General features: G+C 37.3%; 1 protein-coding gene and 2 long non-coding RNA genes across 3 annotated transcripts; 2 read left to right on the plus strand and 1 right to left on the minus strand.

The window, feature by feature from the left end:
- The first annotated feature begins 12,306 nt into the window (after window positions 1-12,306).
- On the plus strand, window positions 12,307-16,579 carry LOC139127313 (uncharacterized). The gene is made up of 5 exons (XM_070693230.1): window positions 12,307-13,573; window positions 14,152-14,232; window positions 14,766-15,152; window positions 15,791-16,028; window positions 16,164-16,579. Exons 1-4 carry the CDS (start codon window positions 12,889-12,891, stop codon window positions 15,850-15,852), a joined length of 1,215 nt encoding a protein of 404 aa, XP_070549331.1. The 5' UTR covers window positions 12,307-12,888; the 3' UTR covers window positions 15,853-16,028; window positions 16,164-16,579.
- A 25,430-nt stretch (window positions 16,580-42,009) lies between these two features.
- LOC139127315 (uncharacterized) lies at window positions 42,010-105,345 on the minus strand. The gene is made up of 2 exons (XR_011550975.1): window positions 105,236-105,345; window positions 42,010-44,117 (listed from the first exon to the last, which is right to left on the minus strand). It is a non-coding gene; the product is annotated as an uncharacterized lncRNA (long non-coding RNA).
- LOC139127314 (uncharacterized) lies at window positions 60,721-62,181 on the plus strand. The gene is made up of 3 exons (XR_011550974.1): window positions 60,721-60,791; window positions 61,199-61,585; window positions 62,131-62,181. It is a non-coding gene; the product is annotated as an uncharacterized lncRNA (long non-coding RNA).
- Window positions 105,346-135,000: the final 29,655 nt, after the last annotated feature.

The raw sequence follows: 135,000 nt of genomic DNA on the forward strand, positions 1-135,000 counted from the left end.
TGGTATCGTGGACTCCTACATTTTAAACAAAGGTTACTGCTGTGCAGTACAGTGGGAGCCTTTGATTGAACGTACTCATGTGACTACAACTGACCAATCAACAACAACCTCACAAAAACTCGTACAAATAATTACCACATTTGACCAATCACAAGTGTTTTTCTTTAAATACATTCACTCATGTGACCGCTTTTCTGCCATACAAAATTTTGATTCATCAATAGGATATCTGTCACAGTTAAACTGTAAATGTGTCAATGACTGTAATAACGTTGATTCAACTGTCACTTCTAAAATCGTCTGTACAAAGTGTCAGTTCTGAAACTTGTTGCTTCTAATCCTTGCTTTGTCTCTCTATAGTACAGTCCTAGCATCACACATGTTAACCTATCTTTTTAATCTCTTGTCATCACACTTGGTCAAAATCTCATATATTTAGTATTTAATGTATAATCAGGGCTTGAAATTAACTTGTTTTACATGGTTGTCCATTAGGACAACCATTTTCTAAAAATCAGTACTTCCTAAGAACACATCTTGCAGATTTTATCATAGCTGATTAAATTGTGCAACTTCTCTTTCTGAAATTCTGACAAACAAATAAATATCAATAATTATATTTAGCATCACCTCTGGTGCAGAATATAATTATTATGAATATAAAGGCAGCCATGCAACACAGTCATATTGGATCAAGGAAATTTCAACTTCAAGCCAAAATGTTGTACAAAATTCACAATGTAATCAATTTTCTTTTATGTAGACGGATGAAACAATGTTTCATATGGCTTATTTTTATCAGTGAAACTCCTGTATACGTAGCATTTTAATTTATCATGCATTATATGTATGCAGCTTAGTATATCCGTCTGTCTTTAAAGAACAGGGTCCTTGTGGTCATACACAACATGACAAAGTCAGGTCATCAACTTGTCTATGACCATTGTTGATTATGAAATGTTGGTAAAGGTACATCAACTGCCTTTTCAACACAGTATGTAAATTCAAGGTATAAACTCATTACATCTCACGCTAGATTTGACATATTCAGACACTGGTGTAAGTGCTTCTGCCACAAGTTTTATCAGAGAACTACAGCCATGACGAGTTGTATCAGAAAATCACAAATAGACAAATGCTGATACTTACATCAGTCTGAGCCATGAGTTGTATCAGAGAATCACCAATGAACACACACTGATACTTACATCAGTCTGAGCCATGAGTTGTATCAGAGAATCACCAATGAACACACACTGATACTTACATCAGTTTGAGCCATGCGTTGTATCAGAGAATCACCAATGAACACACACTAATACTTACATCAATCTAAGCCATGAGTTGTATCAGAGAATCACCGATGAACACACACTAATACTTACATCAGTCTAAGCCATGAGTTGTATCAGAGAATCACCAATGAAACACACATTAATACTTACATCAGTCTGAGCCATGAGTTGTATCAGAGAATCACCAATGAACCACACATTAATACTTACATCAGTCTGAGCCATGAGTTGTATCAGAGAATCACCAATGAACACACACTGATACTTACATCAGTCTGAGCCATGAGTTGTATCAGAGAATCACCAAGGAACATACACTAATTTTACTTACATCAGTCTGAGCCATGAGTTGTATCAGAGAATCACCAATGAACACACACTGATACTTACATCAGTCTGAGCCATGAGTTGTATCACTATCAGAGAATCACCAATGAACACACACTAATACTTACATCAGTCTGAGCCATGAGTTGTATCAGAGAATCACCAATGAACACACACTAATACTTACATCAGTCTGAGCCATGAGTTGTATCAGAGAATCACCAAAGAACACACAGTAATACTTACATCAGTCTGAGCCATGAGTTGTATCAGAGAATCACCAATGAACACACACTGATACTTACATCAGTCTGAGCCATGAGTTGTATCAGAGAATCACCAATGAACACACACTGATACTTACATCAGTCTGAGCCATGAGTTGTATCAGAGAATCACCAATGAACACACACTAATACTTACATCAGTCTGAGCCATGAGTTGTATCAGAGAATCACCAATGAACAATATATCTGGTTCCTTGTCTTTACTTTCATTAACATAACGCTTGTGCTGAAAAAAAATAACGATGCAATAATAAGGAATTTATTTCAAAATTCTCAAAGGGCCATTTAAAAATGTTTGGCTGTGCGTGAAACATGTAACACTATGCACTGACATGCAAATCAATCTAAGCATTCATGTCTGTGCATTGACTACGATCACAGACCCTTCCTTCGTATGTTTTTTTTTCTGATGACAAGATCTGTAAAAATGTAACCAGTTCAAAACCAACTGCCAATTCTTTTTGTAGTTTTGATAATTCAGTTACAGCAATCGATATCCTGAGTTTTGTCGACGCTAAGGTATATCAAATCAAGTATTGGGTTTCCTTTCAACAAAGTTTGAATAAGCACAATATGTAAACTGTAATGCCTTGAAAGAGAGAATATTAACAATAATTTTGTGTTTACAGACTCAATATACAGTTCATTGTTATTCAAGGTATTGCATTTATGAAAGTTTTTGCTTCACAAGTTATACGACATCACCAGATTTGCATTCTTGACAAGCCTATTGACAATATTGTAACCTATGTCTACACTGTGACCTATCTCTACACACTACCACCTCTCCTCAGCAATAGGGGCATGCGGAACGGGGCTGACAAAAAACCTAAAATTTCATCAAATTACTACACCTGTAACAGCTTCGTTGTGGCATAGATAGTGTGATCTGGTGAGAAGGTACAAGGGCAGCAGACAACAAAATTTCACATTGCTTCAATCACAAAGTGCTGAGTGGCATCATATATTGTGGTACAATGGTGCATCTTGGTTGGTCAAATTAATAAATACAAATATGTTTGGATCTGACTTATAAATCTCGGATCTAGCTATGCAAAGGAACACGTAATGATAATACATCTGAAGACATTTTAAAGAAATCTCTGCGATGGGATGGGTCAAATCTGTCTCGTTAAATCTAGCGATTTTAGACAAATTTCCATTTTCGAATGAAAATTCAACATGCGATCCACTTACAATGCTCATCCATCGGCCATCACCCTGGACATCTTCAACAGGGACTGGCGTCGCTGCCGGGTTCATGTTGGATATCTTGTCTCCTTCTGTAAAGGCCGTGGGTGGTGAGATCTTGTACGAAAAATATGACAAATCAATCGACTATGATGTCACTACCGACGAGTGAACAGACGTGAACCTTACTTCCTCGCAGACAGTCACAGCGCTGACCCGGAAGTGGACTACCTCACGATGGTCAAACATTAGGGGTGGAGTCGTAGGAGCCACACTACTATTTGAAATATATCAATCAAATATTTCACGTAAGTTGTATTGGTAATATGGATTGCAATATTCTAACATTATTTATATGAAATGTTCTTGAAACTTGAAGACAAGTAAGTTCTTTTGTAATTTTCACGTAGCTCAGTCCCATATTTGACATAGAAGAGCTCAACTCAAGCTCAAGTCGGTCTGCCACTGGTGGCGCTGTTTTAAACAAGCTGTGTTCGAGCAACTACACTACTAGTACTACCGGTACATAAGCTTTTCGCACTAACAGAACAGCGTTTAGAAACTTTAGGCCAAAAGAAGAGAAATGTTTCTGGTCAGCGCGCGCGTCACTTGAACAACAGCGCGTCACCCTTTTTTTTCTGTTTGTGGCCGGCGGCTGTGGCTGACACCAAACCAAAATGGTTGATGAAGAGAAAGACAAAATTCTTTGGGGGGAATGATCAGTGACTGCATGATATGTGACTCTATTGATAAAACTATAAAACTGACCCTCCTCCCTCCCTTGAGGCAAAAAATAAAAAATAAATAAATAAATAAAATGCGCGTCACCGCACCATTTTTTAAAGAAAGACCTGACCAGAAACATTTCTTTTTTTTTTTTTCTTTTTTTTTTTTTTTTTTTTTTTTTGGCCTTACCGAGATGAATATATTTAGAGGTTATTACCCAATATCGCCTGTTCCTGTGTCGTATCAGCATGAGTGTCATTTGTGCTGCGTCAGACACGAGACGAAGTCGAGTGTCTGACGCAGCACAAATGACACGAATGCTGTACGACACAAGGAACAGGCGATATTGGGTAATAACGATTTATCATATACGCATGCCCATAATTTTAGGGAATTTTACTAATAGAACGAAAAACCTTAAATTTTGAGGCTTTACTTTATTACGCCTTGCGCATAAATATCAGAATGTTTATGTGAACAGGCTTCATTCATAAAGTATACGACGAAGATGTCAACATCACGCGCGACATCGCTGCAAGTCGTCCATATCTCAATGAAACCCAAGAAGAAAGACACCGGGATACAAAAATCGTCATACAGAAGGAACATTTTATGGTGCAATATGCTATTACAACTGTAACCGATAAAAACTGCTTAGCTTTAAATCTATCCTGATTTCGATCGTCGTACGGCACGGAGCTCGCGCAGAGAGGATGCCATTTTGTTACTTTACCCTTAGAGTTGCCATGTCAACAGTCGTCGCGCGCGCGCGACATCGCTGTCACGCCACGCGCTCACTACCTGCTCGGTGGAGACCGTGCACAGTGCCGGCGCCGTGCGAACGGCAGAATGTTTGCTAGAACTTGACCAAAAAAAATACCATGGGAAAAAATTTCAAGACTCAACGTGATATTTCCGTATTTTGCAACCAGAAATACCCGTGTTCCTCGAAGCCCTTCAAGTTTTTACGTCGGCGACATCGCTTCGCAGGCGGGGAGCGGCAGCCATTTTGTTGTTTACGTTGTTTACCAACAAACTGCTAATGTAGTTCGGGAAAGCTCTAAAACTGATGACGTTCATCGTGCATATCTCGACGTTTACCGTGAAATATCACGGCTGATATTTTACGGTGAACGTCACTAGGAGTAGCAATATGGGCATGGGTATATGATAAAGGATGGATACCAACAGACATTTTGGCAGTTTACATGTAATGGAGTGAGAATAAACCTCTGGATAGTGAAACATTTAGTTTTGTAAAATATAATGCATGCTGAGGGGCAGTTTGTATATATAAATTCATGGTAACCGTCCGAGGTGAGGTTCGTACCAAGTTTCATAGCGTTCTTGTTCACGTATTAAACCATGCATATAACATTCTTGTTCAAATGGCAGTGTCAGTGACATACGAATTTGGCTGAATGAACAGAAAACATGTTCAGAAAACAAAGGCTTTGTTGCTCTACAAAAAATAAATATTTTCACAAGTGAATAAATTTTCAACGTTTTCATTACACCAATCTTATTTTCGTTTATGATTCAAAATCACGACAAGGCCACATATGCCTACACTAGGAAGTGTGAAAGAACAACAGCGATTAAACTGCATTTCATAAAAGTTTGGGAACATTTTCAACAGTGCAACAGAAAAGCTTGCAATGCGACTGTGCGGGCTTAACATTGGCAATGCTCATTTCTTCTTGACGTCAAAAGTCAACATTATAAAAATCCTAGCTAGATATTGTTCAACTAGCAATATGGGTATTTAGTTAACGACTGAATCTTTCATGGAACATGTCAAACGATGTTGACTGTGCCTCCCGGTTTATAATTGATTAAATACATCAATTAAAAATAATGGCCTGGGCTTTCTTTTTGAAAACACTACATTACTCGAGCCTGCACTATTGAAATAAAACAAAGTCTTCATGGGGGTACTATTACGAAAAGAAAAGTTCATTATCACTTTACTTTAAGAAAAAACATAACTGTACATGTTTAACGAAGAATGTATAAAATTAAAAATAAAACTCCAAATTTGAAATTACAAACGCAACTGAAATAGTTATGAGACGATCAAAAATACCAACAAAATTATATTAAGTAATCGTGGCCTGGCAAAGGAAATAGGCAGACATATTATTCCAAATTTAAACCCAAATTATTGAAAAACCTAAATGTAATGCAAACTGTATGGGATGAATTATACTTTTCGTTATTCTGTCAAAAATATGAAGTCCAAAATGACTCAATTTTTTTCAGATAATTAATCCTCGAAATAGCACAAGCAAAAGCCAACATATTTCTTACTACAGAAAAAGAACTCATTTAATGGAAAACTCGCGAAGTATATTTTGACACCATATAAACTGAGAAACATCTCGTTATATTGATTTTATTAAACATTGTTTTGTCTTGTCATACAAGGAGATTTAACCTTGTTTCGATATAAAATTTATGATAACGCTACACAACTGCGTTGTAAACCCTTATTAGCGAGTGTGAGCAATAAATGTTAATGTTGATATAGGTCTCCTCGGTAGGGTCTTGTTGCAATGACAGTTGTAGTGAGATACATGTAACGAGGAGTATTCATTCGGAGCGTTGACCGCTCTATCCCTTGCAATTGTGTCGTGATGAAGAACTGGGTCCTTATCTCCAACAAAACACAACCGACGACTTGGCAGAACTATGTATTGTAGCTAAACATATTAAAGCGCCCATACTTTAAAAAATCCCCCAAAACACTACAAATTATTTTTCATAATGTCTTAAGCGGGGTGAAAATGCAACATCAAAGACCCGGGGATCACTTCCATTACTTGCCAATATGTATACATGCCGCCCAATGGGGTGGGTATTTCAGCAACTTGGTCTAAAATGGGGGTATCAATTCACAGTAAACCAGGGTCTTAAATGGGGTCGATTTTTGAGTGCCACACAAGAACAAATTCCAACTGTCAGTTCCCGTCTTCCTAGCAGGGTTCTGAGCTGCACTCTAAGAATCGGTATCTTTTCTGTGGCAGGGGAACCATTAAAGAGACCCCCTGGCTTTAGCCAAAGTAACTATAGATTTTGTTTTAAAACATTGTCACTGATTCGTTAGAACTCTATATCTGGCAGATTTTTGCCCAATAGAAAATGCCCAAACAAAGTGGCTCTACTGCTCCCGGTATCGATCATGACAGAAAGGTCGACCATGACCACATGAAGTAGTATCGCTTTACAGACGAACAGCGAGGTTTGTTGTGAATTGGAATTTCAAAAAAAAAAATACCAGTCAGACTGTAACTGCAGATAACTGATAATTTGCAGAAGCTGGACCAAAATTCGGTGAGGGTGTAAGACATTTTCTTTCACCAATTTTTTTAGTATTTCCTGATGTTTTTCGGAATCATGGCTTGGCCAGCAACAACATAGCTCTAAACGCAGTACAGTAGTAGGCTTTGCCGGGACAAAAATTGCTTTTTCCGTTTTAAAAATTTTGACGCTATGACTTTTGACCTGGGTCAAAGGTCATAAAGGTCTAAAATGGGGTCCTAAAATAACGATATTTGAGGTCTAAAATGGGCCCTGGGTTTAATACCTGCGGCCGCACATTCCTACCACTTCTCTGAACAAGTACCCCCCCCCCCCGGATCAAAGATTTACGGTAATCTGCCGTCAAATTTCATTATGGTGGAAATATGTCACTTGTACAAGGACAAGAAATAAATATATGAAATTTGAAGTGGCGAATTACATATGTTGGTGTCCCTGGAAGATTTCGTCTGAATTATGACCAAAAAACTACTCAAAAGACGTTTTTAAAATTTGACTTAATGCATACGATCAACTTTGGTCGGCATACATGAAGTTCACTGGTCGTGAAAGCCGCCATCTCTGACAGCCTTTCCAAGAAAGTATTCCTATCTTTAACAGTTTAAAACCCTGGTTCTAAAGCCATGACCTCCGCCATGTTGACATAAAATCCTTACAAAGCGCTAATCATGTTTTCTGGTGGAATATCCTTAACCGAACCAGTTTGCTTGGAGAAATAGCGATAAGCAAAGTACTTTCAGAATCGGTTTATTAATGTATACCATATGCAGGACATGTGACCTGAAGGAATTGCTGGAAAAACAATGAATCGAAAACTTTGAGTAGGGACTATCCATGTGATACGAAGATCTCTCGTACTATATAATGTTTTTCAACAATTTGTTTTAATTACGCACAATACTCGGACAAAAAAGTCCAAGTCCGTAAAAGACATGTTTGAAATATGAAATCACCGACAGTTAAATGTAGGAGGGTTAGGGGACTGACTTTATATCGGGAGTCGCTTTGTATTGGTGATTTGCGCCTTTTACAGTCACCTAATCCTCTGTAGACCCTTGTCGTTGTTGTTGTTGTTGTTGTTGTTGTTGTTGTTGGTGTTTTTGTTTAGTTTTGTTTTTGATAAATGGCAAACAACTGACACACTGAGAAAACTGCTAAAGAAAATCGGTTAAATTGATAAACATGTTTCAGTTATATTATATTCAGTTTTTCTCAGAGACAGCTGATATTGTTATTTGAGAACAGCCGTACACCGGCACTGTAATTCGATAGAAGCATAGTACTGTACCCAGATAAACCTTCCAAACATTTTATCATTCATAAATTTTGTGTAAATATTAACTTTAGTTGGTTGTTGAGCACACACCTAGCTCTGTGCAAACCAGAACACTGCACATAATACGCCTTTGAGGTGCCGTTCAAATCTTTTGCAAAGCATTGGACTGAATTCATCAACACCATGTTGAGTACACTGCGTCGTGGTCGAAGAGCAAGCACTGACAGTCGGGACAGTGTCAATGGGGATATATATAGTGAGCATGATCGTCTGCTAATTACCGCTGCGACCGACGCCGCCATTGCTAGTGTTCAGGCGATGGGTCCGTCTGCATTTGCCACTGGTCACCAACCTCTTGACAAGGACACTGAAGCTAAGCAAGACAGTGGACACAGTGATCATTCTTCTGCAGCTTCTCCAAGTTCAAGTACCTCACGTAGAAAACTAAAGAAGGCCGGAAAGAAAAACAAACAAAGTAAGCACATTAATCTTAAGTATTTGAGGTGAATAAACTTAAACTCAGGTGATCGCTCTTATCTTACGTTGTACAATGACAACCAAAGCATGTTTGTACGTAGCTGCAATAATAACCCCTTTACAGTTCCGGGCACCAGTGTTCTTACCATGATGCTTTTCGAAACTAGCGGCTTCGGTTTGCGCGTATCGCCTATTCTTTAACACAGGTCTGCTATAACAAGAATCATTTTTGCTTGTTTTCCGACTTATTTTGTCGAAAGAAGTAAGCCAACTATTCATTTTGTATGTGTCAATCTATCTGTAAGCTGTTGATTATAACAGTTCGCCAATTATTTACACATACGAATGTTGATCACAATAATCGGCTGTTGCTTTTGACAAGAGATTTCATGGAAAAGTATACAATTACTGTCGTCAAATTGAATGTAGAGACTGCACTGATATGTAAATATTACGCACAAAAAGTAATGGTGATTTTAATATCTACAGACGAAATCTACTGAACAAGATTTTTGGCTAGGAGACAAATGAGAACTCCCCCTCATGTAAACAAACACGTAAAACTTGATACCTCACAGCGGCAATCATTGGACCGGAGAATAGAACACCACCAGTCCGACGTTAGTTGAAGGAGACATTTCCTGAAGGTGTCTCGTGTAAGGTTTTCGTTGCAACCTCACATCTAACTTTGCAAAACCAGGAATGCTTGCTACATGCACAGTGACTGTGGATGAAAACAAACGTGAATCCCACAAACATTTTCCAGATTTCCGTAAAATTGATGCGCAATTGGCAAAGTGTTGCAACAGACAGTTATAAATACATCGACAAATAAAATATTACTGCATAGCTCACGTTTTTCTCACAGAATGAGTCTAAAAACACGCGAAAAATGAATCTGGATATAGTAGGCCTGTGTTAAAGAATAGGCGATACACGCAAAGTGGTACCCTCGAAGCCGCTAATTTCGCAAATGGGTATAGAACGCTAGTCCGCGGAACTGTAAAGGGGCCTATTGTAGCCTTGGTGAGCCTCTGTCGTGCGGCTTACAATTGTGCAAGCCGCACGACCCAGCCACCAATGCTACAATTATTGCAGCTAGTTTGTACACATGTTGTATGTGGACAGCACTTATTTTGTCGTGACAGATCATACGTGACACACTCTTAGTCCCAGGTTGACCCCTTTTTTGCGTAGCTTGACTGGACTATCTCACAGTGTCAGATTGACCGTCTGGCCTATTGCTTCTGATTTTGACCATTTCGAATCTTTGTGTACAATAAATGAGCCTTGGTAACTTAAAAATATGCCGATTCCTTCAGCGATGTTAGAGACATTATCACACGCACGCACAACGACAATTTAGTCAATGTAATCAGAGACTTCAATATTGGCAGACACAAGACACTAACACAACAGCCAGAAAATCGGACTTCAACAGAGTTTGCTGGAATTCCATAAAAAGGCGGAGAAAATGTTAAAAAATGAAAAGAGAATCGTGACGTAAAGAGACCTAGTCCGTCCTGACGTTCTCGTCAACAGAAGTGACAGTTTTGTAACGGTGGTGTTGCAAACAAATTTGAAAAGAGTATATTTGTTGTGTTTATCTATATGAGTAGAACCCATTGACGTGCATGTCATTTTTGTCAGTTATTCTGAATTCAGATTGCGTAAAAGATAAGAATCAGATACAGCATTTCAATCACTTAACTGTAGTGGCTGGAATTCAACAGTCGTTTATAATGGTTACAATAAATTTTAGACAATATTAATTAGACGATAATTAGAGTGAAAGAGTCAGTCGTGCAATTTGTCTCCACCAACTCCAAATAAATCAACCATTGAAGGCTTATATGGTTTATGTTACCGTGGCGAACTCAAAGAAATATAGTATCCAGGTGCCGCCGGCGGGTAAATTTAATCAATTTCGCAAAATCATAACAAAGCATGTTTTTAAGGCCGATATATCAATTTTACTTATTTTTGACCTTGATCTAAAATTTGGAGGGGAGAGTAGAGGTGTTCGTGACTGCCCTCCAGTATCTATGGTCTGCCCGCTCCCCTCTCCACAAAAGTTCAAGCTCCCCTCTGCCCTCTGCCCTCTCCACCTTGCCAATTAGATGCCCACTAGGCAACCCAGTTGAACACAAAACCCATGCCAGCAGTTAGCAGTGTACCTTTGAACATTGCTCCCCTCTAGTTAGACGCTTAATCTTCCCTCACGTTCCATCATCAACCATGGCTTTTAGCTCCTACGTATTTTCCGGTACCCACTGTCAAAATTTTTCTCCCCGCCCACTGAAAATAATGAAATTTCTTCCCCGCCCACAATAAATATCGACTTTTTCTCCGCTGATTAGTTTTGAAATTTGCCCGCCCGCTGAAAAACTGCGCACGAACACCTTTTTGCACGAACAGCTTAGTTGGCGGCACCCGAGTACCGCTCACAATATGCAAACAGGCTTTTAGACAGGTGCCGCCAACTGCTAAATTTCACCTATTTCGCAAAATCATCGAAAAACCGTTTTAAAGGCTGTTATAACAATTTTACTTTTTTTTAACTTGACCTAAAAGTTGCAGGGGAAGTAGAGCTATTCGTAACTGCCCTCTCACTGGCATACACGGAAAATGTGCCCTCCCACTGAATTTTGATGCCCACTACCCATACCACCTGTCCTCCAGTATCTATGGTTTGCTCGCTCCCCACTCCCCACAACAGTTCAAGCTCTCCACTTCCCTCTCCCAAATATTAAAATTCCCTGTTTTCCACTAGATGCCCATAAGAAACCAGATCAATACAAAACTGTGTCAGCAGCTTGCAGTATAGCCCTACGAGTATTGCTAGTGTTCGGCTCCCATGATTCGTTTCAGCATATCGTTTTTGTATGTCTATTTGCAGAATTTCACTCATACCAGATGCATAAATTATTTTGAAATCATTGTATCAACAAGCACTGAATAGATGGGTTTTAAAGTCTTCAATTCGTACGAGTGTTGGCCTTCAAGCCACCAACACGGATTCTCCACCATTTATAAGTTTTCACATCACACAGAGAGAGAGTATATCATGACGTATATAATTATTCATCTACTCTCGAAAACATGTTGTTTGCCTGGGGTTTTCATTGACGTAACTCTCTAGAGAATGTCCAATGAATTCCCTTAAGATTAAATCTTTAACTCCTTGGTGTTTCCTTTGTACAGACAAATGCGCATATACACTTGATTCATGTTACACTTTGTTGTTGAAAATGCATGAATGCATATCTTATATTAGATCATGCTGGTCAGTAAAAGAAAAGAACGTACTACAAACTTGTGACTGGTAATTTATTGTTCATGTGTAGACATATTTTTTAACACCTCAACTAAAACCATAATCTTGTTTTCTTTTGCACCTACACAGAAAGCATATGGGGAATAAGGCCTTGATAGTTAGTAACAGCTGGGGAGGTCCAATCCAAGGAGGAGTAACTGATGACGTTCATATATTAATCCGTCTGCTTCGTGCATTGGGATTAGCTGTGTACTGCACCACTCTAACAGCGACTGAAGAAGAAATCGTGGAGGCGAGGAAATACGGCGTTGAGCTCATAACGCCATCACCGGTTCCAAAATTCAAGGCAAGGGATGGGATACCAGATCCTGATTGGTTGTATCATCATAAAGACTTCTTTCCGAATTTGAAAGAGTTGGCCAATGTCAGATTTGTTTTCGGATTCGGAATGATAACATCTGAAGCCGCCTTCGAGATAGAAAGAGATGTCTTCAAGAGAGCAGCATTCTACCTGATAAATATGTTTGACAGGGACGTTATTACCCCTGTCATTGCGAATTGCATGCACAAAGAACTTAATCTTCGTCGCGAGAAAGTGTTAAAGAAGGTCGAGATTCTACTGCTGTATTTTCTGTCGGCGGCAGTATCTTTCAAAAGTACAAAAAGATATATCGCAAAGATTCAAAGATAAAACACTACAGATTATCTCCGATGATAGATGAGAATGTTTTCAAGATTCCTTCGCCGGAACCTGTCGATGAAGATGGAGAATTTCAAATTCTGTCTTTATTCCAAGACCACGAATTAGCAGGTCTGAAAAAAGACAGTGTTATCGTAAAGGCCATGAATTCAATGTCGGAGTCATTCAACCAGACGATGAAATCATGCCTTAAATGGAAAATTCTTGGAGTATCCAAACGTTGCGAATCTGATGTCATAAACTGTATTGAACCTCATTCAAAGTTACATGTAGTAGTGGCTCGAATGCCATCGGCTGAACAGTTGAATGATGAACTCGGCCAATCTAATCTCGTCCTTGTTCCTCCGTCTTCTGAACATTATGCCAATTTAACACTTGCAGCAATGTCTGCTGCGGTTCCCATCATTATTCCCTGGGGATCCCAAAGTCATGAGCTGATTAAGCGACATTTACCTGAAGATGAAGATCGTCTCGTTGTGGATATGAGCGATGCGAATATATTGAAGCAGCGAATCATGGACTTCCTATGCAACTACAAGATTGCCCTCAAAAAGGCAAACGACATCAAGACTGCGATAAAGAACAAGGTGAAACAGCAACTGGAGAATATTAACAACGATTTCATGAAAGTGGTGAAGGACGACGCAGAGGTTAAATATGGAATCATATTACGAAGCTTTGCGGAGAAAACACAAGGTATCAAAGGAAACTATGTCAAGTCAGTTTATTTTTGAAATATATTTACGTATACTCTTGCCGTTTGTTACATGTGTATGTATGTACGTACGTGTGTACGTATGTACGTATGTACGTACGTACGTATGTATGTATGTATGTATGTATGTATGTATGTATGTATGTATGTATGTATGTATGTATGTATGTATGTATGTATGTATGTATGTATGTATATGTATGTATGTATAGTATGTATGTATGTATGTATGTATGTATGTATGTATGTATGTATGTATGTATGTATGTATTTATGTATGTATGTATGTATGTATGTATGTATGTATGTATGTATGTATGTATGTATGTATGTATGTATGTATGTATGTATGTATGTATGTGTGTGTGTGTGTATGTGTGTATGTATGTATGTATGTATGTATGTATGTATGTATGTATGTATGTATGTATGTATGTATGTATGTATGTATGTATGTACGTACCTACGTACCTACGTACGTACGTACCTACGTATGTATGTATGTATTTATGTATGCATGCATGCATTTATTTTTTCTTTATTGTTTGATTTCGGACAGTTCGGGGAGGAAATAAAGAGAACCAAAAGACGGAACTGACCAATATTTCTAGAAAGAGGAAATTGCCCGATCAAGATCCAGGTATGTGTAATTTCAATCATTTGTCACAAGAGTGCACAAAATGATGTTCATGATAATTAGTTGTTATTTGTTAATAACTTTGAAGTGCTTTTGTTCTGTCTTGTAAAATCTTGTAAAAACTTCTAAATCATTCAGACATGCCTGGAGTTCACCTTGTCAACATAGCCTCCATATATTTCTGTAATGTCCCATGTTCCTATTGATAAATGAACCTAGGCTCTGACTAGAATTGATTTGTCACCAAGAACATTCATATTGTACACTATACATTGCAGGCAAAACGTACACTGTGTATTTCAATAATGAAGTAGGAAGAGACGAAAATATACTCGTCTTCTTGTCAAATAACAATGTAACCAAGAGGTATAACTATTGTCCCTTTCCATAAAATATATTCATTACTTCCGGGTACAAATACAAAATAGAAATACAGGATATTAAGAGCGGTTTTAAGGGTCAAATTAGCAAAAATGTACAATAACCATTGTTTTTTGAGGTTCGTTTTACATGACTGTCCAATCTTTTTGTACCAGGTGATATAAAAGTGAAAGTAAGGGTAAGCGAAGTGGTTCCAGAAAATGGAAGAACAGTTGTTGGAGTTGAGAGAGATTTCTATGAAAGCGACGAGGTCAAGGAGACGACTGAAGAAGTTGGTCAGTTGCTTGCTGAACAACATGACGAGATAAAACGGAAGGACACGGGTAGTGGAAGTATTTCCTATACAATGTCTTGTCAGTCATTAGATGCACTGGAATGCCTAATGAGGAAATATGAGAATGGTAACCTACAAGATATGATGGACGATAAATTCCTGTCAGATGAACTCCTTGATAAAATTGGGGCATTTTATCTGGCGATTGACGTAACCATTGACTATGAGGAGTACTTCTTGTGTAGACAGGAGCTGATCCAAAAATATGGTAAATATGAACGTCTTGTTCTCTCATGTTCTATTTTGTCAAGGTAATATTTTACAAGTATCTTGTAAATTGTAGTAGCTTTTTTCTGTATTTTATCTTTCTTTGACTTTAATCACGTGCTGTTATTAATTCGCGGCTACCGAAGCACTCTACCGGTAGGTTGTCAGCGCTTGCATAATCTCTCTCATTCTAATAGATCTTTTCTGCACTGTTGCATCTGCATGGCACCTGAACATCCATTTTCAACTGAAAAAAGGCTAAACATGATACACATGAGTGTCTTTTCCTATATGTTTTCTGTACAACCTACCTCCGGTCTCATTACCTACTTGTTTGTGCATTCATGCCAATACGTATGCCTCCTGAGAGACACAGACCCCATTCTCTTAACCACGCATTAATTATTTTTGACATAGCTATTTCTATGGTATCATTCATTTGTTTTCCTTTGAGAATGTCACCACGTTAATTAAGGTGTATTCAGATAACGCTGATAGAGAACCTTAGGCTAATAAAAAAAGTAATTCATGTCTTTAATTTTCTTTAACATAGTGTAGTTCTTGAACCCGTTTGCAACACTTCCTATATACCAGGTAACTTTATTATAGCCTTGGGTATGGTTTTTTCTGTAAATTCAGGGCTACCGACGCCGGAAAGAAGTATTCCAAAAAATCGCCCAAATAGCGCCACAGAGGAGTGACATGACACCTGGAAGAGCAAACCGAGCCAGAGATCTCCTGAAGCTTTTGAAAGTGAGGGAGGGGGTGACTGCGAGCCAGCTTGACATGCTCGACCAGCTTTTGAAAGAAAAGGAAGAGAAAAGACTGTCAGAGCACCAACAATCATTACGAGAAGAAGAGCACCAGACTTGTGAAGGTAAGAAACAGACACAACATGTTGACAAAGGTCTAACGGAGTTATCTGATTATCAAATGTCTCATTTTAACCAAATTATAAACTTTAAATGCAATTTTAACGTATTACAGTTCGATAAAAATTGCTTTTGTACAGTTACTACGTTGCAGTCTATGCAAGAACAACACCAAGATGACCCTGAATCCACACAGATGACCGATGTACATCTACTGACAGATGAAGAGATAGAACAGAAGAATGAAGAACTTGAGTCCAAAGTCAACGAACTCAGGTTTAGTAGTAGACTAATACAAGCAAGAAATGCAGGCCGGGGAAGAGATAATTTAAAATCTGTGGAAGTTGAGGAGGACAAGGGAAACGAACGTGAATTATACCCACTTCTCGACGAGTTTTTGCAGGAGAAGAAGAAGACGCAAGACCTTTTACCAACCATCCTGAAGAGGTAATGAAAACCGAGAAGCTGCCAGCGTATGCAGACCACATCGTTCGTAAAGCAAAAATCTCTGACAGAATGAAGAAACTGTACCTGGAATTGAGACGGGTTGAGAGAGGTCAGTTGAAGTTTTATGGTTTACAGTTTCCTTTCAGAGTCCGTATATATCCGATGTAACAGTCATCAAATTTGGTGCTGCAATTTCGGAGGAATTACAAGTTTATATGGAAGACGGTCACGACATGTGACATGAAAGTTTTAAAACTGCGATCTGCGGTTTGGGTTCGGGGTTAGGGTAGGGGTAGGGGTTAGGTTTTCTCTCGTAAAAAGCCTTACTTTGCTCTCAACCCTGGAGGTTAGGCCAAGGGACAGAAAAAATTTAACGGCATAACTTAGGTTAGTTAGCGTTAGGGGTTAGGGTTAGGGTTAGGGTAGGGTTAGGGTTAGGGTTAGCTCGCAGATCACAGTTTAAAGACGCAGGTCATATGTCGCAGGTCGTGACACGGTCTCCATACATGTCGGAGTCCTAACGTGGCCGCTATTTCTCCCAGGGTGTATCCATTGTAGAAGTATGCAGAAATAAGCTCGTCTCTACCGCTGTAATCCATCGTTAGGAGGAGAACGAAATGACATGTATGCAAACGCAATATTAGTTTTGAAACTCGCACGTCGCAGTTTAAGAACTTGCATGTCGCAGTTTAAGAACTCCCAGGTCGCAGTTCAAAAAAACTCGCATTCGCATGTTGTGACCGGTCTTCCATAAGTTTATAATATATGCAAAGACCTATAAATGAACCTGAAACTGCTAATTGCTCCACAGAACACTCAGATATCCGTCAGATCAATATCTCTAGCAAGTTTTATCAATTTCGCGCAGTACTTTTGGAGTTAAGGTAGCTTTCCGCCTTTGTTTTGGTATTTTAAGTCAAAAACACGATTTTTTTACCCTGAAAAGTATTCCTGTAATATTGATCTTCCTGTGTGTAGAATATCTTGGTCTTGAACTTCCTGTTTTTGCTGAAATTTTTTAATAAAATGTGCGAGAGGCACAGGTGTACATTTTTGCATTTGAGACTACCGTTAAGTCTTGATTGACAAGGGATTACGCTAAGCAGCAGCGTCACAGTATTGTCGCATGCACTTGGACAACATCCGCTGTGTAAATCCCTATGACACCTACCGTTCACTGCGTGTGTCAAGACCATAGTGTGTACCTAGCAATTAGGCGTCGAAAGGTGGGTCTACCCACAGTTGCGAGTGGAGTGATACGTACCGGCCGCCGCGTACTATGCATAGTACGCGGCGGCCGGTACGTATCACTCCACTCACAACTGTGCTCGAAAGTCCACAACAGCCAAACCGATGTCGACCAACATAAAAGACGGCCCTGCGAATGTCAGACATGGGGTCATACTACAACCAAATGCTCGATGATTTGTCTGATGAGAGCATTTGTAGCGATACCGATGACACTAATTACAAAGTTCATGTAACATGCAAATGAGCAGTTTATGAACTTGACACTAGTGCTCAATGCTTCATGGTACAATAAGCAACATCTGTAGCACGTTTCATCACATTTAATGCTATAATTTCGGAGTTTAAGTTCGTTCAATATTGGTGAGAAAAGAAACCCCTAATTAAGACCATCGTCTGGGCTAATGTCGGTCAAAATGCTCAAAAAATCTAATTTTATTTTTTTCTTCATTGTCACCCTCGACATGTATACTTTCAAATAAGCTATATCATTCTTCAAAAAATATTAACTAAAATCGAGAAAAATCGCGTTTTTTTCCCACTGACCCCTGGTCAAATTTTATTTAGTCTAATTATATATTCAAAACAGGTAAATTGCTATTTTTGGTTGCCTAAAAACTTTGTTGAGTTATGGCATCATGTATGAAGTAGTGACCATTTGCTTGCTTATTGAAGCAGCTTTTTCAGAGGTAAAAATATGGCGTTGTGGAAATTGTGAGTTTGAGACTAATTGCAGTCTAAAAAAGCCAGATCAATGAGTAATCGGGAAGAAATTTGCAACAAATGATTCTGTTTTATATTTTGTGTGGATATTACTGTAAGGCATATGAAGATTTTCATTCAGGTATAGCAATTAAACCAGAAAACAAACCATATTAGACGTTATGGTGTCCATATACATAACAAGTAAAGAATCTCACATGAATTTCATTATCATGCTGATTATAAAATCAATATTTTTTTGATAATTAACAGTTCATTTTTCACTTAGAAAGCAATTACAACCAGGCTTTTGTAAATAGAATTCTAACTGACAATTTAAACTTGTCCAATACCCTATTTGAGGTCGTAAACTTTGCATGAAGTATGAGTATCACCTTTATGTTGTAAACATTTCAATCCAATACTCCTAACAATTGTGTTTTGTACTGCATTCGTTTCTTGTGGCAGTAATAACTCTTGAAAGAATGGTTGGAATGCAATGAAAATCAGCCAACATATGTGAAATTAAATACTTTACAAAATAAACCTCAAAAAAACAAGGTCATCCAATCATGTCATAGTAGAAACTTGACGGAAAGTTGTGAAATTTATTAATTTTTCAATCTTACCGAGATGACTATGATTTAATTTATATTGACATCTTATACAGTCATAGATTTAGGTTTATATTGTAATACATATACATCTGAATGCTACAGAAAAAAATCGGTTGTTGTATGACTTTTCGTTCAATAGATATCTTTGCCACAAATTTCCTCATATTTTTAACCCAGAAATTGTCGCCATGGCAATTGAATATCCGGTTTTCCCCTGCACTGCATTTTACCATCTACTGCAACAAAAAGATGACAAACTCTGAAAACAAGGTACTACACGGTTAGTGTTTTAAAATAGCCCAGACAATAGCCTTAAGTTGGCACTGATTCACACGACAAATAGACATTAGTCAGATCAATATCTGTACTAGATTCCATTGAATTCAAAACCATAATTTCAGAGTTATCACTAATTACAAGTTCATTAAATATGCAAATGAACCCTTAATTAACTTAATGCTACTAAATACTTCAAAGCACAGTCAGATATCTGTCAGATCAGTATCATCCCTGATTTCACTTTCTATTTTTGCCACTTTTTCTATGTCTCTGATGCTTTCTACAACTATGCTTGTTTCCATTGTTTTAGTGATTCAAAGCCAATTTTTGTGACAATATTCTCCTCCCCACCTTGCTACCATGTTACATCAAACATTGAGCATTCTAGTGCTGTATGCTTAAACGTCTCCTAGTTGTCTTTTTCCTATCACTGTACCATGCCCTGAAGATACTGGATATTTAAAGTCAAAACACAAATAACTAATTTATACCATCTATTCTACAAAACCATATTGTATATTCTTCATTAGCCAATATCTAAATGCTGATCCACAAGGCAAGAGAGAAACCAGATATGAACTGAAAATGCTCATGTGTTCCAGCATATACTAGTATTGCAATTGTGTGTAAATTTAAACTTTTGCCACATGTTTGCATCTTCATTGAAAGTGTTATGGTCAGCATCATGAACAATATTCACCACATGTCGTTGTTCCCAATTTGAAACACATGAGGCATGTCTAAGTTATGGTTCTAAATCAGGAAAAAAGATCAGACCTCTAGCAGTATTGGCCAGACAAGAAATACATATGCGCATTATAAATGAGGGTACAAGATGTGACATCTTAAGGTCTAATATCCAATCAAAATTGGAGGGTATAGAACTTGTGGTTACTGAGATATGCATATATATGTATAATCAAGGTCAAAGGTCATCGAGGTCACATGACATTTTGAAAAAAAATTATATTGCTAATTAATCCCTATATGCCAAAAAATCAGATCTCTAGCTCTGTTCGCTTGCCCAGAATTAGATGTGTACATAATTATGAGGTAAAGCATGTGTTGTCATAAGGTCTCCCATCCTACTAAATACAAAGGACATAGCACTTGTGGTTACTTATTTATTGACATAAACATATATTTTAGGTAAAAGGTCATCGAGGTCACATGACATTTGGTCAAAAAATTTCTCTCCTATAGTTATCCCTATATACCAAAAATCAGACATCCAGCTCTATTGGCTTGCTCAGAATGAGATATGTGCATAATTATTGAGGTACAGTATGTGGCGTCATAAGGTGTCCAATCATACCAAACATGAAGGGTGTAGCACTTGTGGTTACTGAGTTATGGACAAATATGTATATTTGAGGTCAAAGGTCACCGAGGTCACGTGACATTTTGTTAAAAAAAATTGTATTGCTAAGTTATCCCTATATACCAAAAATCAGACCTCTAGCTCTATTGGCTCGCTCAAAATTAGATATGCACATAATTAATGAGGTACAATATGTGGCGTCATAAGGTGTCCCATCATACCATACATGAAGGGTGTAGCACTTGTGGTTACTGAGTTATGGACAAATATGTATATTTGAGGTTAAAGGTCACCGAGGTCACGTGACATCTTGTCAAAAAAATTGTATTGCTAAGTTATCCCTATATACCAAAAATCAGACCTCTAGCTCTATTGGCTCGCTCAAAATTAGATATGCTGCATAATTAATGCGGTACAATATGTGGCGTCATAAGGTGTCCCATCATACCATACATGAAGGCTGTAGCACTTGTGGTTACTGAGTTATGGACAAATATGTATATTTGAGGTCAAAGGTCACCGAGGTCACGTGACATTTTGTCAAAAAAATTGTATTGCTAAGTTATCCCTATATACCAAAAATCAGACCTCTAGCTCTATTGGCTCGCTCAAAATTAGATATGCACATAATTAATGAGGTACAATATGTGGCGTCATAAGCTGTCCCATCATACCATATATGAAGGGTGTAGCACTTGTGGTTACTGAGTTATGGACAAATATATATATTTTAGGTCAAAGGTCACCGAGGTCACGTGACATTTTGTCAAAAAAATTGTATTGCTAAGTTATCCCTATATACCAAAAATCAGACCTCTAGCTCTATTGGCTCGCTAAAAATTAGATATGCACATAATTAATGAGGTACAATATGTGGCGTCATAAGGTGTCCCATCATACCATACATGAAGGGTGTAGCACTTGTGGTTACTGAGTTATGGACAAATATGTATATTTGAGGTCAAAGGTCACCGAGGTCACGTGACATTTTGTCAAAAAAATTGTTTTGCTAAGTTATCCCTATATACCAAAAATCAGACCTCTAGCTCTATTGGCTCGCTCAAAATTAGATATGTGCATAATTAATGAGGTACAATATGTGGCGTCATAAGCTGTCCCATCATACCATATATGAAGGGTGGTAGCACTTGTGGTACTGAGTTATGGACAAATATGTATATTTGAGATCAAAGGTCATCAAGGTCACATGACATTTTGTCAAAAATCCGAGATATCTGCGTGAACGAATGGACTCAGGGATGGACGAACAGACGGACATGACCCAATCTATAAGCCCACTGGACTTCATCTGTGGGGACTAAAAAATTGTGTCACTGCATCCTTTTTGCAATATGAATACGGGAGAAACTAAATGTTTATTTTTCGTGGCCTTATACATGGGAGCTATGGAGATCTGCCTTATACATGGGAGTCTATGGACGTGTAAACTAAAAATAGCGTCAATGACACTGTAGCTCCCATCCTGGACTATTTAGTGTTTGTTCTCTGGTCATATATTTGAACATGTGTGAAAGGGATAAAGTGCATGAAGTGAAAATACTTAAATGAAATGTACTGGAGACAGTGAAATATGTTTAATGTAATTATTCAGAATATAAAAAGGGAAAAAAATACAGAATTAGATATATCGAATACTGTGATACAACCATTAACTCAACAAGTCATTTACAATGACATAGTCCCCACTTGTAATAGGAGTATTACCGGATTTTTCTGAGAGTACGCCCAGGCCGTTAAACAGAAAATGGCTACATTGTCTGCTTCACACCTGTAGCTAAATAACGGCCCAGGGCCGTAATTCGGTAAAAATTTACCGCCAATTAACTAAAAAATAAAGGAGTTATTTTATCACTGTTGATCACAAAACCAAAAATAAATGACGGTAGAACGCTGCAAAACATCCACTCATTTTTTTCTCTCGAGTTTTGTTTTCTTTTTCGTCATTGTGCTGCTACAAATTCTAACAGATCCATCTTCAACAAAAAGGACACAATGTTGCAATTTTCTGATGCATCATACAATAACATAAACTGACACTCATTCACGCACGCATAAAACTAAACTGAACCCAAGATACGATCAAGATTTCTTTTATTTGTATATCAACACAAATTGCAATAATAATTATACACATCTCTTTGGAAAATAAAATCACACATGGAAAAATAAATTACGAGTCAGGTAAAAATAACGCATGGATAATCAACGCACAACCGTGACAACACAAGGTCCCATTTAGCTGTGGGTCCATAGCTGTGGTGTTTTCAGACGGGATTCATGCCTTTACGGGCTGGTTTTGACTTTTACGATTTTAACCCCGCCACCACAGCTATGGGATATTCCATAGACTAGCGTCAATGTTCCGCCGCAAGCACCCTTTGCGCAAGTTTGCTCGACGATATTTCGAAATATTTTCCATCCAAATGACAAATTGCCAACACTCATCGACAGCTTGGTTATTAGGGACTAACCAGACCAGAAGTCCGCTCAAAATTCACTGAAATATCGCCTTTTTTCTAAGTTTGCCCGACATGACTACACGGAGACCGCCATTTTGCTAGCGTAAAACTGTTGGTCGAGGATCCCTGCAGTACGTCACTACAGTGACGTAGCGGTGACCTCTCAACTTCTAAACACAAACTGAGAGATTCTTCGTGTGATATCGATGACCATCGTTCGTCTTATGGACATTCCCAGTCTCACAAACTGAAACCAAACTTTTACTTGGGGGGTGGGAGAAAGTTCAGTCCTAGGATCTATGATTATTCGTGGCGCGCGGATGCTGGCCGTAATCTCTTGGTTCGTGTTCAGAAGTTGAGAGGTCACCGCCTACGTCACTGTAGTGACGTACGTAGGGATCCTCGACCAACAGTTTTACGCTAGATTTTACTTGCCAATAACAAAAAAGGAAAAAACCTTTTTAAATTTTTATATAGACATTTTTTTTTATATATGCCTCCATGGTTTGTCGAACGCATTCAAATTTAAGCGAAGAAAATCATCGATCAGATTTTGACGTGTGCACGTGTTCTGAGGTTGACCTAGTTTTAGCCCTGCGTACGATGCTGTGTGTTCCGCTACAGCTAATATAACCCCGCTCACGTCACATGTGGTGAGCGGGGCTATTAGCTGTAGCGGAACACACAGCATCGTACGCAGGGCTAACCTAGTTTGTAAGTGTGACAAGTTAATCAAAGTAGTCGAACTTGTGAAAATAGATACAGTGTTTCACATTCGTTGCACGCACGCAAAGAGGTCAATAATCTAAACAATTGTGGATCATACCATTTCTACTAGGGATTACTACTACTGTTACGTTTGTTAATGCAACAAATTTACGCGAAGAAAATCATCAGATTTTTGTATCAAAGCGAAAAAAACCAGAAAAATAATGATGTACATTAAATAAAAAAATAATGAAACAGAATTATTTTTTATGATAGTCATTTTATTTATTTCATGATCCCCATGGTGCAGAATGGAAAATTCCTGGCTCTGCTTCATCTGTCAATCATTGTCGGCATTGTGTGGCAAACTCTAACGTTGACTTTGCGTTCTTCTGGATCATTCCACGTGCATTTTAGTAGCATAAATAGGGGGATACGGACATATATCGCCGAAGTAATTATCTTAGAAGTGTAACTTATTTTATTTTGTACGCTATATAAAACTTTTTGACCTTTGCGTAGGTAATTTTTTTCAAGGGAAGTCAAGTTGAAATGCTGTAGACAAAGGTTGAGATGAAATTTAAAATTCTTAATAACAGCCCACCCCCCAATAACCGCCCATGGGCGGTTTTTCGAGTGGGCGTACTCTCAGAAAAATCCGGTAGTCTTGATGGGGCAGGAAAATGTGGTCATTAAGAAGTATCACTGGAGTGTATATGTTGAGATCTATGGGCACATAGGTCTATGTCGTTGTTCCCAATTTGAAACACATGAGGCATGTCTAAGTTATGGTTCTAAATCGGGAAAAAAGATCAGACCTCTAGCAGTAATGGCCAGCCAAGAAATACATATGCGCATTATAAATGAGGTACAAGATGTGACATCTTAAGGTCTAATATCCTATCAAAATTGGAGGGTATAGAACTTGTGGTTACTGAAATATGCATATATATGTATAATCAAGGTCAAAGGTCATCGAGGTCACATGACATTTTGAAAAAAAATTATATTGCTAATTAATCCCTATATGCCAAAAAATCAGATCTCTAGCTCTATTCGCTTGCCCAGAATTAGATGTGTACATAATTAATGAGGTAAAGCGTGTGTTGTCATAAGGTCTCCCATCCTACTAAATACAAAGGACATAGCACTTGTGGTTACTTATTTATTGACATAAACATATATTTTAGGTAAAAGGTCATCGAGTCACATGATATTTGGTCAAAAAATTTCTCTCCTATAGTTATCCCTATATACCAAAATCAGACATCCAGCTCTATTGGCTCGCTCAGAATGAGATATGCGCATAATTATTGAGGTACAGTATGTGGCGTCATAAGGTGTCCAATCATACCATACATGAAGGGTGTAGCACTTGTGGTTACTGAGTTATGGAAAAATATGTATATTTGAGGTCAAAGGTCACCGAGGTCACGTGACATTTTGTCAAAAAATTGTTTTGCTAAGTTATCCCTTATATACCAAAAATCAGACCTCTAGCTCTATTGGCTCGCTCAAAATTAGATATGTGCATAATTAATGAGGTACAATATGTGGCGTCATAAGGTGTCCCATCTACCATACATGAAGGCTGTAGCACTTGTGGTTACTGAGTTATTGGACAAATATGTATATTTGAGGTCAAAGGTCACCGAGGTCACGTGACATTTTGTCAAAAAAATTGTTTTGCTAAGTTATCCCTATATACCAATATGGGGACTAAAAATTGTGTCACTGCATCCTTTTTGCAATATGAATACGATGAGAAACTAAATTTTTATTTTCGTGGCCTTATACATGGGAGTCTATGGAGATCTGCCTTATACATGGGAGTCTATGGACGTGTAAACTAAAAATATGCAAATTTCACCACGATTTGCCCAAATTTGGGAAAGGTCACTCCTATGCACTTCCATACCAAGTTTCAAATCAATCGGACTTGTGGTTTCAGAGCAGGAGATTTTTTGACCAAAAATGGGAGAAAATTACAAAAAAATTCATGAAAATGCAAGTCCAAGATACTGACCCAAGATGTGCACAATCATTTCATGTCAGCCCAAAGTACTTACATGCTAATTTTTCATGTAATCTGCTCAGTGGTTATTGAGTTTTTTCAATTTTGACTGTTTTTACATTTTTTCACTTAATTTGCATATTTTTGGCAATGACAACTTCATTTGAACAAAATCTCATCTACAGCCCATCATCCATGTACACACCAAATATCAAGATGAAATGTACAGCGGTTTTGGAGTTTTGATGTTGACGGACAGACATACAGACATACAGACATACAGACATACATACATACATACATACAGACATTTCCCTAGCCTATAAGAATAGCTTCCATTGCCATATATACATATGGCTATGGGAGCTAAAAATATGCAAATTTCACCACGATTTGCCCAAATTTGGGAAAGGTCACTCCCATGCACTTCCATACCAAGTTTCAAATCAATCGGACTTGTGGTTTCAGAGAAGAAGATTTTTTGACCAAAAATGGGAGAAAATTACAAAAAAATTCATGAAAAATAGCAAGTCCAAGATACTGACCCAAGATGTGCACAATCATTTCATGTCAGCCCAAAGTACTTACATGCTAATTTTTCATGTAATCTGCTCAGTGGTTATTGAGTTTTTTCAATTTTGACTGTTTTTACATTTTTTCACTTAATTTGCATATTTTTGGCAATGACAACTTCATTTGAACAAAATCTCATCTACAGCCCATCATCCATGTACACACCAAATATCAAGATGAAATGTACAGCGGGTTTGGAGTTTTTGATGTTGACGGACACACATACAGACATACAGACATACAGATATACAGACATGTATACATACATACAGACATTTCCCTAGCCTATAAGAATAGCTTCCATTGCCATATATACATATGGCTATGGGAGCTAAAAATGATGGGGCGACGCGGTTTTTCTTTTTTTTCCCTTTTTTTTAGTCCCCACGGACACCGTCCAGGGGGACTTATAGGTTTGGTCATGTCCGTGCGTGGCGTGCGTGCGTCCGTCTGTGCGTGCGTCCGTCCGTTCACGCAGATATCTCAGATACGCCTCAAGCGATTTCATTCAAACTTGGTACATAGATTACTTCATATGTCATACATATGCACGTCGATTTGTTTTTGATACGATCCAATATGGCCGCCAGGCGGCCATTTTATACGATTTTTTCATGTACAGAGCCATTACTCAGGCATATCTAAACCGATTTTATTCAAATTTGGTACAAGGACATTGACCTATGTCATACATATGCACGTCGATTTGTTTTGTGATATGATCCAATATGGCCGCCAGGCGGCCATTTTATTACGATTTTTCATGTACAGAGCCATAACTCAGGCATATCTCAACTGATTTTATTCAAAGTTGGTACAAGGACATCGACCTATGTCATACATATGCACGTTGATTTGTTTTGTGATACGATCCAATATGGCCGCCAGGCGGCCATTTTATTACGATTTTTTCATGTACAGAGCCATAACTCAGGCATATCTCAACTGATTTTATTCAAAGTTGGTACAAGGACATTGACCTATGTAATACATATGCACGGTAATCTGTTTTGTGATACGATCCAATATGGCCGCCAGGCGGCCATTTTGTTATGATTTTTTCATGTACAGAGCCATAACTCAGACATGTTTCAACCGATTTTATTCAAAGTTGGTACAAGGACATTGAACAATGTCATAGACATGGACGTCAATTTGGTTTGTGATACGATCCAATATGGCTGCCGTGTGGCCATTTTGTTATGATTTTTTCATGTACAGAGCCATAACTCGGGCATATCTCAACCGATTTTATTCAAAGTTGGTACAAGGACATTAACCTATGTCATACTATGTAAGTCAATTTGTTTCATGATATGATCCAATATGACTGCATGGCAGCCATTTTGTTACAATTTTTTCATGTCGTTAGCCCAAAACTAGGGCACGTCTCAAACCGATTTTATTTCACGATTTTTATTCAAACTTAGTAAAAGGACCATCAGACCACATTTCATGAAGAGGACTCTATCTCTCTGAGGATTTGTAATCAAAGTACCCATTAACAAGTGGGGACTGTGTCATCTACGATGACTTGTTTCTTAACAATGCTGGTTTGGCACTATTGATGCAACAGTTATTGTCTTTTATCACTGGCTGCATAATATACTTCCGTTTTCTGTTTAACAATTTTGGACATGCAAACAGGGATATCAAGGATAGCTGTACTGATTAGTATGTAACCCCAAAATATGCCATGACAGCATGATGCATGCATGCGGTGACCAGAAACAAACTTTTTTGGCCTAATGGGCAACAGTGATACTCAAAAGTTTGGTGATCTATTGACGACTTGTTTCATTCTCAGAGTTGTATGAAAATTTTGATAGATGTCATGACAACGACCACGACCTTCTCAGCATGTCGAGACTAGACATACAGACAGAATACATACATACAGACATTTCCCTAGCCTATAAGAATAGCTTCCATTGCCATATATACATATGGCTATGGGAGCTAAAAATATGCAAATTTCACCACGATTTGCCCAAATTTGGGAAAGGTCACTCCCATGCACTTCCATACCAAGTTTCAAATCAATCGGACTTGTGGTTTCAGAGAAGAATTTTTTTTGACCAAAAATGGGAGAAAATTACAAAAAAATTCATGAAAAGTAGCAAGTCCAAGATACTGACCCAAGATGTGCACAATCATTCATGTCAGCCCAAAGTACTTACATGCTAATTTTCATGTAATCTGCTCATGGTTATTGAGTTTTTTCAATTTTGACTGTTTTTACATTTTTTCACTTAATTTGCATATTTTTGGCAATGACAACTTCATTTGAACAAAATCTCATCTACAGCCCATCATCCATGTACACACCAAATATCAAGATGAAATGTACAGCGGTTTTGGAGTTTTTGATGTTGACGGACACACATACAGACATACAGACATACAGATATACAGACATGTATACATACATACAGACATTTCCCTAGCCTATAAGAATAGCTTCACATGCCATATATACATATGGCTATGGGAGCTAAAAATGATGGGGCGACGCGGTTTTTCTTTTTTTTCCCTTTTTTAGTCCCCACGGACACCGTCCGGGGGGACTTATAGGTTTGGTCATGTCCGTGCGTGCGTGCGTGCGTCCGTCTGTGCGTGCGTCCGTCCGTTCACGCAGATATCTCAGATACGCCTCAAGCGATTTCATTCAAACTTGGTACATAGATTACTTCATATGTCATACATATGCACGTCGATTTGTTTTTTGATACGATCCAATATGGCCGCCAGGCGGCCATTTTATTACGATTTTTTCATGTACAGAGCCATTACTCAGGCATATCTAAACCGATTTTATTCAAATTTGGTACAAGGACATTGACCTATGTCATACATATGCACGTCGATTTGTTTTGTGATATGATCCAATATGGCCGCCAGGCGGCCATTTTATTACGATTTTTTCATGTACAGAGCCATAACTCAGACATGTTTCAACCGATTTTATTCAAAGTTGGTACAAGGACATTGAACAATGTCATAGACATGGACGTCAATTTGGTTTGTGATACGATCCAATATGATTTTTTCATGTACAGAGCCATAACTCGGGCATATCTCAACCGATTTTATTCAAAGTTGGTACAAGGACATTAACCTATGTCATACATATGTAAGTCAATTTGTTTCATGATATGATCCAATATGACTGCATGGCAGCCATTTTGTTACAATTTTTTCATGTCGTTAGCCAAAACTAGGGCACGTCTCAACCGATTTTATTCACCGATTTTATTCAAACTTAGTAAAAGGACATCAGACCAAATTCATGAAGAGGACTCTATCCTCTCTGAGGATTTGTAATCAAAGTACCCATTAACAAGTGGGGACTGTGTCATCTACGATGACTTGTTCTACAATGCTGGTTTGGCACTATTGATGCAACAGTTATTGTCTTTTATCACTGGCTGCATAATATACTTCCGTTTTCTGTTTAACAATTTTGGACATGCAAACAGGGATATCAAGGATAGCTGTACTGATTAGTATGTAACCTCAAAATATGCCATGACGCGCAGATTCTGAAATGATGCACGCGGTGACCATAAACGGTCTTTTTTGGCATAATGGACAACCAAACTCAAAAGTTTGGTGATCTTTTGACAACTTGTTTCGCTCTCACAGTTGTATGAAAATTTTGATAGTTGTCATGACAACGTCCACGACCTTCTCAGCATGTCGAGACTAGACATACTGTACCAGTGCTAAAAATAGACCATGGGCTTTCTGTAGGGAGGGCGCTTATTGCCCGTGATTGATACATTATGGACATTGCACGCCAATTACTGACTGAATTTTATGTCCCGGTCTTTGGTAGTCCGTGTGGGCTACCATTTCATGGATTTGGTAGCGCCAGGGAAAAGTTGGTAGTCTGTGGACGCGGACTACCGCTAATTTCGAGCCCTGCTTCTTGAGAAGTATGGTAGATGACAAAATGTCTCGTTTGATTTTGAATGGAGGATAGTCCAGACCTAAGCTAAAGGAATGAAATATTCCGATTACTCCCAAGAAAAGTATGAAAATAAACATGAAAGCATAAAACAAGTGACTGCATGACATGCTAGTAATATTTTGAATTTAAACAGGATTGACATATCATCATAATCATAATCACACTATAATAAATTTCAAAATACAGCGAAAACGGAGTCAGCTTGGACTCTCTGTTGTGCGGCGCAACAAAATAAACGCAGCCACTGACATTTTTTCAAACAGAACACCCAAACTAAACGTCATCAAAGGCATACCGCCTATTCAATCAATCTCACAAATAAAACAAAAGATTGAATTTGCATTCTTATTGTTACAAAAAATTCCTCATGACGAGGTGAGAATAAAACAAAAATACAGTAAATCCTGTACAGAAAGAGCTTGAACGCCTCGGTATCACGTTTCCTGCATCTGCATCTTCACAAATATCCTTATTCAATCAAGATTGTAGCTTCAGCAAAACTGGGACAGCATAAACCAAACAAACACTGCAGCAAGCAGCTCAATATAAATTACTGCCATCGAAATGCCACTATACCTTATTCATATTATTCGATGCCACTGTCATCACCGTACATCTATTATAAATGTCCAGATGAAATTCTAATGACAGCAAGCACCGTCATCGAATGTGTGACCGACTCCTTGCCCCCCTCCCCCCCATACACCAGCGACTATCCGTAGTGTTTTTTCCATAGACACTATCCATCTTTCATAAGTGTCAGTTGTTTCTCCCAAGGACGGAAAATCCTTGGTTCAGTTTCTGTCCTGGTATTAAATGCAGGCACTCCTTTTCTAAAAAAAGGATTTCATGAGCTTTGCTACATTGTCTGTGTGTTTTGTTTGTAAAAAACGTGACTGCATTAATTTTGTTGCGGGGCACAACACAGTCCACGCTGACTCTGTTTTTGCTGTAAAACAACAACTAATGATTGGACTAGATGTCAGGGGAAGACCCCAAACTATGCAATGTTGCCACTTGTCTCGGGAGTTTCAGTTCTGATAGGCACTGACCACATGTAACATGGCTATTTGAGACTGTTCATCAAATCAATTTGAGATGATTCTGATACATATGAGTTGTTCTTTTTTCACACATTACATGTGATATTATTGCTCAGTAACAGCAGAACATTGAATCAGTTGATTTATTCAATGCATAACTACCGGTATATTGTCAGTCTCTTTGAACATACAACCTTTTACATGCACTTGTCTAAATTCCAACTTGTAACTTACCTCTTTCAGGTAACTAAACTTTCATATCATACTTAAAATATAAAAAAATAAAAATACAAAATATTGAAAAAACACAAAGGTTCAGAAAATTAAAAATTAAAACAAGTAATGCTAAATTTTCGTATACGGTAGTTCTCTTTTGGAGGATGTGATGGCCCTGAAAAGGGCCATTTGGTTTGTGTGTACAATATGTACACGATAAAGCATTTCAGGCTCAGTTGAACCCCAAAATATTTCCACAGTTGCACTAGTACTTGTGCTAGGTACGGTCCCTACGGTATATCATACAGGGACCGGTGGCTACTAGGTGAGTGACATCTTCGCTTCATTCTTTAGCTGCCTTTGTATTTTCATGACTTCTGACACATTCAATGTCTTCAACTGTGCACCATGGTAGACTTTATCCTGGACATCAATTGTGTCCATGACCCTGATCTTGCCTTCCCATTCTTTATTGACCTGGATAAAAACAAAAAAACCCAAATGTAAATAAATATCTGAGTCAATTTGAAGAGTAATGCACTACTACAAAACACACTCAGTAACAACCTCACCAAATTCTTTAAATGTTCAGTGTGTGTGAGTATCTATCAGTGACAGAGACCTACGGTACAGTGTTAGAAAGAGCAGCAGGGATTCCAGGGAAGACAAAGATTGTTGATGAAAGGCAGAGACAGATACATTAGGGGAACACCATTTGATTTCTGGGGGCGGGGGTATGGAGGATTTTGAGAAAAAAAAAATTGTCGCCAGGTGAGATAGAAGAAAAAAAAAATTGATCCTGTCATGGCCTGAGAAAAAAAAAATTGTCATAACAGACAGAAGTGAAAAAAAAAATTGTCACAATGCACCAGAAATTAGCAAAATTTGGAAACCTATTCTCATGTATTCTTTGCCAGCGCGCTGCCATAGGCGGCGCAAATGTTTTTGCCACAGCAATTCTTATGTTTTTTTCCCAGCACTTACGATATAAGCATTCACTACTTTACACCTCAGTGTACTCGATGTTTTCCTTCCCTTTTCTGACCAAAGAAATCATATTTCAGGATTTCTGTTGCAATATCTCAATGGCATAGGCATTATCTATTGGGGGACTTTTTGACTTCTGTAAATTGTGAAAGTTTTAAAACACAAGACAGGAGTCAATAAACTAGTGTTAAAATCAATATATTATTCTCTCAATATAAATATATTAGGAAGATGTACAAGTTGACAATGAAAAATTGAGGAACAACAAATATAATGAAATACAAGGGAGGGGGTCACTAAAAAATTGAAAACTTCAGGGGGCGTTACTCAAAATGTGGAGAGGAAGAAGGGGGCGGGGTTACTCAATTTTTTTTGGCGAAATAAATTGAAACACATCTCAGATTGCACCATTGCACACATCCATTTCTCAAAATTTTCAATGCGAGAGGGGGGCACCCCCTCTGTCGTTTGCTCCCCTTGGGTCTTCTAACAGTTTTACTGGTAAAAGACAAATTTAAAATACCTATCGGATTGCACAACACTGCACCGTGGCGCACATCAATTTCTCAAAATTTTCACAGGATCTAGGACAATACTGAACTGTTGTGAATTCATCCTTTATTATCACAGAAACATGTTTTCATTTACCTCAGTTCAATGACCATTTTGACAGTTAAACATACCATATTCAGGCTTTTCATTAGAAGCTGGCAGCTGGAGAAATGACACAAGAAGGTCACAGATTTTCCGTTTGGTACAAGGACATTGACCAATGTCATAGATATGCACATCAATTTGTTTTGTGATACGATCCAATATGGCCGCCAGGCGGCCATTTTATTACGATTTTTTCATGTACAGAGCCATTACTCAGGCATGTTTTGACCGATTTTATTCAAAGTTGGTACAAGGACATTGACCAATGTCATAGATATGCACGTCAATTTGTTTTGTGATACGATCCAATATGGCCGTCAGGCGGCCATTTTATTAAGATTTTTTCATGTACAGAGCTATTACTCAGGCACGTTTCAACCAATTTTATTCAAAGTTTGTACAAGCTTATTGACAAATGTCATAGCTGTGCACGGCAATTTGTTTTGTGATACGATCCAAAATGGCCGTTGTGCGGCCATTTTATTACGATTTTTCATGTACAGAGCCATAACTCAGGCATATCTCAACTGATTTTATTCAAAGTTGGTACAAGGACATTGACCTATGTCATACATATGCACGTCAATCTGTTTTGTGATACGATCCAATATGGCCGCCAGGCGGCCATTTTATTACGATTTTTTCATGTACAGAGCCATTTCTCAGGCATATCCGCATGTTTCGACCAATTTTATTCAACGTTGGTACAAGGACATTGACCAATGTCATAGCTATGCACATCAATTTGTTTTGTGATGCGATCCAATATGGCCACTGTGCGACCATTTTGTTACAATTTTTTCATGTCCTGAACCATAACTCAGACAGGTATCAAGCGAATTCATTCAAAAGTATTTTTTATCACAGACCTAATGAAGAGGACTCTATCCTCTCTGAGGACCTGTAATCAAAATACCCATTAACAAGTGGGGACTGTGTCATCAACGATGACTTGTTTAATCATAGCAACAGTCTTTGTAAAAAGATTTAAGGATTTTAGGCAATATCGTTGTAAAACCCACAGCTGATGAAATGAACGCAATGATATAATGAAGCAAAAATGGGTTGAACGTTTGGCACAGGTTATTTGTCACCTTGTCTGCCTTATGCTCTGATTACTCCCCATTGTTGGACCAGACGCAACTCTCTCCAGTAAAAAGAAGCTCTCTCCCAATAAAAGTAAAACAATGATAGTGTCCTTTTAGCGTTTCTTATGACCTCTACATTAGGTTTAAAACAACAACCAACACAACAGTTATGTTCGTTGAATTTTGATGGTCAACAACAAGACTAATAAACATAAACAACAATACAAACAACAACAATCAGATCTCTGGGTCCCTTAGGTGAAAGGCAAAACCAAGACACACCAAAACTTGCAACACTAACAACAACTTTGTTTCAAAAGTCAATACACTTAATGCAAGATAGTCGAATGAGGCTAAAAACAACAGAAAATCTCTCGTCACATCGCCACACGAATACGCAACTACAACACCACTGAACTTAGGCTACAGAGTACAAACGAAGAAACAAACAACACATTTGTGTTCACAAAACTTGTGATGACAAGATCTGAACGTGTTATATAGGAGACGCATGTAGGAGCCAGCCACCAATATATTTCGGGATGGAAACCAAATAGAAGGCCACTGCAGTATGTATCTGCATGGGAATGTTAATTTTCAGGGGAATTTTTTTTTTCACAGGACAGGGGAAAATCGACAGGTTTTTTCATCTCAGGGTAGGGTAGCTTCATGTCTGCAGGAAAAATGGTGAGCAAAATTTGAGGGGAATTTTTTGCAGGGCAGGGGAAATAGGCAAGCTTTTTCGCCCCAGGGCAGGGGAGCTTCAAATATTGACAGTGGGGAGGGGAAACAGGCAAAACTTAGTGGGGAGTGGGCAAAAATGAAGTTTGAGTGCGGGAGGGTAAGTCAAAAAATTTTCAGTGGGAGGGCAAATTATGAACAGCTAATTAATTACCCTCATGACTTAAAATTAGTCAGTTCACATTACTTGTTACGCACAATACATCTTGTCATAGTAAAGGCCCTTTAAAGGTACACTGTTCGTTGGCTGCACCTGTCTCATAAAACTCTCCGATCGTCTGCAAGCCAGCCCACCTAGAGATCGAGGTCACGCTGAATTCGTTATATAGTCAAGACCCCCTAGCTCGATTGTAGCTGATCTTAACAAGAACCACCTAGCTTGTCAAAACAGCGTTATGGCTATGTGCTATTGCTATCATGATGATCAAGGAGTTTTCCCACATATTTGTTTTCAAACTATATTTTTGCAATTTTCAGGGAAAAATGTCAGTCATTGGAGCAATTATAAAAAGAAGAGAACTCTATAGCAGTAATAAAAAACCCAGGTTACAATGTGCATCAAACTATTGTCTTCAACCACTTCTAGTTCTGGAGTCATAAGTGTAATGAAACATTCATCTTTATTTCTGTTAAACACATGTAATGCAGGATCCCCGTAAAAGAAAAATGTGCATGAAATTGATTTATCATGATGATGTCTTTTTTACAATTCAAAACTGTAAATATAACCAGTTTAAAATGACTTTGTCACAAACCATTATAGGAGACGTCCAGCAATCTTAATTTTACAATGAATGTATGTATTCATGATATCAATTTTTTGATGGAAAACAACAGCCCTACATGTTTACAATACCTTTCTGCCTTGGTGACTTGACTTTGCTTTGCGTTCTTCGCTCACATATGACCCCCATTGTAACTTAGTGTCCCCCTATTTTAACAATCATGGGACACTGTGTCCCACCTTTACAATTCCTGGGCAAAAACACTGTGTACATGTGATTGACATCAATACATATAAAACAATTTACAACCTGGTAAAACTCTGTAAAAACATGTACTAATCACTGAAATACAATGATTACCTTGTGGACTGAAAATCACATTTCCATCGATAAAATTCAAATACGTTGCCATCGAAACGTGTGAGTTACATCAACATGTAGGTGTGTCTGACATCAAAACACAACAAAACAATTTAAAACTTGGCAACTCTCTGTTAAACATGACCTAATCACTGTAATACCGTACAATGGCTTACTTTATGGACTGAAAATCACATTGCCATCAATAAAATGTAAATACGTTGCCATGGAAACATGTGAGTTACATCAACATGTGGGTGTGATTGACATCAAAACACAACACAATTTACAACCTGGCAGCTCTCTCTGTAAAAAATGCACGATCACTGCAATACCATGGCTTACCTTATACCTTAAATGTTCCATGTGTTTGTGTAAACAAAAGAAGTTTGCATTCAGTCAAAATTTGTGAGATCAGAAAATGTTTGACTTCATAGAAATTGTAGTTTGCATTTCGACCTTTGACCTTTGTTTGTTTTCGTTTTCCCTAGGCTATCCGGTCAAGGGGAGTGTCCTTGAAGTGTTTGGGTCTGGATCAATGCCGGGACAATTTGATGGGGTCTATGGAATATACATCAAGAAGAACGGTCAATGGGTTATATGTGATTATTACAATCATAGAGTTCAGGTTATTGATCCAATCCAACTCTGCTGTGATCTCATCTTACAATTCCATGCATTCCCAAAGTCATTTTATCCATGGAATGTCACAGTGGATGAAGACAATGACCAATACTTTATGACTGATACCGGGAATGGTCAAGTTGTGGTGAGTTCTGGACAAAGCAAGATTTTATACTGTTTGGACGCAAAGAAGGAATTGATCCAATCGGTATCTGCTTGAGTCCTGATGGTTTTATATTCATTGGTGACTACAAAGGATATGTGAGAAAATATAATAAATCTGGTGAACACATTGCAAGAACTGAAAAAGGACAAGTCAGTCAACCCTTTGATCTGATTGTGAATAAGAAATGTATTTTTGTATCAGATCATGGCATTGTCAGGAATTGTGTTCATGTTTTGAATCACCAGATGCAAAGTATAAGAGACATTGGCAAGGGACACTTAGAGTAAGTGGCCTTATGGTTTGTGTTTTGATCACCAACAAGATGGCATATATGTTTGTGATTACGGTGGGGATAGAGTGGTTCACTTCAATTGTGATGGTGAATTTCTCAGCTATAAAGGTCATGGTCAGTTAAAGAGACCCCGTTACATTGCACTGTGTAAGGATAATTCATACAGATTAGTTGTAACACAGTATTTCTGTGTTAAACTACTGTATATATAAGCAGATATGACACCACATCATGTCAACTCTGCAGGGATATCTCTACTGAAAATCTACAAATTTTCTGAAAAATTTTACTCAACTAATTGCAACTGGCAGGCTGTAAATGCGTAATTTTTGCTGTCATTTTAATAATTTTTCATATGTTCTGCTAATTTTAGATCAAACATGACATTTCCGTTTTGACTGTTTTATCAAACTGTTCCGTAAAATATAATATTTTCACCCTTGAAGGGAATAACGTCTATAAAGTTATTATTATTATTTATGATTTTGTACACTTTCTGACAGCAGCCTGTTGCAATTTATTGTGAAATATTTGTCAGAATAATTGTTTGACTTTCACAGATGTGTGCATGAGTGTACGGAAACGTCCATAGGAGCAGACATGACAATATAATATGTCAAGTCTGCAGGTATATTTCTGGTGAAAATCTACAACTTTCCAGACTAATTTTACACAACAAGATGCAAACGACAGGCTAAATACGTTGAATTTTAGCTGTAAATTGTAAATATTTGGGTATTTTGGGTCAATTTTGGATTAGACACAATGCTTTTCCCCTGACATGTACAAAATATTGGGTATTAATGAGAAAATTATTCACAGTTGTACTTTTTTCATGTTTTAGAAAATTATCCACTTCACGTCGTTTGCAGCAATGTACCCCCCGTTGCATTCGTGTTGGTAAAACCTTCTCAAAAAACTTGACGTTTTTCACTGAAATATGTGTGCGAAAACATACCTGAACATTCCGATGACTGTTTTGTATTTACAGGTGTCTTGATTGCTATAGTATACAGTCCGGGTTATGTCCATATAGAGGATAGTAGGGAAGAGCCAATGGCGTACCGTATATGTAATAAAATTAAGGCAAGAACCAATCACGTACTGTATATGTAACAAGGGTCAAAGGTTACGTTGGTTCACTTTGTTCAGATCGCGATATGACCTGACAGATCCACCGATCGAGTGAGACTGTTGGCTACCCGGAAGTATCTTAGCTCCAGTCGATTGGCGACGTTCTACCGTGTTAAAATTGTAAGATTTCTTCAGGAATAGTTTTCTGAGTTTCTTTACCCTTAACCATATTCGACAAAGAGTTATTGGACGTTTTTCGTTCTCTTTTCCAGCTTTTGGTTAACTTCTCGGCGATTGATCCGGCGCGCGTTTTTCTGAGCGAAGGGTCAATCGTACCGGGAAACGCATGGTGATCGAAAAAATCGTGCTCCATCGTGCTCCGATGACCGACTAAAACAGTTGACCCATCTTTGTAAAGCTTGAAAAATTCTGCATACTGCAGATGGCAAGGTTAAATTGAAATTTGACCAAAAATAGGCGATATTTGGCGACAAATAACTTACTGTAGATTTACAAGGGTCAAATGCTGATTTCTGGGAGCCGTACCCGGCCAGGAAATTCATCCAAATAAGTAATTTTCAATGTACTAACCACTTGTGTCGGTCACCATCTCGGCCGCACTGAACATTGTGCGTAACGTCTACAACTAAAAATACCCAGTGCTAAAAATAAAGGGCGAAATCAAGCCGAAAAGTTCCAAACTCGTTGCAATGTACGAGCCAAGGTTTGCATGGTTAAGTATTCATGACGTTGGCGGCGGCAGGTTCGCTGATTGGTCAATCGTACTATCCTCTCTATGGACATAACCGGACTGGTATAGTGATAGTTTCCGCACTTTAAGGAATTTTCATAGCGATCGCGGGCAACCAAGGGCCCTGTTCACAGGTCGCCATGTTTCAACTGAATGACCACATCATCCGAATGAAATATTTGGTCGCAAGAGGGCGGTATGAAGAATATCGCCATCAGAGAATGTTTTGGCAGCTCAGAGCCAGATCTTGTACCCATGGATTCCAATGATACATTGTTGTTGTTAGTTTATTTGTTTTTTCTCTTTGTATTATAGTAAATATGTAAAGGTAAAAAGTTTAAGTTACTCACTGCGTCAAGGAATAGCCTAGTAAACCACTGTGAAGACGGGGAATCGACACCTTATAATGTAAATAACAGAGAAGTCTGTTCATGTGTAGCGTGAACCCGAGCACTGTGCAGTCACAATGAAATATTATTGTATAAAATATGTATAAAATTTGATAATTTGTAAATTTTCGTTTTCCAAAATGTTTTGAAAGAGTGGTGACTTTGAGCGGAAACATTTCAAATGCATGAAATGCATTAAAGAAGAAGCCAACCAGTGTTAAAAGTTACCATAATAAATAAATTGTGACGTTACTACGTTAATATTTTCATTGTAAACCAAATGTTCTGTATATTTTTAGAGTTGAAAGAAATAAAACCACTGGCTTACTTACCATGGCTTTCACTTTTTCCTGAATAAAATTTACTCCCGCCGTCGATCAAAAAGATTTTTACAAATTTTCTTTGTGTTGAAACACCGTTTCATAGGAGTTTGGGGTCGCGAAAAAGGTAACTATATAAAAGAAAGTTTTGCTCTTAGGTTTACTTTTTTCTATTCTTTAATGCATATGTGTAGGAATGAAGTCTAAAATAAAGTAATTATAAAAGGAACATTCCTTATAACTTGAGATTAAAAACCAAAACCTTGGAAATTATAGTATGTAGTCTTATTCAACTTGAAGTTACAGGCCTGGAGCTGGACGTACACTCAAAGAAAGAATCAATGTTTCGGATAATCCTAATATTTAAATGTCTTTTATCCCCCTTTCATCATTAGTGAAGACACAGCTTACCATGAGAAAAACTACATGAAACTATTAAAGCAAGACAACATGTAACCACATTTATTAACTCTCCAACATGATTTATACGATATCCCACTCCCTGGATGTACATTGCTGTGAGAAGGGCACATCACACGTCATATGTACCGCGATTTTAACATCCTATTTCCGTCTCATGTAGACCTCTGACAAAAATAATGTTGATAAAATAGGGAAAGATGAAGGTAATCTTTGTAATTATAAAGTTCCATTCACCTTTCTGAGCCGAATCATGTATCTTGTAGGAATTTGAATGTTTCCCACTTCACTTGGCCAGATTGGTAGTTTCAGGGAGGGCCATGTGCAGCTCACTGCGAGAGTTAGCACATATTCCAGTGAAGTGAAATTGAGCTAAGATTTCATTTTCACATCATCAAAAAATTACAAAAATTGCTGACCCGGTTTGACGGTAATATTAGGTTTTGTGTTACGTCGTTCCCCGATCATCCTTTAGAATAGATACAGCGCCCCCAACGCCCATACTTGATCTTAGTATAATAAGATTCCAAACACCAATTTAGAGTCGTACGACTTAGGGTCAATCATTCACGATTTTTTATTGAAAATTGGACATAGCTTAGCGCATAAAGATTCATATCAGAGATCTACCGTACATTACAAGAGTGAAAATCTTATCAGGAATACAGGCAACTACAGCAGTGTCGATTTCGGTATTGATAAAGTCTACATGCAGGCTATTATTAAACAGATCGGAGTTTGAGAAATGAAGAAATCCTGTATATCCTCTTGTCAGAATAGACCATGAATTTATTCTTAGCATAAGAATATTTATTCTTAGCATAAGAATATTCAGGATTTATTTTAAAGTTTATTTACACAAGAAAGAAAACACAATTTCCTTGACAAAACTGACAGAGCTGAAACATCTGGCAGATTTTACCTTTTATTTTATTGCTAAAAGAACATATGTATGCAGAAAGTGTCTGGACATGAAACCCATAATCCTTAATTAATGTCTATCATTGACATTTTGAGAGAATATTGATGATATTTCATGACAAATACTTTGCAGAAATGAATGTTTCTTTGGCTCGTAGAAAGTAAAGGTGGGAGTGTAAAACACTTCACAAAAAATCTCAAATTTACGACTATGATCAATTTTTTGTGAATCACCGATAAAAAGGAAAGCATGGCTGAAAAACAATACAAATTAAATTATCTCTAAAAACTATACGATGAAATCAACATCATTCACTCACATATGACCTGTATTTGATGTTTTCTTGGAACTGCGATCTCATAAAAAAACTTCCAATTATAAATGTGATGATCCATGCATCATGTATCTCCATAGTTTGCTTTCAAGACTCAATATTTTTTGAGATTAGCCATTTCTCACATTGTTATCCAACCTTCTGTAAATACAAAAGGTTGATATTTTTACTATGCATTCGTTTACAGGGATTCATCTTTCGTGCATGATACTGCAGACCCTGAGATAAGTAGGAAACTTCATGCATTTTTATGAATTCTATTGCTGAATGGGCGGTACAGTATACATCAGTATACAATGTGAAAGTGGGTTCTTCTGTATTGATATTAACATATGAATAGGATGCTCCAAAATACAGAGGGGTGGCCAACCCCTATAAATCCCATTGGGGAGAACCCGGGAAACCATTTCGCTACTTCCTTAGAGAAACCACTGTACAGATAAAATTCATCTTTCTTGTAACATTATTTCAATTTTCTTTCAAATCTCATCACAAAGGCTCTCACAAAGAATCCATTTGACAGTTAAAAATTTTATTTACAAAAAATATACAACTTACCAACAACGACAAAAGGCCACAATCTAGAATGGGCAGAGGTATTATTATCTTGCTGAAAACCCTAAATTACAAGTACAAATCATACTTTTTCCATGAAAAGAGTCCACTTAGTACAGGTCAACTTTTGAGTTGTAGTCCCACTGTTTCCATGACTACAGAGGTCATAAACTCAGAATCAGGTAAACACAGGGTACAGATATCACTAACATGCAGTGGGTAGCAGAAGGTGGAAGGTAAGACTATACTTTCACATCCATGAAATGATCGTGAAACACAGCAATGTGCATTGAAAGTTTGACAAATAATCCATTGTTACAGAGGTCATTGACTTTGACGTCAATTCTGCATAAAGGTTAATAATCAGGTTCAGGTTAACTATGTGCGATGGCTACAGGTACTGTGAGAAATCTAGCAAGTACATACTGTTTTCGTGTTTATGGTGTTGGCCATTGATACATGTAGGTACCTTGGCACCAAATACGTTATTATCAGGGAGAGACGTTGCATTTCATTTGTATGTAAATAAGGATTGTACGCATTAAATTGTATATACGAGATGTCTTTACGAACACCATCTCAGACGAAGGGACAACATCTTGAGAGAAGGAACTATCTGGCAATATGTAGCATCCATTTATAAGAAATAAACGGTGTTATCTTTGAAGACTTGGAGTCTCTACGCTGTTTCTGTATCCCGATATCCTCTCGCATGGCGATTCCCGAGGTAGATAATTGTCAATGGTAATACAGTGATGTCAATGACCTCTGTAACACCATATCACCTTTGTATTTCATAATGTCACAATACAGCTTGTCCCATAAGCTTACACAGAGATAGATTGGAAATTGTAATTTCAATCAAAGTGAGTTCAGTGTTCACAGCAGATAATCTTCTATATCACCAGCGATGATGGCCTCCCTGGCTATGTTATGACAGGTCACTGAGTCCAACTATACCCAGTTAACTTGTGCCGGGATGGAGACCCTTGACACATGTCATGACATCCGCTATTGATTTTATTTTGAAATTTCAAAGTTATCACCATGACCACTTAAAAATCTTGATCACTGAAGTAAAATATTGAAGTTTGTGGGATATTGCAATGGCAGCTACTATGCCCATATGGAAGGAAAATTTTCAATAAAACTCTATTTGTAAATAACATGTTACATGTATGAAGGTTACTGACCTCAATATGTGAAGTTCACTGAATGGAAATGAAGTCTACAAACATATGTATGTAAATCTCAACAATGCTAATTATTTTTGAACTATCTTAAAATACATCAGCTAAAGCCTCTTTATCTATCCTACATAAAACAATTTCATAAAACAATAAGCATCATGATCAGGTTCATAACATTGAAATACTGGCATATTTTAATTATGGATATCTTTATATATTCTACATACAATCCAAAAATTATGTAGTGTCGGTACATTACAGTATATCCATGAGCAGATGTAGACACAGCAGTGTACTGCGTACTTTGCTCTGACTAAACATGCATGTCAAAGTGAATTTTAAACAAATAATCATGCATATTTAAAACACTGGAATTACAAGACAACATTATTATTGGTGATTTGTTTGCAGCCTGTGAGGGTATGCACTGAGTCATCCAGGATGCGCTACCACAGTGCCAAGTGTTATGATTATTTGCACTACATCAACCCTTCAAAGTTTTTGTCTTTCCTGTTTTAGAGTGTAACATTTGAAGTTTGATCCGATGCAAAGAATACCAAGCCTTTCTACGGAACAGTTGTAATAATAATAAATGACTGTCACTAGCAATTTTAATCCCAGTTCAATCCTCAGTAATACTACCTCTATATGAAGTAATCGTTTCTGTCACTTTGAAACATTTCTGTCAAATCATCAAATTAATTTAACAGTATTATCGCTATTTCCACGGCAATTGCTATTGTAAATATGCCATAGAGATTTAAAACTTTTTAACAGAAATTCATGTAGAAATGACTATTAAAAACTGAACAAAGTAGAAATTGTACATGTGTTACATGTATATACAGTGTTTTTGCTAAGGTTGGGTAATGACGGTACTGTGATTTTGGAACCCTGGTAACAATTCTACTGTCCCCTGATCTGATTGCATTGATATACCAAGGGTAACCCCGGTAAAATGACTGGGGAACACCAGTAACATTTACCTGCTTACTGCCCATAACAAAAACACTTATATGTGAGTCTATGCAGCCTCTCTCTGATATCAGCCTCCACATTACATATTGTTTATTGTACAGACCAATACCTGCATCAATATTTACAGGTACCTGTCCTCCATATCCGGGTCTATGGCAGTGTTTTCCAGTATTTTGATAATGTTTGGTTGATGGGATTTCAGGGCCAATATTAAATGCTTATACGAAAGTGTGAAAGAACAACAGCAATTAAAGTTCATTTAAAACTTTGGAAACATTTGCTATAGTGCAGCATTAAAGCTTGCAATGCGACTGTAGGAGCTGAACTATGGCAATACTCATTTGTTCTTGACGTCAAAAGTCAACATTATAAAAACCCTACCTAGATATTGTTCAACTAGCAAAGGGGGTATTTAGTTAACGACCGAATGTTTCATGGAACATATCAAACGATGTTGACAGTGCCTCCTGGTTTAAATTTTGAAATACACCAATTAAAAAACAATGGCATGGGCTTTCTCTGTGGAAACAGACTACATTACTTGAGCCTGCACTATTGAAATAAAATAAAGTCTTCATGGGGTATTATTACGAAACGAACTGCTCATTATCAAATTACTTTAAGAAAAACCGTAGGTGATGATAACTGTTAATGTAGAATGTATCCATAATAATAAAACTACTAATCTGAAGTTAGAAACGTTACTGAGATAAGATGATTAAAGAAAATTACTCTCAAAACTGTTTATTAAGTAATCATGGCCTGGCAAATGAAATAGGCAGACATACTACTCCAAATTTAAACCCCAATATTACTGAAAAGAATTCAATGTAATACAAACTGCATGGAATGGATTGTACTTCTCGTTATTCTGTCAAAGATATGAAGTCCAAAATAACCTTTTCACGCGATCATTCTCCGAATGACACAAGCCAAAACTAACCTATTATTATATTTTTACAGCAGAAAAAGAATTTATTTAATGAAAAACTCGCGAAGTATATTTTGACCTCATATAAACTGAGAAACATCTCGTTATATTGATTTTATTTATTATTATTATTATTATTATTATTATTATTATTATTATTATTATTATAATATCTTTATTTCAGATTATAAAAAATTCCATAGCAAAACAGCAATACATTTTAAATATACGCTTACTCCAAATTCTCCACAGTCCACTCTGTGATAACACTGATAAAGATAAAACACTCACCACAAGCAGGTTACTTGAGAGGTGGAGTCTGCTCAGAAAACTAAATGATTTTTTCTGAAGGGTTTCATCAAAATTTAAAATCGAAAGACTGATAAACATTGCACTGTTACTCTGAATAAAAGAATGTTTAAAACCAGATAACTTACGAAAAACATGGGAGTAAGCTCGTCTTACTGCATTAAACGTATATAAAGACAACGTACTCCACAAGTAAGAGCAATAATTATGTTGTCTTGTCACACAAGAAGATTTAACCTTGTTTCGATTTCAAATGTATAATGCTACTCAACTGCGTTGTAAAGCCTTATTGGGTAATAATAATTATTGTTGTTATTGGTCTCCTCAGTGGGGTCTTCTTGCAATGACGACTGGAGTGAGATACATGTAACCGGGACTATTCATTCGGATCCGTAGCGTTGAACGCTCTACCCCTTGCAATTGTTTCGTGATGGAGAACGGGGTCCCTATCTTTAACAAAACACATCCGACAATGTTGTAGAGCTACATATTGAAGCAAAACATATTAAAGCGCCCATACATTAATTTTCACCGAAACACAACACCTTATTTCTCATAATGTTTTAAGCGGGGTAAAAAGGAAAATCAAAGATGTACAGAAATCTACAGGTTCAAATTTAATAATGGAAGACATATGTCACTTCTATGAATACAAACAATAAAATATGAAATTTGAAGTGGTGAATCACATAAATTATATGTGAGTGTCCCTGTAAGATTTTTGCATAAAGTGTTGGCCAAATATGGAAAAATATTTGCATCTGCAGTGTGACAGGAAAAAACTCTTCAAAAAAAGCTGATAACAATTTGACTTTATACGTTCGATCAACTTTGGTCGGCTAATATCAACTTCAATAGTCGCAGGAGCCGCCACCGACAGACTTTCCAATAAAGTCTTTGCTATTCTTTTAGCTGTAGATCTAAAGTCACGATCTCTAGATAATAATGACTTTAATATATCTCTGATATATTAAAGTTAGTCCCCTGTGGGGTGCGTCGAATACTGCCACTGAATAACTGAATTCATGGCTGGTACGATGACTTTATAGTATGCCTTTATGGGCTTGTATCTTACGTCCAAATACTTGAACGACACCCGGCATTGTTACGTGCAGAGAAAACGAATAAAAGGGTGAACTCAGCAGTTAACGTTTAAACAAAATTTATTACAAAAATAAAACTAATTGCTAAGTCAGGGATAGAGTACAAGCTTTAAAAGTGTACAGACTACTTATCTCAGCTGGGACGGCAAAGCTCCAGTCTCAGAGTTGTAACAGTCTGTCGGATGAATGAACAGTCCTTTGGCTTGCAGGCTTGAAGTTGCACAAAGTCCACAGTATAAATCCAGCGTTGGCAGTGAAGGTCTTGAAAAGTCTTGAGAATGACTCTTGCTGGAGTTTAGTAACACACAAGAGACACGATCCCAAAAGTCTGACTGGAAGCTGTGCACGTCCCTTTTATACACATGTGCTTACATAAGGGCATATAGGAACAATCTAGAACTTTTATTGACATGCTAATTACTGTTCTAAAATTATCTCTCTTACACAACTAATTAACTTTCCAGAATATTCCAAACATGACTAATTGAATTCAAGGTTGTGAGGTCATTAAGGGCAGTGACCTTGAGAATGTTCTAGACTAATTGAACTCAGGTCATGATGAGTGTGGGGGAAATGACCTACATAACAGCATCCTATTAAGCATATTACATATTGTAATATTTTCACGTAATTTTCTACCAGAATGAATGAAATTAATATAAGATGAACCGATAACAAATTGGTTAGGCCAAGGTCCAGCGCTGGAGGGGGGACTGTTCTTGAAACATCGACAACGTATGTCGACTATTCATGATCGATAGACGGCGCCTTTTTACAAACTTGTGGAGATAAAATCTGAACATTTCTATAGGCACAAAATGTGTTAATTTTCCTTTTCTGTGAATATATGGATTGAAAAAGTTAAGGACTTTTCAGGGGCGTCGTGTTATATAGGAGACGCATGTAGGAGTCAGTCATCCATATCATTCGGGATGGAAACCGAATAGAAGGCCACTGCAGTACATGTCTGCATGGGAATGTTAAATTTTAAGCCTAATATCTACAGGGTAGGGGAAAATCGACAGTTTTTTCATCACAAGGTAGGGGAGCTTCATGTCTGCAGGGAAATATAAAAATTTTAAGGGGAAATTTTAGTCCACAGCAGGGGAAATTGGCAAGTTTGTCTATCGCCAAGGGGCAGGGGAGCTTCAAAAATTCACAATGGGTGGAGGGTGGGACAGGCAGAAATATGTTGGGAGTAGGTAAAAATGAAGTTTTAGCACGGAAGGATAAGTCAAACAATTTTCTGTTTGAGGGAAAATTATGAACAGCTAATTAATTACCCTCTGGACTTAAAATTAGTCTGATCACATTAGCCGAGCGGTTCTCTCTGTGGCCTCTCCGCTAGGCGACTGATGCCGTATGTTGTGGGTTCGAACCCGATTGAAAACTAGCCGTATTTTCTACTCTGGGTTGGTAGCTCTGCTGGTGGACAGAATTGTCCCCGAGGTTATCGTTCGCCCGGTTAAAGCAATGTATTCGTTGCTTCGCTTCGATAAAGTTTGTATGTGCGATGTGTGAAAGTGAGCATGCGTGAGTGAGTGCTTCACGAACTCTACAACGTGTGGAGCGGTCTCAGTCAGAAAAATGTAACAACTTAGCCGGCTATTGAACCACTCTTTTTTGAGAGTGGGGATTTAGCCGAGCGGTTCTCTCTGTGGCCTCTCCGCTAGGCGACTGATGCCGTATGTTGTGGGTTCGAACCCGATTGAAAACTAGCCGTATTGTCATGCGCACTAAATCTTATCGTAATAAGGACCGCTTTAAAAGTGTATTGTTCGTTGGCTGCACCTGATATTACCAAAACATGGTGAACCCTATCACCCAAATCAAAAACAGGGTGACCCTCCTGAAAAATTTAACGCTCCTCTATGGAGGACGAAGAAACTGACCATGCAGTCCCTATTAAACAAGGTGATGAATTTACAGCCAATCTATACAAGATTGATTTCCAATGGAACGCACGGCCCAATGCATCGTCATTGTATCACAACTGACTTTGCATGCAAATTTACAATAAATACTTCAACAAGCCTAGATACCTTGGTATTTACAGGGCCGAACGATTGACCAACCAAAGTCCAAACGGCCTGCTTTGACGTATCATGTCAGATACAACACACCTATGTTGACTTAATAATTGAACGGTAGAGTTCGCGAAAACAACTGAGATACTCCACTTTAAGGATGGTGCATTGCAGTAGCTAGACACCTTTACAAAGTGTATTTTACGTGACGTTCTTGCAAAAGTAATGTGTATACCTTTTGTGACAAGTGTATTTTATTAAATCTAGTCTTTAACATTTATTGTAGCTGGGAAATATTTGCATTCGCACATACATCTCTTACATCCATCACCCCTATCGTGAAATGCATGATGCCGCTATGTTAAGTATTGTCAAAATGTTTGATAAGCACTGTTAGATTTATAGCTACATTGATCCAGACGGTAAGATTGCGGTCGTACATTTCAATCTGTTCCAGAGCCTCTACTGCGCCTATGAACTTTGCTGAACAAAGCAGTGAGTCGTGGGTTACCTTTTACGCGTGCTTAGCTTTCTAGGTATGCGACTCCGTCACATCAGGAAATTTTGTGCGATATTTCTTGATATGCAGAGACTGTCATTACTATCTCCATAGGGAAACCGTTATATGAAAAAAAGATATTTCATAACTTAATTAATATGCAAACCACACTAACCAAAGTCTAATCAGCTTGCCTACCTGTCTGCCAAATCTGGCGTTGAATCCGCCCAGGCTTTCTTGAGATATGGTGCAAACAGAGAGACAGACAGAGAGAGACAACGCTATGACTGTAGCTCAAGTGTGTAAAAGCTAAATATTACCAAGAATTAAACATTTTATCACAATTCGAACAAATCTAACTAAAGTCACTTCAAGGAACCTGTAGGCTAATCCAAGTTGCGCTGAAATAAGGCCTCTGATCGCAGAAGTTTTGCAACTTACAAGATTTTAACCTTTCCTCCTTATTTGCATATTTTGACACTTACATTTTCATTTGAAATAATTCATATCTCCACCATAGGGTGGTGCACCAAATGTCCCTCTTCACCATGTGCACCAAATACTAGGATGATAGGTGCTGCAGTTTTCGAGTTTTTCATTTGTACATACCTACCTACCTATATCTACCGTACATACCTACGTACATAAATCAGTACGAAATATTGACGGAATATGTTCTCTACCCAAAGCCCCATTTAATTGTACTTGTTCCCTAGGCACACTGAATTTAAACCAGATGCCGAACACAGTGGTCAAGTCGCTACCGCTTCTTATGTCAAAGTACTTCATGAAGAAATGGAAAACCTTGAAAGAAACCAAAGCTAAATAAGCCCATTTATATGAAGTACTTGATATTTTAAGGTGAATAAACTGTTGCTCATGTAATCGCTCTTATTGTAATGTTGCACAATGACAACCAAAGAATGCTTCCATGTAGACAACACTCATTTACCATAACACGACGACACGGTATTGCCGATGTGTTCGTGACACAATGTCGATCTTCTGACCTGCTGCTTCTGATTTTAATTATATCCATACTTTTTGCGCCATAAGTAAGCCTGCGTACATGGAAAAAAGACATCATCTTATAAAGGGAAATACTACAGGATGAGCTCAAAAGTTTACATTTTTGCCAAATACTTACCGTAACGTCAGAAGTCTATATTTCCTACTAAATTATAGTTCAAAATTTAATTTATTGTAACAAATTGTTAGTGCTGTATTGATAGCATGTGATACTTTTTTTAAAGAATAATATCAACTATGTGAAAATCCATCGCTATTTCAGTTGAACATAATAAAGATCATACAAAATCGGACATGCCTTTTTTGAAATGTGATTCGTATTTATACTTACGAAAAGCCATCGTACAGTCAATATTAGGAGTCGGAAGTAAAAAAAATTATCAACGTTTTCATGGTTGGTCAAATCTCGCGATACATTATTCCCCTCTCTTTGGCAAGTCCTGAAACCTTAACGAAAGAGATACTGATAACGCCAAGCATAATGTTCAGATACACTTACTCGAAACACACTTTTAACCAAGCGTTCTCGAGAATATTCTCAGAACTGACCCGAGAATGATTACATTACGACGATAAGTTTCAACAGGCTATAACTCTGCAATGCCTTTGACCCCAAATGTCCAGGTTTTTTTATTCCACTGAGAATGTTTACTTTTATATTTAATAGTTTTATTGAAGTTTATAACTGACGCTCTAGCCTTTACCGCTACCTTAATAGTGTGTCAAATTGTAGTGACAAGTGATAAAAAGGTTCTGCTTTGATTCAGAAATGTACAGTCCTAAATGTATGACAACGGATATCATAAAGTAATACAAAGACTTGCAAGTGTGAAATATTTCTCTGTGTAGCACTGGATTTTAACGTATTAAAAGCCTACCTTTCAAATGTGTGAGTCGGTGCAAATTTAACTGTTGTATTATTCTGTTAAAATAGGAATATATCGCAAATGGTATATAAAAAATGTCACAAACATGAATAATTTGAGAATGGAGAACGTAAAAAAATACCACATTATGTCTTACAGTGGATCAATTTCCTTCGAAACGTTGTTTAGTATTCGGATTCTTCACTCTTCTACCCAGCCGTGGCAACGATGACAAAAGACGACGAGGCGTGACTCAGTTGGAGGAATGGCATCGTCCGTACTGCGCTAAAAGGTCGTGGGAGACACATATGGACAATGCAAACACTATGTTACCGATGTTGACGCATGTCTACCATAATGTACATTGTGAACATTAGATCTTACAGCTATGTTGACGTGAAACATCTAATATCGTGCATGGAATACAATCTTTGTAAATTAGAGAATCACACAGTCACAGGTCCGACGGCCTTTCCAGTTAGCTGTTTTAAATAAGACTAAACTGGACAAATCAAGCAGGCATTAAAGCTTCGCACACGGGTCTAAGGACACATTGACAACAAAATCTTTCCTCTCATGCAAACCATGAGCTGTCATTTTGTGGGGGTTTTGTGAATCGTCCACTTAGAAACGGAATTATTCGCTGAACTGGCTAATTAGCTAAAGTAGCCTATTTACTCCTCGACAAATTAGCTGATTGGTTTCTACTCATAGAATTGGGTTCTTGCAGTTGAGTTTGGAGTTGGAGTAGCATTTGTACGTTTGTAAAAGAAAGAAATCAAACCACCATGCTATCGCCAAACTCAGAGTCAACCCTATTTAGTGCCTGGTTGTAACTATTTAGTGCCTGGTTGTATTTAAATTATGTCATACGAGGATCACAATTCGCACAAACAAGGTGATAAATTCAAAACCAATCAATGTAAGATATTGCCTTCCCTTAGTTCACACGTCTGTGTGTCCTCATCGTACAACAACGGTTGTTTTGTTCATGTGTTTGCACCAATTTAGCATTTCAGCTGACAATGCAACATGGTAGAAAGCTAGACACTTTGAGACACTCAAAGCCACATGTAGGCCGGCTAGATTCCAACTAACGAGTTCATGTACTCTCTGGTAACTATAGAATGGATACACCTACCTACGCACACTTGGTCGAGTTTGCAAATGTAATATGAAACATTGCTGTTATTATCAGGGGGAAGTTGCAGTAGTCAAGAAGTACTAGCGCCAAAAACTGATGATGTCATTCCTGCCATAGACAAGGCAAATGAGTCTCCACAGTGGAGAGGAAAATTTGCAATCAGCGGGAATAAAATCACAAATAAAACAACTGATGTTTTCCCTAACAACTGGAGTTTTGCTTATATTATGTTCGAAATTCCACTTGGAAAGCCACCGTGGCTACACTTGCTGAAAATCAACTTGTTGGCTACCCTTGTTATTTTGGTGTATTGAACGTTCGTCACCTCATTATTGGCTTTCTTCAGCTTTATTTGAGGACTTTGAATCCAATACCATCGAATTTCTAACGGTTCTGAGCCTAATTGTTCTAACGGGTTGATAGGATAACGCCGTACCGGCATGTGACGAGTCACATATAGAGGTCAATGTTACCCAGGGAGGTCTATACTTTCTGATTTGAAGGAAGTAAAATTCATTTTACAGTGATTTGTTGCTGTTGATGAGTTGAATCGATGATGATGATGATGATGATGATGATGATGATGATGATGATGGCGAGATGCTGTTGTGGTGATGACTATTATTATTACAACCATCTTGAGTTGGAGTAGCATTTGTACGTTTGTAAAAGAAAGAAATCAAACCACCATGCTATCGCCAAACTCAGAGTCAACCCTATTTAGTGCCTGGTTGTAACTATTTAGTGCCTGGTTGTATTTAAATTATGTCATACGAGGATCACAATTCGCACAAACAAGGTGATAAATTCAAAACCAATCAATGTAAGATATTGCCTTCCCTTAATTTACACGTCTGCGTATGTCCTCATCGTATAACAACGGTTGTTTTGTTCATCTGTTTGCAAATTTAGCATTTCCGCTCACAATTCAACATGGTAGAAGGCCAGACGCTTTGAGACATTCTAAGCCAAATGCACGACCGGCTAGATTCCAACTAACGAGTTCATGTACTCTCTGGTAACTATTGCCAGAATGGATACACCTACGCACACTTGGTCGAGTTTGCAAATGTAATATGAAACATTGCTGTTATTATCAGGGGGAAGTTGCAGTAGTCAAGAAGTACTAGTGCCAAAAACTGATGATGTCATTCCTGCCATAGACAAGGCAATTGAGTCTCCACAGTGGAGAGGAAAATTTGCAATCAGCGGTAATAAAATCACAAATAAAACAACTGATGTTTTCCCTAACAAACTGGAGTTATTATTATATTATGTTCGAAATTCCACGTGAAAAGCCACCGTGGCTACACTTGCTGAAAATCAACTTGTTGGCTATCCCTTGTTATTTTGGTATTTTGAACATTCGTCACCTCGTTTATGGCTTCAGCTTTATTTGTGAACTTTGAAACCAAGACTTCCGAATTTGATAAGGTACTGAAACCTAATTGATTTCATGGCTGGACAGGATTACGCCATTCTGCCAGAGTGTAGAGTTACATATAGCAGTTAAGGCAAAATAGGGTGGTCTATACTTTCTGATTTGAAGGAAGTAAAATTAATTTTACAGTGATTTATTGCTGTTGTTGTGTTGAATCGATGATGATGATGATGATGATGATGATGATGATGATGATGATGATGGCGAGATGCTGTTGTGGTGATGACTATTATTATTACAAACCATCTTGAGTTGGAGCACCATTTGTAAGTTTGTAAAAGAAAGAAATCAAAGCACCATGCTATGGCGAAACTTAGAGTCAAAAATATTTAGTGTCCGGTTGTAACTATTTAGAACCTGGTTGTATTTAAATAGTGCCACTTATGGATTACAATGCGTACAAACAAGGTGATAAATTTAAAACCAATCAATGTAAGATATTGCCTTCCCTTAATTTACACGTCTGCGTATGTCCTCATCGTATAACAACGGTTGTTTTGTTCATCTGTTTGCAAATTTAGCATTTCCGCTCACAATTCAACATGGTAGAAGGCCAGACGCTTTGAGACATTCTAAGCCAAATGCACGACCGGTTATTTCCAACTAATGTGTTCATGTACTCTCTGGTAAACCTTGTCTGAATGGATACACCTAACCACACTGGGTCGAGTTTGCAAACATAATATGAAACATTGCTGTTATTTTTAGGGGGGTTGCAATATTAAAGAAGTGATAGCGCCAAAAACTTCTCACAGTTGAGAAGAAATTTTCAATCAGCGGAAATAAAATCACAAATAATACAACTGTTGTTTTCCCTAATTTGAGTTATGATTATGTTATGTTCGAACTTTTACTGTGCATCAACACATAATAATACAGATAAATTCACATTAATGAGTTGCCTATATTATAGAATAAAAAAGTGAATTCACAGGAATCCACATGAATACAGGCTTGCTGAGTACAAGGAATTGATTATTAAATGTATTCATCTGTATATACACTCTTCAGCTAAAATACAGGCAATAATACATGCTAATACAGTAAGTATTATTGGGTTTTCATGTAGTGTTACGTGTAAAGCCACAGTGACTACAGTTGCTTAACATCAACTTGTTTGTTGTTCCTTGGTATTGTGGTGTTTTGAATATTCGTCACCTCATTATTGGCTTCAACTTTATTTGAGAATTTTGAACCTAATACTATCGAATTTCTAACGGTACTGAAGCCTAATTGTTCTAACGGATTGACAGGATTACACCGTACTGTCAGAAGGACGAGTTACATATAGAGTTTAAGGTTACCTAGGGAGGTCTGTACTTTCTTATTCGAATGCTGTTGTTGTTGAGTTGAATCGATGATGATGATGATGATGATGTGGTGGTGGTGGTGGTGGTGGTGGTGGTGGTGGTAATTACTATTGTTTTTACAAACAATTTTGAATAAACTCATCATAACATATTTTCGTTGTTAATAAATTTATTACTCCAACACATCTGATATCTTTGACAAGCCTTACCTCCTTTCTCAAGCAAACGAATCTATTCCGTTACAATGCCTACTGGATAAGCATAACGATAAACAATCGCTACAGTGCCTTGTATAAATCAGTAGACGTCTACACAGTTCGGCGTTTCTAAAAGAAGTGAGTCTCGGGCTTCGTTTTCAAATCTAGTGCAGGCATTCGGGACTTAAAGTTTGTTAAGTGGCAATTGACAGTATATTATCGATAAACAGTAGAAATGCGATCAGTCGACATGTGATTTTAGCCTAGCACGAAGAACTTATAATGTATTTGAAAGGCTTGATCAAATAAAAATCTGCCCGTAACTGTCAAGTCTGTTTAGTTCAGCCATATATTCAGGAACGAGACCATGAAGTAATTTGTAAGGAAGGAGCAAACTTCTGAGCTGAATTCGGAGGTGTTGATGTTTTATCGTCACTGGAGTAACGTGATCTCGTTTATATTTGTAATATGATGGCGGTCAAGTTCTGGGCCTCTGTAATAATTTGATGCGCGTGGGTCCAGCACCCTATAGAGCATCGCAACAAATACCCAGCAGTGAAGTCAAGTTTGGCTGAATATATAAAATGCTGAAGGTCAGGCAGGCTTGATGTGAGATATTATATTTCTAAATCAATCTTGCGCGATAGATGAATGAATAAATAATTTGACAGGTCTAACGAATGCTATCAAACAAGATTTCATTGTTGTGTGCAGTGTCAGATTGTAAGGGAATGGTGACTCAGTCTTGAAAACTGTCAAAGAGAGACCGAATGAGGATTATTTTTGTTTTTCCATCGGTTAACTGTAGTCCCATGGAAATCACCAATGCTTTGATATCTGACAAGAAATCTGCAATTTGAGAGTTTCATCACCATACAGGACATTGAGAGAGTTTTATATGACTTGCACTGTTGTGTCAATATTAACTTTGAAAGTGGTTGACACACCCACTACTGTGCAGACAAGAAACACTGTGCGTGTACATCTGCTTGCGCTTAGCATCGTAGAAGAATTAAGACATCATCATGGGCAACCCTTTGAGTACACAATGCCGCCGCTGTAGACGGGGAAGCACTGAGAGTGGCAGCAATGGTAGCCACGATAAGTACGGCGAACCTGATCGTCAGCTACCTGTTCTCGCCAACGTAAAATTTTGCACCACTCGTCATAAACCTGACAAAGAGAATGACGAAACCGAAGCAGATACTGCTGTCATAATAGAAGCTGCTACCCCTCCTTCAAGTTCCAGTATCTCATGCACAGATTCAGGAAAGGCTGGAAAGATACACAGCAACGGTAGTGGCGATGAGTACAGCGAGCTTGATCGTCAGCTACTCGCTGCTGACACTGACGACGCCATTGCAAAAGTTCGCTCCAAGGGTCCATCAGCATTCGCCACTGGTCATATACCTAGCGACATGAATGATAAAACCGAGGCAAATACAGCTGTCACAGGGGAACCTGCTACTGCTTCTTCAAGTTCAAGGATCTCACGCACAGAGTCAGGGAATGCTGGAAAGAAAAACAAGGCAAAGTATGCATATTTACGTATGTCGTATATTTAGGTGAATAAACTTTAGCCCAGGTTGTAATTCTTATCGTCCGTAGTACATGACTACAAAACAATGTATACTGCTGCTAGTTCTCGTTATGGTGTACTATTATGGATACCATGGTATTGTTGATGCGTACGTGACACACAATCCGATTGCACTCGTATGATTTATTTGATTTGGTGTTTATCTTTCCTAAAGTTTGCGAATATTAAATTACATTCTGGTATCTGGTATATGTATCTGCCGGACATTGGCTGAACGTTAATTAGGTTAGGTTAATAATCGCAGAAATTGATAATCAGCAGTATGTTTGGTGGTTTAATGCAAGCAAAGCGTGAATGTTTTGACGATTATATTATTAGTCTCATTCCAGCAAACGTAACTTTAGCCTTTTTCCCCTATCAAATCTCACCTCGTCTTACTCAAGTTCAAGAATTGAAAACGAAAATAAAGTGATCTCCTTGCATTTTATCTCTGTCAACTGACACAAAATCAATAACGACTATTTGGATAAAATAGAGGAACACTTAAGATGACGAGAAAAATAATTTACGTTTGTACGAGAATAGGCATGCGAGCTTGTGTATGTTCACGATTTTATGTTCGGTGTATTCGCGCTTTTCGTCGGTATAGTGCCGGCTTACACACCCTTTTCTCGCCGTAAATTACAATATCGCTTAATTTGAAAATGTACCGATGTAGGAAATATTTACAAGCGCATCATTAGTTTGGCTTTCTAGCGGTGTAACGGATTCTAACTCATTTTGAGATTTTAAAATCTTAAAAGATAACCTACACACATGATCATCGTTGTCCTTTCCATGCACATAACTTTCAATATGTCCCTAAAAATATAGTTATTTTCTCATAATTAATTAAGCCTTTGGATATCACATTGAAACCCAGTGCACCTTTGTCGTTTATATCTTATCTATAAAGTTTGCAAGTTTTTTATCTCGCTCTGCAAACAAGAAAACGACCCCTGTACGTACTTATCAGGTACAGTTGCTTAGAAATTGGTCTGTTTATGGTTGTTGTGTTAATTCTAGAAATAAAGCTCACAATTTCTATCGCTATTGTCATCTATACCGTACAGTGAATTTGTGACATTACTTCTGTAGCTCGTACAGGTATATAGGCATTACGGAGAATGAGGAACTTGACAAATTTATGGGCGCCCATGGTGTACTTAACGGACAAAATCAATCTGTATGACAAGGGCAATAAATAATCTACACTGTTCATGATTTACTGAATGTGCAATTTTCAGAATGAAAAAATACGTTTAACAGTTGTGCATGCAAACTATATGAAGCTAAATAAGAAAATTTCGAAAGATGACACGAATAAGTTCCGGTGAAATATACGGCATGTTCGCATTTACAGCAGTTTGAGTTGTTAAATACGGTATAGAGGCGCCAAATTACTGACACTTCATGCTTACAACAAAATTAAACGTAGCCAATCTTCACAAAATAGCAGAATAAATGTTCCTCCCTCATTCGGTTTTTATGGCCATACCCTAATGCGACGACGATTATGTAAATGTGTAATATTTCCTGTTTGCATTTGCTGAAAATTTGAATCTTAATCATTTGATTTTTACACTGTAACATTTTTCTTCGCACGTGTAAAGTAAAACTAATGTATAATTTCCTGACTAGAGGTCATTACTTGTCTTACACAATTATACACGGTAAAAACTTGTCTTGCCTAAAATGAAAAACAAATATAGATATATAATTCATGTAATATTTTACATGTTGGTGTGTGTTGCTAGTTTTACAATATTTTAGTAATCCTTTAATTGTTATATTGCAAATAAAAGTATAAGTACTGATATATCTGTTATACCTGCCTTCCGATTAAGCTATTGTATCTGTTACTACCCGCTGACCATACGTAAATAAAGTTCATGCACTACTTTTGTCTTTTCTGTACTTACACAGGAAGCATATGGGAAATAAGGCTTTGATAGTTAGCAACAGATGGGGAGGTCCAATCCAGGGAGGAGTGACTGATGCAGTTCATCTATTGATCCGTCTCCTTCGTGAACTAGGGCTATCTGTATACTGCACCACTCTGACAGCTACTGAAGAAGAAATCAAGGAGGCGAGGGAATATGGAGTTGAGCTCATAGTGCCGTCACCAATTCCAAAATTCAAGGTTAGAGATGCACAGCCTGATGTTGATTGGCTTTATTACCATCAACAATACTTTCCAATTTTGGAAGACTTAGCCAATGTCAGACTCGTTTTCGGATTTGGAATGATAAATTCTGACGCAGCATTTAAGATAGAAAAAGAATGCTTTCCGAGAGCAGCATTCTCCTTGATAAACCTGTTCGATAGTGACCTCATAACTCCCTTAGTTGCGGATTGCATGGACACAGAACTTCAGCTGCGACGGGAGAGCGTGTCAGAAGAAGGTAAACATTCGCGCTATGTCTTTTCCGTCGGAGGCAGTATTTTTAAAGAGTACAGGAGACTTTATCGCAAACACCTCAACATACAACACTATAGGTTATCTCCCGTAATAGACGAAAGTCATTTTGATATTATTTCCCCTGACCCTGTCGATGATGATGAAGGATTTCAAATTCTATCATTGTTTCAAGAACATGAATTAGCAGATCTGAAAGAGGACAGTGTTGTCATGAAGGCCATGAATGCTGTCGCAAACCTGTGGCACGAAACCAAGAAATCCCCGCTGAAATGGAAAATTCTCGGTGTACCAACGCGTTGTGAATCTACTCTTAGGGATCGCATGAAACCACATTCTCATTTACGTATTATACCGGCTCGAATGCCATCAGCTGCACACCTGAATCGCGAACTTAGCAGGTCAAATCTTGTCCTAATTCCGCCATCTTCAGTACATTATGCCAACCTAACACTCGCTGCTGTATCTGCTGCTATACCTTTCATTGTTCCGGAGAATTCACTAAGCAATTATCTGATTGAGGAGCACATACCCGACTGTGAAGAAAGCGTAGTAAATATGAGCAATTCTGAGGATTTGCGGAAAGGCATCTGCAGATTTCTGTTTAATTATGGAACAGCCCTTGAAAGGGCGCAGGATATCAAAGAAAAGGTCAAAGAGAGAAAGGTGAAACAGAAACTGATGAACATTAACACAGATTTTCTCAGCGCAGTGACGGAAGACGCAAATAAAACACAAGGTATTAAGTTTTCATTTATAAATGTGAGAGCAAGTGTGTACACCTAAGACTGTTTTTTTACAAGCTGTTCACTCTTTTATTTTTCATCCTTCTGAATTACTTCTACAACTATTTTGCTTATTTGCTTGCGTATGTGCTTGCATATAATTGGGGGAAAAGTTTGAATCAAAAGAAGTGTCATATTTTTCCAACCTAACTACCTACCTACCTTCTGACCTACGTCACTTACCTACTTGCCTACCTGTTTGATTTTTCTTGCCGAACAGATGAAGATATTCCCCAGCCAGAAAACAGCGAACGAGATCCATGTAAGCTTGATCTTCAATATTTTGTACCTGAAGTCAATCATAAAATTAGCATTTTCTGAGCTCTGTTTTCACACATTAGACCAGATCTAAACATATCACATTAATATGCCTCTTGCGTTTTCTTCTCTGAGCGTAAAAATATTACGAATTGGCGGATTTCCGTACTCCTATACATGTGACTGCCCTTGAAAGGGCGAAGACGTTAAATTTCATGCAAAGTAAGGTAAAACACTAGCTGGAGACAATTAACATTTGCTACAATTTCGTCAGAGCGGTAAACGATGACGTTAAAATTGACTTAAAATGCCCTTAATTGAGAAGTGAAACACAAGGTGGTATATCATTACTTTAGAAATTGTACAAGATACCGGTACCTGTAGGCTATATCGAGTGATTCTATACCAAAAGCTTGCCAACTTGTTCCATTTATCGCATCTCTCAATCTATATTATTGCTTATCTCGTAGACTTGCGTATATCTATGTACTCACCTTACCTACCCATCCACCTATCTAGCCATTCACCTACCTACCTATCCACCTATATACAAATATACATATATACAAGCATGTAAATCAGTCTATTTTATTACCAAACAGATCGTGCAGAAAATGGAGGGATTCTCGAGCCAGAACCCAGTGAACCTAAACAACAGCCACAAGAACGCGATCCATGTAAGCTTATTCACCATCATTTTGTAACTTCACCCTAACAGTGCTGTAAACATAACCTTGGAAAAATTTACATTTCGTCGCGTCAGTGCATAAGGTCATAACTTACATCTTGGCAAAAATCACTCTTCTTCAAATTCTGAAATTGATTTGAGTCTTTGTGAAGAACTATTGTTCAATATGTATTATAATATGTTTTGCATTCAGATTATGGATTCGAGTATTTGAAAATTAACTTTCCTTCTGACGCATCGGTTAAATTCTGAAATTTGCAGTTTGCACAGACGCGACGATTTCTCTTTCACCAAACTTACAATGGATTGCCATGCTAAAAGGGGAACAAAACTTCACGCGTACCTCTTATCTTACAATAACTGAATGTCGATCATCTTCCTTTAAAACTGGCATAGGTACAGTGAAATTGAAGGCACGAGTAAGTGCCGTTGTTCCAGAGAAAGGCAGAACAGTCGTGGATGTTGAAAGAGGTTTCTATGAAAGCGATGAAATCAAAGAAATGACGGATGAAGTTCGACGGTCGCTTGATGAGCAGCATAATAAGATGAAAGTGAAGGACATTAGCCATGGAAGTATTTCTTATACGATGACATGTCAGTCTTTAGATGCACTGGAATGCCTAATGAGGAAATATGAGAATGGTAATCTTCAGGATCTGATGGAAGATAAATTCCTGTCGGATAAGCTCCTTGATAAAATCGGTGCATTTTATCTGGCAATTGATGTAACCATTGACTATGAAGAGTACTTCTTGTGTAGGAAGGAGATGATCCAAAAATTTGGTAATTAGACATATGAATTGATTTCCTTTTCTCTCTGGTTCAACGTTTAAATGTGAGTTTTCGTTTATCCGTTTTTCTTCAGTGCGTATGTTTATATGACTGCTAATAGTTTGTACGTTTGATAGCTTTTTTACTAAATCACCTCAAGTTGTTGTTCTTGCATAAATGTCTTCATCTTCCGATTGAACGTTTCGACACTGTGAAAGTGCTTCCATTAGGAATGCAAAAAGAAACAGACTATACATCCATAGCCCTGTATGATTGTCCGTGTGCTTTCTTTTCTAAGCACTATTCTATGCCTTGGATATGGACACTTACGCTGTAAGTATATATACGCTGTAATTATGTATATAAATATATATATATATATATATATATATATATATATATATATATATATATATATATATATATATATACGTAAAACCGTCTTCTTCATATCAACACATCATTAATACAAATTATGTTTTACGTGACTGTGCTACTCTTGTATGTTGTAATACTTTACTCACAACGTTGTGCATGCTTTTTTCTGGTTTATTAAGGGTCATCTATGCAGAAAAGAGATACTACCAAGTTTCAAACTGCAGAGCCACAGAGAATTGAAAATACTTTCCGTAGGATAAACACAGCCAGAGATCTCCACAAAGCTTTTGAAAGGCCGGTGATAAGGTGACTCAGAGCCAGATATACATCCTTGATCTGATTTTGAAGGAAAGGAATACATGAGACAGAAGGGACGCCAGCAATCGTCACAGGAATCAGATCCAGGTACATTTCGACAAAACATATAGAAATTACGTGTTTGCAACAATATAGTGGAACTAAATAACTTTATCAATTTATATATAATCGATCAGCTGTACAGGTGTTTTCACAGGAAATTATAGTACATGCCTAGGCAGAGCGTTCTGTACATAAACTGTTTATACACAAAGTAGTAGTAGTAGTAGTAGTAGTAGTAGTAGTATAGTAGTAGTAGAGTAGTAGTAGTAGTCGTCATTTCATGACGGTAATAACGATAATAATAATTTTTCTTAGTAATTTCAACATTAACGCCTAAAATTGACAACCCAACACATATTTCATATAAATCAGAGATATAGTTATTTCAAGATTGGCACTCCCACTTCGCAACATTTTTAAAACACATTTTTTTAATGCCAACGGTCGATATTTGACGTGTCGACTGCGCGCGGATGGCGAGATTTCGATTCAAACATGTCATTTCCCAAGTTTATTTTCACATCCCGAAGTTTTACGATCGTTTCTGATTATGACCCGCAATCCCCCGAAGGTTTGTTGTTGTACTAATTACGATATTCTAAGGAGTCCATAATAAGTTCGAACGACGCAATTAATTTACCTCCCACTGCGAATAGAGCATTATGCCTTTACCCCGGGTATTTTTTAAACTTCCATCTTATTTTTGTTGTTTTAATTATTCTGAATCAGTTGTATTTTTACATTTTTACATATCAGTTTTTTATGTGTAAAATATTATCCACCTCTTATGACTGCCAGTGCTGAGATAGTCTGTCGGTCGAAACTAAGTTCCGTTTCGTAAAAATGTTTCCAGTTTGAATATGCAAGAAAATGTACAGTTCAGATTTATATCACTGCTTTCATCTTCTACCGCGTCAAGGTAGTTTTTTTGCCATATTCAGTTTCAAAATGTTAAAATCCTGTCAATGTCAATTGCCACTGTATATTGTATTGCATTGTCGACTGGAGTCGGATATACGTATCCAGTGCGCTCTTAGCAAGGCAAAGATGTGTTATACTTAGGTGTGCCGACCGCGATTATCCAGGGTGTTTCCGTGATGAAATGTTAGTTTTTTTTACAAGTCAAATGTACTCTCAATAGTTAGACAGTTTTCATGTAGAAAGGGTTAATCTGTGTGCGACCAGAATTGTGTCACAGACCATCGATGCATCGATTATCAATAGGTAAGAATGCTGAGGCGCCCCCGATAGTTTTCCCAGCGGCTATACTAGTCACCTATGCGAATTCTGGGGAATCAGCAAACTTTCTTTTTCGTTTTTTTGGTGAATCAGTAAGACTCGGCTTTCTCCCACGGGGCATGACTGATCACCGACGTGAGTGGTACTGTGGCGCACAGCAGCATCAGCGTAGACTTGTACTCCTTGGCTTAGTTGACAATGACCCCAGTGCTAAACGTTCGATGTTCGGAAGCTGAATTTAGGTGGGCCACCGGAATTCAAACTTTACTTTTTTGAGGTAGTGTTTTATCGATATCTAGTGATCCGCCCGCAGTCGCCACGTCAAATATCGACCGTTGGCATTCCTTTAAAGTGCCCCAAGCATACTCTTGATATTTTCAACCCCCCCCCCACCCCATCAATTCCCCTCAAGGGGTGTTTGTGAATGCAGCCTTACATTTAGTGATATCACTTTTATGACGGCCTTTGGACGTAGTCAAAATGTATCAGTGCACGACTTCTGTAAGTGTCGTACTAGGTTACACCACTTTAACGCATGTCATAGAATGCTACCTATGTGCCAATTGCAAAACTTAGTTCTTGAACATTACGGTTCTGAACAATTTCAACAGGTGTATGGTTGCTGTTAGTAAACTTTTCTGATGCACAATACAATTGCATTGACTAATTCAATAATGATTTTAGCAGTGTTTCTAGAAATAGTAGCGAAGTCAATGCAAAACTTATCGTTACAAAAGATTTTATACCTTGTGGATAATCAGATCAATATTCCTTCTTGGTAGATAATTCTACACGCAATTCCCAGCAAACACAACTGCTGGATGACTCTGAATTCGAAGAGATTGCTGATGTAGATCAACTAACAGAAATCGCGGAGAAGAATAAAGAACTTGAAACTGAAATCAGCAAAATCACGATAAGAAGTGGAATAATACGATCACAGAATAAAGACAGAAGTCGAGGGAGAGACATTGGAAAATCTGTGGCTGTTGAGGGTGACAGAGCAAAGGAACGTGAATTAAATCCACTATTTAGTGAGTTTATGCAGGCGAATTCAGAGACAAGAGACCTTGCGACCAACCATCCTGAACAGGTGATGAAAACTGAAAAGTTATCAGCGTATGCAGATCACATGGTTGGTGGAGCAGACATCTCTGAAGAAGCAAAAGAAGTGTACCTGAAAGTGAGACAGGTTGCAAGAGGTTAGTTTGATGTTTCATCACGCTTTGCAGTCACCGTCAGCAGTCTATAGTTAAAACACAGACAAATATAGAAACAGACTAGCAATGGGTATTGTTCAAGGCCTGAAGCGGTTACGTAAGCCACCCATGTTCGCCTTGCCTCAGGTTGCTCTCGCCCCTCTTTTCCGAAGAGTGCCGACCATGCATCCTTCGGTAATTTTCAGATTTTCGCCAATTGTTAAGCCAAAGTATGTTCGGCAAAGTTTGTGTTGTTGTTGTCGTGTGGTGCTGAGCGGAATTTGCGTGCTGGCAAAAACGGGAGTGTTTTGAGCTTCAGGAAAGTGAGTTTTACCGTTTTAAAAATTCCTCTCATATTTTTATTAATATATAATGAGTGTGTTTGAACCAAATTTGAAATCTTTTATCGATACTGTCCGGTTTTACTCAAGGGGTTACGGTCAGTCATATCGTCTTGTACACGTTCGTCAAGGAAGGACATGTTTATGAAACTGCTGGCGTGTTATGTTTTGATTTGCGTGAAGCAGTGTTTCTGCATTGAGAGCTCACAAAGTAACTATGGTTGCTACCTGGCTGGCAGCATGATGCCATCTCGTCGTATTTTTCGCATAATCTCGTGCAATTATCAACCACAAACAAAGTCTCAAAAAAGTTTAACACCTTTGAAGCTCATTTTAATATGAAAAGGCCATAGTCTACCGAGACGACCATGGAACAAAAGGCATGTCGCGTTGCTAGTCTGTTTCTATATTTGTCTGTGGTTAAAACCACGATGCATTGTGATATATTTGCAAGCCCAAACTCTCATCTTAGCATGAGATACTTTGTTTTGACTCAGATACCACGGTAAAATAATCACAAAAATGCGACGATCAAAGATTAGTTTGAAATAAGCTTATTCTACAGACTGTTCATATGCCCACTACGCCCTATATTAGATTATGACATTCTAGATGTGTCCAAAGGGTAGTAACTTTGTCATCTTTGGTACTCTTCTTAATTGAAACTTACCATATATTCAAATTTGCAAGAAATTAGGATGTGATGCCAGGTGGGTTTAAGGTAGAATGCGCCTCGGGGACAGATATTCTGACTCTCAAACTTCTAATTGTGGGGTTCATTTTAAAGCTGCTCTTGGTATAAGAAAACGTTTCAACGGCTTGGTTTTTCGAAAATCGAAAAATTTTATATTTTCTCCCTCGAGTTAACTTCAGAATTACGAAAACAATATATTTGAAGAGATGTGTACTTTGCGTGTAAATTAAAAATAATGTCCGTGGAATATCATGTGCTGGAAGATGTTTAATCTTCTTCCATGGCCCACTTTTAACCCCCCTCCCAAAAAAAAGGTCACGTAACACTGTTGCAAAAGTAAGAAAAAGTCCTTCATTGATCTAAAATAGATTCAATTTAATGAAAAACACCCACGATGCCCCTATGCTGGAGATTTGTTCAAATAGCTGTTTCATGTACCAGCTACCTGCCCAAGTTACATTGACAAAACTACAAACAGTTGGATTGCTAGTGGGCCATTTTGAAGTTGCGATTCTGAGTTTATCAAAACATTAATACAGATTGTAGATTTACTAGGGGGACAAACTAAACGAGGGTCTGACTGGATATATTACTTACGTCTTGTAAGATAAATTGCACATTGTGCAGGAAAATTTAAAATTTGACGATAAAGATGCGCCTTGTACGGCACTCAGGATTTGAAAATTGTGGCGTAAATAGTCTTTGTGGTTTACCCGTGTTCTTTAATAGCACTACCTTATCAATGCAGTATATGCGTACGTTTCCGATTCATCGTCACTTCCCTCCATGATCATAGGGTCTCTAGGTGCAGTCTTAGCAAGAGTGTAAAAATATAAATAAATTTATGATTACGAATATTCTTAATAAAACAATTTGTTTCTGTAATTATTTTACAGTTACACAAGTACCTCTTTCGAATCCTGAATGATGATCAGTATTTATGCCAAATTCTTGCACTTGTAGCACAGACCCTCAGAAATATGGTCAGTATAGTTGCAGCAGTAGCACTACACAGAAACCTGATGCACGCGGTTACTGTTCTATCTCGGCAGACATAGTCCTGGACTTAAATCTATTTGAAGTTCACTTTGTTTTCACACCAGGACGCATGGTTTCCACTCTGATTACGATGACTGAAATCACTTTTGTTACGTGCAGAGAAAACGAACAAAGGGTGAACTCAGCAGTTAACGTTTAAACAAAATTTATTACGAAAAAAAAAACTAATTGCTAAGTCAGGGATAGAGTACAAGCTTTAAAAGTGTACAGACTACTTATCTCAGCTGGGACGGCAAAGCTCCAGTCTCAGAGTTGTAACAGTCAGTTGAATGAATGAACAGTCCTTGCAGGCTTGCAGCTGCACAAAGTCCACAGTATAAATCCAGCGTTGACAGTGAAGGTCTTGAAAAGTCTTGAGAATGACTACTGCTGGAGTTTAGTAACACACAAGAGACACGATCCCAAAAGTCTGACTGGAAGCTGTGCACGTCCCTTTTATAAAGGCATATAAGAACAATCTAGAACTTTTATTGACATGCTAATTACTGTTCTAAAATTATCTCCCTTACACAACTAATCAACTTTCCAGAACATTCCAAACATGACTAATTGAATTCAAGGTTGTGAGGTCATCAAGGGCAGTGACCTTGAGAATGTTCTAGACTAATTGAACTCAGGTCATGATGAGTGTGGGGGAAATGACCTACATAACACACCCCCTCTTCAAAAAAGAAAATTTTTCAATGAAAATCTTTCTTTTACAAATGTAATCTTAAAAGTGTGAACAACAATAAGTTCTAAATACGAGAGAGACAGTCTGCAATTAAATTGTCTCTGCCTTTGATATGTCTAATATCAAGATTAAACTCCTGTAACATTAAACTCCATCTTAGCAATCTCTGATTTTTGCCTTTAAATTTCTGCAGAAAAAACAAGAGGGTTGTGATCAATATAAACCACTATTGGCTGATTTGAAGAAGTAACATAAACTTCAAAATGCTGTAAAGCTAATATCAAAGATAAACACTCTTTTTCAATTGTAGAGTAGTTTCTCTGGGATTTGTTAAATTTGCGTGAAAAATAGCAAACAGGATGATCTACCCCATGACTATCCTCTTGCAATAAAACAGCACCAGCAGCCGTATCACTAGCATCTACAGCTAATTTGAATGGCAAAGTGAAATCTGGTGCAGACAACACTGGGGCACTTTGCAGTATGGCTTTAAGTGTATCAAATGCCTGTTGGCATTGCTCTGACCAAACAAACTTTACTTTCTTTTTAAGTAAGTTAGTCAAAGGCTCAGTAATTGCGGAGAAATTTGGACAGAATTTTCTGTAGTAACCAGCCATACCGAGAAAGCGCATCAGTTGTCGTTTGCAGTTTGGTATGGGAAAACTTGAAATGGCACTGATTTTGGCATCAACAGGTTTTACCTCACCCTGTCCTACAGTATGTCCGAGGTAAGTTACCCTCGCCCAACCAAACTCAGATTTGGCAAGGTTGACAGTCAACATTGCTTTGCTCAGTCTCTCAAAGAACTTCCGCATGAGCTTGATGTGTTCCTCCCAGGTGTCACTATACAGGACGACGTCGTCAACGTAAGCTGCACACCCGTCTAGCCCGGATATGACGTCGTTGATCATCCGTTGGAACGTTGCCGGAGAGTTCTTCATTCCGAATGGCATCACCTTGTACTGGAACAATCCGTCTGGTGTAACAAAGGCGGATATTTCACGAGCACGATCCGTCAGAGGGACTTGCCAAAATCCCTTCAGTAGGTCAAATTTCGTCACGTACTTGGCTTTTCCCACTTGGTCGATGCAGTCATCAATCCTCGGGATTGGGAAAGTGTCTGTCTTTGTTAAAGTGTTGACCTTCCTAAAGTCCGTGCACATACGATAACTGTGGTCTGATTTGGGAACAAGTATGCACGGCGAACTCCAGTTACTTTTACTGGGTTCAATAAAGTCATTGTCCAGCAGGTATTTGACTTCTTCCTGGAGATATTTTGCTTTTGTTGGATTCAGTCTGTATGGATGTTGTTTTACAGGCTTACTGTCCCCAACATCAACGTCGTGATAGATGACGTTTGTCCTCGTTGAACATCTTGAAACAGGTGTTTATATTCATGGAGCAGTTCTTTCACCTGTTGTTGTTGTTCTGGCTGGAGGTGTGCCAACTTTGTAGACTCCAGCTTCTCCAGGATTTCTGAGTTCTGAAGCTTGACCGAGCCCAGCTTTGAGTTTAGAGTATTTTCACTCAAGTCAGTTTCAGTATCACTATCTTCATAATGGTTTGAACTGACTGCACTGACAGGCTGAGTTATAGTAGGATTATCCCTATCAAAATATGGCTTAAGCATATTTATGTGACATAGCTGTTTTTGTTTTCGCCTGTCAGGTGTTATTATGATGTAATTTAAATCACTCAATTTCTTATCAATTAGGTATGGCCCAAAGTAACGAGCATGGAGTGGTTTGCCAGGAATTGGAAGTAGAACAAGAACTTTTGACCTGGTTCAAACTTCCGTTTTGAGGTGCTTTTATCATATTTGGTTTTCATTGACTGCTGAGATGACTCAAGATTTTCTCTGGCTAATTCACATGCTTTAGAGAGTTTCGTACGAAAATCTGACACATATTGCAAAATATTCAGACAATCATCATCGTCTGATAGGAATTTCTCTTTAACGAGCTTAAGTGGGCCACGGACTGTATGTCCAAATACAAGCTCAAATGGGCTAAAACCAAGAGACTCTTGAATTGACTCTCTAACAGCAAAGAGCAGAAAATGAATTCCTTCATCCCACTGCTTCTCTGTGTCAAAACAGTAGGTCCTAATCATGTTTTTCAAAGTTTGATGAAATCTCTCAAGAGCACCCTGACTTTCTGGATGATAGGCGGATGACCTATACTGTTTAATGCCTAGCTGATCCATTACTTGTTGAAAAATACCAGACATAAAGTTGGAGCCTTGATCGGACTGGACACATTTAGGGAGGCCAAATAAAGTGAAAAATTTGACTAAAGCTCTCACTATAGTCTTTGTCTTTATGTTTCTCAGTGGTATGGCTTCTGGGAACCGAGTTGATGTACACATAATTGTCAACATGTACTCATTTCCTGATCTTGTTTTTGGTAGGGGCCCAACACAGTCTATTAGAATCCTACTAAATGGTTCTTGAAATGCAGGAATTGGCTGTAAAGGGGCCTTTGGAATGGTCTGATTCGGCTTTCCTACCATTTGACATGTGTGACAAGTTTTACAGAAATGTGCTACGTCCTGCCTGAGATTAGGCCAATAAAAGTGACTGAGAATTTTGTGATAAGTTTTCCTGACCCCTAAGTGACCAGCCCAGGGGGTTTCATGGGCCAGGCGCAATATTTCAGCACGATAGGGCTTTGGAACAACAATTTGATGTTTTATAGCCCAATCGTCATCAACCAAAACATCTGGAGGTCTCCATTTACGCATGAGAATACCAGATTTTGTATAATAGGAAACAGAGCTATCTGAAGTTTTACCTTCATCATCTACCCTGTCAAACAAAGACAAAATATCTGGGTCTTTGTGTTGTTCTGCAATGAGATTTGATCTAGAAAATGTCTGACTTTGGTCAGCAGAAGTTTTACTGGAAGTTTCAAATCCACGAGGGATAACGGAATGATCCGTGTCAAACACCTGACTGAGAAAGGTGTCATTGAAGTCAACATCTGTGACATTATTTTTGAGAGTATTTTGATTCTCGGAAGTTTTCTTTGACATGGCTCGAGTAATGGCACATGAAGGAAATAAATCGGGTATCTCTTGTTCAATTGGCTCTGGATCCTGATCTAAACTAGGATTATCAGTCACAAGTGGATTAGTAATGACCTTGTCCCCAGCAAGGTCGTTTCCAAGAAGAAGGTGAATCCCTTCAAAAGGCAAAAAAGGCCTAATACCTAAAGTCACAGGTCCAGAAACAAAGTCCGAAGACAAATAGACATTATGGAGAGGAACAGGAATGTAGTCATTACAATCTACCCCCTTAATAAGAACTTTAGAACCTGAAAATGACTTTTCAGAAAACGGCAGGGTATCTGCCAACAAAAGAGACTGGGAAGCCCCGGTATCTCTTAAATTTTGACAGGGGTAGCGGAAGAGAAATCACTAGAAAGTGATATAAAACCATTATGAATAAATGGCTCGAAAATACCCATAATGCTATCTTGAGAAGAATTGACCTTGACCTCATTAATTGGGGATGAGAGGGGTTTAACCTCAGAAAATGTGTTGCACACATTATTAGACTCTAATTGAGTTGATGAAGAAATAAAGCCGGTTGGCTTAGATCCACTTTGACCACTTTGACCTTCACGTTTTCTTTTCAATTTGAAACACTCTGACATTAAATGGCCGTCTTTCTTACAATAATTACAAGAAAGTGTACCAAACTGTTTGTCAGAAGGAGATTGAGACTTGGGATCTGATGATGTGGAAGTGTTACTTAAACTCTGTGAACTGTTGTCATTTGATTTCCTACTCTCCTTTGAAAAATTCTTGGATGAAAAGGACGAGTTAAATTTACCTGCATTGTTTCTGTATGAAAAGGACTGGGATGGTTTGCTGAGAAATGAAGATTTGTGGGTCAATGAATAATCATCGGCCAAACGTGCAGCAACCTCCAATGTATCTGCCTTTTGTTCATTGATAAATGTCTTGATGTCACTCCGGATGCACCTTTTAAATTCCTCAATCAAAACAAGCTGTCGTAATTTGTCATAATTCTGACTGACCTTTTCAGAAGAACACCAGCGATCAAACAGTTGTTCTTTTGTTCGAGCAAATTCAACATAAGTTTGATCCTTCACCTTCTCACAATCCCTAAATTTCTGACGGTAAGCTTCAGGCACCAACTCATAGCCCTTGAGAATTAATTCCTTCACAGAATCATAATTTGAAGCCTGCTCTACTGACAACTGAATGTAAATTTCTCTGGCTTTACCCACCAAAGCACTCTGCAAAAGCATAGACCAGGACTCCTTAGGCCAGTTCAGACTCTGAGCAATTTTCTCAAAATGAAGGAAATATTTATCAACATCCTTTTCTTGGAAAGGGGGAACTAACCTGAAATGCTTAGTGATGTCAAACTTGTCTGAAGGGAAGAATTTTCCTGATTGTCCAAGCTCTAAACGTCTCATTTCTAACTGTAGTCGATGTTCTTCTCCATTCTCTCTCCTTTTCTTCCAATTCTTCTTTTTCTCTCTGTCTTTCTTCCATTTGCAATTCTTTTTCTTTCATTTCAATTCCTCTCTTTCGTCTTTCTTCCATTTCTAACTGCATTTGTATTTTTTCTTTTTCTAATGCCTGTCTCTCCTTTTCCATTTGTAATTCTTTTTCTTTCATTTGTAATTCTTTTTCTTTTTCTAATGCCAATTTTTTTAGCTCGAAATCTGCCTGTATTTCCAATTCTAATTTTTTGAGTTCGAAGGAAGACTCAGGCTCATAATCTTTTAAGGCAGACTCCTCAAAATGGCCAGAATTAACTAAATGTTTTGCAATCTTGAATTGAATTTCTCGCTTGCGCATAGATCTTTTGACATCTACTTTAAGGAAATTTGCCAGTGCTATGAGGTTGTCTTTTCTGAGGGAATTAAATGTGTCCTGATCAAGGTCATCCATAAATTCGTCTGGCTTGAATTCCGCCATGATTGAATTTCGCTGAGTTCACAGTGTAAAGTAGTTTTGAAAAGGCTGTCAAAATGTTTCAACGGCTCAAAATATTCGTCTCCCGGACGAGCCCCCAATTTGTTACGTGCAGAGAAAACGAACAAAAGGGTGAACTCAGCAGTTAACGTTTTAAACAAAATTTATTACGAAAAAAAAAACTAATTGCTAGTCAGGGATAGAGTACAAGCTTTAAAAGTGTACAGACTACTTATCTCAGCTGGGACGGCAAAGCTCCAGTCTCAGAGTTGTAACAGTCAGTTGAATGAATGAACAGTCCTTGCAGGCTTGCAGCTGCACAAAGTCCACAGTATAAATCCAGCGTTGACAGTGAAGGTCTTGAAAAGTCTTGAGAATGACTACTGCTGGAGTTTAGTAACACACAAGAGACACGATCCCAAAAGTCTGACTGGAAGCTGTGCACGTCCCTTTTATAAAGGCATATAAGAACAATCTAGAACTTTTATTGACATGCTAATTACTGTTCTAAAATTATCTCCCTTACACAACTAATCAACTTTCCAGAACATTCCAAACATGACTAATTGAATTCAAGGTTGTGAGGTCATCAAGGGCAGTGACCTTGAGAATGTTCTAGACTAATTGAACTCAGGTCATGATGAGTGTGGGGGAAATGACCTACATAACACTTTTCACATCTGTAGTTTACACGCGATTGTAACGAGCAAAATTGCCAGGCATTCATATATTTACAGAGCACACTGGCAGAAAATGATATTCCTTTCTATTTGTTGTTGTACACTCTTGCAGTTAAGTTAATGAACGATTTTTATCAGCAAAAAACTCAGAAGGAACCAAAAAAAAAAAGCAAAAATGGACACTGGGGTCGCTATACCTAAACCTTTGGCACTGAGACAAAAGCAGTGATACAATTGTTTCATTTGATTGTCTGCACCTGGAGCCATGGTCAGTGATGCAAAGCAGTGAATTTTATTTACAGTGTGAAGTTAGAGATTTTCAAATGAGGATTAAATTTTCTCATCGAAAGAGACAAGAAAGGCAATTAAAAGCTGTTTACGCTGAAGGATATTACACGGAATGACGGACTATTTTATAATTTGTTAGATGATAAAACCGCAGTACAAGATGCTGGCCTTATCTCGACTTTGTATGTTCAACTACAGTACCAGGGCAACAGAGTTATTAAACAGTGAAAATCTTAAAATTCTACAGATGTATCTCACGATTACAGAAGAAAATGAATTTGTGTATACAATAAGGATAAAGAAGGGAAAAACAGCTTCAGTGCAATCTATCACTTGAAGGATATTCACAGCTTAACATTTCCTGATGATAATTTCACAAATTTAGGAGTCACAGGAGTTTCAAACTGTGTATTTGAAAACTGGCTCTGATTTTAAGCAATCTATAGTAGTCAGTGGGTTAAATATAGAGTTCTCATTGACTATGGTACAATCAACTCTTTGTTCTTAATGCTCATAGAAATGCATGTTTCCATATGCATTTGTACACAGGGTTTGTTTGTACCGCCATCATGAGATCTCTGGGCAAACTGGTTTGTAAACACACACATACGTCCTTTTCATTCTGGAGTAGAACCACTACTATTTACTACATCAGTGTTAAGGAGTATGTCTAAACATGGTTAGTGCCATGTTAGTGAATTTGATTACTTTACATGTAAAACTGCAAGAACATTTCATTCTGATATTGTGATCCTCATGAAAAATTTACACAGACTCAGTATGAGAAGCCATTGTTGTTGTTGTGGTGGTGGTGGTGGAATTTCCTCCTTCAGTATAGTAGCACCCTCTCTTGAGGTCTGTAGCAAGGTTAAAGAATATACAAAAACAGACAAGACACAGTTACACACAGACATAAAAAACAGGAAAACAGTTCCAATGGGTGCACTATTGTTCGAGCCTTTCAATCTGAGTGTTTCTTTCCGTGTATAGGGCAAACACTAACATCCGGGTTTTGTGCTCAAATGTCCTGGTGAATTCTGGGTGTGGGTTCTTAACAATCTTGGATGAGTCCAATATAAACTGTGTCTGGAAGGCTGTGTCGTCTCTTGCAATTGACATAATGTCATTAAAGTTATGCTGTTGAAGAATTTGTTCTAATTTGTTCCAATGTTTTTCTCTTATGAATTTAAGCTTCATGCAGATTACTATTAAAAGTGTTCTCCGTCTTCTGGTCCTTGTAAGCAAAAGTGACAGATAGCATTGACCTTATATTGATTAAATTTTGCCCTATTGGCCTGGAGGATGTAAGTTCCATTCAGTAGTTTCGCTTTGACGCAAGCTCTCTGTACATCTCTAGGACATGAAGTTACCGATGACCAAACTTGATGAGGTTGAGATACACTACACGCTGTAGTGTTTAGATAGCATAGTGATGATTTCAAATTTGCTTCATTGCACAGTTGATTTGTCAAGTAAGCGCTGATATTTGATTTAATCAGTTTCTTGAATGTGTATTTGGATATTATGTTCGAGTAGCATCTCTATAGGGTTTGGTAAGTTATATTGGTTATGTTTTGATTTTAGTTGTGCGAACCAGCTGTTCGATGGACTGTAATTCAGTGCCAACTGTCTTCTGGCGAGTCTGTATTCGATAGTGTTCCGATTATGACATATGGAATTGAACAGTGAAATCATTTTCCTATGTATAAAGGCTTGAACGGGAAGAGTTCCTAATAACAAAAGTGCAGCAGGATCAGCGCATCTGGTCGGTAAATGTTGCAGTTGCTTCAGTTTTTGAGTTTGGAAAGCCTCTAGTTTAGTTACATCAGAATTACAAATAATGGTTCCCTCGAGATTGTGAGTCATCCTTGGTATAACGTAGATGTCCCATATGTGCACCGAGACTGTAGGTGAGACACCATTATAGCCTTGTAAACCAGCTCCCATAAGACTGTATACAGTACATGTATTTCTAGCTAATGCGATACGGTCTTCTGGACATACTGATTGCTGTAGATTTCTATTTAGGCCTAATGTACTGTTTCTTGTGTTCTTTCTATCGGCGCGTTATTGATTGAAGGTTTACAGGCGTCTTGAGCATTAGTTATTTTGAGGGGCAAGCTGGACGGATGCACATTTTGCGGTATTAACTATTTGTCTATCTCTATTTATTGAATGTTGGATGATCGTAGTTTGAGCATGTTCTGAGTAGGTATCTTGTGTGAGTAAAGCAATGTCATCAGCACAGGTGGGAGCAGAGATACTAGTATCACCAATATGGAGGCCAAGTTGTGAAAATTGCAGGTCATCAAGGATTGTGTTATTGTAGATCTTGTAGAGTTCTGCAGAGAGCGAACTTCCTTGCCTTGTAGCCTGTAATAACGTGATCGGTGAGCTTAAATTGCTGTTCCATTTTACGTGATTAAAGTCATCCTTGTATAAATCATTTATGAGAATCCAGAGTTGCCCCTGTACTCCGCGTTGATATAGTCGTTTTAATAGTTGCGCATGACAGACAATGTCGAAAGCTTTATGTGCATCAAATGTTGTTAATAAGAGATTTGATTTGTTTGTTTTCGCATATGCTTGTGCTTCAGTGATGAGGACAGCTGTATTGTTACAAGATGAGATCTCTGTAAAATCTCGTTGCAGTTGATTTTGAGTGGGAGACAAAATTGGTTTTATACGAAGTAATATAGCCTTTTCCAAAACTTTACTTTTTACTGGAAGAACTGAGATACCTCTGTAGCTGGCCGCGTCTTTTGGTGACTTTCCTTTCTTCAGGACAGGAGTTAGTAGACCTTTCTTCAATACTTTTGGGACCAGCCCTAGTGTTATTTATATTGTTAATGAGTGTTGTCATGAAATAAGTCACTGCTTCTCCCCTATATATTAGATGTTCAGCTGTTAAGTTTGTAATATCCGGTGACTTGTTTTTGTTAAGGTCTTGGATAATAGAATGCACTTCTTTCTGAGAGAAATTAATTGGAGTTTGGTCTTCTGACTGGACAAGATCTTGTATAATTTGGTTATCAAGATTGACTTGGTTATAGGTTTGTTCATCAAAATGAGGATTTTCTTTTGGAGTGGCTAGTTCTTGAAAATACTTAGACCATACATGGTTAGGTCATCATCATAAACTGAGTCGTCGTATAATAGCTCCCTTGTTTGTACTGAGGAAACAGTTTGTTGTTTTCTGATAAGCTTGAAAAGGTTTTTGTATCTTCTTGATGGGCATTCATAATTTGGTGATATTGCATATCTCTTGTTTAGCATTGAGTATCCGTTTGCTTTTTTTGTAAGGATTTTTTGGAATTATTCATTTCTTTGGTGAGTGGATGTTCTTTATCCTTTGGGGCACCGGCTTTTTCCAATTGTAGAAGGCTTGTTTACTTGATTTGCTTGCAGAAATTATTTCAGGGTTAAAGTGTGGGTTACCTTTCTTTGACTTCTTTATCTTCAGTTGACAAAAAGTGATGTTAGTGGCTTTGTGTTGAGTAAGCTGAAGTCTGTTTACTTCAGAGGCAATGTCAAAGACTGATATGCACTGTTTCATAGGATTCAAGAGGTTAGTCACATTCCACTGTATTGTCGTTTTTTTGGTATTCCAGTTCTTGGGCGTTCTCACGGCTGAGTGTTTGGTCTCAGCGTAGATATCTTCCTTGGTTGTTCTAGGTCTGGTCGGTATGGTGTAATTAACAGCAATGGCAGTATGGTCAGATGTATCGAGTGGGTCCAAGGAAGAGTGTTGCACTGCATTCTATTTGAATCATAAATTTCAATACGAGCGAGAATATAATCAATTTGAGTCTTGTCCTTTCCGTTAGAGTGAAAAAAAGTTGGATCTTCATTCTTGTTCAGTTTTGTGAGGTTGTTCCTTTAATAAAGTTGGAGAACTTCCTGTCTCTTGAATTATTGAGTCTCTCTAAGAGGGATGCATTGAAATCTCCGCATATGATAATATGATGTGTGAATCTATATTTGGAGATAATATGACTTAGTTGTTGAAGAATGTCAATATAATCTGATTCTGCATTACTTTTGGATGGCATATATACAGCTATAATACACAGGAGTCTGTTACATAGGTTGATCTGTAGAGCTAGAATACGGTTATCACCATCAGGTAGTTGGGTAGTATTTGCGTAAAGATTATTTCTCACGAGAATTGCTACTCCGCCATATCCTCTTGGTCTTTGTGTAGGTGGTATTGGATCCAGACTATCTACGGATTTGGAGAAAGCTGTAAAGTCTGGATGCATACGATGTAATACATTCTGCTCGAGTGGAAGAGCCAATGTTCTTGTAGACAAACAATGTCATTTTTATCTAAGATGTTCGTTGTATAAAGCTTGTTGGAGGTAATGTTCTTGACATTAAGGGTAAGGATCCGTATAGTGGTACTGTGTGTGGATGTATCGGAGCTCTGTATGGGTGTAGTACTGGTATGGCTTTTATCGGGTGGTGGGCCCATGCTGTAACAGTTGGTATTTGATAAGTTTGTTTTGCTTGACCATGCCAAAAAGGATCCTTTTGCGTTGTAGTAGTATTATTTGTGACTGCATTTTCATTGGAGACACTTGTCGGGGATTTTGTATGGCTCGTGGTTGGTTGCGTGATAGTTTGGTCCCTTACAATGTTCTCAGTTGTAGGGTGAGATGTTAATAGAACTTGATGTTGTGGTATACTCACAGGATCTACATCTTCTGTATTTAGGACTTGGGTTGACTGTTTACTATGTAAGTGTTTTTCCAGATCACCAAGTCTCATCTTTATATGCAGAAGTTCGTTATCATGTTCAAGTTTCTCTAATCTGGCTTTTATGCTGGCTATGTCATCAGGTCTGTTAGCAGTTGTATTAAAGCACTGGATAGATGGCGATTCCGAGTTATTTGGTTGATTTACATCAATTGAGGCAGCTAATTTCATTTTCAGAAGATTATTTGAGGCTTCCAGGTCCTTTATTTTTCTTTCAAGAATAATGATATTGGCTTGTGCAAGAGTTAATTGTTGAAGTTTGCCCTCAAGTTCCAATTCTTTCTTAGCTAAGGCTCTTTCTCTCTTTTCCAGGTCTTTTTGTTGTTTCTGCAGATCTTGTATACTGGTTGATTCATTTATATGGGTCTGGTTGCTTTGTTTATTCTTCGTACTAGCGCTTTTCTTAGCTGGTTCATTGATAGATCTTGTCGTTGTATGCGGATTTGGCGGGTTCTGTTGTTCAACTTCCTTAATAATAACCTCGTCTTGGGTATTACAGGTTGATGTATTGATTGGAGGTTGTACTGTGATATCCGGTTGAGTCTGACTCTGAGTAGTAATTTTGTCGTCTGTAGTTAAAACTGGAGTTGCTGCAGGATACTCATGTTCATTGCTGTCAATGCTTTTAATATTCAGGTTTGTTGGTCGAATGGCATTACAATTGGTGCAGATGAAATCTTGTTCCTGGTTTAACGTATAAGAGTTAAATTCTTGCTCGGATAGCTTAGCACATTTGTAATGCAACCATAATAAGCAGCTGGAGCATTCAATGCAGTCACAGTTGACAGGATTATCACAGATTGGGCAGGAGAAGATATCATCTTCGTTGTCTGTGTTGTCATTATTGGCTCGTTGCTGTGAAGTGTTATATTGTACTGATGCAAGGGGTTGTGGTGGCGCATTTAACATGCTGGCATCTTGATTGCGCCTTGAAGTAGCTGGTTGTGTATTCGAGCCAGAAGTTTGCTGTTTGGAAATTAACGTTAGTTCTTGTTGCCTGCACTTTTTAGATGGAAAGTTATCTTGTTGATGCTTCAAAGCTGCTAAAGCGTTGGATATGTGATGTTTTAGTTCTTGATCAATTTCACTAGGGTCAAGTGTATCAATATATTTATCCATGTGTGGAATAAGATCACTTACGAAGTCATTTGCTAATGATCCATTCACAAGAACTCTAGTTGAGGTGTTGTAGATGTTGACTGTACATCTGGAGCGCTGGTTAATCTGTTTGAATTTTAAAATTGTTGAAATAGTTGCACCATCAAGGTCAGTTTCATTTGATTCTTCGATAACTTGATATTTGGCGTTTGGAGAAGTAACAAGATCCATTAATGCAGCCCGTAATAGTACGAGTGATGATGTAGACAGAGTAATTATAATGTTGTTCTTGTGTTTGTATTGAATTTCGAATGGTTGCCTTTCAGTTGATTCAAGTTTCTTTTCGAGTGCTTTCTTCTGATTCAGTTTAAAATTCGAAGTCTTGCTTGAGGATAACATCTGCGTCTCTTTGGTTGACGTATTAGGGATGGTATTGTGTGAAGACTGTAGAATAACTGCGTCGCTAAAGGCATATCTTTTATTAATAATGCGATTTCGGTTGCTCCTGCGAGGCTCCATTGGCGAAAAATTAAAAAGTTAAATGTTAAAAAGCACCGGATGGTAAAGACGCAGCTCTGGGTATTGAAAATCCAATATGGCGTCGAAGAGTCGCACGCACACTATCGAGAAGGTGGAAATGGCGTGTAACAGGTTTGCAGTAGAAAGTCTCTTGGAAGTATCTTGAAGGCAAGTTTCCACTCTAATGCTAGTAGAAAAGTTAACAGTTCGAAGCACTCTAGCCTACCTTAAGGCAATGAATGTTGAATACGGCAGGATGTTGAGTTTGGCTCGTGGTCTTGTAACAGAATGTTCAAGATGGCGGCAAATAAAAGCACGTAGCTGACTGTCGAGATGAGAATGACGCAATCCAAGTACTGTGATAGAAGGAAATTTCGTAGAAGCTTTCTTGAGAGGGTAGACGAGTCTAGTTGGCAATAAATTGCAGAAGGTTGGATATGAACTGTTCAAACTCGAGAACAAAAAGTGTCCAAAATGGCGTCGAACAAAGCAGCACAGCTCAACACAGGGACTTGACACGAGGACGACACGACGAAAAAAAGACCACACTGGTTAGAGTTCACAGATCACTAAGACGTAGGTTAAACAGCAAAACAGCATGGGGCACTGCACACGGCAAACGTTAAAAGATTTGAGTAACACCAGGTTAAAAACGGATAAAAAACGGTAAAAAGCAGGAGCAAGAGAAATTAGGTTGTTAGCTTGTTAGCATGCCATCTTGCATCATTTGAAATAATTTACACAGAAATTGGTGTCTCCGGCTATCTTTCAAGATGAATGGCAAGATGTTTCTGTCTTCGAAAAGAACCTGTGTGAAAATGATGACTCCACAGTTTTTAAGACGCTTGTGAGAAATATAGCATCATGCAGCTCCATCGTTGAGTCAGAAGCCTGCGTCTTTCTTCTCATGATCTAATATCATCTCAATGTTTGTTTAGGGCTGAAAGAAAAAATGAAATATATATGAAATGACAAGCTCCATATTGTATTTCATTGAACTTTGAAGGCTGAAATTTGTCGTAAAATGTCATCTACACAAAAGCAAAGGGTATGGTATGGTGTATTATTATTATTATTATTATTATTATTATTACTATTTCAATTTATTTCGGACTAAATCAGTCCGTATAATTCATGATTCACATGTAGAAAAATTTTCTTAAAGCATTACAAAAATATGATTTTCTGTGATTGGTAGAGAAAGACAAAATCAAAGGTACAGGGAATCGATCCACAATTTACAAATATCAGAGATGAAATAAAGACGATCATGTACCAGCCTAACGATCATATTTTCACTTCTCGATAAGCGTGTCATAAAACCATACATTTGTTTTCTACGAAGTGCATCGAAGCTGTACAAATTATTGGTAACAAACATTTCACTTGCGCTACTCCGTTTGTCAAATCCCGCATTGTTGTAGGCGACCCTCAACTTTCTCAGGGCACTGGCAGTATGGTTAAACCAGAGATGTGCCCCATACAATTGATGACAATTATTCTTAAATATCGTACATTTAACATCAAAAGAACATGAGCAGAATTTCCTGAGAAGCATATTAGAAAATAAAGATGGAAACAAAGACTTTTTCTCATGATAGTTCTCATCTGCTATGTTCTGCTTACAACATATGTAAGTGACTGTGCAGAAAATGACAACAATTTTACTTCCTTGTAGCCATCTAAGTGATTGTGCCATAGAAAAATTCTTTTAATTTCTTTCTAAGTGTTATGTTGTAAGTAGCACTTAGTGGACGAGAAATATGACGAGAGAAGTAGTGTTTCTGTCCTACCTTTTAAGATGCTGTACATTATAAAGAATTAAGGGACTGGACACAAATTACAGGGGGGGAGGTGGGCCGGTGTTTTTTGGGGTGGGTCGCCATTTTTCGCGCAAGCATTTTTGAAGGGTCATAAAATTTTGTGTATGCCTATGGGGGAGGGTCACCTTTTTTATGCATCAAAGCTGAAATTGCATGTGCATGTATTGAAGAATATGGAATACTGAAAAAAGAAAAAATACCTCCTGGCACTTTCATTTTCTGCCATTTCCATTTTCGGCGCGCCTTCGGGCGCAAGTTTAAGGGTATAATAAACAATGTATTGATGATCCAAGCAGCCACATTGATTTAAGTTGTCATTATTTCTACTTATCCAACTCCTCTATTGTGCATAACTGTCCCCTATTATGACTCTTTCAATAACAATTTGGGAGATCACTTATTTGATATCATTCTCCCATTGGCAATACATTGGGTATAGGTCGGTGTCAAATGTTCATGTCGCTGTATGTACATTTTTTTGTTTTTGAGGACATTGACAGAATGCAAACTATTCAGAATAGTGCATCAATAGCAACTGGAAGCTTCAGGTCAAACAACTTTTGAATAACAATTTAGGATCAGATAACCTATGAGTTATTTGTAGTTTCCTCATAGCCTACAATGTATAGTGAATCAACATTTTGATGAAATTCCAAAATCAAATTTCTTGCACAACCATGGACTTGAAACCACTCTAGTCTAATCATTAACATTAATACTAATAATTAAGTGTACATAAATGCACAGATTTACTTAGTTTTGTATTGGAAAAAAATATTCATAGTTTTGTCATAGACTGCTATGCATAGTGAATCGACATTTCAGTGAAATTCGCAAATCAAATTTCTTGCACAACCATAGACTTGAAACCACTCAAGTCTAATCATTAACATTGATACTAATAATTAGGTGTACATAAATGCACAGATTTACTTAGTTTTGTATTGGAAAAAAAATATTCATAGTTTTGTCATAGACTGCCATGTATAGTGAATCAACATTTCAGTGATATGCCAAAATGAAATTTCTTGCACAACCATAGACTTGAAACCACTCTAGTCTAATCATTAACATTAATACTAATAATTAGGTGTACATAAATGCACAAATTTACCTAGTTTTGTATTGGAAAAAAATATCCATAGTGTCATCATAGACTGCTATGCATAGTGAATCGACATTTCAGTGAAATTCCAAAATCAAATTTCTTGCACAACCATGGACTTGAAACCACTCTGGTCTAATCATGAACATTAATACTAATAATTAGGTGTACATAAATGCACAGATTTACTTAGTTTTGTATTGGAAAAAAATTATTCATAGTTTTATCATAGACTGCCATGCATAGTGAATCAACATTTCAGTGATATGCCAAAATGAAATTTCTTGCACAACAATAGACTTGAAACCACTCTAGTCTAATCATGAACATTTATACCAATAATCGGGCGTACATAAATAGAAAGATTTACCAAGTTTTGTATTTTAAAACAAGTATTCTTAGTTTCGTCATAGACTACAATGTATAATGGATGAACTTTTTATGCGAAAGTCAAAAACAAAGTTCTTGTACACAGATGCACATGTTACCACCCTCTTCTAATCAAGTACAATTATGTCAATTATTCAGGGTCCATATATGCACAAAAAGTGCATATTATTAATTGTGAAAGAATTTTTTACAGTTTTGTCATAGACTCCCATGTATAGTGGATCAACATTTTGAGTGAAATTCCAAAATCAAATATCTTGTTCACATGTGCACTTGTAAACAACCAATGCTAATCAAGTATATTTATATCAGTTATTAAACATCTATAGATGAACAGATATTGCTAGTTTTATATTGGAAAATACACGTTCATAGTTTTCTTATAGTCAACTACCATGTATAGTGAATCAACATTATCGATGAAATCTAAAAATTACATTGTTTGTACAGGCATGCACTTTTTACCTGCCAAAGTACAAGCAAAGTACATTTACATGAATTATCACACACATATGATTTGAAATCTTTTGGACAAAGCGTTATATCAGCCGGAGGGGGATTTCAAAGGTATAGCAAGTCAGAAGGGGGGTCTAGAACACATTGCGGGTTTGTTGGGGGGTATGAGTAACAGGGGAGGGTCATTTATTTTCATGCACAGATAAAGGGGGAGGGTCACTAATTTTTGTGCATGAAGTTTTGAAGGGTCACTATTTTTGATGCAGCGGTGTTTCAAAAAACACCTACCCACCCCCGCCTGTAAGTTGTGTCCAGTCCCTAAGCAATAATGCACCCCTTCCCGGCCCATAATGGATGAAAGCGAACTTTGCACGACATAATGTATGAAGGAAGCCGAGTACATTATGGAGTGCGAAGTTTGCTTAGGTTGCTATTATTTTATAGTTTTGGTAATGCCAGTGAATTTGTAGTTGTAGAAAACGAATAAAAAAGGAAATTTAAACTGAGTTTGAAGCCAGTGAGCGTCGTCCGGCATGATCGGCCCTGACTCTGTATACTGTATACATTTACATGTACTCCACACTGCACTGCACTGAACACGCACGTTCAACACAAAAAATGAGCAGCACTTTCACGGTTCAATTTGGAATTAAAAAACGATGTATTTTCGAAGGAAATGAAATTGCATCCCTACCGTCTATATCGAACTTGAAACATCACCTTTAAATATCATGCCATTCAAAAAGCCGACACGGTGAAATGCCAGACATGAAGAAAACGGAATGTTCATGCATCGACATCAGCATGATCAGCGAGCTGCATGGTATCAGCTGATCAATACGATCATTATGATGGTACTATGATGGTAATTATGATCATTATGCTAGTAACACAGCATTCATTGCAAACGATATCAAGAGAGTTCAACAATGTTATTCAAATGTTTATATTTCATTAATAATTGTGTCTATAAATTTAATTTTTGATTGCTTCTTGAGAAGAGCTATTTTATTTTGGGGGAACGAGAAAACGACGTAGACCGGTGCTTGAAAGGTACAGTTGACAAACATACTGGAGGGTCTCCGTCGCGATATCGTAAACAAGGCACTGGGCGAGGTGAAACCATAGACAAGGAGAAAAAACGATGATTGAAAGTTGTCTCCGATTACAGTCAGTGCATCAGAATTAGGTGGCCGAGATGTCAGATCATGAGGGGAGTCCACGGTCGTCATTATAGTTGGCATTAGCTGAACTTGACTTCTAGTAATTTCCGTAGACAATTCTGGTCAACGTTCGTGAAGCTGCCGTTGTTGGCCGGTTTACGGCTGGTTAGAGTAGCCTTTCACGTTTGCATCATTTTTGCCTACATGGCCACTGACATACATAATATGCCATGTGTCAAACCCAGTATCGTCTAGGAGTTTGCAAGCGTACTGAGTTCTGTTTCACCTATACGGCAACGAAGCGAACCATGTTGTAAACAAACGTAGTAGTACAACCAGCGTATCGGACGGGGACTGCATGCTGAGCGCGAGCCAGACAGAGCAGACAAGTGCATGCGGGAGGACTCAAAAATGTGATAAATCGTACAGTAAGACATTATTATCAATATTGTGCACCATTATCAAGATTTATAGTTTTGTGTATTACATGGTTTATCCGATACTTTCCCTCCTTTTAAATGCGCAGTCCTTTTTTCGTTTTCAAAAAAACTTGGATTGTTATGCTCGCTGTGGGGCCGCAATGCTGAATAATGGAATACATTATCAGTAATAATGTGTGGATATGACGTCACAAAATTCACTGGTATTGACAAAGCTATAATATAATGCCATACCCTGTGATTTTGTTTAATTCACTCTACTGTATGACTTCTTTCAGCCCCAAACATGTGTAGAGTAGGTTAACACAGAATCAAAGCTATTCCCTGTAGCATTGAGTAAATTACAGTCTGCAAATGCCTTTTACATTATATGAAGAAAAATATGTGTTACTGACCATGGAATGCAGGTAAACAATGACATATTTATCAAAAGCGCAAAGAAAACTGCTGAGTCAGCATATTTTGCTGGTTCTTTCACACAGAATTGTATCTTGCTATTATCTTGTAATGATGACACACTGTTTGAATATATTTTTCAAAATGACTCTTTATTTCAAGTGTATGTAAAATTTTTAAGAAAAAGGCAATATTACAAATATGTTTTCTTACATTTCTACATGCATTGACCAATGGAATAGTCTAATACCATACACCAATTTATAGTCACCTACGAAAATAATGTATATTGAATCACTTTGTTCTGTATGTCTGTAACATTCAAACCAGTTACCAGGGTACCAGATCAGAACTCAGCACTTTATTCTAGACACACCGGAAGAACAGACGTAGAATCGACGAAATCCTTGCTTGTCCGAGAATGCCTTCAATGTTGAAATTTAGATACAAACATACCCCCTAAAATGTTGAATTGTACTGCAGCTTGCCATGGGTCCAATATTTTTCTTATGGCCTTATTTGGATGTTGGGGAGGCTGAATTTGTTCGCCATCTGAGATCTTATGCCCAACTCACTGTTCTGTGTGTAAAACCTTATCAGATCAGAATCTTCTTGAGAATAAGATGACAAAACATCTTCTTTGAATGGAGGATAGTCCAGACCTAAGCTAAAGGAATGAAATATTCCGATTACTCCCGAGAAAAGTATGAAAATAAACATGAAAGCATAAAACAAGTGACTGCATGACATGCTAGTAATATTTTGAATTTAAACAGGATTGACATATCATTGTAACCAAACTGTTATAAATTTCAGAATAAAAGTAACAATTAATTAGAAAGCATTTGCAAGCAAAAGCGAAGTTCCAGAGACCAGAGCAGCGGAAGAAAAGAGAATATGTAACAAAGATTGGTGCAGAATGAAAGAGTGCTTGGGGTTTTAATATGCATGCACGTACCTATAGTGAGGGCTGATATTCGTAGAGCAGTGCATCATGGTAACTGTAGTATGTTTGTATGATATGGGCATTGTAGATGGCAGAGTTGGTAGACTTGACATAGATATGGTCTAGGAGGCTGCCTTTGAGTGTAGTTGGTTAGTGATAACTTGAACAATGTAGAACTTTGACATAACCTCTTTGATAGGGTGAACTTAAATAAGTACAAGGAGATTTTCAATTACTGTACAATGTAGCTGCAATTATTGTGTAGCGAGAGGTCGCTCGCTGAATTTTACGTTGAACGCGAACCCTACCCTGCCACAAGGCCTATTCCATGGGCGATTGGTTAATCAATTTTTTCAAAACCATTTGGTTTCGCCACAAAAACCAGGGATCAGCAGTGCGATCGCCTACTTAATAGGGTAGGTTCGCTTTCACCGTAAAACTAAAATTCAGCGAGCGACCTCTCGCTACAATCATTGCAGCTAAGTACGCGACGATACATAGCGGTAACAACAGAATACAACTAAAAGCAAGGCAGTCCATCCAGGGAATTACAGTACACAGATTACAAATGCCTACATGTACGGTAAAAAACGCAACAGATACATACGGGGGCGACAACGCACGGAAATGTATATCAGACGAGGGGAGACATCGGACCTAGGCCGTTGAACTTGAAAACCGAGGCCACATGGCTACCCACTCAGCTCCGGACAATCAACAAAGAAAGCCTCGTATATGTATACAAATATCTTCGGTAAAACTTATAATAAAGTTATAAAACCCATCTTCAAAATGCGATCGCTCTCCGAAAAGTCACAATGTAATGTCGTCCCATCCCATCGAACTAGAATCCCCTCCAATATCCATACGGCTGTTTACGATTGGTCATTAATGACAAGGCGTGCTCGTAGTACGTCCTTACGACTTGCATCTCTGCCACCTTCTCTGTGTTTTCCTTAGCATATTTTTTTTTGCTTGCTTGCTTGCTTGCTTGCTTGCTTGCTTGCTTGCGAGAGAGAGAGAGAGAGAGAGAGAGAGAGAGAGAGCGCACATAAGTGCAGTCTCGTGCCTCGAGTGCACCATGGTTACTTTATGTAAGGTAGAGTAACGTAAACTGTGGGTGCACGGACAGTATAACATTTGCTTAGTCTTCATTACCGTTGAAAAATCACCATTGAGTTTGCACTAATTTATTCTTGCCTCAGGTTGTGGATCATGATTCAACTTAAAGCAAGAAGGTAAATTAAGTGTTCAAAAGCCCAGAAGTTAATCCAAATAAATCTACAGTTACACATAATTTCATATGCATTTTTTATTCTTGAAACAGTCTGCAGACTGTTCTAAATCACCGCTCATGCAAAGCATGTTGTGACTGTACTACATGGCCAGCCTTGTTTATCTCATTACACATTCACGCATTTGTTTATCCTGTGGGATTTAAGTTTTGACAATCATCACATAGCAATGGCCAATTAAAACAATGGGACAAAACGAGGCAAGGGCACGGCTCCGCATCCATGTGTATTTATATCAGGCATATCTTTGTTTAAACTGCTGGCCCGTGATTATGTCTTGACATCCATCAAAAGAAAGGGCCTGTCATAATCTTCCAAATTGGCGCACAGAATAGTAATATTTCACGCTCAAAATACATTAGCGTTCTGGGACGCGAGTGATCAAGCTGATGTTTCTTTGTTTGGACTCCAACAATACAGCACAGTATCGACAACATGATCTCGCTCATTTACACATTTAAAAGAATTACCCAGTAACTAATTTTTCTCATGGAGGTATTCTGCGTACTACCCCCATGTTCTATTGTGTTTCAACCAATCGTAATATTGAGCCGTTGTCATCATTTTAATTTATTCATGGCGTGGGTTTGAAACAAAAGAATTGTAGCAAGCCACGCACGGGCAAGTGATAATTTCTACTTTTGTAATCTTTCCTAATGTCGGTAAATCAAAGTATTGTCTTATTATATTCTTTATGGCGTCGGCATCCGACATAGCCAAGATACTGTATAAATGGACACACTAACTCAGAGACTAACAAGGAGGACCGATAACCACGGTCACTCTCTTGTGGAGTGACCGAGACAGGACATTCACTCAGAAACTAGAACTTTGACCGAAACGAGAACTTGGACCACGGTCACTCCTCTGTGGAGTGACCAAGACTCAACAGAGGACAAACTTACTTGGTCCGACTGACACACAGGCAGATTCATGTATCGTTGACTGCGCCGTTAGGCGTAGTCATGGTTCCGTATTCAATAAATAAGTTCCAGTTACATCAACACTCGTCGTCAGATCCAGCTTCTTTCCTTTATGTTATGACGGGCCAATCAAAAACAAATACTGTAGAGGAGGCAAAATCTGTGATAACACTAGTAACAGTAACGTTTCATCGCCCAAGGTCATCTAGCCATGAACAGACAATTGTATGTGTACGTGCATCATGTACATGGGGCTATTATAGTACACTGGCTGAAGCGCAAAATGTCCACTTTGAGAATGACTTACAACAGCGTAATCATGCACATTTATTTGGCTTTATTTATGAGAGCGACTGTTTTGATTAAAGATATTTTGATATATAAAAATATACCAAACTTTATTCCCCGGCCTCTTGAAGTAGTGACACCTATGTTTGCATATGAATAAAATAAGAAAAGGACGACTTTTCTGAGCGCTTGAAGCCAAAAGAGAGGGTGAAGCGCCGATCAATATAGTCCGTGGGCTAGAGGGGGTCTACGTGCACCCCCCACAAGATAACAAACCTGTTTTTTTCAGAAGCTTTGGGATCCCTAGAATACGAAATGGAATTTTAACAGAAAAAATATAGGGATGCATAAGCTGTTATGGTCATGTTTTGAAGGGTACCGCAAAATCACGATTTAGCAAACCCAATTGCATTTTCATCAAATCTGTCTTCTTGTAAGTCACCTGCTGAGCTTATTTTTGAACATAATCTCACTTGTTTGGTATCATTAAAAAGGCAATTTCTTCTTCTTTCATATGACACATTGTACTATGCAATATCTTCTAGAGTTTTTGTGAAATATGACCAAAACTTACCCATACCCCAAAGTTTAACTTTGCAAATTACAGTAAATCTCAAATGCTACCAATTCTTTAGCTAGGCATAATAAAAGTGCAATGTTTTGCATGAAATTGGTTTTATTTGGTACAGGGATATGTCAGAAATATGAAATAGACTTTTAACAGAAAAACATATTGGGACTCTACAGCTGTAACAGTCATATTTTGAAGGGTACCGCAATATCACAGTGTTGCAGATTTGCATGCATTTTTGTTTAACCAGTCCTCCTATAAGTCATCTGCTGAGCTTGTTTTTGAATATAATGTAAGTTGTTGGTACCATTAGAAAGGTAGTTTATTCTTCTTTAAGATAACATGTTGTAACATGCAATATCCTTTATAGTATTCATGAAATAGGACCAAAACTTACCCCATACCCCAAAGTTTACGTTGAAAATTGCAGTCATAGCTAAAATCATATTCTACCAATTTTTTAGCAAGACACAAAAATCTGGCCAATTTTTGCTATTCAATCTGTTTTATTTGGTACAGGGTGATGTCAGAAATATTAAATAGACTTTTAACAGAAAAAATATTGGGACTCTACAGCTGTAACAGTCATATTTTGAAGGGTCCCGCAAAATCACAGTATTACAAACTCGCATGCTTTTTTGAAATCTGTCTGCTGAGCTTGATTTTTGACATAACCTGGCTTATAAGGTATCAATAGAAAGGTTATTTACTAATCTTTAAAATGACATATTGTTATATTGAATATCTTGTTTAGATTTTATGAAATAGGGCCAAAGCTTATTATGAAATAGGACCAAAGCTTACCCCATACCCCAGGTTTACACAGCAAATTACAGCGAATCTGAAACTCTACCATTTTTTTACAATTTATTTACTTTGTATACAAAGGGCAATGCCTGTATGCAACCTATGAAATCTGTGATTTTATTAAAAAAGTATGTCTCACAAATATGAAATTAACTTTAAACAGGAATAGAAATGATTTTGTAGCCTTTTGGATCATATTTGGAAGGGTACCCAGGTATCATGGCAACTTTGCCGAAACACATAAATTTGCCATATATGGGTTCCCCCTCCAAAAATGATCCAAATGGCTACTAAATAGTATCATCTTCCCGTTAAAAGTTTATTTCATACTTGTGACATACTTTTGTAACAAACAAATCAGATTTCATACAAGAATTGCCTTTTGTATTATGTGTAGCAAAAAATGGTAGAATTTAAGATAAGCCGTAATTTGCGATTTGAACTTTTGGGGTATGGGGTAAAGTTTGACCATATTTCAGGAAAACTATGAAGGACATTGCATATTACAATATGTCATCTTAAAGACGAATAAATTGCCCTACTAATGATACCCAACAAGCCAGGTTATGTTACAAAATAAGCTCAGCAGATGACTTACAAGAAGAATAATTTAACAAAAAAGGTGCCAGTCTGCGGTACTGCGATTTTGCGTTACCCTTCAAAATATGGCTGTTACAACTATACAATCCAAATATTTTTTCTGTTAAAAGTCTATTTCACATTTCTGACATAACCCAGTACCAAATACAACAGATTTAATACCAAAACAGTGCCCTTTTTATCATGTCTAGCTAAAAATTTGCGGAATTTGATCACGTTAGCTATGACAGTACTTTCTATATAAACCATGGGATATGGGGTAAGTTTGGTCATATGTTATGAAAATTATACAAGATATTGCATGTTACTATATTTCATTTTAAAGGCGAGTAAATTACCTTTTAAATGATGCCTAACATACCATGTTGTATTCAAAAACAAGCTCAGCAGACAACTTACAAGAAGACAGGTTTAACAAAAACTCATGCGAGTCACCAATATTTTGATTTTGTAGTATACTTCAAAAATGACTGTTACAGCTATAACATCCCAATATTGTTTCTGTTAAAATATTATTTTATATTTCTAACATGTTTCAGTACCAAGTAACACAGATTTAATACAAACATTGCTGTTTTCATTGTGTGTAGGTAAAAACTCAATAGAATCTGACGTTAGCTATGGCAGTATCTTTGGATATACACTTAGGGGTATGGGGAAAGTTTTTGTCATATTTCATGATAACTATAAAAGATATTGCATATTAGAATATGTCATTTAAAACACTACTTACTTACCTTTCTAATGATACCAATCAAGTCAGGTTATAATCAATAACAAGCTCATCAGACGACTTATAGGAAGACAGATTTAACAAAAACGCATGCGGGTCAGTAATACTGAGATTTTGCTGTACCCTTAAAAATATGACTGTTACAGCTATAGAATCCCAATATTTTTTCTGTTAAAAGTCTACTTCATATTCTTAACATGTCCCCGTACCAAATAAAACAGATTTAATACAAAACATTGCCCAATTTTTTTATGTCTACGTAAAAAATTGGTAGAATTTGATTTTAGCTATGACTGCAATTTTAGATGTAAACTTTGGGGTATGGGGTAAGTTTTGGTCATATTTCATAAAATCTATACAAGATATTGCATGTTACAATATGTCATTTTAAAGACTAGTAAATTATCTTTCTAATGATACCTAACAACTTACATTATATTCAATAAAAAGCTCAGCAGATGACTTATAAGAAGAGAGATTCAACAAAAATGCATGCGAGTCAGGAATACGGAGATTTTGCCGTACCTTTCAAAATCTGACTGTTACAACTACAGAATTCCAATATTTTTTCTGTTAAAAGTCTATTTTATATTTCTGACATGACCCATTACTGAATGAAATAGATTTCATACAAAAAATTGCCTGATTTTATATGTCTAGGTAAAAATTGGTAGAATTTGATTTTAGCTATGACTGCAATTTTCAATGTAAACTTTGGGGTATGGGGTAAGTTTTGGTCATATTTCATGAATACTATACAAGATATTGCATGTTACAATATGTTATCTCAAAGAAGAATAATTTACGTTTCTAATGGTACCTAACAAAATAGATTATATTCAAAACAAGCTCAGCAGATGACATATAGGAAGACAGAACATACATACATACATACATACATACATACATACATACATACATACATACATACATACATACATACATACATACATACACACAGACGCCATTTTGCCACCTTATACGAATACCTCCCATTTGCATATATACATATGCATATGTTGGAGCTAATAATGAAAATAGACAAAGTTCAGAAAATTAAACAATAAAGTAAATACTACAGAATTTTCATATACGGTAGGTAGTTCTCCTTTTGGAGGATGTGATGGCCCTGTTTGGTTTGTGTGTACAGTATGTAGATGATACAGCATTTCAGACTCAAAAACATTTCCACAGTTGCCACTAAGGGAGCCGTCATTATTTACGGCCTGGGGGGGGTCGGAGGAATTGCTTTCGAAACTCCAAAATTTCGAGTAACCCCCCCCCCTGCCAACCATGACGTGTTTGAGTAACCCCCCCTCTCTGCTACAGAAAATTTGTGTGACCCCCCTCCCCCCCAAAAAATTGGGAAAGTTAAATATCTATACAGTAAAATGGATTGCTGCTGCGACAGGCCCTGTACAGACCCTGATTAAACCTGTGGTATAGGTCTTTGTCTGAAGGAGGTTCCAATTGCTGTGGCAGGGGCTGATGTACAGGTCTGTAATCAGTGCTCTGGTGACATACAGTTATTCTGTAGGAATTTTTTTCAGGAGGGGGAAGATGTGGTGCGAAAGCACCACAAGAGACCGCATAAGCGGTCGCGGGGGGAGGTCAGAAGGGGGGTGTCCCCCCTCCTGCCATTGGAGCTTTTGAAAAATAGAGATTCAAATGGTGTTATTTGGTGGCACTTGGGAAGTATTTTTTTCGTATAAAAAACTCAAAGGAAAATAAATCTGAGACAGTATTCCAAAACTTATATTTCAGTTCACTGATTTCAACTATATTTTTTGAAACCGAAAAATAGCGACAGACATACATTTATTCACATTTATTATTTATTATTATTTTCCTGCAATAAAAGATGGGTTTGTTGTCAAGGCATTCAACTGGTTTTAAACTTTATAGCATCAGAATAAGCTTGCTTTACACATTTTCCCCTATCGGTAACCTATACAATGTAGAATATAGAAAGCAGACGTTTCTCATTAATGATCAGGCAAGTATATCAATCTTTAATCAGGAAATACTGAAAAATGTACTCAGTACTAGACTCTAACATAAGGCTTGTCACGTCGAATAGCTGATCATTCTCGTCTGAAGATCACAATAACGTGAAACACATAGTGTAATGAGATTTTAGTTTCTACTTGAAACCACCTGTATTATGATTTATATATATATATATATATATATATATATATATATATTGTGTGTGTGTGTGTGTGTGTGTGTGTGTGTGTGTGTGTGTGTACACAAATACCGGGTATGAATATACATATCTTTACTATTATTGTTGTATTAATTCGTAACTCCACTAAATGCTTCAATACATGTCAACAAAATTGAGTAGCCCCCCTTTCTTGTTCTCCACTTTTGAGCAACCCCCCCCCTTGTAGCTTTCGATTTTTTGAGTGACCCCCCCTCAGATTCCTCCGACCCCCCAGGCCATAAATAATGACGGCTCCCTAATACTTGTGCCAGGCACGGTCCCTCTATCATACAGGGGCTGTGGGCTACTAGGTGAGTGACATCTTCGTTGCATTGGGCTTCACCTGCCTCTGTATCTTCATGACCTCTGACACCTTCAGTGTCTTCAATTGTGCACCATGGTAGACGTTATCCTATTCTTTATTGACCTGGATAAAACAAAACCAAATGTAAATAAATAAATTTCTACGTCAATTCGAAGAATAATGCACAGTTTGTACAAAAAACATTTAGTAAACATAGGGCCAAGTCCCTGAAGCTACTATGGACATGGATATAAAATTAAGTATTTCCTGACTGTATGAATTATCTCACTAAGGTCATCCTAGGGACCTGTAAACCAAATATTAAAGCTGTCTGACCAGCGGTTTTGAAAAAACAAGCGACCCAACAGTCGACAGAGCTCTGCTGTGTAATGTAGAGAATAACTTTTTGTGACACATGTATTGATGAAGAAGGTGGATATCTTTGATAGCTCATTTCAGGATGGCCTGATCAAAAATGGCAAAATTAGCTGCAAAAATACAAAATTGAAGATTTCATCATAATTTCAATATATTACATTAAGATACAGCCTAGGAACCTGTATACCAAATATCAAAGCTATCAGATAAGTAACTTTTGAGAAACAAATATTTTGACCAAAAATGGCAAAAATTGACCCAAAAATACAAAAATTGAAGATTTCATCAAATTTCAATATATCACACTAAGACAACCCTAGGAACCTGTATACCAAATATCAAAGGCATCAGACAAGTAGTTTTTGAGAAACACATTTTTTGACCAAAAATGGCAAAAATTGCACCAAAATACAAAATTGCAGATTTCGTCATATATTCAATAAATCATATTTAGTTTATCTGTAGGAACCTGTATACCAAATATCAAAGCTGTCAGACAAGTGGTTTTGATGAAATAAAGTTTTGACCAAAAATGACAAAAAATTCCTTAAAAATACAGATTTGCATATTTCATCACAATTTGAACAAATCTAAGTTGGGTTATCCCTAGGGACCTGTATACCAAATAACAAAGCTGTCTGACCAGCGGTTATGAAGAAGAAGATTTTTTACCAAAAACGCCTTTTTGGCACTAATTTGCATATTTTCAACAATATCAAAATTTAAAAAAAAACCAGTTTCTCAAAATCATATTTTTCATCTACACAACAAATATAAATCAGTAAGTACTGCGGTTCTCAAGATATTTGAGTGAGCAGACGCCTCACAAACGGACATAAATACATATATACATACATACATACATACATACTGACGCCAGGCGAATACCCTTTCCAATAGCTTCTATAGACTATAGTTTATAGTAGCTAACAACCACACCAAATTATTTAAATGTTCATTGTGTGTATCTATCAATGACAGACCTACAGTGTCAGAAAGACAGCAGCAAAATTGTTGATGAAGGGCAGAAACAGATACCATAGCAGGGTAACACGTTGACAAGATAAGGTGACACAGAAGACACACTGTGCATACAGACAATTGACATTCAAGACTTCTGATGACACTGTTAGTGTTTGATATTTACAAACATGATACAGAATATGATACATGATTATGTCATGGCATCACTTGAAAAACAGGGAAAAGAAACGTCTTGATTTAGTGCGATAAGATTAGATGGGTTAAGAGAAAATGTTAGCAATGCTTTTGACAATAAAAGTTGACACTTAGTTTTAGGATCTTGATATACCGATTACATCATCTTGTTTATCCTTTTATAGAAAAAAGCAAAGTCTGTTTCAACTTTGAGTTACTTTGAATAGTTTATAAAAACTTAGTTGTAAAATGTATCTTCTGTTGGGCAAAAAGAAGACTCTATGAATATTAGATACAAGGAATCAAAGATTAGAAGACAGTGCAGTATGTGAGACAATATACTGACATGTGGAAGTGAACTGGATTCATTGAGACCAACTGACGGCAGATAATCTTATCATAAACATGTTTAATTCCCAAGTATAAATCTAAGAGTAACATGATGAATCATGTCACATACAGTTTTGAGTACTGTATCAGCCAGGCTATAAAATTAGAAAATTAGAAAAAAGATAATTTAAAATGGCAAATACAACATGATTTATGAACAAAGAAAGTATACAATCAAAATAAACTTGTAGAAGCATATACTGATCCAAAACAGATAGATGATTATGAAATTTAGAATAATTGAATAAGCACTAGAGAATGTTAGAAACAAACTGTTAGCATGGCCAATAAAAAGCAACACAAAAACATTATACAAGGAATCAGTTATTAGACTGAAAGCCTCTCAAGAGCAGTAACTTGACATATTTGTCCTGTTTTGAGGAATAGGGAATTTTTCATTTCAAACGAAATATATCGGATGGGACTGAAGAAAAACCAAATAAACCTTAGTGAAACTGTGAAAGTGAAATTTTTGGTGATACTCAAGGACAGATTTTGACATGGAAGTTCAAAATTCCACACAAAATTGTTTTACAGAAATTAAAAACTCAAAATATTACCTAAATCCCATTCCAGTGTGGCCACCACAATATTTATTACAATAAATCACCAACATGAAGTAAAGAAAAAAATATCTTTATCATTTGAGAGTATTTACAAAGAAAGACGACAATAATGTACAACCCAAACATTCAGTATTACCAGGTTAAAATCAAAGAGAAGAGAAATACCAGACACTACAAAGCAGCGTGAGATTATTTAGAAAAGGAAAATATTGACAAACAATAAACAAAGAATGGTTAACATTGTGATACAGTCACTCAACTCTATAACTTTCAAATGAAATTTAAAACTATATATTACTTTTAATGACAAAGAACTTACTATACTACAAACAACAAGTAAGAAAGGAGAAAAATTTCCAAGCATAGATTGTTCACAAATCTCAGGTCAGTTAATTTAGAAAATTCAGAAAATGATACCAAAATAAATTTGCACTGCGACAAAAATTATCCAAATAAATATGTAAATACTGCAAGAAAGACAAAGTCAAAAAGGAAAAAAACTATGACATTGACAGTACAATAAACAAATCAGCAATGGTACGTCTTCTTCAATACAGAAATAGACTTTGAGAGAGATTATAGAGACAGAAAAAGCTGGAGTGGAAATTTGGGCACACAAATGAAAAATACAACACAAAGAATAAAAGTTTTGGAGAAGACTCTAAAAATGTTTGTAAGGCTAATCATAACCAAACAGAAAACAGATAGATAAACAAAGACACTGTATGTATCTATTTTCGACATAAAAAAACAATAAAACAATTTACAACCTGGCAACTCTATCTGTAAAACAAGAGCTAATTAGCAATACAATGACTTACCTTATGGACTGAAAATCACATTTTCCATCGATAAAATGCAAATATGTTGCCATGGAAACGTGTTACTTACATGAACATATGATTGACATCAAACACAACAAAACAATTTACAACCTGGTAACTCTCTCTGTTAAACATCACTGTAATCACTGTAATACAATGACTTACCTTATGGACTGAAAATCACATTTCCATCAATAAAATGCAAATGTGTTGCCATGGAAATGTGTGCATTACATCAACATGTACATGTGATTGACATCAAAACACACCAAAACAATTTACAACACGGAAACTCTATTAGTAAAACGTGAGCTAATCATTGCCATGCAATGACTTACCTTACGGACTGATTCCACCAATGAAATACAAATATGTTGCCATGGAAATGTGCGAGTTACATAAACATGTAAGGAAGTTGTTCCTTTAAATGTTCCATGTGTTTGTGTAAACAAAAGAAATTTGCATTCAGTCAACATTTGTGAGATCAGGAATATGTTTGACTTCATAGAAATTGTAGTTTACAAATTTACCTTTGACTATTGTTTATGTTTTGTTTACGAAGGCAATCCGGTCAAGGGGACTGTCCTTGAAGTGTTTGGGTCTGGATCATTGCCGGGACAATTTAATTGGACCAGAGGAATATACATCAAGAAGAACGGTCAATGGGTTTTATGTGATTATTTGAATCGTAGAGTTCAGGTTATTGATCCAATCAAACTCTGCTGTGATCTCATCTTACAATTCCATGCATTTCAGTCATTTTATCCATGGAGTGTCACAGTGGATGAAGACAATGACAAATACTTTATGAGTGACCAAGGGAATGGCCAAGTTGTGGTGAGTTCTGGACAAAGCAAGATTTTAAACTGTTTTGGAAGCAAAGAAGGAATTGATCCAAGCAGTATCTGCTTGAGTCCTGATGGTTTTATATTCATTGGCGACTTGAATGGATATGTGAGAAAATATAAGAAATCTGGTGATCACATTGCAAGAACTAAACAAGGACAAGTCAGTAAACCCAGGGGTCTGATTTTAAATAAGAAATGTATTTTTGTATCAGATTATGTCAGGAAATGTGTTTATGTTTTGAATCACCAGATGCAAAGTATAAGAGACATTGGCAAGGGACACTTAAAGGGGCCCTATGGTTTGTGTTTTGATCACCAACAAGATGGCATATATGTTTGTGATTACAATGGGCATTTAGTGGTTCACTTAAATTGTGATGGTGAATTTCTCAGCTATATAGGTCAAGGTCAGTTAAGGGAACCACTTCACATTGCACTGTGTAAGGATAATCCATACAGATTAGTTGTAACACAGGATCACTGTATTAAACTACTGTACATATAAGCAGACATGACACCACATCATGTCAACTCTGCAGGGATATCTCTAGTGAAAGTCTACAATTTTTTTTGACAAATTTTACACAACACATTGCAACTGCAGGCTGTAAATGTGTATTTTTTTGCTGTTATTTCAATAAATTTTCATATTTATTGCTAATTTTGGATTCAAACATGATGTTTTTAGTTTGACAGACTGTTTTATCAAACTTTTCCGTAAAATATACTTTTTTACCCTTGAGGGAATAACGTAAATAAAGTTATTATTTTCATTTATGATTTTTATACACTTTCTGACAGCAGCTTGTATTGTGAAATATTTGTCGGCATACTTTTTTACCCTTTAGAGATATGTGCATGAGTGTACAGAAGCAAACATAGAAGCAGACATGACAATATAATATGTCAAGTCTGCAGGTATATTTCTGGTGAAAATCTACAACTTTCCAGACTAATTTTACACAACACGATGGAAACGACAGGCTGAAGATGTGGAATTTCAACTACAAAATGTAAAGATTTAGGAATTTTTGGTCAATTTTGGATAAGACACTATGTTTTTCCCCTAACATGTACAAAATATTGGGTATTAATGAGAAAAATATTCACAGTTGTACTTTTTCATGTTTTAGAAAATTATACAGCAGCAGACTTCACGTCATTTAACAGCAAATATGCACCCCGTTGCATCCGTGTTGGTAAAAACCTTGCTTCTCGGAAAGCTTGACGAATTTCACTGAAATGTGCGTGCAAAAACATACCTCAACATTCCGATGACTGTTTTGTATTTACAGGTGTCTTGATTGCTCTAGTCAGTCTTGATTGTCTGTCTAGTATAGGTATAGTTTCCGCACTTTTAATGAATTTTCACGGCGATCGCGGGCGGCGACCTTGTCGACAGGTCGAAATGTTCCGGCTAATTATAATCGACGAAATAGCAAAACTGCGAAATGGTGAAATGAAGAAATAAAGAAGCTGAGTAGTAAATTCAAATATTTATATAGAAATAATGAGAAACTGAAATGTGTAGGATGAACAAATCCGACAAACAGCAAACAGAGGTTCGATTCGATGTAACACCTGCTCTACAAGCTCTCCATTGTCCTGTTATTACAGCGCCCTCATGTGAGTACGGGAAGTGAGAGAAATTAAAGGGAGGGAGGGCCGGAATTTTTTTCAAAATGACGCTGTGCGTAAAACAGTGACCCTTCAAAAGTGTTGGTGACCTCTCTTATTTTCATGCACACCAACAGTGACCTTCCCCTACATGTCACAGGCAATATCAATAATATTTAGGCCTTTTTTTCTTGTGGACATCTTGGATTTTAACGTTAAAATAGACCTTCTTTGTATAATACTTGATCAATCAAATTTCTGTACATTCACTTTGTAGACCATATGGCCAGGCTGCTACATTGCAAACATCAATGTCTTAAACCATGTCCACATTAATCTTGCGATGAAGATTTTGAAAGTGTTATTTTTTCTGAATTTTCTATGACCTTTGTCCTGCCCTAGACCTTGCAGCAAAGCTATGACTGTATCGTTTCCTACATACAGTCCGAGAGGGCTGGTGTATATTGAAAAAATAACAGTAAGGGATGAACCCTATAGAGCTAGAGATCTGATATTTGTGGACAGGTATGATTATGTAAGCAAAGTTTTCCGCCAAAATTTCACGTTACCAGGATGATGTTTGACGTTGATTTCATCAATATGCCTAGAACTCAGTAACTTCAAGAGCTACAGCCTTCTTATTTGGTGGGATGAGGCACTTAATGGCGTAACATCCTGGACCTTATTAATTCGTGATAACACCAGCCCTCCCTCCTGGTAATTTCTGTCCAGTCCCTCATTTCGCTATTTCGCAGTTTCGCTTTTTCGCCGATTATAATTAGCCACATGTTTCAACTGAAAGACCACATCAGCCGAATTCAAATGAAATATTTGGTCGCAAGAGGGCGGTATGATCAATATCGCCATCAGAGAATGCTTTTGCAGCTCAGAGCCGGTAATTTTGTCATCTGATGGGGCAATTGTACCCGTGGATTCTAATAATGTTACATTGTTGTTGTTGGTTTAGGTTGTTTTTCTCTTTCGTATTATAGTAAATAACTAAAGATAAAAAGTTTAAGTTACTCACTGCGGTCACTGTCATCAAGGAATAATCCCATTTTACTGCCTAGTAAATCACTGGGAAGACAGGGAATCGACGCCACGTTATAGAGAAGTCTGTAAGTGTGTAGCGTGAACCCGAGCACTGGGCAGTCACAATGAAATAGTATTGAATAGATATGTAGAAATTTTGATACTCTGAAAATTACCGTTTTCCAAAATGTTCTAGAAGAGTGGGTGACATTGAGCGTAAACATTTCAAATGCATTCAAGAAGAAGCCCACCAGTGTTAAAAGTTATCATATTTAAATTGTTAAGTTTTTGCGTTAATATTTTTATTTTAAACTAAATGTTCTGTTTATTTTTTAGGGTTGAAAGAAATAAAACCAATGCCTTACTATGGCTTTCACTTTTTTCCTGAATAAAATTTACTCCCGCCGTCGATTAAAAATATGTTTAAACATTTTCTTTGCGTTGAAACACCGTTTCATAGGAGTTCGCAGCGCGAAAAAGGTATATAAAAGAACGTTTTGCTCTCAGTTTGACTTTTTTCTATGACAAAACTGACAGAGCTGAAACATCTGGCAGATTTTACCTTTTATTTTATTGCTAAAAGAACATATGTATACAGAAAGTGTCTGGACATGAAACCCATAATCCTTAATTAATGTCTATCATTGACATTTTGTGAGAATATTGATGATATTTCATGACAAATACTTTGCAGAAATGAATGTTTCTTTGGCTCGTAGAAAGTAAAGGTGGGAGTGTAAAACACTTCACAAAAAATCTCAAATTTACGACTATGATAAATTTTTTGTGAATCACCGATAAAAAGGAAAGCATGGCTGAAAAACAATACAAATTAAACTATCTTTAAACGGGTATAGAAAAACAGCATCGAAATAACAAAATTTATAGGCAATTAAGAGAATCATTTTGGATTAGAAAACTGGACACAATAAACAACGGAATCAACAGAAAAAAAATAGGCTGCCACCCCCACCAGAGGGCATGGACAGGCACCAGAAACTGTTACATAATTGTTACATATTTCTTCTTTTGTCATGCAAGGAGTTTTGAACTTGACAGTGGCAGTTCTAGATTAGTGACTGTAGTGGACCCAATGAAGAAGAAGGGCTTAGTCCCTTCGAAATATCTGGGATTTTCAAGCTCAGGGTGGAATATTGATACACTTTAAAAACTATAAGATAAATGAACATCATTCACTCACATATGACCTGTATGTGATGTTTTCTTGGAACTGACAATTCTCATAAAAACTTTCCAATTGTAAATGTGACGATCCATTGATTATGTATCTTATTTTTTGCTTTCAAGACTCAATATTTTTTGAGATTAGCCATTTCTCACATTGTAAATACAAAAGGTTGATATTTTTAACGTGCATTCATTAGAGGGATTCACCTTTTGTGTGTAATACTGCAGACCCTGAGATAAGTAGAAAACTCCATGCATCTCTATAAGTAGGAAACTAAATGCTTTTTATGAATTCTATTGCTGAATGGACGGTACATTATACATCTGTATTCAATGTGAAAGTGGGTTCTTCCGTATTGATATTAACATATGAATAGGATGCTCCAAAATACAGAGGGGTGGCACACCCCTATAAATCCCATTGGGGAGAACCCGTGAAATCATTTTGCTACTTGCTTAGAGAAACGACTTTACCAAAGACAACATTCACACACACTTTACAAAAGACAACATACACAAACCGCTTTATACCAAAGACAACATTCACAAACCGCTTTACCAAAGACAACATTCACAAACCACTTTACAAAAGACAACATACACAAACCGCTTTACAAAAGACAACATACACAAACCGCATTACAAAAGACAACATACACAAACCACTTTACCAAAGACAACATTCACAAACCGCTTTACCAAAGACAACATTCACAAACCACTTTACCAAAGACAACATTCACAAACCACTTTACAAAAGATAAAATTCATCTTTCTTATAACATTATTTCAATTTTCTTTCAACTCTCATCATCAAATGCTCTGAAAAAGAATCCATTTGACAGTTGAAAGTTTTATTTACAAAAAATATACAACTTACCAACAATGACAAAAGGCCATATCTAGAACGGGCAGAGGTATTATTATCTTGCTGAAAACCCTAAATTACAAGTACAAATCATACATGAAGTAATTTTCATGAAAAGAGTCCACTTAGTACAGGTCAACTTTTGAGTTGTAGTCCCACTGTTTCCATGACTACAGAGGTCATAAACTCAGAATCAGGTAAACACAGGGTGCAGATATCACTAACATGCAGTGGGTAGCAGAAGGTGGAAGGCAAGACTGTACTTTCAAATCCATGAAATGATCGTGAAACACAGTAATGTGCATTGGGAGTTTGACAAACAATAGTTACAAGGGTCAATAATCAGTTCCAGGGTAATTATCTGCGATGGCTATACGTTATGTGAGAAATCTAGCAAGTACATACTGTTCTCGTGTTTATGGTGTTGGCCATTGATACATGTAGGTACCTTGGCCACAAAATACGTCAGGAAGAGACGTTGCATTTCATTTGTATGTAAATACGGTTGTACAGATTGACTTGTATATGTGTCCTTACAAACACCAGCTCAGACGAAGGGACAACATCTTGAGAGAAGAAACTATTATGGTCGGGGATGGGCCGGCAAATTCTTCATGCGCATCGGTCAAAATAAGTGACCCCCCTACCCATTCTACCAAAAATTGATGACCCCCTTTCAAGATGACAACATTTCATGACCCCCTCCCCTATATTGCTTGGGTAAAGCTGCACACGCAAACACATCGGGGAGGGGGTATGGAGCGATAGAATCCAAAAAAAAAAGAGCTTAGATTTTTTCAAATTACCTTCCTTACAAATTCACAGGTGTTAGTGCTCAGATTTCCCTTCTGATTCGCTATAATTTTGAAATTACCCCTCAAAGAGGTTGGACAATAATTACTGGTGGATCGAAATATTTTTGCGCAAGAATGTGTGTACAAAATTTTGATATTCGGATTTAATTAAAAATCAGCTGTTGATAATGTTTATTTACTATACATGGTAGTCTATGAGAAAACTATGTGATACTTTTTCAATGCAAAACTATAACTATGCATTTATAGATATTTGCTAATTTAGATAAATGCATGTGGACAAAAGTTTGACCTTAGAATTTCACTAAAGTAAAATATTGAAGTTTGTGGGATATTGCAATGGCAGCTACTATGGCCATATTGAAGGAAAATTTTCAATAAAACTCTATTTGTAAATAACATGTTACATGTATTAAGGTTACTGACCTCAATATTTGAAGTTCACTGAATTGAAATGAAGTCTACAAACATATGTATGTAAATCTTAACAATGCTAATTATTTTTGAACTATCTTAAAATATATCAACTAAGCCTCTTGATCTATCCTAATTAAAACAATTTCATAAAACAATAAGCATCATGATCAGGTTCATAACATTGAATAATAATGGCACATATTAATTATGGAAATCTTTATATATTCTACATACAATTCAGAAATTATGTAGTGTCGGTATTTTACAGTATATCCATGAGCCAATGTAGACACAGCAGTGTACTGCGTACTTTGCGCTGACTAAACATGCATGTCAAAATGATTTTTACACAAATAATCATGCATATTGTAAACACCGGAAGGACTACAGTATTATTGGTAATTTATTGGCAGCCTGTGGGGGTATGCAATGGGTCATCTAGTATACTCTACCACAGTGCCAAGTGTTATTATTGTTTGCACTACATCAACCCTTTTGTGTTTTAGAGTGTAACATTTGAAGTTATCCAATGCAAAGAATACCAAGCCTTTCTACGGAACAGTTGTAATAATAATAATGACTGTCACTAGCAATTTTAATCCCAGTTCAATCCTCAGTAATACTACCTCTATATGAAGCAATCGTAATCGTTTCTGTCACTTTGAAACATTTCTGTCGAATCATCAAATTAAGTTGATTGTATCATTGTTATTTCTACAGCAATTGTCGTTGTAAATATGCAATAAAATTTTTTAAGAGAAATTCATCTAGAAATGACCATTAAAAACTGAACAAAGTAGAAATTGTACATGTGTTACATGTATATACCGGTACATATACAATGTTTTTGCTAGGGTTGGGTAATAACGGTACAATGATTTTGGAACCCCGGTAACATTTCTGCTGTCCCCTGACCTGACTGCATTGATATACGAAGGGTGTTAACCCTGGTAAAATGACTGGGGAACCCCAGTAACATTTACCTGCTTACTGTCCTTAGCAAAAACACATATATCTATGCAGCCTCTCACTGATATCAGCCTCCACATCAAATATTGTCCATTGTACAGAATGGCAGAACGGCATCAATATTTACAGGTATGTGTCCTCCACATCCGGGTCTATGGCAGTGTTTTCCAGCATTATGATAATGTTTGGTTGGTGGGATTTCAGGGCCAATATCAACTGCTTATACGCATGAGCACCGCGGAACGGAAGACAATCGATGAACACTCTAGCCTTGCCACTGCTCGTCGTAGCACTCTTGATCCTGTCGTAGTCGGCGTGGGTCAATACGCCCTCCATCACAAGATACTGCACAACTCCTTGGTTGTCCATGTCCAGGATGTATGTGTGTAAGTGCGTAAGTATGATGGATGGATGGATGGATGGATGTATTCTACATGTATGAATGCGTGCGAGATGATTATTATTCCTCTCTAAATACATTTTCCATCTATCCTATCTCTGAAATAAGCATGATTGTGTGAATTATTTTTTTTCTTAGTCTAAGGTGGACCGATAACAAACTGGTTAAGCCAAGGTCCTGTGAGGGGGCATTGTACTTGAAACATCGACAACGTATGTCGATATATTTGTGGTCGTTAGAGGGCGCCTTTTTACAAACTTGTGGAACATTTCCAAATGCTCGATATATTTAGTTTCCTTTTCTGTGGATTTATGCACTTAAAAAGTTAATAGACTTTTCAGGTGCGTTGTGTTATATAGGAGACGCATGTAGGAGCCAGTTATCCATATCATTCGGGATGGAAACCAAACAGAAGGCCATGCAGTACATGTCTGCAGGGGAATGTTAAATTCTAAGGGTAATTTTTACAGGGCAGGGAAAATCGGCAGGTCACAAGGCAGGGGAGCTTAATGTCTGCAGGGGAATGATAACGTTTTAAGACGAACCTTTTACCAGAGCAGGGGAAAAATCGGCAAGTTTTTCTTTCGCCAAGGGGCGGGGAGCTTCAAAAATTCACAAGGGGAGGGAAAACAGGCAAAAATATGTTCGGAGTGGGTAAAAATGAAGTTTGAGTGCGGATAAGTCGAAACATTTTCGGTTGGAGGGCTAATTATGAACCGCTAATGAATTACCCTCCGGACTTAAAATTAGTCAGATCACATTACTTGTCATGCACAATAAATATCATCATTATAAGAACGCCTTTTAAAAGTGCATTGTTCGTTGGCTGCACCCGATAATCAAAACATTGTGAACCCTATCACCGAAATCAAAAACAGGGCGACACTGAAAAATCCAACGATCCTTCATGGAGGACGAGGAAATTGACCATGAAGTAATGAATTTACAGCCATTTTATATAATCTATACAAGATTTCCAATGGAACGCACGGCCTAGATAAGAAGCCAAGATACCTTGGTATTTACAGGACCGAACGATTGACCAACCAAAGTCCAAATGGCCTGCTTTGACGTATCATGTCAGATACAACACACCTATGTTGACTTAATATTTGAACGGTAGAGTTGGCGAAAACAACTGAAATACTCCACTTTAAGGATGGTGCCTTGCAGCAGCCAGACACCTTACAAAGTCTATTTTACGTGACGTTCTTGCAAAAGAAATGTGTATACCTTTTGTGACACGTGTATTTTATTAAATCTAGTCTTTAACATTTATTGTAGCTGGGAAATACTTGCATTCGCACATACAACTCTTACATCCATCACCCCTATCGTGAAATGCATGATGCCGCTATGTTAAGTGTTGTCAAAATGTTTGATAAGCACTGTTAGATTTATAGCTACATTGATCCAGACGGTAAACCTGCGGTCGTGCATTTCAATTTGTTCCAGAGCCTCCACTGCGCTTATGAACTTTGTTGCAAAGCAGTGTGTAGTGGGTTACCTTTTACGCATGCTTAGCTTTCCGGGTATGCGACTCCTTTGTTAGGTCCCGGCACATTAGTGGCGATATCAACGCGATACGTTATATGAACCTGCCCATAGCTGCTAATAAGGACGAACTTATTCAGTTAAAGTTTGACACCCCTCTCCCTCTATATTCATCAATTCTAAAATGTGACACCCCAAAAGATTTTATTCATTAACCCTTTGCCCCTTAAGGCCCTGGGTGAAAAATAGTGACCGTTCAAAAGTTTTTGCAAGAAAAAGAGTGACTCTCCCCAATTTTCATGCACAAAAACCCTCCCCGGAATGTCACAGTTCGTATAATAACATCTTAATTGGCATATAATTTCTCATTTGACTTTTGAATGTTCCAAGAATACTAAAACTACTTATACTGCATCATTGTCATTATCATCTGTAGTATTATCTATTATCTGCAAAGTCAAATCGCGCAAATGATCGAAGAAAAGAAAACATTCTATCAAAAACAGGGCGACCCCCTAACAAATCCACCGCCCCTTCAAAGACGAGGAAACTAGCCAGTCCATAACAAAGTAATACATTTACTACAAATCTATACAAGCTAGTTTTCAATGGAGTAACACCCTTATACGTCGTCATTGCATCAAAACTGGCTTTGTATGTAAATTTACCATTTCCCCAAATATTTCCACGAGCCTAGATACTTTGGTATTTACAGGGCCGAACGAACGACCAACCGTAGTCTAAAGGCTTGCTTTAACATATCATATCAGATACAACACACCTATGTTGACTTAATGCTGGGGCGGTTGAGTTCGCGAACATAATTGAAACACGCAACTTCAGGGTGGTGTCTTGCAGTAGCCAGCTGCAGACACGTTTTTTAAAAAGTGTATTTTACTCTATGTTAGTCGAAAAGTAATGCATATATGTTTAGTGATATGTGCCTTTGTTAAATCTAGTCACTAACATTTAATTTAAATGGGAAAAACTGCAATCACACCATTCTGACATCCATCTCCCCTATCATAAAATGCATGGGACCACTGTGGTAGATGTTGTCAAACTCTTTGATAAGCGTGGTTAAATTTATAACTATGAGACGATAAGCTAGTACTCATACATCTACTGCGCCTAGGGACATTGAGTCCCCACCCCCAAAAGATCATTTCTGGTCACCGTGCTTCATTTCAGAACCTGCGCGCCATGTCTCTTTTTTTTGGGGGGGAGGGGGCGGTTTACATATCAGTACAGCTATCCTTGATATCCCTGTTTGCATGTCCAACCATATATGAAATGGAAATGCTCACGTGTTCCATTATATATTTATATAGTGTACTTTTGTGTAAATTTGAACCTTTGCTTCATGCTTGCAACTTCATTGACAGTGTTATGATCAGCATAATGAACAATTTTCATCACAGATTTATTCTAAAAGTCATTAAGTATTCAAATATGTAATTAGCTGAAATAATAATGCTTATTTTATTACCATGCCCTGCCCGTCGCATTTTGATTGGTCGAGCTGAACCACGTGACTGACCACAAATACACAGTAATGGTTTGTTTACATGCCCGTGAATATGAATAATAAGATTAACAACTCAAAGTATCGTAACTTTATAGCTCAAACGTAAATCATAATCAATCACAAAATAAAATGCAGCACTTGTAGGTCAAGTTGAGATACTTTTTTTCTGAAAACATCTCCGGATTTGCCAATTTTTTATCGCGCGTGACAGTGCGTCGCGTATTACTCAGTTTCTGGGCCCAGTTGTCGTTCGCTCCTGAAATTTTCGGAAATTTTGACTTTTTGGGGGTTCGCTGATAATATATGGAAATAACAGACTCCGCTCTGACCATTAACGTTTATTTGTTGGCGCGGGCTCGAGGAAAGCCAAATTAACGGGCTCGGCAAGCCTCGCCCGTTAATTTTTGGCTTTCCTCTCGCCCTTGCCCACAAATAAACGTTAATGGTCAGCGCGTCGCCCGTTATTTCTATAATATCTTGGACTGCTGTCATTGTATCACCGCTTTATATAGCGACTATAATTGCCTTTAATCGAATTGTGAATGCCATTAGATAAGCAAATTTAAAATTAGGGGACATGACATGAAAATGCGAAATGACTTTCAATATTGTTGTAACCTAGTATAATCATCAATGTACAAACCATGATTTACCAACTTTTGTCAAGTAAATCCAAGTATATATCCTAATTAGGAAAGTTTATTAAATATGCAAATTAGGAATTGACTGAAATGTTTTCATTAAATATGCAAATTTGAAATTTGCTGAAGTAAAAATTTTAAATGACTATCAATAATGTTGTATCATTGTGTCCATAATGTACATAGCAAGTTTCGTCAACTTTGGTTGAGTCATTTCAGATAAATATCCCAATTAGGAAAGTTCATTATATATGCAAATAAGTAATTGGCTCAAGAAAAAAATGCTTAATGACTTTCAATAATGTTAAATCAAAGCATCTTCAATATACATGCCAAGTTTCATTAATTGTGATAGAGTTAATTCAGATATATATCCCTAATTAGGAATGTTCATTAAATATGCAAATCGGCAATTATCTTTCATGTCACCCCTTTATATCTTTCCATGCTGATTTTATAAGTGTGACTAACATTTGTAGCAAATCTCATCACATTGTGTGTAGTCGTTCTTAATGTATATCCGTTTTTTCTAAACTCATTAATTATGCAAATTGGCAAAAGTAGCAAGACACACCCTCCACAAGCTAATCAGCTCTTTTCATTTGCAAACTGAATCTATGTACTAGGTTTGATTCTGATCTTATGAGCTGTTTTTGAGATATCGGGCACACAGAGAGACGGGCAGACAGACACACTGACAAACAGACATCGCTGCGACATTAACCCACGTGTGTGAACACGTGAGCTAAAAACCAACAAAATTGCAAGAGATTAAGTACATGTAGTGATTGAGCTGATGCGTTTAATTTCATTTATATTTATTCGTTTTTTGCTCACGTGTTCACACACGTTAGCATATGTCGCAGTGATGTCTGTCTGTCTGTGTGTGTGTGTGTCTGTCTGTCTGTCTGTCTGTGTGCTCGATATCTCATAACGGCTCATCAGATCAGAATCAAATCTGGTACATAGATTAAGTTTGCAAATGGCAAGAACTGATTAGTATTTGGTGGTTGTGGCTTGCTTACTTCTTGCTCATTTGCATTATTAATGATTTTAGAAAAAACGGAGATATATTGACAACGAGTGCACAGAATTTGATGAGATTTGCAACAAATGTTGATCACACCAAGATATATCATGATCATGATCAGCTGTGAAAAGTATTAAGGGGTGACATAAAAGGTAATGGAAAAATTTGCATATTTAATGAACTTTCCTAATTAGGGATACATCTCTGATTTGACTTGATCAAATTGACAAAACTTGGTATGTGCATTGAAGATACTATGATTTAACATTATTGAAAGTCATTAAAGTATTTTTAATTCATCAAACTCTTAATTTGCATATCTAATGAAGTTTTGAAGTTAGGGATATTTATTTGGATTGACTGGAACAAAAATGATGAAACTTGCTATGTACATTAAAGATACTATGATATAACATTATTGAAAATCATTAAAGTTCCATTAGCTGTATCTTCTTGCGATTTTTCCGTTGGTTTTGATTGAAATGATCACTGGCTCATGTTGAATAGCCTGTCAAATAACAGAGAATCGCATATTATTCGGAAACATTACGTGCCCTACAACTAAATAACATGTGATTTTACAACGAAAATTTCAATTTTTGTCCGGACAGAAATACAAACTCTGTTGACACGCGGATTGCAACGTAGGCATTCTTCTGCACCTGCGCGATCCATTTACAGTAATTTCAAAAAAAAAGAAATCATTACTTATGCCCGGCACTTACGTCGTAGTCCATCGTCCGAACACGTTGCAATTGCGTAGCCAGATGTCTGGCAATCCACGACGCAATGTTGTTTTGATCCCGCAATAAACGTGAACTTGTACATCTGGCGTGATCGCGGCGTCAACATGATCTGCGTTTTCCCCAGCACGCTGAGCATGCCAGACGTCAACAAACGAGCTCGGAAGGGCAACACGTTTGTACAAAAATTAGCAGTTTTATGTGGCTATAACATCACTAATCATGTTTGTTTCTTCGTAAAACAACATTTTGCAACAAATATGAGCCTCCAACATGGAATTTTCCGAGGTAAAAAATGGTCAAAAGTTACAAATAATGGCCCTTTAAGCAGTTCAGCCGATTCCTTATTTACATATTTTATGAACTTCACTAATTAGGGATATATATATCTGAATTGACTTGCTATATATATATTGAAGATACTGTAAAACAACATTATTGAAAGTCATTAAACTTTTTACTTCAGCCAATTCCTAATTTGCATATTTAATGAACTTTCCTAATTAGGGATATTTATCTGTATTGACTAGACCAAATTTGACAGAACTTGCTATGTACATTAAAGATACTATGATACAACATTGAAAGTCATCAAGCATTTTTACTTTAGCCTATTCCTTATTTGATATTTTTATGAGTTTTCCTGGTTGGGGATAAATACTAGGATTTAGAATTAATCTGTGGTGAATATTATTCACTATGTTGTTCATGACACTTTCAATGAAGTTGCAAAAATGTGGCAAAGGTTGAAATTTACATATAACTGCAATATATAATTAAACACGTGAGCATTTTCAGTTCATATCTCAGTACAGTACCTAGTTAGTCGAATTCGTCGTTAATATTAACATACGATATTCCATAACTAATATTGCCTTTTTGACGACAAAAACAGAAGCATTTGTAGCACATAGACGGTGATTTTTTTAAATAAATTGTTTAAATATTAACTTTATTGGCCTTTTACCAACAAATCTGCTTCTAAACAACCCGAACGCTGTACAGCTTATTGTACTTTTGCGTAGCCGATTCATAGCATTGATTTATCTTAATTCTCCAACACCATGTCGAGTACACAGCCTCAGAGTGGAAGAGCAATCACTGATGGTCAGGACAGTGCCAGTGGCCATGAATACACTGACGGTGATCGTCAGCGAATTGCTGCTGAGACCAACACCGCCATTGCAAACGTTCGTGCCATGCCCCCGTCTGCATTTGCAACTGGTCACCAACCTGACGATAAGGACACTGAAGTCAAACCGGTTACCAAAGATAGTGGCGAGGCAGCTACCACTTGTTGTAGTCCAAGCACTTCACGCAGAGAGCCAAAGGAGGCTGGAAAGGGCATAAGGGAGCGTTCAGTTATTATTGCCGGGGTTGGGCCGGCAAAATCCGGGGGGGGGGGTTCACCTGAAATTTGAAAACTGCAAAGGGGTCATGTATTTTTCAAACAGCTCAGGGGGGGCACTTAATTTTCATAAGTATCCATCATAAAGCAGTTTCAGTGTTCAGAAATATTCTGGGAGATAAAAATGATTCGCTGCATGATTTCATTCTCTGAAGTCATTTAACTGTAAATCTGAACAAAAGTATAATTATCTGTCATATGAACATCTTGCCTTGGCAATTCTGAGGCTTGTCTTACTGTAAATTGAGCTCACTGAGCTCAATTCCTATTACTTACATATTAGAGATATAGCAAGTTTTGCCAGGGAAATTATTTAACAGTTACCCGTAGTCTACTAGTAACATGAAAGTGAAATTATACTTTTAGGTGAAATTCCAATATCAATATTGTTGTCAACATCTGAACTTTCAAATACCCTATTTGAATCAAGTACATTTGTATCAATTGTCAAACACCTATAAAAGCACAAATTAATTTAGTTTAGAATTGTAAAAATATATTCATAGTTTCCTCATAGACAACCATGTACTGTGAATCAACATTTCGGTGAAATTTTAAAATCCAATTTCTGGCGAATATATCCATTTGTTACAACCCTAGTGTAATCAAGTACATTAATATTAATATTTGAGAATACATAAGTACAGAGTTTTACCCATCTTTATATTGGGAAAAATATTCATAGTTTTCTCATAGACTCTCATGTACAGTGGATAAACATTTTCAGTGAAATTCAAAAATCAGATTTCTTGTACACATAATATACACCTTAAACCATCATATTTTATTTTTATTTTTTTTATTTATTCAGCTTTGACATAAAGTCAGGATGAGTCGCACAGGTGACTAACACCTATACAAAAGCAACCCTCCTCAAAAGCACACATTTAACAAGTTACACATACAAAATTAAAAAATAGAAAAGACAAACGCAGAATAAAACAATCATAAAAAAATACAATAAAAATTCAAAACCGAACAAAACAAAACAGATAAATTAACAGAGACGGCAATTTTTACAGTGGCACTTTCCCACCCAAGTACAAGTGTTATCAGGATAAAAATTATTGTTTAACAAACCCGTGTAATGTTTTAATAAAATAGACTTGTATGACCTAACACTTGTTGAAGATTTGCCATGAAAGGGCATAACACTACTCGAGTAAAAAGCTCTGTTAAAAAACGAGTAACGAAAACATTCAGTTTTAAAAAGTGGCATCTTCATGGAAGTGTCATCAGGATATTTAAATGTGACAAACTGGCTTAAATTTAAGTCATACATACCAGTAAAACATTTAGCTAAAAAGACACAGTCATTTAATTCTCTCCTGTAGCTCAATGGGAGCAAATTCAATTTAATCATACGCTCTTTGTAATCCATCTCCTGGGGATATCCAAGAATATATTTTGTGGCTCTCCTTTGGACACCTTCAAGATGAAGCATTGATTGCTTAGTCGTGACAGCCATGACTGGGATGAATAATCAAGAATACTACGGACAAGGGATAAATACAGTTGGAGTTTCATTTTAGTGGAACAGGTGTGGCCACATGTACGTTTAATCAGTCCCAGCATGCGGTTTGCTTTTGTAACAGATATATTGATATGCTTATCCCAAGACATATTTGAAGAAACTTCGACTCCAAGATCACGGATGCTGTCAACTTTTTCTAGGGAAACACCACGCATTGAATAAGTATAAGTAATGGGGTTGCGTTTTCTACTAATGGTAAGGAGCTTGCATTTTTCAGCATTGAAAAGCATGCTCCATTTCTCACTCCATGATACAAATTGTTGATATCACTTTGCAGTTTTAGACAATCAGAAATGTCGTTGATTTCATTGATACATTTGGAGTCGTCTGCAAAAAGTGCAACCATTGTGTTTGAACTAACATGGTCTGGTAAATCGTTAATATATAACAGGAACAACATAGGCCCCAGTATTGATCCCTGGGGTACTCCGGACGATACATTACACCACTGTGAATTTGAGCCCTCTACAACAACTCTTTGTTTTCTGTTTGACAAATATGCAGTGAACCACCGCAGTAAAGTGCCATGAAAGCCGAAAGATTTGATTTTGTGGATAAGAAGGTCATGTGGAACGGAATCGAAGGCCTTTGAAAAGTCGAGATATATTATATCGACTTGCCCTGACCGATCGAGGATTTTCCCTATATGATGAAATATTTGTACAAGTTGTGTAGTCGTGGAACGCCTTTTAGTAAAACCATGTTGCATATTCTAATCAAGTACAATTATGTTAATTATTCAACGTCTGTATGTGCACAAGTAAGCAAGTTTTTTATTGGAAAAAAAAATACTCACAATTTCATCATAGTCTCCCATGTATAGTGGATGAACATTTTTGGAGAAATTCATAAGTCAAATTTTTTGTCCACATTCCAGTTGTAACAACCTTATTCCAATTAAGTACATTGATGATGTCAACTATCAAATATCTCTAAATGCAAAGATATAGTTTGTGTTGAAAAAGTATGACATAGTTTTCTCATAAACTACCATGTATAGTGAATCACATTATCAACAGCTGATTATCAATTAAATTCAAATAACAACATTTTGTACACACACGCTTGTGCAAGAATATAACAATCCACCTTTAATTTCTGTCCAATCCCTTTGAGGGATAATTTCAAAATTATAGCAAGTCAGAAATGGGAAATTTGAACATTAACACCTTGTGAGTTTGTAAGGGGACGTCACTTGAAATAAAGTCTGAGAATCTTTTTTTTAGATTCTATCACCCCAGAGGTGTTTGTGGGTGCAGCTTTAATCAAGCAATGTGGGAGAGTCATGACATTTTTGTCAATTTAAAGGGGGGGACATCAATTGTTTAGTGCAATGGGTAGGGGGGGGTTCACTTATTTTGACTGATGCGAAGGAAAAATTTGCCGGCCCACCCCCGGCCATAATAACTAAATCCTCCCTTAAGCCAAGTAAGTGCACGGCAATAAGATTTGCGGAGGTGAACAATTTAAGCTGTTCTCTGTGGCTCTTATCCAAGTTTTACAATACCACCAAGGAATGTTTCATCACTCATTTACCTTATCTGGGGACAACATGGTACCATATCGATGCCAGCTGTGATATCGCTGCGGCACCTCGATTGCGCTCGGGTCTAGGGTCATCGTCACAGAACTGTGACCCTTGACCGAGCGCAATCGATAGACCCCATAGCACCGCTGCTATATCGCAGCTACATCGATGCTTGCCTAACTTTAACTTTGTTCTCTTCAATTTATTCGTTCGGATTTAATATTTCCCAAACTTTATGTACGGCATACATTAAGATCTCGTAGGTTCAACATTTGCTGATTGAACTTTACTGTAGAGACATCGCAAAGAGAACATTCTTTTTGTTTTTGAAGGACATTTTACTGGTAATAGTAAAGATAGGTAATAGTAACAAGCGCGATTTGAACAATTTGGGATAATTGAATGTTGAAATAATGTCGGTAAAATCACCAAATGTAAGCTCACCTCACTCTTGTACTTATGAGTGATTTGTCATATTGTAACATTTAGCTATAGGGTACCTAACACTTTTGAGAAATTTTAAACATATGAGATCCACAGGTCCAGATTAGTTTCAGTATGCTTAAGGGTGTAATACTGCAATTCCGAATTATCAGCCATTAAGTGCAGAGTTTCAATTTATTCACGACAGTGTGCCCTCAGTTTGCAGTGCGTTTCACCTAGGTACCGCAACTCAGCGTATGAGACAGACACAATCCACGTACAAACAAACGATAAGCTTGGGTATCATGACACATGTAAAAGCCACCTACTCATTGATTAATTACAGTAAACCAGCATTGAGCAACTGCAGTCTCGACTGAGAAATACACTTTATCTACATGTAACTGTTTTTACAGTTTCAGCTAAGAGTTGAAGAGCTGAAACTTAAATCTTGAAAGATATGAAATACACAGGTCCATAACAAGATGTCGACTTCGAGATCTGACATGAACCTCAAATGTCAGTTGTCAACGCAAGAAATAATATTTCATTCATTTCAAGTTAAAGTTTCGTATTAATGGAGCTTTCAGTAATTACAGGGGGTGGGCCGGGGAATTTCGCAAACACCTGTACCGTAAATGTGACCCTCCCCTATCCTCCTGTCTAAAATGTGACCCTCCCCCTTGTCCGACATTCTAAAACTTGACCCTCCGCCCCCAAAAAACCACTGCGGTATTCTCCCAAGAAATAACTAAAACAGTATCAGCTAATTTACATAACAATTGGTTCAATTGTTATGTTAGGGACAAATTACAGACGGGAAGGCTGGTGTTTTTAGAGGGACAGTCGCAATTATCAGGCGAGAATTTTTGAAGATGTATGGTATTTCATACATTTGAGGGAGGGTCACCATATTTTGTGCAACTATAAGAAGGCAAGATGTAGCTTATTTAGTGCTTCATCCAAAAATATCAAATCATAATACATGGAGTCTATAATCGGGCAAATTATTGACAATTTACCCCAGCAAAACACGCTATATTTGTATTTTATATATGTTTGATAATGTATTTAAATGTACTTTGCTTGAATAGGGAAGTAAAATGTGCATTTGTGTACAAGAAATTGATTTCTGAATTTCATCTAAAAAGTTGGTTCACTATCCATTGTGTCTATGATGAAATTATGAATAGCTTTTTCCAATACAAAAATAGGTAAATCTTTGCATTTGTGTACTCTTGATTATTGATATTAATTTTCTTGATTAGACTAGAGTGGTTACAAGTCTATGGTTGTGTAAGAAATTTGATTTTGGAATTTCACTGAAATGTCGATTCACTATGCATTACGGTCTATGATGAAACTATGAATAATTTTTTTCAGTACAAAATTAGATAAATCTGTTCATTTATGTATGCTTGATTATTTAGATTATTGTTCTTGATTAGACTAGAGTGGTTCAAGTTATTGGTTGTGCAAGAAATATGATTTTGGAATTTGACCAAAATGTCAATGCATTGGGGTCTATGGTAAAACTATGAATATTTTTTTTCAGTACAAAATTAGATAAATCTGTGCATTTATGTATGCTTGATTATTCACATTATTGTTCTTGATTAGACTAGAGTGGTTACAAGTCCATGATTGTGCAAGAATATGATTTTGGAATTTCACCAAAATGTCATTACACTATGCATTGGGGTCTATGATGAAACTATGAATAATTTTTTTTCAGTACAAAATAAGATAAATCTGTGCATTTATGTATGCTTGATTATTCACATTATTGTTCTTGGTTAAAGTAGAGTAGTTACAAGTCCATGGTTGTGCAAGAAATATGATTTTGGAATTTCACCAAAATGTCAATACACTATGCATTGGGGTCTATGATGAAACTATGAATAATTTTTTTTTCAGTACAAAATTAGATAAATCTGTGCATTTATGTATGCTTGATTATTTAGATTATTGTTCTTGATTAGACTAGAGTGGTTACAAGTCTATGGTTGTGTAAGAAATTTGATTTTGGAATTTCACCAAAATGTCAATTCACTATGCATGGCGGTCTATAATGTGTGCGTATTTTGTTGATGATTACCTATTCATGAAACATCACATGGACAATCAAAGTTTTGGCCATAAAGTCAGCTTCTGTCAAAAATGATCATCCCCAAGATAGGTTTATAAAAAGTGACCCTCCCCCTTGAACTGTTTTCTAAAAAGTGACCCTCCCCAATTCCCCCGGCCCACCCCTCCCTGTAATTACTGAAGGCTCCCTAACGTCTGATTTCGAGAGCACACTTTTCTGTTAAGAAAACCTTCAGCTCTTCAACTCTTAGCTGAAATCGTAAAAACAGTTACATTGTAGATCAAGTGTATCTCTCAGTCTAGACTGCGGTTGCTCAATGCTGGTTTACTGTAATTAATCAATGAGTTGGTAGCTTTAAAATGTGTCCGTGATACCCGAGCTAATTGTTTGTTTTGTAGGTAGGTAAGTAGGTGGGTAGGTAGGTAGGTATATAGGTAGGGAGGTAGGTAGGTATTCAATGACATGTCTTCTTGTGTGATGACCCTCTATTACAGGTACAGTAGTCATCTCTTGATGCAGCCAAACTTTTGCACCATCTGAAGGTTTTATAAAACAGTACCATCGGTATATGCAAATGCATGATAATTGAACTTGGGAATACAGTGTGCATTACTTTTGAACGTACTCATCAAAGTAAACATAGGGAGCAAATTGTTCAGTAAAAATGATATTCATTATAGATTGATAAAGATAGCGGAGCCGTATATAAGGTTCATTAGTAATTTCCGTTTGTAAATAACCTTGATGCTGACGATGTGTTTGACTTCACTTGGCTAATATCATGGTCCTATGCAATATTTGACGATACAGGTAAAGGCACGCTGTGCTCGGCAACTGTTTGCATCGAAGAAATTCGAGAGTTGAAAACTTTCCAACTCAGCCAAGATAGTTATAGTACATAGAATAATACCTCCACACGACATGATATGATTACCTCCACGTCAAGCCTCAAATATATAACATGTATAAAAAATTTTGTGTAACGTCTTGCAAAAGGTTGTGATTCAACACCTTCGTGCATGAGTGTATCCATCAAAATATTGCATTCAAAGAGTTTAGAGACGAACAGACACACAGAAAGACACTGCCCAGTATACCTATCTGCCTGCCTGCCTACCTACCAACCAACCAACCAACCAACATACCTACCTACCTACCTACCTAACTACCTAACTACCTACCTACCTACCTACCTAAGCTTGTTACGACCTACCTACCTACCTACCTACCTACCTACGTGTGTGCATTATTATAATTGTACCTTTTTGCTGATTTGTAGATATTGCAACACAACATTCTCACAAAATACAGTTATCGGAAGACGCTGAATCCATACAGACGGCTGATCTGCATCTACTGACAGATGAACAGATAGAACAGAAGAATGAAGAACTCGAGGCCAAAGTCAACAAACTCATGATAAGTGGCGGAATAATAAGGTCAAGGTATAGAGAAAGGGGGCAAGGACGAGAAATTGGAAAAGCTTTGGTGATGAAGGGGGCCAGGGCGGAGGAACGTAAATTAGATCCACTTGTCAGTGAGTTCATAGAGGTGAAGTCGGAGGCCAATCACCTTGCTACTAGCCATCCTGAACTTGCTTTAAAAACTGAGAAGTTATCAGCGTATGCAGATCATATTGTTGTTGAGGCAGAAATTCCTGAAGAAACAAAAGAAGTCTATTTGAATGTCAGACAAGTTGAGAGAGGTTAGTTTTCTTTTTTCATGGTAACGACAATCTTTTCTTATTTGAGCCCTTTCCGAAGAGCAAAATGAACCCTTCGTACCACATACTAAATTTTGAAATATCAAGTAGTATGCACACAATTGTCAACAGCAATACAAAAGTGACACATTAGTGTATGGTGATTACCCGTAAATGAAACAAGCAGTGTTGGTATGATTTAGTATAACAAAGTGTGGTGCAAAGACTTCATCCATGTAGTCACCAAATCTCACTTGTAACATCCGATGGCTAACCAAGGTATCAGCATCTCTCTTATTTCTTTCTCGTTTAAACCCCTCTTTTTTCTCAATTTGCCATATTAAAGATATCATGCTGACATAGTTTGACTTTTGTAGCAACCTAAAGTGACCACTCTTTCTTAAAGCCAAGACATACATATATAAGCTTATGCTACATACGTGCTTCCTTTTGCTAGAGTTTCAAAAGCTTGTGTGGTTCACGGCCTCAAATTCAGGGTGTTGCTATTCATTTTGGAGGGCAGCTTGTATTTGAAATGTGGCGAATGCATCCTACGACGTGCTTTGAAAGCCAAATATAAAGGTAATAAAAACAAACTTAGGCTATTTTAAGGCAAATGATTCTGCTCTTTTCTAAGCATTGTCTAATTGGATTGCTCGTGTTATGCTTACATTTATGTTTGAAATTGTGAAAGTGGAGTTCCAGAAATATTAAATATCGGAGTGGCTGCATGACCCCTACATTTATCAGAAAAAACGTGTGTTGACAAGTTATGAAATTCCTTGCCTATAATTGTGAACAGAAAAAAAACCCAAAAAACCTATTACCGCTACAAATGTTCAATTAGAATAATTGGATTTAAACTTGAATCATAAAAGGGTGTTAACATTTAGTATAAAAATGTATATTAAATCAAATAAAATGGTGCACGCAAAATAAAAATAAAACCGTTGGTGCACTTATTTACTTCATACCTGCTCCTACCGTCCATGGCTGGAACTTCTTCTTTCACCAAAAAGTCTTGGAAATTCTACAGATGTATCTCTGGATCACTTTTTCACTATATGGATGAAAAGGGATGCAAACAACTGTCGTACTATCTATCATTAAAAGAATGTTTATGTCTGAACATTTCTTTATATGCCAGGACTAATGTAGATGACACTTGAGTTTCAAACTGTGTGTTATATGCATTATCTGCTGATTTAGTGCATTCTGCTAATTTTTGTGACAATCATGTTTTCTGATATCCCATCCTTGCTTTTCTGTAAAATCAAACATTCTATACTGCTTAGATATGGTGTCGTATGCTAAAATCTGTCTCTTTCTCTGACTTTGTTAATAAGAGACAATTGACCAATTTACAATCCACTCGAGAGCATAACCATATCAATTACTGTTCTTTCATTCTTCCCCATTTCAAAATTGAGCCATAGGGCCAGACAGTAAAATATTATCCTTAGATGCAAACAATACATACATTAGTAAGGAGTCTACCGTAGACGAGACACATTTACGTACTGGTTCGAATTTTAAGCATTGGATATTAATTCGACAGTTCCAAGTGTACAACTCAACATAGTTTGCAATGGTTTCTGTATGTTTGTATGCATAGTCAAATAAGGGGCTTTAAAATATCCACAACACTGATTCAGAATTAAGTACAATTCCAACAACAAGGGCAGCACACTCCTGTCAAAGCCCAGGAGTGGATATTTTGTAAAATCTTCTCATGCAGCTGCTACACACAACCAACACACTGTGAAAGTTGGAGGGAAGGCTGACAGTCAAGGACTTCCTGATCCCATCACTCCAAAGTATTTCAAGTCAGTTTGTGTTACATACCTAAATCAATAATTTTCACGGTTAATTTAATAGTTTCCCTGACTTTTATCGAACGTTTTTTAGTAACAGATATATGTCATGTGAAAACAAAAATTTATCCAATCTCTGCGTGTTAAGGTAGATGACCTTCCCATGGCTTGTGCCTCGCTTTTCATGTAGAAATGCAAGCATATGTCACTCAAATTGTTATCCTAATACAGCATAGTCAAAAGACTCATTATGTTAAGCCATTGTAAATAGTTTGCACATAATTGGTGTCACAATGCTATCTTACAGGATGAACACCAAAATTATGTCTCCACAAAAGAAACTTTGAGAAGATGCTGACTCGGCAGTTTTTCACAACGCTTTTTTTATCTTCATCCTTGGGTCTGAAGTCCAATTCTTTCTCCCTACGATCTAATGTTGATTTACAAAATGCATCAAAGAATAACATGAAAATATGTACAAAATCCCGACTAGCATTCCGACATGCAAGGAATAAATGTTGGGAAGAAAATTTAAAACTGTTGCCCGGTTAATAGTCGTCAATACACGAACAAACAGATGCACACAATGACAATATATGACAACAAACATGACAAAACAATTTAGGACCTTGCAACTCTCTTTAAAACGAGCTAAGCAGCAAATACAATTACTTACCTCATGGACTGAAAATCACATTTCTACCAATAAGATGCATATGTGTTACCATGGAAACATGTGAGTTCCATCAAGATCTTAGGAAGTTGTTCCTTTAAATGTTCTATGCAGTTGTATGCATCTGAGATCAGAAAATGTCAGATTTGATAGAAATTGAAAGTTGCAAGGTGACCTTTTGTTTATCTTTTATTTTCTAGGCTTTCCGGTAAAAGGAAGTGTCTGGGACGTAATGAGGTCTCGTTCAATGCTACCACAATTTAATGGGGCTTGGGGAATATATATCAAGAACAACGGTCACATGGTCATTTGTGATCAATTATATCACAAAGTTCAGGTTATTGATCCGATTAAACTCTGCTGTGATCTCATCTTACAATTCCATGCATTCCCTGAGTCATTTGATCCATGGGATGTCACAGTGGATGAAGACAATGACAAATACTTTATTAGTGATTCAGGGAATGACCAAGTTGTGGTGAGTTCTGGACAAAGCAAGATTTTAAACTGTTTTGGACGCAAAGAAGGAATTGCACCAAGAGGTATCTGCTTGAGTCCTGATGGCTTTCTATTCATTGGTGACTACAATGGATATGTGAGAAAATATACGAAATCTGGTGAACACATTGCAAGCACTGAAGAAGGACAAGTTAGATATCCCATGGGTCTGATTGTGAATAAGAAATATATTTTTGTATCACATGGTGACAGGAGATGTGTTCATGTTTTGAATCACCAGATGCAAAGTATAAGAGACATTGGCAAGGGACACTTAGAGGGACCCTGGGGTTTGTGTTTTGATCACCAACAAGACGGCATATATGTTTGTGATTATAGTTGGCGAACAGTATTTCACTTCAATTGTGATGGTGAATTCCTCAGCTATATAGGTCAAGGTCAGTTAGACGAGGCCACTCACATTGCACTGTGTAAGGATAATCCACGCAGATTAGTTGTAACACAGAGGTACAGCATTAAACTACTACACATATAAGCAGGCATGACACCATGTCATGTCAACTCTGCAAGTGTATTTAAAGTTTACAATTTTTCTGACAAAGTTTACCAATGCATTGCAACTTGTAGGCTGTAAATGTGAACTTTTTGTTGTTTTTTTTCCAATAATGTTTGCTATACATTTGATTTTGGATCAAACATTGTGGCTTTAATTTCATTTCGATGGAATGTTTCTTATTACCAAAGTGCTCAGTAAAATTAGCAATAACCCACGCCGCAGGCGGGTAAAATCAAGACTTTATTACTATACGCGACATATAGCACGAGCCCATATGGGAGTGATACATGGAGCGGTATTAAAATAAACTAGTGTAGACCCGACTACGGCTAAGGTTATTTCTATCATAGTATATAACATGTATAAACTTGTGTGTATCTTAATTGTGTCTCATTAGGATAGCCCAAAATGCTGAAAAACGGACGTCTGAGAGATCGAACGTCGGAAATTCAGCGCCTGAAACCGAGCTTTTTAATAAGTTTGTTATGTGTTGTCGACATTAAACGCACGCAGTGCCCAAAGACAACATATGTTCATTAAAATTGTATTTTATTCACATTTTTGTTTCGACTATTTAAGAAATAAGAGTACATGTACGTGTTCACCGCAAAAATGATTGAGAATCAGAGATGTTGAAGCCTTCCCCCCCCCCACACACACACATACATGCGCGCTCGCGCATGCCAACGTACACATACTTACAACTGAACTTTTTGACATCCTTTTTTTATTTTTATCACATGTACTTGTGATGAATGTTTAAATATTCAGATCAAGTACTTGTGCTCAAGGCATATTACAATAATTGTAATTACTAACGGTCACTAGACCCAATTTGGTACCACCCAACTCCCTTGGGAGCAATCAACAGCTCACATGTGCAGCCAATCTGCGCAGTAGAGCAAAACGCACACATTAGGCCAAACAAATAATAGGTTTGTTTCTGGTCATTGGCATGTCGCAAAAGCGATGCGGCGACGCGGGTTTTTTTTTCATTTTTTTTATTTTTGGTGAGATTTACTGAACAAGCACTCAGAAGTTAATATTAAACTTATCTATAAATCTTTTTGTTTGACTATAGACAGAGGTGAAGTTTAATATTAACTTTTGAGTGCTTGTTCGGTACACATCCACCTTTGTACAAGCCCGAACATTGCACAGACATACCGGTAATACATGTACACTGGTGCATAGCCTGCTCAAAGTATTTGTAAGAATCCATTAGCACTATGCTGAGCACACCGCGTCATAGTTGAAGAGCAATCACCGACAGTCGGGACGATATCAGGGGTGATGAGTACTGTGGGCTTGATCATTTTGTTTAACACGATGGGATAATGTCTCCAAAATCAAGGTTCAGTAAATGTTTCCATATACACGAGCTTAATCATGGCACACAGAGTCTTGAAACGATCAATATCAGAAGCAAAAAATCAGAAAATCAATCTGCCATGGTATCACGTAGGCGTGGATAATACTATGCTGTCGTTGTTACGGCAAAATGGGTACTGTCTGCATTCAAACATTCTTTGGTTGTCATTGTACATACAACTACGATAAGAGCTAAAGTTTATTCACCTCAAACTACTCAATATTAATTGGCTTGTTTTGCGAGGTATTTGGACTTAGCTTCACCACTATATTAGATATCTTGCTTCTCTTCAGTGCCCTTAGGGAACGAGCACAATTAATTGGAGGGACAGGAAGAAAAATATTTCGCCAATTCAGTGCCCCCCCCACACCGGCCAACGTTAGCAAATGTTTTCAGAATCCCTTGGCAAGGGAATTTTGGGAACCCCTACTCCTTCATTTCCTTACTTTCTGGCAGGTAAGGGAGCCTTCAGTAATTACATGGGATGGTCCGGGGGAATTTCGCACACACCTGTACCGTAAAATGTGACCCTCCCTTATCCTCCTGTCTAAAATGTGACTTTCCCCTTGTCTGACATTCTAAAACTTCCAATACTTGACCCTCCCCCCAACCACTGCGTATTCTCCCCAGGAATAACTTAAACAGTATCAGCTAATTTACATAACAGTTGGTTCAATTGTTATGTTAGCGACAAATTACAGAGGGGAGGGCTGGTGTGTTTCGAGGGACAGTCGCAATGTATCATGCAACAATTTTTGAAGAGATATGGTGTTTCATACATTTGAGGGACGGTCGGCATATTTTGTGCAACTATAAGAAGGCAAGATGTGGCTGGTTTAGTGCTTCATCCAAAAATATCAAATCATAATACATGGAGTCTATTAGGCAAATTAGTGACAATTTTCCCATACAAAACATGATATATCTGTATATTATATATGTTTGATAATGTATTTAAATGTACTTTGCTTGAATTGTGAAGTAAAATGTGCATTTGTGTACAAGAAATTGATTTCTGAATTTCATCTAAAAAGTTGGTTCACTATCCATGGTGTCTACAATGAAACTATGAATAGTTTTTTTCCAATGCAAAATTAGGTAAATCTTTGCATTTGTGTACTCTTGATTATTGATATTAATGTTTTTGATTAGACTAGAGTGGTTACAAGTCTATGGTTGTGTAAGAAATTTGATTTTAGAATTTCACCAAAATGACGATTCACTATGCATGGTGGTCTATGATGAAACTATAAATAACTTAAGTTAGATAAATCTGTGCATTTATGTATGCTGGATGATTTACATAATTGTTCTTGATTAGACTAGCCAGAGTGGTTACAAGTCCGTGGTTGTGCAAAAAAATTGATTTGGAATTTCACCGAAATGTCGATTCACTATGCATGGCGGTCTATGATGAAACTATAAATAATTTTTACCAATACAAAACTATGTAAATCTGTGCATGTATGTGCGCTAGAATATTTATATTAATGTTTTTTTATTAAAATAGAGTGGTTATAAGTCCATGGTTGTGCAAGAAATATGATTTTGGAATTTCATTGAAAAGTTGATTTACTGTACATGGTAGTCTATGAGAGAACTGTGCACAATTTTTTCCGATATAAACTGACAATATCTTTGCATTTATGTACATTTGATAATTGATATACACTTTTCCACCTGTTGCATATGTTTTTGTCGCTTGTCTATAATCAGTTTTGACTGTTCAAGGTGTTTAATGAAGGATATCACTGCATCTTCTTTGCTAGTGAAACTTGAGGATATTGTGTACGTATTTTGTTGGTGATTTCGTATTCAGGAATTATCCCATGGACAATCAAAGTTTTGGCCATAAAATCAGCTTCTGTCAAAAGTGAGCCTCCCCCCCCCCCCAAGATAGCTTTATAAAAAGTGACCCTCTCCCATGAACTTTTCTAAAAAGTGACCCTCCCCAATACCCCCGGCCCACCCCCTGTAATTACTGAAGGCTCCCTAACCCGACGTAAATGCAGATGGACCAATGGTGCTAAGATAAGCAATTGCTCAATCAGTTTCAGCACCAACTGAGCAGATGAACACGCCCACTGTACTCATCGTCTCTGACACGGTCCCGGATGTCGGTGCTTGCTCTTCGATTACGACGCAGTGTACTCAGCATAGTGTTGATTAAGATTCAGTTAAATAGAACCCAGAAGTAAGAGTCGCGTCGGGCCTCAAAGTGTCAGAATTGATCCGTCTTTACGATCCGGTCACAAAAAGTAACATTCTGCATAGGTGTTGTAAGAAACAAGTTTGTTTGTTTTGTTTATCGATTAAAATATGCCATTTGTTGTTGTATGTTGGGTTACGCATATCGATTTTGTGTGTTCATTTGCTGAGTTTCACTTAAAGCAGAAGCAAAACTAAAATCAAAACAATGGAATCACTCTTAAATTATAAATCATTAAACGTTGCTTTATAGTTTAAAGTGTTTTGAACGTTTTAAAAGCCGCATTATACTTTGCTGCCTCAAATACGGATTCTCCCCCATTAATAGGTTTCCACAACACAACCAGAACTTGGTACTCATAACCTGTAACATGACATACATAATAATTAAAGTCTTCGACACTACTCTTTAACACAATAGAGTTTGCCTGATGTCTAGATCTACAGTGCAATAACTCTCTATCGAGCGCTCAGTGAATTAACATTAGGCATGTTTAAGCTTACTAGCTTGTATAAGCTTGCCTCTGAGTGTTCGCTTGTTACAATTCTTAGAGGAGCGCATAGTATTTAAAGAAATGCAGTTATTTTGGGAGAGACAAGCTTGAGTGAACATCCGTTTTTCATGTTTGCTTAATTGATATGGTTTATTGCATTTTTAATAATATTCACAACTCTGCTGTCGAATTTGAAAGGTCTTACACTAAAACACTAATTACATTTATATACAGAATCTTAACAACCTTATCTATTTGATAGTGGTCCACTGGAGGCATGCTAGAATTATGTCTCAATATATCAAAATGTTAATTGCTGGGTGTATCCGTCGGACAAAGTAATAAGCACAATGTTTGATATACTATTTATATAATTGCTTCTCGTGAACATGTACGACATAAAAGGCACAATGTACACCATATAATCCATAATCTATACCATACAAGGCGATAGTTCTTTTCAGAACAGTCCGTACAAATTGATATGTGAATTGCTGATTTTACATTTTGGTCTCTTATGTAGATACTGAAACGAACCAGCCGGAAATAACGAGGTACGTTTTCAAAACATAGTGTCTATACTTAAAAAAATTCGATGTGACATAAACGATAATAGCTGATAAGAAAGATGGTTTACTCTTTAATCGTTTATGGAAAGGTTCTTTTGGGAGATGACATTGACAATGACGCCATTGTAAATACCAAGCATTTACTCATTTTCAGCGTGCTTGTACTAAATGGAGAAAAATGCCAACTATATTATACAAGCGTGTTAGTCACGTCAATGCTCCTAAATGGACGAGAGCACAAGTCGGCCTTGGTAAAATACACTTTTACCGTGGTTTACCAGTGCTAATTGGCCCTCTCAACCAGCATAGAAACGTAATGCACACTCAGTTATACCTGCTGGCCAATTATCCATTTGCTCTTTCTCCCTCTTGAATGGAGAAAAATGAAAAACATACTAGTATATTGAAGCGAGCAAAAGTTAAATTAACGGCCTTTACATAACACGGTCTCTAAACCTGTTACATATTTATGCGATCATCAGCATTTTAAAGTTAATACTTTAACTAAGTTGACTCTCTTCTTTTTGTCGTTGCTTTTGAAGGGTGACGTTCTACTGTAAGGGAAGCATAATATGGGAAAAAAGGCCTTGTTGTGAATCATAACTTGGGAAGTCAATACAGGGATGAGTGGCGGATGCAGTTTATCTATTAATCCGTGTACTGCGTGCTTTAGGATTAGCTGTGTACTGCACTACCCTGACAACTACTGAAGAGAAATCAAGGAGGCGAGAGAATATGGAGTTGAACTAATAGCACCGTCATGGATTCCAAAATTCAAGGCCAGGGACGGGATACCTGATGCTGATTGGTTGTATCATTACAAAGGTTTGTTTCAGAATTTGAAGGAGTTGAGAGTCATCAGTCAAACACTTGGATGAAATGAGTCAATCAAACATTTTTTTCGTTCCTCCGTCTTCTGTATATTACGCCAATTTAACACTTGCAGCAATTTCTGCAGCTGTTCCTTTTACTATTCCCTTGGGATCCCAAAGTCACGGGCTGATTATAAAACATCTAACTGAAGATGTGGAACGGGTCGGGCACCGGACTACAGGAAGAATGGGAAGGGTGTTACGAGTGTAGCCTCTACAGTACACATTACAAACCACAAACCCTTCAGTTTTCAGATATATAAGGGTTCAAAAATTTACATTTTTGGCCAATTATTTATGCAAAAAAATTATATTTCCTACTAAATTATATGTCCTAATCTACGCCATTGTAACAAATTGTTAGTGGTGTATTGCTAGTACATTTTAGTACTTTTTTGGAATCAGATCAATTGTACGAAAATTCATCCTTTTTTTTCAGTTGGACTTATAAAACAAAGATAGTAAATGTGACTGGTATTCGTACTTATATATAATAATAATAATTATAATAGAAATAGAAAAAGCCATTCTACAGTCAATATAACGAGTCAAAAGTCAAAATTTCATCTACATTTCCATGGTCAAAGGTATACATAAGGCGAGAAGGGAGAGACAAAACCGCGGTATATATTGTCTTCCCTTTATATGACACCGAATACCCTCTCTCACTTAGGTAAGTCCTGAACCCTTGACGAAAGTGCTACTGAGGAGGCCAAGTATAATGTTCAAGTACACTTTCTCGAAATGCACAATTTCAAACAAGCTTCCTCAAAGACAGACGCAGAACCGACCCAAGAATTGAGTACACTACGATAGTAAATATATATATATATATATATATATATATATATATATATATATATATATATATATATATATATATATATATATATATATATATATAGTAAAATGTTAGGGATCGATACTTTATGGTCATAGTTCTATTTAGCTGCAATGACATCATTTCATGCAAGTTGCGGTTCAAAATCTTTCTTGAAAATTTTATGTGAAAGAACTACAAAGAATTACATAATTTTGTAATTTTAAAGAGCTCAGTCCCCATTTTGACAAAGAACAGCTCAACTCACTGAAGTTCAATTTGGCCTACTGCTGATGATTATATTTAAAGCTGATACAGCAGTACGTACCGTAGCTGGCCTCTAATTGAAAACGCTACACATACCCTGCCATTACTGAGAAGGTGTTATCAAGGGACTTTGCGGAAGTTTCATCTAGTGGCAATAAACCTCTGGCCGGTGATAATGCATGTACGGTATGCTACATGTCAAGGGGTAGTTTGTTTACATAAGTTCAATTATATACCGCCATCTACCTGTCCGAGCTCCACGGAAGCGACACAAGACAGCACAGGTTATCAGAGGATTCTTGTTCATATAGCAGTTTTGTTCAAATAGCAACCTTAGTGACAGAATTACGAATCTGGCAGAATAGCCCGGAATTTTTTTTATACATTTTGAGTTAGGCTTCATCGTATACTAACAAGTATACTATGATCTCACATCAATATTAAGCAAGAAATATCTAGTTGTATTAATGTTGTTAATATTTTATATTATTTTGTCTTGTCAGAATAGCAATTCATAATGTGAATTTTTGCTACAAATATTTATTTTAAAAAATTTTGTGAAATATGCTCAAAATGCCTGCATGTTAATAGGATGTAAATTTCTAGCGGTAAGTGAAAAAAAAAATTCTGCTTTGATTCCTGAATGTACAATCTTATGGCACGGAAACACTTAGTACCCGCTTACCTTTCAAATTTCCGAGTGGATGCAAAGCAAAGATCTATTACCCTGGCCAAACGGGAATGTATCACATAATTATAGACTTGAATAACGTCAAAGGTTGTTGCATTATGTTTTACAGTGGAACAATTCCCTTGGAAATCTTGCTTAGTACTCGGATTTTTTTCTCTTCTACCCAGCCGTGGCAAAGTTCACAAAAGACGACGTGGCGTGACTCGGTTAAATGGACGGCATTGTCAGAACTGCGCTCAAAGGTCGTAGGAGACTCATACGACCATAATGTAAACATTGTGTCCAAGGCTCGTTGTCGATTTATCAATGTCAAAACACGTTTTTCATTACGCACATTTATACATCGCAGCTATGTTGACGTGAAGCATCTATTCAGGAATATCGTGCATGAAATGCACTCTTTGTAATCTATGAAGTCGCACAGGTGCAGTTCAGACGACTCTTTCTCTTGAACTGCTCGACAAATCAAGCAGACATTGAAGCTTCACACAAGATTCAAATGACAAGCTGACGTCCAAATCTTTCCTTTCAAGCAATTCAAACCATAAGATATCATTTTGTGGTTCTCTGTGTATCGCTTACTTAAACAGTGGAAAGATTTGCTAAGTCGCCAACAAGATAACGTACCATATATGGTTTCGCCTCACAGAATTGGGTTCTTGCAGTTGAGTTTGGAGTCGCAGCAGCATTTGTACGTTTGTTAAAGGAAGAACTCAAACCATTATGCTATGGCAAAATTTGGAGTCAAATTATTAAGTGCCTGGTTGCATTTAAATTATGCCTTACGAGGATTACAATTCGTATAAGGCAGGTGATAAAATTCAAACCTATCAATATAAGATATTTATTTCCTTTAGTTCACACATCTGCATGTGTCATCATGGTATAACAACTGTTGTTTTGTATTTTACAAATTTAGTATTTCTGCTCAAAATTCAACAATGTAGAACGAAGGCCAGGCGCTTTGAGACACCCGGAGGCAAACGCATGACCGGCTAGATTCCGAACAATCAGTTAATGTACTCGCTGGTCTTGTCAGACAGGATACACCTAAGCACGTCGGGTCATGTTTGCAAACACTATTTGAAACATTGCGCTTATCAGTAGAGGGAGTGGCAACATTCAAGAAGTGATATCGCCACTACCTGATGATGTCATACCTGCCATAGACGAAGCACAGTAGTCTATAATGGCGGCGCTCACTGCAATGTATTGCTTGGGAGTTTCTCCTTCGCAAGACACGTTTTCAAAAGTTTTCCAATATGCTATGTTCTAGAACTCTAGGTTAAATATTCAGGGGCAAGTGACACAACTGATCTCGGGGAAAATGTCCATAGTAAGCGATATTAAGAAAGGATAGTCTGCATTTCATTACTTAATCTTTTGCTGTGCATGCGTTACCTTTGGCACATATCTGAACCAGGTAAAGAAACATTGTAGTCACCCGACTCTACACGAGACACCCTGTATTATGTGAAAACAGTTTGCTACTGCATAATGGTAAACATGAAAAGAACTTTGAGTGGACAAGGAAAATGATTCGGTTGTTGTTGTCGTTTTTTCAGATTATCTTGGGACAAATTAATTTGTGACATCGATATGACAAGGGGTATTTGAGAGAGCAGTGGGACTTTTGTTTGTTGGAATATACAAGGGAGATTATCAGTTCAGAGAGGGAAAAATCGATTGTTGTTTCCCGAGATAATTTGAGTTCTGTCGAAATTTAGTTCGAATTTATACATGTAAGGCCGCACTGGACATAGTTGCTCAAAATCAACTTATTGGCTGTGCCTTGGTTTTGTGGTATGTTGAACACTAGTCTCCTCATAATTAGCTGTAACGTTATTTGAGAACTTTCATCCCAACACCTGCAAATTTGTAACGGCGTTGAAGCCTAGGGGTCTGGCGGCTGGACAGTATTAAAGCCCCAGATTTGTAACTTTTAACAATTTTTTTCATATTTTTGATTAAAATGACATCCTCAATATGTGAAAGAAGACCATAATTAATACTGAATCGCATGGTTTGCATGCCCAGCCCGCCTCACAAACGTGTACGATTAACAGTAAAAGGAGTGAAAAATGACTTCTTGTCCGGACCAGAAGTCGGGCTTTGTTGACACACGAAACGAAACGTAATCACACCACCGCGCATGCTCAACCACATCTACGCAAGTTAATTACGCAAGTTTTACTGTGGCGTCCATAGAAACCATACGCCCTTCGAAAAGGTCTGGTCAATCGAAACTGAAGACTCGGCTAAAAACGCGCGAAAGTTGGGCGAAATACCGGAAAGATATAAATATGTAAGTGTTTACAGGTTGTTCCGACTATCATTAGCCGTGCAAACAAACGTCTTGAACAGCTGGACTAACGATTGAGGCAGTCTATTGTAACCTTCATGCACTGCATTGCACGTTTTGGCCGACGCGACGGTAATGAGATCATGGATGTAATGATGACATCAAGTTTGCTGAATGAATTGAGAGAGAAGAACATATATAAATAAAAAATTCAATGCTTCACCATCGTAATCATTGAACTAGTCGTTTCTTCCATTATGGAGTATAATGAAAATTCCGTGGAATATAAATGACGGAACTGATTCTGTTCCGTCTACTCCAAACAAGTTTAGTGTACGGCACCGGGCTACGCTAGCTGCAGGCAACACAGCCTATCAACTATCGCCTATCGCCGTAATGAAAAACGCCCAGAAAGGAACAAATTATATCTTGAATACTACTAAATTACTTATAATTTAAAAGTATTTCAAAATAATATCGAACGTAACGGGTATCTAATCCTCACAAGGACTACAGTAGTACATTACGGCTAGCTGCGATGGAGCTCCTGGCATGGTAGAAGTTCGAACACAAGAGAGATCCCCTACCTGGCCTCACCCCGAGTCACTGCAAAGTCTGTGCGCACCTGACAGCAATCTAACCTCTTGGTTTGATTCTGTTGTTTACTTATTTTTGTAAAGAATTCATGATACCTATATCTGACTTTCACAAATGCACAATTGCTTAGGACTGTGATTTTGGCTGTAGTCTAGAGACGATCGGAGGGAGCTAAGGCAGGCCCCAAATTTGCATGGACAATGCCCGGGACAATTATACACGCAGCTCGATGAGAAAGTTGTTCACATAAACCTAAATGAATACAAAAGTTTTAAACATCACTTGTTCTGAAAATTTATGATCAATGGTTCTGACCTACGGATTTTACACTGCGGCGTCGTTTTTTTTTTGCGTTTGGCTGGCTACTAGTCCTGTAAGACTGTACTACATGGAGGTAGTAGACTGTACAAGTGCAGCGGGGCCGGGCCGAGATTGGCGTGGGGCCTGCAGCAAGGTAAAGTTGACAGCGTCCATTGCAGAATGCCCGCGTCTTCGCTTTTCGCGTTTGGGAGGAAATTTACCGCTGTATTCAGAATGCCTTTTTACCGGTATAAAAGCTCAAAAACTGATGCATCAAAAGCCAAGAGTCTGTAAATTTCTTAGCAGTAGCTTCATTGTTGTTTCTAAATTTTCGCTGAGATATCAGCCGTGCGTATACTGGTCCTGGTCGTTCTGACTCGGGCGTACACAGCTGTTTAGGGAGCCGTCATTATTTACGGCCTGGGGGTCGGAGGAATTACATTAGAAACTCCGAAATTTTGAGTCACACCCCAGCCAACCATGATGAATTTGAGTAACCCCCTCTCTAACAGAAATTTTGGCTTACCTCAGCCCATGTAACAATATGTAGATATAAAAGCTCACCTAATAACCAGTCTCCGATCATATAGTATTGTTTAATTTGGATGGGTAGCATGTCATTATGGTATGGTTAAATGTCCAAATAGTTGTTGAACTCAAGTCAATTAAAATATACATTTCTGTGATAATACAAAGGATGAATTCAAAACAGTTCAGTTTTGTCCTAGATCCTGTGCACTAATAATGATATCTGTCGAGAATATTTCTCCATGACCCAGCCTGTCCTTCCACCTCTGGTAACGGCTGTAGAAAACTACTGTGTGACATCATCATCACCACTGTCGATCTTCATCTTCACTGTCGCTGGTGCCATTGAGTACACGAACAACCTTATCATTCTCATGGTCACTATCTTCTCATTTATAATAAGTATTGATAGTAGTGGCAGCTACTTGCAGTTTTTTTGCCTGGCTTCATGTAGTTGACATTTATTGTTCTGTTAAAGTATTTATTTTCTTTTCATTTAACATGTATCAGATTAAAATATACATTATCAACTAATCTTTATGTCATTGAGGACAAAAGTAGAACAAAGAAAAACATCTTGAGCACCCCCTTATAGCTTTCAATTTTGAATGGCCCCCGGTCGAAAAT

This window comes from Ptychodera flava, unplaced genomic scaffold, assembly GCF_041260155.1.
Source record: "Ptychodera flava strain L36383 unplaced genomic scaffold, AS_Pfla_20210202 Scaffold_30__1_contigs__length_3116999_pilon, whole genome shotgun sequence".
Classification (NCBI taxonomy): domain Eukaryota; kingdom Metazoa; phylum Hemichordata; class Enteropneusta; family Ptychoderidae; genus Ptychodera; species Ptychodera flava.

Bases quoted from the DNA above. Each gene is read 5' to 3' on its own strand.
- LOC139127313 (XM_070693230.1), top strand. From the start codon at position 12,889: ATGATAGATGAGAATGTTTTCAAGATTCCTTCGCCGGAACCTGTCGAT. The intron at 13,574-14,151 runs GTATCAAAGGAA...GATTTCGGACAG, and splicing joins CTTTGCGGAGAAAACACAAG to TTCGGGGAGGAAATAAAGAG. The intron at 14,233-14,765 runs GTATGTGTAATT...TTTTTGTACCAG, and splicing joins ATTGCCCGATCAAGATCCAG to GTGATATAAAAGTGAAAGTA.